General features: G+C 64.9%; 2 protein-coding genes across 3 annotated transcripts; both read left to right on the top strand.

Moving 5' to 3' along the window:
* Positions 1-24,884: 24,884 nt before the first annotated feature.
* On the top strand, positions 24,885-122,062 carry COL5A1 (collagen type V alpha 1 chain). 2 transcript variants are annotated; one of them, XM_036329171.1, is made up of 66 exons: positions 24,885-25,400; positions 45,185-45,352; positions 47,870-48,083; positions 48,927-49,089; positions 59,247-59,378; positions 60,560-60,697; positions 61,426-61,626; positions 62,381-62,554; positions 62,697-62,753; positions 63,433-63,474; positions 63,648-63,710; positions 66,272-66,346; positions 67,163-67,255; positions 68,942-68,998; positions 69,702-69,755; positions 70,070-70,123; positions 70,916-70,969; positions 71,409-71,462; positions 72,564-72,617; positions 72,881-72,925; positions 73,153-73,206; positions 73,844-73,888; positions 74,467-74,520; positions 74,788-74,832; positions 75,418-75,471; positions 79,159-79,203; positions 79,871-79,924; positions 80,585-80,629; positions 81,516-81,569; positions 82,091-82,198; positions 83,115-83,168; positions 85,077-85,130; positions 86,039-86,083; positions 86,185-86,238; positions 87,285-87,329; positions 87,742-87,795; positions 88,760-88,813; positions 92,114-92,167; positions 92,977-93,084; positions 94,333-94,422; positions 94,517-94,570; positions 95,228-95,335; positions 96,771-96,878; positions 97,820-97,873; positions 97,991-98,044; positions 98,139-98,246; positions 99,204-99,257; positions 99,342-99,449; positions 99,591-99,644; positions 100,401-100,508; positions 101,012-101,065; positions 101,323-101,376; positions 102,739-102,792; positions 104,246-104,299; positions 104,813-104,920; positions 105,098-105,151; positions 105,231-105,284; positions 108,143-108,250; positions 108,683-108,736; positions 109,884-109,919; positions 110,462-110,515; positions 111,545-111,800; positions 111,892-112,004; positions 115,109-115,177; positions 118,092-118,325; positions 119,988-122,062. In XM_036329171.1, exons 1-66 carry the CDS (start codon positions 25,277-25,279, stop codon positions 120,132-120,134), a joined length of 5,499 nt encoding a protein of 1,832 aa, XP_036185064.1. In that variant the 5' UTR covers positions 24,885-25,276; the 3' UTR covers positions 120,135-122,062. The 2 variants fall into 2 exon arrangements, with proteins under 2 accessions (XP_036185064.1, XP_036185062.1); XM_036329169.1 differs by lacking the exon at positions 115,109-115,177 and adding an exon at positions 114,986-115,054 and having other exon boundaries at positions 24,886-25,400.
* Positions 122,063-127,229: 5,167 nt separating this feature from the next.
* On the top strand, positions 127,230-134,554 carry LOC118666892 (ficolin-2-like). Its single transcript, XM_036329168.1, has 9 exons — positions 127,230-127,362; positions 128,414-128,524; positions 129,047-129,100; positions 130,901-130,936; positions 131,719-131,751; positions 132,376-132,503; positions 132,860-132,989; positions 133,559-133,693; positions 134,292-134,554. The coding sequence occupies exons 1-9, from the start codon at positions 127,269-127,271 to the stop codon at positions 134,537-134,539; spliced, it is 969 nt and encodes a 322-aa protein (XP_036185061.1). The 5' UTR covers positions 127,230-127,268; the 3' UTR covers positions 134,540-134,554.
* Positions 134,555-136,706: the final 2,152 nt, after the last annotated feature.

Below are 136,706 nucleotides of genomic sequence, written 5' to 3'. Positions count from 1 at the left end.
AAACACAATCTATTCTAAAATCTAAAGTGCATTTCACAGCCCCACTGGCTCCCTCAGTGGCTGAGCGTGGACCTAGGAACCAGGAGGTCCCAGTTCCATTCCCGGTCAGGGCACAGGCCTGGTTTTGGGCTCGATCCCCAGTGTGAGGTGTGCAGGAGGCAGCGATCGGCGATTCTCTCTCATCATTGATGTTTCTATCTCTCTCTTCTTCTCCCTCTCCCTCTCCCTTCCTCTCTGAAAACAATACAAATATATTTTAAAAAATAAAGTGCCTTTTGCAGAGCGGCTGGGAATATTCTGTTTGTGTGGCTCTGTTTCTGGGCTCCCCACCGCGTTCTGTTGTCACCGAGTTTGTCCTTCTGCGATCCCGTGGCCTGTAGCTGTGTCTCGCGTGTCCTGCAATTGGCAGCGTGGATCCAACAGGAGGGAGGGGGTGGGGTGGGGTCCGGGTCCCCTGAGCATGCGATATTTGGAGAACCACAGCCCAGAGCGTCTGCCTGGGTTGGGTCCCTGGTTCCTTCCCCTGGGCGCTGTGTGATCCTGGGTGACTTACTTAACCTCTCTGTGCCCTGGAGTGTCTGCCTGGCAAACGGGAGCCTTGCTGTGCCTCCCTCGAGGTGTCGCAGGCGGATTACCTGTGCGAGTGCGGTGATGCCGAGGACCTGCCCGGCACACGGTGGTGACGGCTCTGGCGGGCATCTCGCTTCTCTCCGCTGGCGCGCCATGGAGGTGCTGTGGGAGGAGGGGCGGGTGGCTGCGGTGTCTGACTCCTGCTTTGTCACACACACCGTTTATCAGAGGACCCTGCCTCAGGTGGTGAGCGAAGCGGGGCGTGCCAGTGGGTGCACCAGAACGGTGACCCTCATCCTGGCTCACGTCTGTTGTCGGTGTGGCCACACTCGCCGGGGTCAGCCCAAGGGCTGTGGAGGGCAGGGGCAGAGGTCAAAGGCTCAGGGGTTGTTGTTTGATGCGCCCAGGGGTAACTCAGAGCCTCCCGAGCTGGGCAGCCTTGTCCTAAAAGACAGACGTGCCTGGCAGCGTGGCTCCGTGGTTGAGCGACAACCTAGGAACCAGGAGGTCACGGTTGGATTCCTGGTCAGGGCACAGGCCCGGGTTGTGAGCTCGATCCCCAGTGTGGGGCCTGCAGGAGGCAGCTGACCAATGAGTGTCTTTCATCTGTGATGTCTCTATCTCTTCCCCTCTCCCTTCCTCTCTGAAATCAATAAAAATATTTTTTAAAGTAAATCTACACTAATAAAAGAGAAACATGCAAATTAACCACCACTCCATTACTCTGCCACACCCACAAGTCACGCCCACCAGCCAATCAGGAGCGAGTATGCAAATTAACCCAACTAAGATGGCATTTAATTTGCATATGTAGGCATCCAGCGGCCTGGGTCCCAGGAACATCATCGGGCACCCAGGTCACTCTGAGGTAGACCCCACATGGGCCCTGAGCAGCCTAGGAAGGGCCTGAGCCAGGGGGCTCCTGGGCAGGGCCGAGCCTGTGATCAGAGCTGAGGGGGCCTCTGCTCAGGCCTAAAGCTCGGCCAGAGGCTTTAGGCCTGGGCAAGGGTGGAGCTAGTAATTGGAGGGGGCAGGGGCGGAGCTGGTAATTGGAGGGGGCTGGGGTGGAGCCACTGATTGAAGGGGGCAGGGGCAGAGGCAGCTCCAAGGGGAGCAGGGAGTGGGCCTAAGCCATCAGTAGGACATCCCCTGAGGGCTCCCAGTATGTGAGAGTGGGCAGGCTGGGCTGAGGGATCCCCCCCCCCAGTGCACGAATTTTGTGCACTGGGCCCCTAGTAAATAAATAGAGTGAGGAGCATTCGTGTAGCGAGACCGCATCCAGCAATATGAGGCCGCCAAACCCACACGCACGCACACGGATGGATGGACTCCTCTGCGACACAACATGGATAAACCCCCAAAACATAACTTATTTGGGGGGCGGGGGCCTGGACATGAAAGAATACTGTGCTGTAGGACACACTTAGGTAACGTGGAAACACAGACTCCGCGATCCCTGCTGTGAGGGCTGCGTAACGAGGGCTCAGGAGGCCAGAGGGGGTCGTCACCGACGAGTCGTGGGGTGGTTATCCCGGGAGCCGCAGGGCCGCGGGGGTGCCGGCAGCGCCTGTCGCGTGTGGCCTGGGTGCTGGAAGCATGGTGTCTGCTTCATAATGATGTTTTTTGGTTAATCCTCACCCTAAGATATTTGTGCATTGATTGACTTTTTAGTGAGAGTGGAAGGGAGAGAGACGGGGAGAGAACGGCTTTTCCCCTTTTGCTCTCTCAACAGCAACGGAGCCTCGGGCTAAGCCTCGGGCCAGGGTCAGCAGCAGCAAAGGTCGGCAGTCCCTCGGCCGCCTTCTGAGTGTAGAAAGAATTTCCTGCGAAGCCTGGCAGCCCCTGAGCGAACCCACTCCCTGCCAGGCGCCGGTGTGCACCGGAGGCCGGGAGGAGGGGCGGGACCGGGCTGAGCACAGTGGGCCCTGAGGGCAGCAGGGGGGCTCCCAGAGCCGCCTTGGGGGTCTCCCTGACCCTCACTCTGGCCTGGGGGCGGGGCCGTGACTTCCAGGGAGGGGCAGGCCGGCTCTCAGGTGCGTGCACCTGTCCTCAGGAATCCGCCCTCAGCGGGTGTGGCTGCCCTGAGAGGAGCCTGGCCAGTGCCCAGCAGTGCCCGCCTCGGGGACCCGGCCTCCTGGCCGTTCTCACTGCTGTGGACGAGCCCCATGACCTCGGCCTCCACAGCCCCCAGGACGGTGGCCAGGCACAGCCGGTGGCCAGAGGAGGAGGAGGAGGAGGAGGAGGAGGAGGAGCATGTTTGGGCCCTCACTCGGATTCATCGGGAGGCTGGCCGGCTGGGGTCCCCAGAGGTCGGACCCTGTGACCGCAGCAGGTACAGTGTCAGGGCGTGGAGCATTTGCTGGAAGGGGGGGGGTGGGGGGGGAGAGGGGGGGTGGAGGCGCCAGGTGTGCAGACGCCCTCGGGCGCCCCTTTGAGGTCAGGCCGACTCCGCAGGTGGGAGGTGTGGGTGCCCGGCTTCCGCAGACGTCCGAGGCGGGCGCTGGTGCGGGCATGACTCGGGGAAGAGGGCGCCTGACGAACGGGCCAGGTCTTCAAGCAGGAGTCGCGTTGCCCACACGGGCGAGCGCGTGGGGTTGGTTTTGTGGCGGTGGAAGAGCAGAGTGCTCGCCCGTGGCTCCGGTGGTGGGAGCAGCGTCCTGCTCACCAGCAGGTGGTGGTGTGATCCCGGGTCGGGCACATACCCAGGTTTCGGGATCGATTCCTGTTCGGGGCGCATACAGGAGGCGACGGACGGATGTTTCTCTGGAGGGCGGGGTGGGGCCTGGGTAGGGGCTGGGCGGCTGCAGGCGTCACCATCCCTGGTCCCTGTTGGAAGGTCTGCCCCGCAGTCCCTCCCCGTTCAAGCCCTCGGCCACCCTGGGCCTCCCTCCTCCCAGTCCGGGCTGGGCGGCCTCTCGGGCTGGGTGGCCTCTCGGGCGGACGGCATCTGTGCCCGCTGGAGCTCTGCCTGTGTTGCCCGGGGACTCCACACAGCTCCTGGACGGTGGCCTCTCCTAGTCCGGGCACCTCTCTGACCTTTAGGAGGAAAGTAATGGCCAGGAGGCCGGGCGGTGGCCCTTCCAGCGCTCTGAGGGGCCCTGGCTAGGCACAGCGGGCACAGTCACTGGGCACCGGGGACTGTACCACCTGGTCACGCTGGGGAGAAGGGGCTCTGAGGGGCTGCGTGGAGATGCTGCCCTGGGCTCCAGCAAGACGGTGCTGGGTCCAGGCCGGAAGGGGCAAGCCTGGGCTGGGGGCAGGCGGGGCTGTGGACGGGTGGGGCGGTATGGACAGGGCACGGCAGAGATGAGGACAGCCTGGGTCTGGCTGGGCCGTGAGAGGACAGAGCGCCCGTCCACAGGGACAGAAGGCACGGGGAGTCGGCGCGGAGGGGCCTGGACGGGGCCGGGAGGGCGGGCAGGCGCTGTCCCGCGAGGAGCTCATAGGGCCCTGCAGCCTGTGTGGCCCAGGAGGCACCAGGCACAGCGTGGGAGCAGCGGCCAGGAGGCCCAGGAGAGGAAGGGCCCGGAGCCCGCCCTCAGGCGACTCCGAGGACGTGAGTGGCGGCCGTGCTGACCGCTCTGGGGGGGACGCAGCTCCAGGCCAGAGTCCTGTCCCCTCGGCCTGAGTCACGCTCTTTGTTTCCGTCTTGGGGACCTTGCTGGCCGGGAAGAGGCTGTCCCTCGCGCGACTGGAACCGATTCCTGGAGACGGACGGCAGGAGACGTACTTTCTTTTCTTAAATTGAATTTTATTTATTAAGTCGATGGGGGTGACAGTGGCCAACACGAACACACAGGTTTCAGGTGTGGGTTCTACGTTGCAAGATCTGTCTATGGCACCGGGTGCCCACCCCCCGAAGTCAGATCTCCTGTCCCCTCAGGTTAGGACCCTTCTCCCCCGACTCCCTCCCCGCTGGCAGCCACCGCCCTGGAGCCCCAGCCCGCCCTGCCTACCTCTCACACAGGCCAGTACTCGCCCCTCCCCCCACCCAACCACGGGCCGCAGCCCGACAACTGGAGTCAGAGCCCGATGTCACCAAGGCCAAGCTCACTGTGACCCCCGCCCCCGCCCCCCCGCCGCCTCGCCCCGTCCTCGGAAACCACAGTCAGGTGTCCGGGCCGTGCCCCCTCTCCTGCCTCCGCCCCCACCCCGTGCCCCCCATGTGGCCTGTGTGGTGTGGCCCCTGCCCTCGACAACTAAGTAGCAGATGGCGCTTCCACGTCACTGAGCTCCCCGTGTCGTCACCCGGGCACCCCTCTAAGCTAAATCCCGGACAGTCACGAACCACGGCCCCTCCTGGGCATCTGAGCGCCTGCCCCTCCCGGCTCGGCTCTCCCGGCTGCGCTGCCCGGGACTCCCAGCCCAGCCAGCGGCCACGCTCCCCCGCCCCCCTCCCCCCCGGCCCGGACAGATCCCGTCCATCCGGGAGAACACGCTGCCCCTCCAGCCCCTGCCGCCCGCGGGGGGCCTGCCGGGAGCCCAGACACTGACCTGCTCTTTCCTGGTTACGTTCCCTTAGTCTTTTGGCCAAAACCTGCCCAGGACCAGGCAGAGCTCTGGCCCAGGAGGATGTTCGGACGGTGCCTTCCAGAGCAATCCGCCACAGGAGGCCGCTGAGCGGGCCTTTCTGTTCCCGAAACAGGCAGCCGACGTGGGAACGAGCCGTCGGCAGGGCTGTCGGAGTGCCCGATGCTCTGGACCCACTAGTTTTTTTTCATTAAATATGTTTTATTGATATTTAGATAGAGAGGAGGGGAGAGAGAGAAACATCAATGAGACACACTAATCGGCCGCCTCCTGCACATTCCCTGCTGGGCATGGAGCCCGCAGCCCAGGCACGTGCCCTGACCAGGAGTCGAACCCCATGACCCCGCGAGGCAGGGTGGCGGCCGGCGGCGGCTGGTGGCCTGTAATCGTGGCCGTGCCCGCGGGACCGCCCCGCCCGGAGCGGTTATTTATATCCGCGGCTGGGCCTCCCCGTCTCAGTTGCTCCCGTCCACGCTGCCCTGGGCCATGGGCCCTCCCGTCTGCGGGGCCGCCCGCTCCCTCCGGGCCTCCTTGGGGTGGGGGTGGGGAGAGGCGTCCTGGGCTGTGAGGCCCGGTCTTGGCCGGGGCCGGGATGGAACGGGAACCCCACATGCGCTGTGACTCACTGTGCAAGCGTCCCCCCAGCCTGTCTGCCCCTCCAGGCCTGGCCCCGAGGCCCCTGGCTCCCAACCCCAGGCCAGGCCGTGCAACTCAGGACGGGGCCATGGACAGGGCGCCCCGCGGAGACAGTGCCGAGCGAGGCGGGGCCGGCTGGGGTGCGGCTCTGGGAGACCCCCCTGGTCGGTCTGACGTCCGTGTGGCCACCTCTGCCGGGCCCAGCTTCTCCCTCACATCTGCCCGGGGAAGGACAGGCTGGCTGTGGGCACATCCACATTCAAGCCACTGTCCCCTGCACTGTCCCCAGGCCCCTGCTCTGTCCCCACGCCCCCTGCACTGGAGGTGTACCCCTCCTTCGCTGGGCTGGCCCCTCTCACCGGCACCCCAGGGGCCCCAGCACTTCTCCCTGCGACCCTGGCACCCTCTGTGCTGACCTGCCCGTCCCTGTGGTCACCATTGCAGCTGCCCATCCGCTGGTGCGTGTAGGCCCCACCCGCCACCCACGTCCGGGAGCAGGGTTAAGGGGCGCCGTCCTGCGGGTCACTCGGCTGGACTCCACTGTGAGCACCTGCTCGTGCCGCTGGTCTCTGCGCACCCATTTCCTCCACCTGCCGCCGAGGGGACAGCCAGCGTCCTGAGCAGGGACTGTCCCTCCTCCTTCCCCCTCCCTGACCCCCCCCCCCCCACTGCCCTCTCTTCTGTTTCTGGTTGGGTTCCTGGCGCTTGGCATAAGGGGTGACATGTGAAATGCGCTCCGTGGTTTTGCTGGGAGACTGATCAGCGAAGGGGCCTTGCACAGCCCCGTGAGGACCTGGTCAGCAGCCGCTCAGGCCGCGTCTCCCAGTGCCGGGCGCACACGTGCTGTGCTCTGGGGGCCAGTGCTGCCCTCCAGTCCCTAGGGCTCCCCCATGTCCATCCCAGAGAGGCCGTGGGGGTCACACAGGGGCAGGTGGGGGGCTTGCTGGCGTCAGGAACCTCCTGATGTGTGAGGCTCTGACCAACCCCTGGTTCTAAAGGCCACGGGCAGCGGTGGACACTGCCTTGGCCGCTCTGCCCAGCGCCACATGGGACCCGTGCTTCCGCTGTCCTGTGCCGGCGCTGCCGTGGGCTGGTGGCCGTGGGCTGATGGCCGTGGACTGGTGGCTGTAGCCTGGTGGCCGTGGGCTGGTGGCCGTAGGATCCAGGGCCCAGTTGCTCCAAGTGACAGCGGGAGGGAGCGAGGCCCCACCACGTGCCTCCTGGGCGGACAGACAGGAGGGCAGCATAGCAAACATGCGGGCCTGGAAGGGAGGCTGTGGCCAGCGCCCAGGCTGGCGGCCCAGAGTGTCTGCGATGCTCATCAGGCCTGAAACCCGCGGCTCTGCCAGCTCGTTCGTTCCCGGGGCTGCGGCCGGGGAGACCAGCAGCCTTGGGGGCCCTTTTTCCACCAGCAGGGAGGTCCCGGCTCCCGGGGCGCCCAGCTGGGCATGTCAGGGGTCTGGGTGCTCCAGTCCAGGGACCCCCAGACGTGGCCGCTTCTCTCCTGTTCCCATGAGCAAGGGGGCAGTTCTTTCCTAAAACCCCTAAACCCCAGAACCCTTCTGGCTTACAAGCTGGCTCCGGGGCTGCCGGTTACATCATCCCTGGCCGGCTGAGGGAGGGAGGGGGAGGGGGGAGGAGAGGGAGACAGAGACAGAGAGAGACAGAGAGACAGAGAGACAGAGAGGGAGGGAGAGACAGAGAGGGAGAGAGGGAGGGAGGGACAGAGAGGGAGGGAGGGACGGAGAGGGAGGGAGGGAGGGAGAGACCACGCTGTTAGTCTCCAGCCGCCCTCCACGGCCTGGCTGAGACGCACCCCCATTCCCTGGGCTTCTCCAGCCTGAGCCCCATCACATTTGAGGGTCAAGTAAAAGCAAGTTGCTTTTTAAAGACCCAGAGGAGCAGGGGTGTAGAGACGGCATGAGCCCGTCTTGCCAGCTTGCGACCCCCTTCCTTTGTCAAGGGGCGTCTGTGGGGACCCCGAGCTGCCTGAGGTCCCGGGGTCCATGGAGCAAAGGGAGAGGGGGAGACAGATGCCCTCAGGCAGCTGGGGAGACCGCGGAAGGCCGGCTGCCCCACCAGCCACCTGCCCTCCCCCACGTCCCCTGTGGAAACAAGCCTGCCCCCAGACACCCCCAGCCCCCCCACCCCCGCCCGCTGTCTGGGGCTCCCACAGTGAGGAGACCCCCACCCTGCCTTCTGCTGCTCCAGCTCCCACCGGGTACGGGGGCAGATTCTGCCGGCACCGACCTGGCCGACCCGCTCCACCCCCCTCGTTGGGAGGCGTGCTCCCCGCACTCCCGGCAGCGGATGGCACTCCCTCCCCCTGAAGGGAGGTGGCCCTGTGACGGGAAACCCCGAAACCCCGAGTGGAAGAGCGTTTCTGAGCAGAGGCCGTGGGGGGAGGGCTCTGGCTCCGCTGCCTGGGGACAGGAGACGGTCAGCGTCCCGGACGCCCGTGCAGGTGTCAGGACACACTTCCTGTTCTAGGCCAGCCGTGGGGAACGTGCAGGCCGCGGGCCCTGCCAACACATCAGGGGTGAGTTAATTAAATGTCTGACCAGATAGAGCAGGCTCATTTTCTTTCTGTTTTTAAAAAAATACATTTTTATTGATTTCAGAAAGGAAGGGAGAGGGAGAGAGAGAGAGAAACATCGATGCACGCCTCCCACTGGGGATGGAGCCCGCACCCCGAGCATGTGCCCTGACCGGGAATGGAACCGTGCCCTCCTGGTTCCTGGGTCGACGCTCCACCACTGAGCCAGGCCGGCCGGGTGCAGGTTGATTTTCAAGTTGATAATGTTGTATGGCCCACGAATGATGTGATAAATATCCGAATGGCCCTGGGCAGAAGAAAGGTTCCCCACCCCGTTCTTGACCATGAAGAAGTGGGGATGTTTGTTTCTCAGCATAACTGAGCCCGTGCTGACAGATACAGGAAGGCAACCTTCCCTTCTTTCTCGGAAGGGGTGGCATGTGCCTTAGAAAGGTGTAGGGACACCTCCAGGTCACCAACCAGTTAGTGACAGCTGCGTGAGGTCGAGACGGCCTGACCATGCCTGACCCTTGGCCCAAGGCGGGACCCTGGCAGCCGAGGGCCGTCTGGGCTGATTTGCTCTTCGTTTCTTGTGGGAAAAGCAAGGCCCCTGCTCACGGCTGGCCCTCAGGGAGGGAGAGAACGCTTACCCGCAAAGGGGCAGACATCGAGTTGGCCCCACGATTTCTCTGCCACAGGAAGTGCCCGGGAGCCACATCCCAGTGACCTTGAAAGGTAAAGGTTGTGACCCCACATTCCACGCCCAGCCGGCCGTGTACCTCATGCGATGTGAACAGGAAGGCGCCCTCCTGCGGGCAGCTTGCTCTTCTAGAACATTCCTGAGGGGTGCATGCCAGCTGTGCGGGACAGCGAGGGGCGCCATGCAAGTCTGGTCCACGCGAATCTTCGCGTATTTGATTATAAAATTAAAAAGGGCAGCCCGGCCTGCGTGGCTCAGGGGTTGAGCATCGACCTAGGAACCAGGAGGTCACGGTTGGATTCCCGCTCAGGGCACATGTCCGGGGTGCGGGCTCGATCCCCAGTGTGGGGGGTGCAGGAGGCAGCCGGTCCATGACTCTCTCTCATCATTGATGTTTCTCTCTCTCCCTCTCCCTTCCTCTCTGAAAGCAATGAAAATATTTTTTTAAAAAAATAAATGAAATTGAAAAGGGCATACATGCCTTAGGAGGCCTGAGGAGTGAGCCTAATGAGGGAAGTTTCTAGAGGAGATGAGTGGCCGGGGCCTGTGCTGTGGGCCCCCCGGGACCCGCCGGGAGGGTGTCCTGTGCCCACTCGGCCTCATTTCTCTGTGGACAGAGGGGAGACTCAGCCTTCTATCCGGGGGGGGCTCCGCTGACCCCCCTGATCCCTGGGCCACCACTGACCATTGGGTGGCAAGACCCCCTGCCCCCTCCTGGTGTCCCCGCGTTCTGCAGCTCCAGGTGCTGTGGCCGCCGGGTTTCGGGCGCTGGCGCTGGGAGTTCCAGGACCCCCTAGCGGGCTCGGGAGGCGCAGGGCGGTGGGCGGCGGCTGTGCTGTGGTCGGAGACGGTGATGGTGACCCGGTGAGGCCAGGCTTCTGGGAAAGCCAGCCAGCCTGTGACTAAGTCCCGTCTGCAGCCTGACCACCCGCCCCCGCCCCCCGCTAGAGCAGATAGGGCCGCGCCTGGCCGCCACCACGTCCGGGGGCCCCGATGGTCCGCTTTGATTCTGCAACGTTTTCCAAACCCAGAGCATGATTCACATCCCAGACCCGCGTGTGGAATTTCTGCAAACAGCCGAGGAATCCGCCTGCTTCTGAGAGGTGCCCCGCCTGCTCCTTGGGGGGCGGCTGGGACAGGCAGCCGAGACGGGCACCGGGGTCTCCTGGCTGAGCCCGCCCACCCCCCCAGAGGAATGATGCCCGAGTGTGGGTGAGACGGCGCCACCCTCGTCCTGGCTGGGGACACACTGGGACCCCCGAGGACTCCCGAGGCCCCCTCCGCGCTCCGTGGAGCCGGGAGAGAGGAGGACCCGCCTGTCGATGGGGGTTTGATTGCTGATAAAAGCATCGTCTTTTCTTGTGCCTTTTATCCGAGTGGCATCGGCCCTGCCCGGGAGCGAGGCGATCAGAGATAAAGACACAGAGAAGCAGCGGCTCCCCGGGCCTCAGAGCCATGGGGGCGGGGGCGTGCGACAAGGCGGCCATTGTCCGGCCACGATGGGCCAGCTTCCGCTCTGGCCACAGGGGCCACGGGGGCCAGGGGGAGGGCCGGCCCCGTGGGAACCGAGTGTGGCTGGCCTTCCGCCGGCTGCCTGAGGGGCTGATACCGGCAAAGCCAACGGGCACCCCGGGATGAAGGCTGTCTCCCCAAGAAACCTCCCTTGAGCCTGGACTCTGAGCCACGCCCGTTTCGCGTGCCTAGTAGACACTGCGTAGGCGTTGGAGCGAGCGAACAAATGAGTGGGGGGGGGGGGGGGGGGAGGGCGGGGAGAGAGGATTTTCAATGCAAATGCAACTCTCCTCTCTCCCCCGTGACCTCTTGGCCTGGTGGCTTCCCCCTTGGCCCCCCGGGTCCCGCTCCGGGTCCTGGTGTTGGGAGGTTGGTGCGATGCTGATGTCTGGGGTGCTCGCTGCGCACGGGACTGTTTTGGAGTAAGAGAGACCTTCACTGGCATTTCCCAGGGGGAAGCAGTGATCCACCCGTCGGCCATTCGTTGGGAACCCTTCCGTCTCCGTGGCTGGGAAAAGCTGCGATTGCAGAGCCCAGACCTTCCACTCATCCCACGGCTCCGAGCTGTGGCAGGCGCTGGTGCCACGCGGAAACGTGTCGCGGCTTTGTACTGGGCTTAGATGTCAGGGCCCAACCCACAGGCGCGGCACTTCACCACCAGCCGTGTCAGTGGCAGAGCCGGGGTTCACCACGTCTCACGGGGCGCCCCCAGGCCCCGCCGCCTGCCTTCCCTACCGCGGAGGACTCTAGTGCCCACGCCCATGTCTGTCTCCTCGAGCAGGCGGGCTCCTCTCAGGGAGGGCGGCATCGTGCCCCCTGGGACCCCAGGTGGGTGACAGGCCTGTCCGCTCCAGGCGCCGGGCAGCCCCGTGGAGACCGCGCGGGTCGGGGTGGAGAAGAAGTGACCGCGTGTGTGGCGCCCTGTCTGTGTCTCCCCAGAGGAATCCGACGGGACAGACACGGAAACATGGGGCCCAGCCTGCGTGGGGCCTGAGGCGCCTCCCTCCGCCCACCCACCGAGCAGCCCCCGGCCCGCCCTCTGGTCACCATCTGGACAGATAACCTATCGGTGTGGGAGGGCGGCCAGACCCGGTCAGGATTAGGAGAAGCGCTGGTTCATGCAGGCCAGACGGTCGGCCTGTCCGTCCTGGGGGAGGGAGGGCGGAGGGGCCGGAGGGGGCGTGGCGGAGGGTCCTGCCGGCACTGGTCGCCTGGGCTCACAGGCTCACGGAGCAGCTGTGTCCTGCGGGGCACGTGGCACGGGGTGGGGTGCGTGCCGTCCGTCTCTGTGATGTGCCGGGTGGGGGGGACAGGCCCGCGCCCCCCAGTGCCCACACACCGGCTCCGCGGCACAGCCTGGTTCCCGGTGACTGACCTGGGTTCTGGCCGGAGGCGCTCACCGGGCTGCTCGGCGTCCTCCTGCGGCCGCCCACCCACAACCTCCTGGGCTCCACCCACAGCCGACGTGTCCGCCCGAGGATGAGGCCACTGCCGCCAGGACCCTGATTGCGTCCCGGCCTCCCAGCCCCCGGGGAGCCCAGCAGTTGTGGTTCTTGGCCCCGCTGCTGCCTCCCAGCGCCGGCTGGCAGCTCGGCGGACGGGCAGGAAATTGCCACCTTGAGCGGCGCCCGCTGAACTACGGCTGGGCAGCCCGTCCCTGGAGGCGAACCCCTGTGGCCGCGGGCCCCTCAGACCGGTCTGAGCTGCGGGGCAGCGAGCACAGCTCTGAGAGACCTGGTGACCCCCAGTGACCCCCGCGCTGCAGGGGATGGCCCTCCCTCCCCCGACACGTTGAGCGGCTGCGTTCTGATCGCCCAGCGCCCGCCGGCTTCCCCGACACCCCTGTCACTTTCCGGCGACTTCTCCCAGGAGTGGGGTTAAGCCGGGGCCTGGTTAACCCGGCCTTTCCCCGTTAACGCCCGGCCCTCCCACTCGCCTCAGACACCCTCCCTTCCCGGGGAGAATGGGGTCTCCCACATCGAGTGTGTCCAGCACAGAAGCCAATGGGGCCGGCCCCTCCCAGGAGCAGGGCTGCCGTCCGCGGGGTGGGGTGGGGGTGGGCAGCCGCCGGGAGGATGAAGGAGGCTGGGCATGTCCCAGATGGCTTCACGCTGGGCAGACCCACGGGCAAAGCTGCCAGGTCTGTGCCGGGCCTGGGCTGGGTCAGCGAAGCTGGACCACAGCACCGCCGCCTGAGTGAGCACAGCCCGCGGCTGGCGATGCTTTTCCGCTTTGAAAGGTTAGCCAGAAAGAAGACCGTTTTAGGACACACAGAGTGATGTGCAACTCAAAGGTCAAGTCCGTGAATCAAGCTCGGCTGGAGCACGGCCACGCCCACCACTCATTACCGTCCGGGCGGCTCGCCCGCGACCGGAGGGAGTGGAGGCAGCGGAGACGCGTGGCCTGCAGGGCCGAGAGCAGAGCCGTCCAGCCCTTTCCGGACAAGCTCCTGACGCGTCTGGGTCTCGGGCCTGAACCTCTAAGGGCTGCGGCCCTGGGAGCATCTGCTGAGTGTGACGGTCACTCTCCCTGGAGGAAGCCTGGCTGCACAGGCCTGTGCTCACACCTGTGCACACACCTGTGCTCTCACCTGTGCTCACACCTGTACTCACACCTGTGCATGTACCTGTGCTTGCACCTGTGCTCACACCCGTGCACACACCTGTGCTCTCACCTGTGCTCACACCTGTACTCACACCTGTGCATGTACCTGTGCTTGCACCTGTGCTCACACCCATTCTCGAAACACGGGCGCCCACACAAGTCCATGAAAGCTCTGGTCCTTTCATTCCCTAGGGCAGCGGTTCTCAGCCTGGGCTGCACATTAGAATCACCTGGGAGTCTTTTTAAAATCCTGATTCCTGGGCCTCATCCTCCGGAAATTCTGTGTCTTTGTTACTCATGTTGTGGCCCCGCCCCATCACAAGGACACAGAATTTCCGAGGACGGGGCCCAGGAATCAGGATTTTAGAAAGACGCCCAGGTGACTCTCATGTGCGGCCGAGGCTGAGAACCGCTGCCCTGGGCATTCATTCAGCTCAGGTGTTTCTTCTCCGAACTCCTCTGTCCCCTGCCACACTCTTACTCCGCTACCCTCCCTCCCCGTCCATCCCCTCCCTCCCTCTTCCTGCCCCCAATCTAGCCTCGGCCCCCTCTGGGCACCCCTCCTTGTACACAAGCATGTCAAACTCATGGCCAGCGCGAGTCTGACCTGCTTGTTGTACAGGCCCCTAAGACGGCCTTGCCGGGGTGCCTGGTGCGGAGCTGCGGAGGAGCCCTCAGCGGGGGGCCTGCGCTGTCCCGCGTGGCTGCCGCCAGCGCCAGGCCTGGCCGGGCTGACGGGGAGCTCTGGGATGACTAGGTGGGAACCGCAGCGCTCTGACATCACGTGGGGTGGGCAGATGGGCGGAGGAAAGAAGCTGGCTTTGGACGTGAGGCGGCAGCGGCTCCAGCGAACCGGGAAGGTTCCTTGGCGCTGGTCGGAGCCGTGGGAGGAAGGGCAGGGCTGCCCTGGGCCGCAGGGGCAGCCGCGGGTGTTCTGAGCCCTCCTGCGGGCCACGCTGATGAATTTTCCAGAACCGCCGAGGGCCCAGAGCCGGCTTTACAAGCCCTGAATGGACAGAGAGGAGGCCGAGCTCCGTGATTCATTTTCAAGAAGCTGTTCTTGGCCCGCCCGCCGCTGTCTGCGAAAGTCGTTCCATTAAGACATCCTGGAGGCGAGGATGTTCCCAGCCGCGGCTCATGCTGGGCTCGGACGCGGAGCGTGTGGCTGAGCCACCGGTTTGCAGCCACGTGACTGGTTCTTTCACGCCAGGGCGCCGAGTGGCGCAGGGGGCCGTGGGGGCGGCCGGGGACCCCGAGGCTGGGCACCTCTCACAGGCATGCAGGCCCCGCGAGGCAGGCGGGAACGCCTGGGGCCTGGGGCCAGCGCAGACCACGCCGTGACGCGAACACGAGGGGTTCCCGAGGCAGAAGCTGGGGGAACGGCCGGTTCCCTCACTTGCACGGGTGTGGCCTCCGTGGCCTCATCTGTGCGGAGTGTCTGTTAGTTCAGCGAGTTGCTCGTCAGAACCACCTGCAGCTCCTGACGTGCCGGCCATGGGCTCAGGGCCTGGGTTCCCCCAGCAGAACTCCCAGGGCGGGGCACAGGGGGCTGCGTTTTATTTTTATTTTAGTTTTTAAAATATATATTTATTTTTGTTGATTTCAGAGAGGAAGGGAGGGGGAGACAGAGAGATAGAAACATCAATGATGAGAGAATCATTGATAGGCTGCTTCCTTCACGCCCCTCACTGGGAGTCAAGCCCACAACCCGGGCATGTGCCCTGACAGGGAAATGAACTGTGACTTCCTGGTTCATAGGTTGATGCTCAACCACTGAGCCATGCCGGCCGGGCAGGGGTCTGCGTTTTAAACCTAAGTCCTGGCTGACGTGGCCTGGCTGACCGTGGCCTGGCTGACCGTGGCCTGGCTGATGTGGCCTGGCTGACCGTGGGCTATTGCAGATCTGGACCAGCGCTGTCCAAGTCGCTGGACCTCTGTGTGTGGATGGGATGGACCATGTCTGTGCTGTGCCCACAGTGGCCACTGGACATTTGAGATGTGGCTAGTGCAGCCAAGGAACTGAATTTTAAATTGTATTGAATTTAATGCACAGCTAGTGGCTGTGACACCGCACAGCAGGGTGGCTGTACCGCCAGCGGCGGGGCCACGGTCTCCCCACCCTGAACAAGGACCGGGCGTGACTGCCCAGCCAAGACTCGGGTCTGGGCTGGGCGCGGGACAAGCCCGCACTGCGAGTTACTCTGCCTCAGCCGCACCGGAACCCAGGAGGCAGGGGTCGAAGGTCAGAGGGGAGAAGTAAATCGCTCAAGGTCACAAGCCCGGTCAGGGCCTGCAGGTCGGAGTTTGTTCGAACGTCTCTAAAACCGTCCCCAATCCCCGTGGCAACGTGGGGAGAATAGAGTCAGTGGGTTTACATGTGGGCATCTGATGCTCTCAGAGTCTGGCTTCAGAACCGAGAAAGGAGAAAAAAGTTCCTGAAACCCCAGAAAAAAGCTCCTCAAACCCTATAAAAAAAAACGGGCCAAAAGATCATCTGGCCGTCTGGTCGCACTCTGATATCATCTACCCACCGGGGGGCTGCCAACCTTCCCGAAGCTTCCAGGATGTTCCAGAAGAAGGCCGGTACCATCCATGCTCACGCTCTGGCCTTCTGCTCAAACCCTGGTCAGCTTGACGGGGTTCCTGCTCTCCCTGACCTGGCCTGTCGGGGTGCAGGGTCCCCTCCCTCAGCCTCAGCATGACCGCGTGCCCCTTAGCTACCGGTGGGCCCTGTGGGAGGCGGGGGGTGGGGTGCGGGGCTGGCGTGTGAGAGGCGTCGGAGGAAGCCCCGCAGTCCAGCCTTCGAGAACAGTCTCTGCGGAGGACGGGGCTGTCCGGGCGCCCGCAGGCACCCCCAGCCCAGCAGCGTGGCTCGGCTGAGGTGACCCAGACTTTCCTGCGCTGACTCACAGCCTGGAGGGCACAGCAGACGGGCGCAGTCCTTCTGGAAGTCCCGTCCCAAAGAGAAAAGTAGGTCAGCCCTGGGCGTTAGGCAGCGCGGGACCCCACAGGCCCTCCTGCCTCGGGAGCTGACGTGTCTCACGGTCCCGGGGCCTCGAGTTCACGCCTGCGCGGACATCTGAGCGCCAGCCTCCGCCTCCCTTCTGAGCCAGGACCCCGGGTCCCCTGAGCCCAGCTCAAGCCGCGGGTGGTCCCGGCACAGGAGCTGGTCCGGGGGACCTACGCGATGAGGGGGTTGGGGGTAGAGGCTGAGCCGGGAAGACTGGCCGGGGTTCCAGCCGACGCTTCCCTCCGGATCAGCCTCAGGTCTCATCTGTGAGGCGGGGGGAGCACCTGGTCCCCGGGGGGCTGTGAGAGAGAGAGCCGGTTCCGTGTGTCAGCGCCCCACACGGTGCCTGGCCAGACACTCGATGCACGGGACCCGATGTGAGTGTCCCCATCATGCCTGCATCTTGGGCGGAGGTAGACCCCGTGTGGGGGGCTCTCGCGCGCTTTGCACACACGGCTCTGTGAGCTGGGGCGAGACGTGGCTTCCCAGCGGGTTTTTAAATCCTCACCCGAGGACATTGTATTGATCGTTACCAGAGAGAGAGGAAGAGAGAAGGAATCATCGAGGTGACAGAGCATCATCGATCAGCTGCCTCCCGCACACGCCCCGACCAGGGACTGAACTCAAAACGCAGCTCTGCGCCCGGATGGGAATCCAACCTGAACGCTGTCGGTGCACGGACGGCGCTTCCACCAGCGGAGCCGCCGGCCAGGGCGCCTCGTGTCTGTCTTCTTACCCGCTGAGCTGCTGGTGAGTCCAAAGGGAATGTGTCTGAGGCATCGTGTAGCCCATGGCAAGCAGACAGGCCTCCTCATTTCCCTGCGGAGCCGCCGTCAACTAAAGGCTGATCGTCAGGCAAATGCAACCAATGCACCCCCGCCCCCCAGAAAGGCCATTTGCCAACCCCAGTTTAAATCGACCGCTCACTGTTTTGTTTAAAAAGTACACAAAGCCCCAGCATGCTTTGCACCCAGGATGCCGGGTTGCTGGTCTGAGTAGAAGCCAATAAATAGTTTTCTCACAAACGCGGCCCAGATTTGGGGGGGGGGGGGGGTGGGGGGAAGACACAGCTCCCTGAGGGGTCCCAGGGTCTCAGTCGGGGGCTGTGACGAGGACACTGCCCCCCTGGGTGTCTGCTGGGAACTGAAGTGACCGAGTTCGTGCTTAGCCCACCGCCTGAGTCCACCCGCTTTCAGGTTCCAAGCGGAATGCAGACAAGGGAGCTGGTGACCCCCAGGCTCGAGTCATTGAAAAAGGCCGGGGCAGGGTCACACTTTCCCGGGGGACCCTCTGGGAGATGGAGGTGGGGACGTGGGCACGGGGGCGAGGGGCGGGGGGAGGGGGGGCGCATTCACAAGGAAACCATCCCCTGGCTCTGAAAATGGCTGAGGCCTGAGGGGCCCTCAGACTGAAGACCCCGGGAAAGGTCGGTGGCGCTGAGCCCGTGGGGGAGGGAGAGCCGTGTCCCGGGTCTGCCCTGATCTCTGCCCTCCTCCTGGCCCTGTGGGTCCCTCCTTTCCCGCCGACAGCTCTGCCAGTATCTGAGGACAGCTGTCTAGGAAAGACGGCTCCGGGAGAGCAGACGGCACCCGCAGGAAATCCCGGCTTTGACGTGGGTGAGGGGCAATCCTTCCTCCCACCCTCCCCTCAGGGTGACATGCCGTGAGGGCTCGGGGGGAAGCTGGCCACCCCGGCCTTGGGGAGTGGACCGGGGCTGGGCCCGCTCGGGGCAGGCCAGCGGGCGCTGGTAGATGCTCCGTGACCGGCCCAGAGCGAAGTGCCTGCCCATTTCTGTGGTGTAAACGCTCCACGCGGCTGGTCTTAGGCCAACAGCACGAGGCCCCCCGAGCAGAGCCCTCGGCCAGCTGCTGGGAGCCCGTCCCAGCCCCTCCGGCCTCCGCGGACTCTCCTGGCGCCTGGCGCGCGGACGCTCAGCCAGCAGCGGGTCAAGATTGGCTCCCGCGGAGTCTGCAGGGGTGAGGGAGGCCGTGGGCACAGCTGGTCCGGGCCCGTGGGGAAGGGGCTTGCACCAGCTCCGTGATTATTCCGTGTCCAGGCCTCTGAGTGGCTGTGTTTGCGTGACGGCCAGTTTAGGAACAAACACGCCGCCCAGGGCCCCCCATCCGGCCAGCGCGAGCCTGACACCAGCAGGCGTGGCCGTGCGCCTCTGCGGGCCCGGGCAGGTGTGAGCCATGTCGCCGAGTCCTCGAGGCTCTCTCCCAGGCTGCCCAGCCTGCAGACAAGGAAACTCCAGGGAGGCCACGCGTGCCCCAGAGCTCGGTGCCTCCTCTCACGTCGGGGAGGGGGTCTGCCTCTGCCCCGGGGTCACTGCAGCAGGAGCGGCATTGGAAGGGCTGGTGACATTGTGCCCGCAGCTGGGGCTGGTGGGTAGAGGGCGAGGTCAGGAGGGCCCGGTGGGGTGGCCGGGAGAGAGACAGAGTCAGCCGGGCGGCCGCCCCCTCCCTCCTGGTGCCCTCCCTCCCCACCCAGAGCCCGGGCGGCCGGGTGGGAGCGGCTGTGCTGGGACCTGCAGGCGTGGACACTGCAGGGGCGCTGCTGCTTCCCGTTAGGACAAGCCTCGCTGACAACATGGGGAGAACCCAGTCACCAGCGTTCGCCGCTGCTCCCCTGCGCCGCACTGGCACTGCCAGCAGCGGGCTTCACAGGGAGATCCCTGCCGGGCGAGGGGGGAGGGCCCTCGGGAGACACCCCCGCCCAGGGTCTCAGTAGCGTCCGCACGCTCTGTTTTGTGTTCCTTGGCACGGAGCCGGGGTTCTCCTGGACTGAGGGGTGGCACGTGAATGCCTAACCCGCGGTCACGCTGGCCGCTGCCACAGTTGGTTGAGCTCAGGCAGGTGGGTGAGCAGAGATGCCCCGATGGGAGGTGCCTCTGGCCCCAGACACCCGGCCTGCGTGGGGGTCCAGCTGGTCGCTCACACCTGTGAGTCCCGGGCTCCCCGGGGAGTGGGAGCCCACCTGGAGCAGGGCTGTCACCTGCAACAGCCCTAACGAAAGACCACAGACGGATGCACGGATGGACGGATGGACGGACGGACTGGGGGGCTTAAAGTGACTGGAGGGGAATCTCTCTCAGCTCTGGAGGCCAGAAGCCGCGCTCCCTCCGGAGGCCCTAGGGAAGGGGCCCCCTGCCTCTCCCAGCTCCTGGGGACCCCCAGAGATCTTGGCCATGTCACTCCAGTCTCCGCCTGCGTCCTCCTGTCGCCGTCTCTCCCGTGGGTCTGCCCTGTAATCTCCGCTGTCTTCCTTTTCTTGGGACGCCCAGGGTGGCGTCTGGGCCCGGGGCTAAGCCAGGATGAGCGCTTTATCTCCAGGCCCTAAACGGAGGCGCATCTGCAGGGATCCTGTTCCCTAATAAGGTCACGGTCCAGGTTCTGGGGGTAGGAGCCGCGGCCTGTTTTGAGCCATTGTCAGCCTCCGACAGCCAACCTGCCCGGAGTCCCCCACATTAGCTCGGCACCACTCCTCCCCGGCGCTCCTGGCCTGCCCAGCAGGCTCCGCGGGTCAGCGCGGGTCTGATCGGTCCTGCTGGGAGCCAGCACCCTGGGGAGTCGGGCTTGGAGTCCACCCCGCCCCTCCCTTGGGAACTCCACGCCTGGGCCCATTCTTAGATGCCCTGAGCCCGAGTCCTCACCTGCAAACTGGGGACGCCCTGCGAGTCGTGGCGAGAGGGTGTGGCGTGACGGGCGTGCGTGCTACGGCAGCTGCCTCCTCCCCATGCCCCGTGGCACCCCGAGTCCCGCGAAGCCTCAGCGGCTCAGCTCGGGGACTGTGCTCCGAGACTTTGAGGAACAAATGAATTCGATTTCTGGGTCGCACTCCAGGCCAGGAGACTCACGGTAAACGCGGCTTCCCCTGTGCTTCCGCTTGTGGAAGAAAATCCAATCTGGGACCTATTTCCATGAAAAACGTTGGTTTAATGCTAACAATGAAAACAAGTAAAACTGGGCCCCATGGAAAAAGCAACAGCCCAGGCAGCGCTGGCAGGCCGGCGGGTGCGGCGGGCTCGGGCTCCTCCCAGTCCCTGTCCTCCTGCCGCCTGGGCCTGCCTGGCACCCGCCCTCAGGACGCCGGCTGCTAGCGGGTACCACTGGCCCCTCGCTCCACACCCATAGCCAGCTCGGCCTCGGCGTGGGCAGTGCCAGGGAGCTCCAGGCTCAGAGGGCTGCGTATCTGTCTGGACGGTGGTTGGTTGAGTAGTGCCCCGCCCCTGTGAATGTGACCTCCTTTGGAAAAAGGGTCTTTGCAGACGTCATTAGGTTTAGGGTCTTGAGGTGAAGAGGCCATGTGGGGTGTCCATGTGGCCCCCCATACCATCGCGAGTATCCTTATACGAGGGAGGCAGGGGGGAGGGGATTAAGTTACAGATGCATGGAGGAGGGGCCGCGTGGAGGTGGAGGCAGAGATGGCGTGATGCGGCCACGAGCCAAGGCCACCTGGCGCCGCCAGGAGCTGGGAGCGGCAGGAAGGACCCTCCCCTGGGGCCTGTGGAGGGAGTGAGGCCGTAGGACACCTGGATCTCAGACTCCCGGCCTCCAGAACTCAGAGAACACATGTCTGTCATTTTCATCGCCCATTGTGGTCTGTGATGACAGCAGCCCCGGGCACTAGCGCACAGACCAGGGCGTTGTGATGGCCGCAGGACAGGAGCTTCCTAAACAGTAAGCGTGGGTGTTTCCACAGAGGGGCGGGGGTGGCCAGGCATCGGAGCGGCTTCCGCTGGACAGGGAGGGGCCGGGGACACAGCGGAGGCCTCAGCAGCCGCCATCCTGCAGGGACGCAGGGGAGTCCGGATCCCCAGCGCCTAGTGCCATGGGAGCAGGGACCTCTCACCTCTGCGAGACGTCCTACCGTTTTCACACGCGCCACCTTCCGCGGGGCACCCGTCTGCGCTCACAGGCCCGAGCGGGGCGCTCCCGGCCCCTTTTCCAGGCGACAAGCGGGTGTCAGAAGCCCTTTGCTCCAGCGCTGTGGACACTCGGTCTCCGAGGGGGAGCCCCGTGCCGCTCAGCGGGGAGGATCCCACGGCCGATGTGGGGGCCGTCGCAGGCCCCTGGAGTGCTGTTCGCGTCTGGGAGCAGCCGCTGACCGCCGGGCAGCTCTCGTATCCGGTGGTTCTTTCCAAGAGCTCACAGCGAGGAGTTTCCCAGCTGGCTTTTCCTGGGCTGCAAACCCAGCCTTTGTCTGTACAACATTCCCCGGGACCTGCCCAGCGTGGCCGGCAGGAGGGTGTGTCTGAGCGACATTGTCCGAATCGTCTCAGACTCGCTCTAAAGTCCAGCCTGACGGGTGTCCGTCTGGGGCCACTCTGCCTGGGGGTCCCCCTACTCCGCCAAGTTCACCCGGCCCGACAGGAACGCGGGGGTCCAGGAGGCAGCCTCGGGGCTGCCCGGGAGCAGAGCTGTGTGGCCGGGGGTGCAGTGCTGGGCTCAGTGAGGTCCGCCAGGGCCCTTTGCCTCTCCTCGGGTCCTGGGTGCCCGCTGCTGGCCTTTCCCCGCGGCCCCCGGGGCGACTCCTTGGCCTTTGGGGGGACTCTTGGCCTCGGGGAGCTGTGCCACGCGGGGAGAGCAGCCCCCGCAGCCATGTGTCTGGTCTGAAGGGTGCGTCTCCGGTTGCCGGGCCCTGCACAGGGCGGGGCTGCTGGTCCTGGTGGTATTCCTCCGGGCTGTGAGCTCTGGGAGGAAAACGGCTCCTTTGCTGGGTTCTGCGTTGGGGGGCTGGGGACCTGGGGGGCTGGAGGGTTGGGGTGGGCATGAGGAAGAGCCTTCCTTGCATGGGGTTGTGGAGGTTTCCACATGGCGGGGGGGCCCGCAGGCCCACCATCCGAGCAAACCCAGAGTTTCAGATGGACTCTCGGGCCCTGGGTTCAGCGTGACAGGCAGGTCAGGCACAGGCTCCTAACTCCGTGTCCTGCCAGCGACGCCCGGCCCGCCCTATGCGCTCTGGCTCACTCGCCAAGTCTTGTCCGGCACAGGCCCTGGAGGGTCGGGTGCCCAGTGGCCCCTGCGGGAGCTGGAGGCGGATGGGAACACCACGCACCCCACAGCTTTCAGGGTCGGGCTCCCAGGGCGTGGCATGTTCTGGGCTGTCACAGAGACGGCGACCATCCCCCTGCTCCCCTGGCGCACTCCTGACGCAGGCCCCTGCGCGGGCACTCCTTCCCCCAAAGGGCAGGCACGTCTCAGTGGGCAGGGAGGCCTGTGCGCGCCCTTTGCGCTGTGCCCACCCTCACACCCAGCGGACGGCGTCACGGGCCTGACGCTCAACGCCATGTGCCCAGGAGTGAGGTTATCGGGCTGGACAGGCAGCCGGGGTGTCCCTCCTGCTGGACACGGTCCCACCCGCACCCCCTCGCGGTCAGAATGCGCCCATTGTTCTGGAAAACGGGGTGCCCGAACCCTAGGATTTCTCCAAAAGGCCACAGGCCGGGCTGCGTGCACGGTGGGCCGAAGGGCCCCTCCAGATCCCCACGTGGGAGCCCTGGTGCCCAGGCTGGAGGCGGAGCCAGGGCCCTGGGAGCGGCGAGGAAGGTAAAATCAAGTCGTCTCCCTCTGAGGGTGGCCTCAGCCCGCGTCCGGGCTACTTCCAAGGAGAGAGGAGTGTAGGATAAAAGGCAGCCACGAGGACCACGTCCGCTTTTTAAAAAAAAATATATTTTTATTGATTTCAAGAGGAAGGAAGAGGGGGAGAGAGAGAGAGAGAGAGAGAGAGAGAGAGAGAAACATCCATGATGAGAGAGAAGGATTGGCCGCCTCCTGCATGCCCCCTATTGGGGTTGGAGCCCGCGACCGGGGCCTGTGCCCCGACCGGGAATCGAACCGTGACCTCCTGGTTCCTAGGTGGATGCTGAACCCCTGAGCCATGCCGGCCGGGCCCATGTCTTCTCATACCTGAGCGGCCACTCTCTGGGGCACCCGCTGGTCCTGATGCTCAGCTCCTGAGGGACCAGCGGTGCCCACACAGGCCCAGCTCAGGCGCCATCCTGAGCTCCAGGTGCTGGGAGGCTGGTGACCAGGACAAAGGCACAGGGGACTCAGACAGAGGCAACCCCGGTGCTTGGGAAGAGCTGAGCCTGAGAGTCTGTGCTCTCTTCTGATACCCAGGCTGTCAGAGGCTCCCAGTCTTCAGGGGAGACGCTGGCCTTCCTACCTGCGGGGGGCACCTGGGGGCGGGGCAGCGCTGGGGCTCAGGGAGCAACTGATGGGATGTCTCTCATTAAGCGCACAGAACAGTGAGGAACCAGTGGGTCTAGCCTATCCCCCCTCCCCTCCCCCCCCCAACACATACACCTACACACATGCATGCACTCAAACACACACATTCTCCCCATCACAGGAATGACGTGTACCGTGGCAAAAAAGTCAAATAACGCCCTAGCCAGCTTGGCTCAGTGGATAAAGCATTGGCCTGCGGACGGAAGGGTCCCAGGTTCGATTCCGGCCAAGGGCACATGCCTGGGTTGCAGGCTCCATCCGCAGTGTGGTGTGTGCAGGAGGCAGCCGATCAATGATTCTCTCTCATCATTGATGTTTCTATCTCTCTCCTTCTCCCTTCCTCCCTGAAATCAATAAAGAAATATATATTTTTTTAAAAAGTCAAATAACAAAGAAACAGAAAGAGCAAGTGTGCTTTCCTCAATGCATCTCACGCGCCGTCCCCTGGGTGTGTGCATGGGCAAACCTGACAGCTCAGAGCAGGGGAGCAGGGTGGGGGTGGGGGGCAGAGGGATGTGGCGCCTAACCTGCAGGTCCCACCAGCAGCCCTCCCCTCGGTGCCCCCTCCTGTCAGGTCCCGGGTGATGGGAATGGAAGGGGCTGGAGGACTCTCACGCTGAGGCTGCAGATGTGAGGGGAGACAGGGCTGGGGTCCCGCCCCCGCCAGCATCAAGGGCTGGGTTGTTTGTGCAAAGGGGACGGGGTGGTGTAGGTGGGGGAAGCCCCCTCACTTCACTCCTCATTTTGCTTTCGCAGTTGCAGCCGGGCCAGGAGGCTCCCCGGGCCTGATGGGAGGGTGATGGGAGGGCGATGGGAGGGTGCCCACCCCGGAGCCTGGCGGGCCTGCTGGAGGGAGACCTCACGGGGCTCAGAGACGGGAAGGCAGAGAGGCAGCGCCCGTAGCGCCCCAGGATCGTGGCCCCTCACTCCCTGGCTTGCTGGCAGCTCCAAGGGGGCGGCCGGCTGAGCGAGGAGGGGGGTGCAGGGTGCGGGCCCAGCTTCCTGGCTTCCTAGCCCAGAAGCGCAGCGTGGAGGCCTCCTGGGAGGTGAGACCCTCACGGGACTCCGGGTCCAAGCTGCCCTCGGGGGAGGCAGGGCGGTCCCGTCCCGCTGCAGGCTTGGGCGCCCCGTCTGGCTGGACTGGAAGTTGTCTCCACCCAGACGAGGAGCTCTGGGCTCCCCCGCGGACAAGAGCCGTCCGGCGGGGCGAGCCGCAACTTTCCTCCTTGTTCGATCAAACGCGGGCCCCTCCACGCGGATTCCTGGAAGTCGGCCAGAGGCGGGCACCCGGGGCAGGAAGCGTGGGAGCCGGTGGGCCTGGGGCTCCGAGGCCGGCCCGCGCCCCTCCGCGCGCCGAGGGATGGGGGCGCCGCGCCCGCCCCACGTCCGCTGCCGTCCCGGGCCAGCCCCTTCCTCGCCGGCCCGGCCGCTGTCCCCGCCCCCTGGCCCGCGGCGCCCAGTGGGAGGCGGGGGCCGGCCCGGCAGAGCCCAGCGCCGGGCTCTGATTGGCTGCGGGCGCCGAGGAGCGACAGCCTCCGCGGTCCGTCCCGGGCGAGGGCGGGCGGACCGGGGAAAAGTGCTGCGCGCCCCGGAGAGGTCCGCACTCCGGTCCCCGCGGCTGGCGCACGGCCTCCCTCGAGCGCAGCGCCCACGGAGAACGGGTCGCGGGGCGGCGGCGACCAGGGAGCCGAGCGGGAGTTGGAGGAGCTGGAGGAGGCGAGGGCGAGCGAACCGAGCGGGGTCCCGGCCGCCCCGCGGGCCAAGGTCGAGCCCTCCCGCCCGTGGGCGAGCGCGCCCGCCACCCGCGCCAGAGAGCCGCCGCCACAAAGACCGGGCCTGTGCCGCTCCCCATGACTTCCTGAGGCCGGACTGCCCCGCCGAGTCCGCTGCCCGGGCCGAGCCCGCGCCCCGAGTGTCCCCGCGCGCCCCGCCCGCGCCCCGCCGGCATGGACGTCCACACCCGCTGGAAAGCGCGCAGCCCGCTCCGTCCGGGCGCCCCGCTCCTGTTCCCGCCGCCGCTGCCGCTGCTGCTGCTGCTGCTGCTGTGGGCGCCGCCCCCGAGCCGCGCAGGTAAGGGCGACGGGGCGCGGGGGGCGCAGGGCCGCTGGCGGGGCTGCAGGATGCGCGCGGCGGGTGCGGCTGTCACCCCGGCGCCGGCCGGGGCCTCCCCCGCGCTTGCACGGGTCCCCCTCGGCTGTGGAATGCACGGCCGAGACTCCGAATGCCATTAGTTGGGGCCCCGGAGAGGGAGACGCGCCGCATTCCCCCCGCGCCGTGGCGCAGGCCGGGTGGGGCTGCCCCGCGCGCCGGGCGGCTGCACGTGGAATCCGCCAGGGGGTTGTCCCGGAGGCCGGCACACTTTTGTCCAGAAACTTTGCAGTCTCTGCCCCGCATCCCAGCCGTGGGGCCTGCAGAACTTCCTCTCCTGAAAACCGGGAAGGGTCGCCCCCTAGAGTCACAGTCTGTCCATTCTTGGGGTGGGGGCCTTGGTGGGGATCCCGGAAGCTTGAGCTCCAGCCCTGCGCTTGCCCCAGCCACTCTCCCGCCGCCTCAGACCCGGCTGGCTCTGCCTCCCCAGGGGCTGGGCTCTGGCCGTCCTGGCATTAAGGCCCCAGTGATCCTGGGAGCCCTGTGGGAGGGGAGGGGAGGGTTGCCATCCTTGCCCCTAATCCCAATCCCACCCTGAACCCCCTCCTCCCGGGAGGCAGTTTTTCCTGGGTTTGCCCCCAGGGACGGGGTCGTGGAGCAAGGCCAGGTGTGGTCTTGGCTGGATGCAGAGCGGTAGGTGGTGCTCTCAGGCTCCCCATGGGCGAGATCTGCCCTTAGAAGGCGCCTCTCCCGGGAGCTGCACTGAAGCTGGACTCCTGGCGGCTCTGGCCGGACTCCTGATTGGACAGTGACTTTCTGAGCATCACCTGTGGCGGATGCCTGTGACCTGGGTCTTCACACCCTCAAACGCTGATGCCCAAGACCCCAGGAAGTCCCCCAGGTCCCCACTGACATGGGGGAGAGCAGGCTCCCAGCTGCTGGGAAGGCTGACAGGCAGAGGGAAGGGGCCATGGGCTCAGGGGACAGCCCGCCCTCCCCTCTCCCCTGCTTCCTGGCCTGAAGATGTGTGGGAAGAGTCAGTTTCCATGTTTCACTTGCCAGTGAAGCGATTCTTCCCCTTTTCCTGGCACAGGGAGTGCCTGTGGGCCCAGGCGGGTGAGCAGGAGTCAGGGGCTGGGGGGAGGGGGGCCTGCCTAGTGCTGGGACCTGGGGTCCCACCCCTGGGCGGCTACCGTGGTGCCTGGATGTGGGGGGCAGTAGCGGCCGCCAGGAAAGGGGTGTTCAGTGGGTTGGGGATGTGCTCAGGGGACTTGGCCCTGTCCCAGCCCCTCTGATGTCCTTTCTCTCGGGAGCTCCGGGGAGTGGCCACCCCAAAAAGCTGGTGTGGGCGCTGGCTGGGCAGCGTGCAGAGCAGGCGTGTGCCCGGGCTCGGGACTGGCTCTTCGCTCCCATCCCTGCCCCCTGCCCGTCTCCCCTGCCTCCTCTCTGATTCCCCTTCCAAACTGAGGGGCGGCCCTGGAGGCCGGAGCCTGGAGCTGGGCCCTGGCCGTGGGGCCGGGCGTTTGCTTTTGTCCAAGAGATGTTCGAAGCGTGTGAAGAAGTCATTTCTCTGGCGGGTTTGCCGCGCCGCCCAGGGTGGGACCCTTTGGAGCCGTCCTCAGTGCGTGGCCGGAGGCGGGAGGGGTCACGGGCCAGCGCCTCGCCTTCGCCCGTGTTGGGGTGCGCCAGATGTTTTCTGCGTTGTCTCTGGACACGGTTCCCTTTCCTCCCTTCTCCTTGGCCGAGTGTGTGTAGAAATGAAAAGTTATTAAGATTGCATTTGGGGCCGTTTAACATTGTAACGGGCAAAGGAGAGTCTGTGAAATGAAACATGACCCCAATATTTGGAAATTGAGGTCATCTCCTCCGCACGGCATTCGCCGGCCCCGGTCACGTGATCGCTTCTTGCAATAATTTGTGGGAAGAATCGTCCAAGTTTGGTGGGACTTGACCGAGATCAAAGGGTTAAATTTCCTCTGACTCAATCAAGTTGGCTGGAGACACCCCCTTCTCCTCCCCATAAAGGAACAGTCGGTGGGCGGCGCCCGGAGCCAAGTCCTGCCCTCATCTGCTCCAGATTGCGGTTGGCGCTGTGGCCACCAGCAGTGGCCGGGCGGGCATCGCTCCCCCGGCCGAGGCGGTCCCTCCTCTGATGCTCTGTCCCAGGGCGGTCCCTGGGGTGCTGGCCGGAGCCCGCCCGTGACCCCACCCTTCAGATATTTCTGGATTCTCACCACGGCCACACCCGTAGCCCAGCACAGCTGATGCTGCCTGCCCCGCCTTTTCCATTGTCCCTGCCTCCTCCCTGGGTCCCTGGGGAACAGGCACCCACTGCTCTCAGCCCCCCTTCCTCACAGTGACCGGGCGCAGGCTGGCTCTGAGCCCGGGAGGGTCAGGGATCAGTCACCAGACCCCGGAGGCGCTGGGTTCTCCTGGAAGGAGCGGGCGGGGTTCCTGCCTCCGGGGAGACCATCACACATGGGAACGATTGTGAGGAGTTGGCTGAGCCCCTTGCCCACATCATCTCCTCAGACCCTCACCAGCCTTCGGTCAGGGAGGCGCTGACTGGGGCTCTAAGCGGCTGAGATTGGCTTGTTCCAGCTGCCTGCAGCCTCCAGCCTGCCTTTAACCAGGCCCTCCTCCCGCCTGCATGGCCTTCTGCCCCCGAAGGGTGTTGTCTTGCACCCCGGCCTGGCCTGGGGGTCACGGGGAGATAGAGGTGAGGGTGGCAGGGCCTCTCCAGGAGCTCACAGTCAGAGGGGAGGTGCACATGGACCCACTCACTTCACGTTCACTTCCATGCCCAGGGTCCCTTAAAGCAGCCGGGAGGGTCGGCTGCAGTGGGAGATCTGGGGAAGCTTCCTGGAGGAGGTGACGCTACACTGGGCCTTCCCCTCCTCACCTTCCCCTTCCTGTTCTCTCAGAAATGCACCGAAGCGCCGCCTAGCAGGTGCCCGGTCCCCCTCGGGTTTAGTCTGGCCCCTCCTTCCTGGCAGGACATGGGCCCTGCTGCAGGCTCTCCCGGGCCCTGCAGCTTCCCAGCCGGAAAGCCCCTCAGTAACTGGGCCAGCGGGGTGTCCCCAGCACCACGCTTGTCCCGGGAGTGCCGGGCCAGCAGAGGCGGCTGCTGGGAGGAAGAGGGAGCCTCCGAGGGGGACAGTGGGAGACCTGGGGTCCTTTCTCTGCCCGGCACGTGAGGCTGGGGGTTCTGCAGACAGACTGATGGGCGCTCACAGCCTTGCTGGGAGTGGGGGCCCCTGTGCTGGGCGACAGGCAGTGGGTGTGGGGGAGCATCCTTGGCAAACCCCAGGGCAGTGTGGGCCGCGTGGGCAGCTGAGAAAGTGCAAACTGAGTTTCTCTCTCTGAGAGCCCTGCGGGTTGGCGGGCGGGGCCGGCACTGGGCCTCCGCCTTCCCCCCAGAGAAGGGGAGATGGACGACTCCCTCCGCTCCCAGGGCTGGCTGTGAAGACGGATCGGGGCCACACCTGGAAGCGCCGTGCAGCCTGGCGGGCGGGCGGTGAGCACCTGGCCCTGGTTTTGGTGATGTTTTTGCCAAAGCAGAAGGCACAGTGCTGCCATGTCTTCTTTCCACCCGTGTAAGTGTCCTCAGGGACTCCGGTCGCCGGGGAGACCCCGAGGGCTCTGCCACCCGCACGCCGACCCGGTCCGCCTCTCCCTCCCAGACCTCGGCTCCGTCTGCGTGGCGGGTCTGCTTCCTCGGGTCCCATCCAGGCCACGCGAGGCAACACGGGCGGAAACGCTTTGCAAGCCTGTGTGAGGTTGTGTGTGTGAGCACGTGCATGTGTGGATATGCAGTTCGCGTGGACCCACATGTGTGTGTGTGCGTACACGTACACAAGCGTACACGTCCAGGCACGTGCACACGCGTGCACACTGTCTCGTGAGGGGCTCCTGCGGGCGGGGCCTGCTGTCTGGGGAGTTCACATCAAGACACCATTTCTGCTGTTACCACGCCCGCCCCGCCGTGTGGGTGACGCCGGATGAAACGTGGCTGCGGGGCCGCCGCAGGGCCCACTGGGCCAGCTGGATCCGATAATTTGTCGAGTCTTTTTTTACTCACAGGAGGCAATGCCCTATTATGGCTTCTGCCTCCCTCTATTTATATTCCCCATTTAACCCGCTTTGCTGGTGTCAGCACTTGGCCACATGCTAGTCTGAAGGGTTCTGGCCCAGCTGGGGACCCTGAAGTCCCCGGGGTGGGGCTGGCAGGGCCCTTCTCCTGGGCAGAGCCGCCACCGCCACGGGTGCGGCACAAGCCCAGGGCGTGGCCATGGTCAGGGGCAGGCGGCCAGGTTCAGGTCCTGGGGCCCTCCCACTGGCTGCACATGGAGCTGCCTGTGCCTCAGTTTCCCTCTCTGTAAGAAGGGGGTGATGATTGGACTTCCCGGAGGGTTTCGTGAGCGTTCAGCGCATTGCGTGTAGGAAGCACAGAGGAAACCCCGTGAGCACTGCCACGTCCTCCCTGGGCCCCCAGGCAGGGCAGGGCAGGGCCGGGGCCGGGCTGAGCGCCTGGCTCTGCTCGAGGACCGGCCGCGGGTCACTCCTGTCTGATGGGCAGCCACGCCGGTGCCTCCTGCATGGGGTGAGCACGAGAAGAGGCGACACAGATGGGGTCCCCGGGGGGTGAGTTTATCGCATCCCTCACTGTGGCTTCTAGGTTCTGAGCCCGGGCGGGGGGGCGCGTCCGTGGGCAGAGGTGGGCGCACCATGTTGTCCACACCCCTCCCTGTCCTCCTCGGGCCTCCTCTACTTGACAGGAGGAATTGGGGTCCAGACATGGGAATGGACCCGCCCACACCCGGCCTCCCAGACATGCCCAAGGTGATGACTGACACGCTGGAGGGCGCGTCCCGGGCGCTGGAGGGAAGTCTGTGGGGCGGATGGGTGGGTGGACGGGTGTGTGCGGATTCGTGGCCTGGGTGATGGGGGAACTTCGTTAGACACGGCACACAGCCTGAGCCGCCATCTCGTCAGCTTCGACCCCCCCCCCCCGGATTTTCTGGCAGGTTCCCCCCCTCAGTAATGACCCCACACGGGAGTCAGTGTTGCCACTCACGGTGACTCAGGCCTGAGACACGGAACCGCAGTCTGACCCACTTGTCTCCAGACTTCATTGCTCAGGACTCCACTGGCCAGAGCCCGCCGGTCCTGTCGTGTGTCTGTGCGGGAGGGGAGGGTCCCCCTCTTTTGTTTCCTGGGTCTGTGTAATTTGGGCATAATGCTCTTCTTTCCCGCCAGCACCTTGGCCATAGGGATTCTAATGACATCTCTATTTTTGAAAAAATAAATGCCACAAAATTACTTCGAAATGCGTGCGTGTGTAGCAGTGTGATCTGGCCTGGCTGGTGTGGCTCAGTGGTTGAGTGTTGACCATGAACCAGGAAGTCGTGGTTCAGTTCCCGGTCAGGACACATGCCTGGGTTGGGGGCTCGATCCTCAGTGTGGGGCGTGCAGGAGGCGGCCGATTGATGATTCTCTCTCATCGTTGATGTTTCTCTCTCTCTCTCCCTTTCTCTCGGAGATCAATAGACATAAATAAATGTGAAGACTCTGGCCCTTGCTTTGAAAACATGGTGCTCTCACAATGAAAGCGTTTCAGCCTCTGTGGAAGGTGGGCATGATTGCGCTCCCTCTGTGGCGGCGGCAGCGACGGGTAACCGAGGGGGCACGTCGCCCAGAGCGGTGATCTGAGCTCCTGGGAGTCTCTTTCCTGCAGAGGGTTCCGAGGGAACACAGGGGAGGCGGCCTTGGGAGGCCTGGAAGGGGCAGGAGCCATGTGTGAACCATTTGGGCACCTCTGCCTCATCAGGTCTGTGCTGGGCTCGGGCAGCAGGTGCCCAGGCGAGCAGTAGGGTGCCCTCCCGCCCTACAGGAGCTTCCGGGGCAGTGGGGGCGTCAGGTCCCTGAACAAGCAGTTGTGTCCAGTGAAGCAGAGTGGGAGGCAGGTAGGGAGGCAGGTAGGGCATGCCACTGGCCAATCTGAGGAAGCCCCACAGGGTGGCACCTGCCAGCTCCCAAAGGGGTTCTGGCCAATCAGAGGGAGGTAACTGACAGCACCAATGGGGGACATTGGCCAGAGGGAGGCAACTGTCAGCATCAATGGGGCACTGGCCAATCAGAGGGAGGCAACTGTCAGCATCAATGGGGGACGTTGGCCAATCAGAGGGAGGCAACTGCCAGCACCAATGGGGACATTGGCCAATCAGAGGGAGGCAACTGTCAGCATCAATGGGGGACGTTGGCCAATCAGAGGGAGGCAACTGTCAGCGTCAATGGGGCACTGGCCAATCAGAGGGAGGCAACTGCCAGCATCAGTGGGGCGCTGGCCAATCAAAAGCATCAGTGGGCACTGGCCAATCAGAGGGCGGTAACTGCCAACACATGGGCGCTGGCCAATTGAGATGAGCCTGCTTGGCCAGGGCCTGTGGCTTCCAGGTCCCTCGGGAGTTGGCACTCTCCCGTGTGCACGTCCTCTGGCTCCCGTGCGCGTTGCCTGGGCCGTGCTCATGGCCCTCACTCCAACCTGGGCAGGTGGGTGTTCATCCTGCAGACACGCGAGTGCAGGCTCTGCGGGCCCAGCTGGCGGGAGGAACGGCAGCCACCTCCGCCTCCGCCTCCGCTAGGTCATTACCATCAGGACACTGAGGCCAGCCTCCCGCAGAGCTGGGGAGGGGCTTCCGCAGCCTCAGCCTTTGCGGAGGGAGGTCCCCGGGGCAGCCAGGGGCCTGTGCTTCAGAAAGAGGTGCACCCCCCCGCCCCCACCCCCCCAGGGATGAGAGCAGCCTTTTCCGCTGTGGGTTCTTGGGTGGGGGTGGGCAGTGAGGCACTTGGGCCCTGATCCACATGGGTCAGTGGCGTGGGGAGAGCTGGCTGGCCCAGAGCCCTCAACAGGGGGCGCCGAGATGGACGGGCGCAGGAAAGAGCTGCCTCACAGCCCTGCGCCCCGAGTCCAGTCTGATTTGGGGGGCTGAGCACTGTTTGCAAGGACCCTTTAGGGCGACGCTCTCTCCCATCTGGATAGTCTTAGGGGGTGAAGTTGCTGGGGTCCGTGTTTACTGTTTTCTTCCTTTGCTTCCCCCCTTTCTGTTTTCTTTGGGGAGAGTCTGAGATGCGAGGGCCCCGGTTTCCTCGCCTGTGCCGTTCCTGGCCCGTCCTCCTGGGACGGGAGGCCGAGGCCACAGCCTCCGTGCCAGCCTGTCTCCGCTGCTCTTCTTTATTCTGACAGAGCGGCCGGGCCCGGCTGGTGTCGCGCAGAGAAGGACTGAGGGACACTGCGCCTTCTCCCACCTTGAGAAGGGGTCCCCTGGAGGAGGCGGGGCCAGGAGCCTCCTGGGGTGGAAGTGCAGAAACAGGATTCCTGCATGTGCGGCTTCCCAGAGAATTATTGTGATTCAGGTTCACAGTTTACAGAATGGCCCTTTAGCACAGAAAGCCGCTTGGTTAGTGGCTGGGCCTCACCTGCACTTTGGGAACCAAGGCGCATCCTGGGCACTCAGTGTGGTGGTGCCAGCGATGAGAAGAGGCGGGGCCGTGTGTGGGCGGGGCGAGGAGTATGGGCGGAGCGAGGCGTGTGGGCGGGGCGAGGCGTGTGGGCGGAGCCGTGGGTGGGCGGAGCGAGGCGTGTGGGCGGGGCGGAGTGTCAGCACTGTGAGTGTTGCCCCTGTGCTCAGGCAGGAGGCTCTTGGGACCAAAGAGAGCAGAGGTCCCTGCAGGATCCTCCTCCCTCCTCTGGAACAGCCTGCAGGTTTCAGCCTGGATGATGGGGGGAGGGCACCTACCAGGAAGGAGCCAGGAGGGCAGAGAGGGGGCCCCCCTTCAAGAAGCGGGGGTGCTGGGCTTTCCTCTCCTGCCTGTGGGTGAGGTCTCTGCCCCGGGCTGGGCGGTGGGGGAGCGAGCTTCAGGAGGAGGCCTCCCTCCACCCCCCAGTCGGCCTGTCCTCAAGCGCCCTGCAGCGCGGCCCTCCTGGGGACAGGCTCCCACCGCCCCTTCTGGGGCAGGGCTGGCCGATTGCAAACAGCTGCCTGGCCCGCGGCAGGGTTTACAAACACTGGGAAGGCTGTTTTGCAAGGGCTGCAGGCACATGGCGGGGGCTCCGCTGCAGCCTGGAGAGCTGGGAAGTGAGGGCAGGGGTCCCCTTGACTGTCCTGCAGGCTCCAGGCCCACCCACCACTGTGTGCTCAGGTGGGGGCCAGCTGAGGGGCGGTCAGGCCCCTGCCGGGGGCGAGGGGTGGTCAGGCCCCGGGTGGGCCCTGGGGTTCGGCACCCCCCCAGGCCTCTGCTGAGTCTAACGGCTGAAATGTGAAATAGAGTAGGAAGAGCATATGACACACGAGGGACAGTGGGGTTGAAGGAAAGAATAAGATTCTCTGGGCCCCTTCCCTCCCTCCCTCCCTCCTTCCCTCTTTCCTCCCCTCCTCCTCCCTCCCTTTTACTTATCCTTAGTGCTTTCATTTCACATATTGTTTTATCCTGATGACAGCCTTTTACAGGCAAGAAACCCAAGGCCCCCGTCAGGCCAGTGTGGCTCAGTGGGTGAGCGTCGGCTCACGCATCGAAGGGTCTCGGGTTCGATTCTCAGTCAAGGGCACGTACCTGGGTTGCATGTTGGATCCCTGGCCCCTGCTCAGGATGTGTGTGGGAGGCAACATCTCTCACATTGAATTTTCTCTCTCTGTCTTCCTCTCCCTTCCTTCCTCCCTCCCACTCTCTCTAAAAATCAGTGGGGAAAATGTCCTTGAGTGAGGATTAGCAAAATAAATAAATATGAGAAAACCCGGGCCCTCGGAGAACACAGCAGAGCCCTCGAGTCACGGACGTGTGGGCTCTACCCCCTCGGGAGCAGGCGCGATGCTTGGAGTCTGAGTGAGGGGGTCTCGGCCCATCGGAGGAGACACAGTCACTTTTGTTGTTATAGATTTCAGAGAGGAAGGGAGAGGGAGAGAGAGGAGAAACATCAATGATGAGCGAGAACCATCGACCGGCTGCCCCCTGCACGGGTGGCCCTCCTGCCCTGTGTGTATCCTCGGGCCCCGTCGGTGTGCGCGCTGGGCCTGGTCTCGTGAGAAAGCCGTCACTTGCTCCCTGTTCCTTGGTACCCACTTTCCAAGCCGCCTGAGTCCTGGGCCCCCCAGTGTCCCCCACACACGTCTGAGATGACATCTTCAAGGTCGGATCTGGAGCCTGCGTCCAGCTGCACGCAGCCTGTGTGCATGTGTGTGTATGTGTGTGTGAGTGTGCATGCGTGTGAGTGTGTGCACACGCGCGTGTGCGTGAGCGTGTGTGTGAGCGTGTGCGTGAGTGCGCGTGTGTGTGAGTGTGAGTGCGTGCGTGCGTGTGCATGTGCGTGTGTGTGTGTGTGTGTAGGGGTGAGCTGCCCTGGTCTGAGTCAGTTTTTCCATTTTAGGGGGAAGGAAAGAGTGATAGGCGAGGGACTCAAGCCAGGTGGGCCTGGCCTGTTGGCGATCAGCGGACACACGATGAGGGAGGCGTGTGCGATCGGTGCCAGCAGCCCCGTGTTCTGGCAGGTAGGGCGGGGACGTGTTGGGGAGCCCCCTCGGAGGGCAGGGGCCCAGCAGCCCACCAGGTGCTCCGAGCGTTAAGCTGGGTTAGCGGGAAGCTGGGCCGAGACCTGATCCACATCTTTAAACCATCAGCATCTCAGAAAAGAAAAAAACTAAAGAAATTCCGGGAGGAGCAGGGCTGAGGCCTGGGGTCGGAGCCTGCGCGTCCTCGCATCAGGCACGTGCCCGCGGCACGTCCGAAAGGCCGGGGAGAGCCCGCAGGCTCGCCTAGGACCAGGCGCCACGGATTCTGCTCTCGGTTTTCCCTTAAAAAGGGCCCCGAGTCCCGAGAACTGTCAAACCCTCCGAAATGTTGCTGCTTGGGCAGCGCCCGCCGCATGGCCCCGAGGGATTCGACAGGGGAGGCGTAGGGAATGCCCGCTAGTTCACACCAGGGATTAGGGCTTGGCCTGCCCAGCTGGTCCTCGGCCTTTCTAGCTGGCGGGCAGAGTTCACTGTAACGACATGGACCCCTCCGGGTTCAAGGCCAGGCGCGGGAGTGGCTCACCGAGAGGCCAGGAGCGGCACTGCACCCCAGCTCTACTGGGCATTGTGAAAACCGGGCGTGGCCTGGGTCCCTGGGGCTGCAGTGCTCTCAGGTGGGACCTCAAAAATGTCTTCCTCGGCGCCTTTCTGTGTCCAGTGGAGCGGCGAGGCCTGCCTCGTAGGCTTGTGGTGAGACCGCCACGATAATGGGGGCTCCGCGGTGCCGGCAGCCTAGGGGCCTCGGTAAACAGCCATGGGGTTGACCTGAGGTTTCTCTAGGCTCTGAGCGCGTCGGCTGACCCGGCCGGAGCTGGCTCTCCGGGGCGGGGTGGGCAGGCGTGCGGAGCCTGGGCTGTCCCGGGGGCGGCAGAGGTGGGGAGTCTGGGCTCCATGTCCCTGGAGAGGCTGGGGGAGGCCGGACGCTGAGGATTTGCCCGGGGCCGTCCATTCTGGCCTGTGGTCAGGGCGCTGGCTCCGCGAAGGTGGCCTGCAGTGCTTGCTGGACTGGTCTGTGGGCTCCGGGCTCCGCAGGTTGTCCCACATGACACCCACCTGGACTCGGCGACGGCCACTCGTCTCCATAGCAGTCGGAACCCCCCAGATCTCTCAAGGGACCCCAAGCTAATGACCAGCCTGTGGCAGGGTGTGAGTGTGAGACGTGTGTGCCTGAGCACCCGCCTGCCTTCCGGGGCCTCCAGTCCCAGGGGCACGTGGCCGGCTGGGGCACGAGGCCCCCTGGGTGCGGACTGCCTTAGACTCAGCCTCCCGGCTACATCTGCCTGCCACCCCCAGCCCCCTTCTTCTTCCAGACCATTTTCCCAGGCACCCCTGCGCCTTAGCTGTAATCTCCAGGCCCTTTCGCCTCGGGCTCCCTGAACTCGGGGATTAATGATCTTACCCTGTGGATAACTTCCAGAAACTCTCAGCCAGGCTGTGGAATTCCTCAAACACTGTCAGCCCCGCCCGCTCCTCCTCAGTCCCCGCCTCCACCCTCAGCCCTTCTCCTGAGCTACCTGCCCTGTTCTGGGGACTCCTGGGGGCCGATGGGTGGCTCCAGGCTGCTGCCTCCCACCCTCTCACCTGCATGGGCCACGGCCGCGGGCCACCGGTCAGCAGCCTTGTGGCCGGCAGCCCCTCCCCGCGCCTGCCTCCTGGTTCCCACGCTCTGGCCTCCCTGTGCCGAGTTTAAGCCCCCGCGGGAGCACTGGCTCCCGGCAGGCGCCTCTTCCCATAAACTCTGAGGCCTGGTCAGTATCTTGGCCCAAAACACACACACACACCCCACCTTCTGAAACGGGGTAGTCTGGTCTCTTTCCAGTCGCTTGTTAAAATATCGCTGCTCCGATTCCTCCGGTGGGAAAGCAGCCGGGATCACGGTGCCCCGACGGCCACCACCTGCTGTTCTCAGCGGCCACCCCTCTGGGGTGCGTCAGGCTGAAGCAGCACGTTGTTCTCTGACGACTCACTGCTCTCCGTCCGCTCGGCGGTCCAGACCTTTCCTCTCCACTTTGTCTTCCCCGCGCCCTGGAGGCTCGGGCTGGCGCTTCTCGGCCAGCCGGTGCCAGCTGGGCAGGCTCAGCTCCCAGAACCCTGCCTGACACTGGCCAGGTGCACCGTGCTTCCCGCCGGGGCCCGCCCCCGGGACAGCCTCACTCCTCGGGCGCCCGGGCAGGAGTCCGGCTGATGTGGGACGCGGCCCCACTGCGGGAGCCTCCTGGGATCCCCGCGTCATCAGGGCGGTGGGCCTCAGGGCTCCTGTCTGTCCCCGACCCCCGGCCTCTGCGGGGAAGGGAGGCGGAGCTGGGCTGCCGTTGGCCTGGGCAGGACATGGCCCCCGCGTGCTGACCGCTCTGGCTGGGAAGGGGCCTGGATCGTCGCTCACCGTGTTCTCGCTGGGCCACAGTTCAGCGCCCACGTCCGTAAGTGTGAACTTGGAGAGGCTGGCAACAAGGGAAGCTCCCGAACCGGACCTCGTCCCTGTGCACGCACCTGCACGGGCCGGCGCCCTGTGAGGCTCCTGTGGGGAAACGGACTGACAATACCGCTTCTGGTGAGCCCGGCAGACGCGCTGGTGGGCAGCCTCCACGGGGAAGGCGCCGGCCCGGCTGTGCCAGGGGCTGGGTGGAGAGACCGCCTTCCGGAAGCGCACGGACCGGCACCTACTGTCCGCAGTGCTGTGCCAGGTGGGCCAGACGCCGGCCACCTGTTGGGATGTCTTCTACGGACAGGCATGCGTGTGCAGACGCTGATGGGCCGGACAGTCACGTGGCAGTCTCGGGAGGAGCAACGATTCACACAGCCACGTGCCACCATGAGAGCCACGCAGACAAGTGCCGTGCGGCCAGGGGGGCCCGGGCTGCTGAGGGGAGGGGCCTGCGCGGCTGGGCTGGCCGGTCTCCATGGCGTGTGGGTACAGGACAGCAGGGCCAGGAGTGCCCTCAGAGCACGGTCCATCTCGATGAAGAGAAAAGGGACACAGACCCAGGCTGGTGAGTGCGTAGATGAGGAGGAGGGACCCTGTGTCCCTCCAGTGTGTCCCAGGTGCCCGGCGCCGCTGTCCCCAGCGTCTCTCGGATTGGGCGGTGGCTTGTTTCGAGCACCAGGGTTGGTTGGAAGGGGGGGGGGGGATGGGGGGCAGGCGTGTAGGTACCAGAGAGGCGACACCAGGATGTGTAGCGGCTTCTGGGGAGCCGCGTGCCCTCCTGCTGGCAGCAGCCGCTTTCGGCTGAGATGGCCTCGTCCGTTAAACACGTTGTGACCCCAGGAGAGAAGCCCAGCTCAGGCAGGGCCCAGCCACCCACTGTGCTCGGAGCACGCAGGGAGCCGTGGGCAATGGGCCCTGGCAGACTCAGAACTGGAATCGTCGCCACAACCCCCACCCCACTCGGTGGGCAGGTGGGGAGACTGAGGCTGGCTCACACCCCACCTCGAGTCACGGAGCAAGCTGGTGGCAGAGGCCGTGGAGGGGTCTGTGGTAATCCCGGAAGTAGGAGCCGGTAGTGAGTCCATCATATCGACCTGTGCAGTCGGGGTGGGGCTGGCGTCTGGGGTGCTACGGACACGGGGGAGGGAGAGGGCTCCGGGCGGGGGTGGGCCAAGGTGTGGAGGGTCGGGCCTGCTTTCTCTGGGGCCACAGCCTGCCCGCGAGTCTGGGGCGGCGCAGTGGGCTCTGGCCTGTGGATTCTGCCGCCGCGACGGGGCCGTGGAGCGCCACACCCTGTGCGGCAGCCTTCGGGGGCTGGCGGAGGGTCCGAGCCCGTGACTGGCAACCCGGGGAGCCCTTACCCCCGCCCCCGGGGACACCTTGGCACCGGACTTCATCACCCCACTGAGTGCGGGCCCAGGAATCCGGCTGGCGGGTGGGGTGGCTTGTGGCGGGCAGTGCTGGGTTCTGCCGCCGGTTTGTGGCGCCTCCTTAGGGGGTGACAGGTGCCCAGGAAGCTGGTGTGGGGTCGCAGCTGAGCGTCTGACGACTTCGGAGCGCGAGTCCCTGGAACGGCCTTGGTCCCTCCGGGGCAGCGGCCAGAGCCCTGGCCTCTGCTGGCACCCCGCGATGAGCGATGAGCAAAACAGCTTCAGGGCCGCATGCAGGGGGCCCGCAGGGCTCCCCCGGGCACCCCGAGGCCGGCTCGGACCTCAGAGCCTCGGTTGGGGCTGTCGGGGGAGCCACGCGCTTGGGCGGGTTCATAGGGACTTGAAAGTGTAACGGGAAGTCCTCCTGTAACTTCCCGGCCCTGTCACTGGCTTTGCGCGTTGATGAACCGCCAGCCCGGCCGGCCCGCTTCCCCCTGAGCCTGAGCCGCCTTTCCTAAGAGGACGCAGGCCAGCGCCCGGGCCGGCGGGCGGCACACACATCGGCCTGGTGCCCGCATTCCTGTCCAAAGGGCAAGGGTGGACTGGCCGCGGGCCTGGCCCCGGGGCCCTTCGAGGACTTGCGCGTGGGCGGCCCACGGCAAACATCGGACTCGGGGAACCGTGGGCGTTCCTGAGACGTGCAGGGGTCCGGTTGCATAAGGACCGTTAACAACCGTCCACTGTCCAGGCAAAGACCCGCGGGTCTGTGAGTGTCGGTACCCGGGAGCCAGCGGCGATTATATAATCCGGTGCCTGCCCGACTCAATGGCAGCTGTTTCCCCACTAATTTGTTACAAAAGCGTACACATCCGCCATCGAAGTGTCAGAAGCTACAGAAAAGTGTAAAGAAGGAAATGCAGAGCAGCCAGGAAGCCCTTTCTTGCTTAAACCGCGCCGCTGCCGGGCGGCTGCTCAGCGCCGAGGGCCCTGACGGTGCCATCAGGTGCAGCCAGAGGAACTCCTGCCCAACCTTTTCTTGGTCGGTTCTCCCCCAGGACCTTGCCCACTGATCCTTAGAGAGCGAGAGGGGCGGGAGCTGCGGGGATGAGCTGAAGGGATGAAGCCCCTGTGCGGGGCCCACCGGACGGACAGCTGCCCGTCCGCTGGGCCAGGCCCTCGGGAGTCTGACCTCAGCCGTCTCGTGCTGCCCTCGCCCAGCACGGCTCGGCGCCCCCCCTCTGCACCGGGCGCTCTGCCCTGGTGGCCCTGGCTGGCCCGGTGGCAGCCAGCCACCCTCAGGGCCTCCTGGGAGCAGACGGGCGGGCGGAGCCTGCCACACACACTGCCCACCCCATCGCGGGGCCTGGCACTGTGCCATCCCCTCCCCTCTCCCCGACAAGGAGGTAAATTACCCCGAGGAAGCCAGGATGAGCCACCTGGTCCCAGCACCGCGGGCTCTCCTGGACCGGCGCCCGCCGGCAGCACCTGTGCCCAGCCACCTGCCCAGCCGCCCAGCCGCCTCCGTGCCTGCAGGGTTCATGTTCGTCCGTGTTCTGTCGTGGTCATAGCCTGTGAGGAGTGACGGGGGAGAGACAGGCATGTCATTCGTTTCCGTAAGGACAGACGGACGGCACCCACGACCAACCAGGGGAAGACACAGCGAGAAGCTGGGCGCACCCAACGCTCGGAAGGTCCCCTTGGCCCTCGGGTGACATTTCCTCCCAGTCCTCAGCGGGGAGGCGGTCTGGTCTGCAGCACCCACCTCGCTGGGCTGCCCAGGGCTGTCCTGGGCGGGCGGTCACCTGAGCCTGGCCCCCGGGGGCTGGGCAGCTCCTAACTGTCTTCTCCCCCCTCCTGCAGGCGCTTCCCATGCCCTGCCCGTCACCCGCCTTCTGCGAGCCCTCGTGGGCGGCAGGGCTGACTTTGAAGTAACAGTGTGTGTGTGTGTGTGTTGTGTGTGTTGTGTGGTGTGTGTTGTGTATTGTGTGTGTTGTGTTGTGTGTCATGTGTGTTGTGTGTGTGTATGGTGTGTGTTGTGTGTGTGTTGTGTGTGTGTTGTGTGTGTGTGTTGTGTGTGTGTATGGTGTGTGTTTGGTGTGTGTTTGGTGTGTGTTGTGTGTGTGTTGTGTGTGTGTATGGTGTGTGTTTGGTGTGTGTGTGTTGTGTGTTGTGTGTGTGTTGTGTGTGTGTTGTGTGTGTGTTGTGTGTGTGTTGTGTGTGTTGTGTGTGTGTTGTGTGTGTGTTGTGTTGTGTGTGTTGTGTGTTGTGTGTGTTGGTTGTGTGTGTGTTGTGTGTGTTGTGTATATGGTGTGTGTTTGGTGTGTGTGTGTTGAGTGCTCTCTTCCCTCCTGGAGGGTCGCCAGGCCAGGTGCAGGTGGCCTCGGATAGGTGGTGTGCGCCCGCAGGTGGGGCCTCGTGTCAGCGGCGTCCTCACCAGCGGCAGGTGTGGGGAGAGTTGTCCTGTATGCAGGCGGCCGGAGCTTGACATCTCAGGCCTCTATCCCCTCCGCCCCCCCCCCCCCACACACACACACACACTCTCCAGGCGGGCGGAGCAGCCCTGTCTCCTGCCCAGCGCCAGGGGAGGAGGCTTATTTACAAGGTGAAGCACCACCCAAGTCGTCATTCCCTTGTCCCTGCCTGTCAGGACCCAGGGCCAGTGCCAGGGTCTGGGGCACCTGCCCAGGACTGAGCCCCGCCCACGAGGGAGGCCCCGCCCCTCCCTGGGGTGAATAATTAAACCCTGCAGAGCAGTCTGTGGGTCCTGGGCTGAGTCCCTTTGTTTGAAGCCCCCTCCCTGCGGCTGGCACCAGGCTCCAGGCTGGGGGTGGGGGGGGGAGGGCTGGGGCCTGGAGGTGATGATGTCAGCACTTGTCAGGGTTGCCCCTTCCTGGGTGTCCCTCGGGGTGGGGCTGGCAGGGTGCTGGTCGCATCGGCCACACTCGCAGCTCAAGGTGGGGACCCTCAGGCCCTCCCTCATCCTGCTTGTCCGGCTTCGCTCCTCCGTCCCCTCCTGAATGCAGGCTGCCCGCTGTGGGCGGAGGAGGGTGCTGCCCGGGGGGTGGGAGTCCCACTCGCAAAGGAAGGGGCTGCTGGGCCTGAGAGGGGCCTGGCCTCGGTCCTCATTCCTTCTGAGCACTGAGGAGGGGCACCCTGACGCTAGCTGACCCCCAGGAACCAGTGCACCTTCCTGCCGACAGCAGCTGCGCCTCCCCCCGCTGCCCTGGGTGCTGAGGCCCGAGCCAGCCCCCAGCAGCAAGCCCGCCTCCCGGGACAAAGCGAGAGACGCTGCCCCGCCCGGCCACGGGCCGGCCGCTGTGGAGGGCCATCCTCCTGGGCAGGGCTGGGTGCCGCGCCCCCGGGCACCAGCCTGGGCTTGGTCCTCCCCCTGGGGTTCCACACTCTGGGTCCCATCAGCCCACGGGCGGTCGTGCTGTGGGCCGGGTGGCTGGGTCAGTGTCATGTGTCCTGCAGCCGTGAGGTGAGGGGCGCAGGCCCGGGGGACATGGAGCCCCGCTGTCTCGGCTCCGAGGAGCGCAGGCCGCTGACTGCAGAGGGGGTCGTGGGAACGGGGGTCGTGAGGCGCCGATCGTTGTTGCGTGGTGAGTGATTGATCCGTCCGTCTCTCTGTCCGTCCTCCCGCCCCACGGTCTGCATCTGAGCTCCTGCTACCTTCCACTCCTCACCCGGCCTCCCCGCTGCCCGCGCCCCTCCTGTCCGGCGTCAGGGTCGCCGTGGTCGTGGCGTGAGGACAGAGTCCCGCTCGCCCTGCTCTGGGCCGGGGGCCTCCTCGCTGTCCCAAGGCCGCTGGTGTCTCCCGCGGGCTCCGTCCTGACAGAGGAGGAGGAGGAGCGGACAGACGGCCTTGACGGGAGGCTCCACGCCCGGGGCAGGACAGCCTGCTTCCTCGGCCGCCTGCCACGCCTTTTATAAAACATGCAAATACCCTTTTAGCTCTGGCCCGGGCGCTCTGGCCAGCAGGAGGTGGCACGGGGCCTGGAAAGGTCCGTGGCCTTTTCAACTCGCGGCGGCAGCGGCCTGTAAGCAGTCCCGGGGCCTGGGAAACCGCTCTGCGCCAGCGACAGGAACACGGGGCTGGCGTCTGGGAAGCGCATCAGGCCCGGATCTCCGATCCCCTGGCTGCCGCCGGCCCTGGAGCCGCGTCTCAGAGATGAGCCAGCGCTCGGCACGGTGTCACGGCGGCAGGTGAGCCAGGGCTGGCACGGCCATCTCTTCCCACGGGCCGGTCCAGGCTGGGGCTGTGCCGGGCACCCGCGCCAGCGCTGCCTCCGGTGTCAGGTGGGGGCCGGAGGGAGGAGTCCCTGGGGCTGAGTGCTGCGGCGGTGCCACCCGTGTGCGAGGGACTGAGCGCACCTCCGTGGGGGCTGGGCTCTGGGTCGGAGCTGGGCGCCACCCGGGAAGATCAGAGGGGCCGCCAGGCGGCGACCCCGTGCGCTGGCCCACGCTGCCCCTCCCTCCGTCCCACCTGGCATTTCCTTCCTGAGCTGGGAAATCCATGTCCAGTGTTTCTGGTCTCTCTTAATTTTTAGAAAATATATTTTATTGATTTCAGAGAGGAAGGGAGAGGGAGAGAGAGAAACATCACTGATGAGAGAGAACCACTGATCGGCTGCCTCCCGCATGCTCCACGCTGGGGATGGAGTCCACAACCCGGGCCTGTGCCCTGACCGGGAATCAAACTGTGACCTCCTGGTTCCTAGGTGGATGCTCAACCCCTGGCCCACGCCGGCCGGGCTCTGGCGTCTTGGTTAAAGTGACAGACGACTGCGCAGAGCTGAGCTGCAGCAACGATCCCGCTGGAGGCAGGGCCTCGGAGCTCCGGGGCCTGGGTGTGTGGTGCGAGCGGGCACTGCCCTGGGCCGTGCTCTGTGCCCGGAAGAGCAGCTTCACCTCCCTTCCGCCCGGTCACCGCGGACCCTGCCCAGCCTGCGTGCGCCCCTCCCTCGCAGCTTGTCATGGTTGGGGATGGCACCGTCCACAGTGCCGGCACTGACCCCCCGGCCAGGCACCCGCTCCCCTCCAGACCGCCCTCTCGGGCCCAGGGCTCTGTCTGTCTTGTCTGGACAACAGCGGGGCCACACGGCCACCCCTCCCCCCTCCCCCCATGGTTGTGCTGAGCTCCACGGGAGACCGACATGGGGGTCCTTTCTCACCTCCAGATCGTCCACCCTTGTTAAAAAGTGGACTTCTCTCTGAGGAGGCCCCAGGCATATAACCCTCCTGGGGAGGAAGGCGGTGAGCTGGCCGTTGGACAGTAAGGTGGCCAGGCCCCAAGGGGCACACTGGCTCAAGCAGTGGGCACACTTCAGTAGCAGGTGTCCGAATCAAATGCAAATTGGTGTAGGGGTGAGGACAACTCATTGGCTTAGGTAGCTGAGCCTTCGTCAGGAACAGCTGGATCCAGGCGCCCAAACAAGCGGGTGGGGTCATTCTCTGCATCTCAGACGGGCACTCCCTGCGCCCTGGAAGGCGGCCCCACAGCTGCACCCGAGCTCCGTCAGCCGGGGCTCCGAGGGGCCTGGTGTTGGTGGTAACAGGAGTTGAACTTTCCACGTGACACTGGCTTTGTTGAGGGCGGGCACAGGGAGGCTGTCTTTTGCATGAGGGCGTGGGGGAGTCGAGCTGCGCAGTCCGCGCGTGGCTTCCGTGGGACGCCAGCTTCCCCTGCCCTCTCCGCGAGCCGGGACCTCCAGGAGGGGCGCAGGGGCCCGCTCCCCCCTCGCCCGTGGTTCCGCACCGCCTTGCACGCAGGCCTGGGCCTCCCGGGGCCAATGGGAACCGGATCCGCTGTGAACTGTGGTGGGGAAATTGCCTCTTAATTGGGTGCCGATGGGAATAAAATGCGCCCGGCCTACCCTGCAGACACCCGAGGCACCCACACGCAGACGTTGCACGTGAGGCTCCGTGAGCTCTGGGTCATCCCGGGCCTGAGCCCCTGCTCAGCCGCCTCCCTCCCTCCACAGCGGGTCTGACCCGCCTCCCCGCTGAGCTTTGGGGCGGTTTCTCCGGCGCCGTGAGGAGCGGTGTCTGGGAACCAGGCTGGCGTGTCCAGCCCTTGCACCCCCCTGGCCCCCGACTGGGACTTGGGAGGGGACGCGGTTTCGATCGGTGTCGGTTCTGATTGGGACGGGGTGGCCATCAGGCAGAGCACATGGGGCTGCGGGGGTGTGGACCTGGGACGGGAACTGGCTGCTCACCTGGATGTGCGACTCTCCAAAGCGGGATCCCTGCCCCCCCCCGCCCCCCCCCCCCCGCACCCCCGCCCCGGCTTCAGGGCGGCTCTGACTGGGCTTCCGGTGCAGCCACCCCCCTCCCCCCTCCCCACCCTACCCAGGTGCTCTGCCTGCCTGTGGTTAACCCCCTGCCCCCCCTTTGTCCTTCCAGCTCAGCCAGCAGACCTCCTGAAGGTTCTAGATTTTCACACCTTGCCCGACGGCATAACCAAGACAACAGGGTTTTGCTCCACGCGGCGGTCCTCCAAGAGCCCGGATGTTGCGTACAGAGTCACGAAGGAGGCCCAGCTCAGCGCGCCCACCAAGCAGCTGTATCCTGGTGAGAGATGCATGGGGTGCGCGGGGTGTGTGGGGTCGAGGGGTGCGCAGGGTGGGCGGGGTGCACGGAGTGTGCGGGGTGTGCGGGGTGTGAGGGGTGCGAGGGGTGTGTGTGTGTGAGCGCGTCTCCCCTCCGCCTCTGTCCCGGAGCGGCGAGAACGCGCTGGGGTTCCTAGGAGGCCCCAGGAATGAGCCGGGTTTGATGCCAGCGAAGGGGGTGGGGGGCCTCGAGGACCCTGCCCTCCTCCAGCAGGTGCAGGTGTCTGTCTGTGCAGCCCGGCTGCCGTGCCCCGAGGGCATGGAGGGGAGGCTGCTCCTGGGCGGGGGTTAGCGGGGCGTGACGTGGAGGGACGCCTCGGGGCCGTGGGAAAGGCAGCACTTCCAGGCAGAAGCTTAATGGGGGGCAGGGACCCCGAGAGACGCATGAATCACACGTCACACCTCCCGGCGAGACAGCGGGCTCTAAATGCGGATCGATCACGGAGCGCGGAGCTGGACTGCTGATTACCTGCCCAGAGCGGGGTGGGGGGGGTGATGTTAGCGGCTGAGACCGCGCCCGAGTTGTCCTGTCATCGCCGTGGTGGTATACGCACCCCCTCCCCCCGCCCCAGAGCCAGTGGGCTGCTCGGGCTTGTCTGGAGGGGACGCGGGCCACAGACCGATAGCCTCTCCCGGCCTGGATGGGCTCGTCTCTGACTCAGGTGGGAAGGGCCCGGGGCCGTGGCAGGTGCCGCCGTGGAAGTGCCCGGTGAGCGTTAGCAGCTGGGCCATCATCTCGGGGCTTGAGCGTGGCCTTGACCCAGAGCCGGGCTCTCTCTTGACCAGCGGTGGTTCTCCGCTCCTCCCGCGTCCCCGCTGGGTCCCCGCGGGACACACTCTTTCAGGGGCCGCCTCTTCGCCTCCGGGGCCCCCCACCAGCTCTGTGCGGTGCCCCCGCTGTCCCTCCACCGTCCTCAGATCCGCCTGGTGGCTCAGCGCTCTGTAAGGACGTCGTTTCGGTTGATGAGATCCCTTCTGGAGCCCGCCTTGGGGCGCCCCGTCCCCCGGTCCAGGGGTCCGGCCTGGGGGCTGTCGGACCCTCGGCGCAGACGGAGGCCACTGTCAGGGCCGGGCTCGCCCTCACGGAGAACTCGGGTCTCGTTCTCATGCATCCAGAGGGGCCCGCCTCTGCCTCAGCCTCAAACCCCCACAATGCTTCAGGGGACACTTGATTTCAGTGTCTGAAACGGCGGTGCCCCCCATTCCCACCCTCCCCTCGCAAGATCTCGCCCCCCTGCTCCCAGGGGACGCGAGGCCACAGCCGGTGACGCTCAGGCCGCCCGGGATGTCCCCTCCCCCAGCCTGGCACCTGCAGACTCTGCTCCAGTGACCAGATGCGGAGGCCATGCGGCCGTTCCGCCAGCAGAGGGCGCCCCCAGACAGCTTCCTGCGGGGCTGGCCATCCAGCCCTAGGGTTGACCGTGTTCCTTTCCTAAAGGAGCAGCTGATCACGGGTCCTCTCCTCCTCCAGGCCCTAAGCCCGACCCACAGCCCTCGTAGCACAGAGCGTGTCCCCTCCCCACTCAGCGTGTTCGTCGGACCCCTGTGGGCGCCGCGCCTTCGGCCATGCTGAGAAGTGCGCTGACCGGACTGAGCCTTCTGGCCGCTGGACTGCACATCCGTTAGCCCACGCGCCCCAGGCTCCCCGCAGAGCTGCAAATCGCACAAGGCGGCAGGAGGGTCGATGGGGCACCTGGCCGAAGGGAAGGGGTGCATGTGTGTGTGTGTGCATGTGTGTGCATATGTGTGTGCATACGTGTTTGCATGTGTCTGCACACGTGTGTGTGCGTGTGCGTGCAGAGAGGTCTGGAGCGTGCGGGGCAGGGCCCGCAGGGGTCCGGCTGTGACGGCCCAGAGGGCTCTGGCCGTGCCGTAGGGAGCCCGCCCGCCCATCCACAGGGCAGGTTCTTGCTTTCTTTGTTTCTGTGTTTGTTTCTTTGCAATTCGGGTGGAAGTCTCTTGATTTCTTTCTACTTTTTCTCTGTTTTGCGTGTCAACCAGGAAATGGCAAGTGCGATTCTAGTCGACCCCCTGCCCACCCTCCCTCGCTCCCCCACAGGGCGCTGAACAAGACGCTCTCTGCTAGGCCCAGCTCTGGGCACTGCAGAGGGTTCGAGGTGCCTTGAGACAGCCCTGCCTGCGGGGCGCTCACATCCTGGGGGTCCTCGCTAGGACTTATGCGCAGATGCGTTACAGGGTGGGGATGGAGGGGGCCGCCGCATGGAGGCTCACAGCTGATAGGACCGATTAGCTTTGCATTTGAACTGAGCCTCGAAGGGGTCAGGCTTGGCCACGTGGGGACAGCGGGGCTGCAGGAACAGTTTGATCCAGGGGCGGGTCAGCAGCCGGTGGCTGGGCCCGTCCTCTGCAGCCGGGCTGCCAGGTCCCTGAGCTGGTTGGTGTGTGGTGGCTGGGCATGGTTGGCAGCTTCCTGACAGCCCTCTGACCTCTGCCCTCTGCCCTCTGTCCTCTGTCCCAGCGTCTGCATTTCCTGAGGACTTCTCCATCCTAGCCACTGTGAAAGCCAAGAAGGGCAGCCAGGCCTTCCTGGTCTCTGTCTACAACGAACAGGGCATCCAGCAGCTCGGCCTGGAGATGGGCCGCTCTCCCGTCTTCCTCTACGAGGACCACACAGGGAAGCCGGGGCCGGAAGACTACCCTCTCTTCCGGGGCATCAATCTGTCGGATGGCAAGTAAGTGGGCACCACTCGGCCACCTAGGCCCCCTGGAGCGTCTGGGCAGGCCCCCAGGGCCCGCGGGCAGACAGGGCGTCCTGCAGGCTGTGTGTTATAGCAGCAGGGGCCGAGGGCCCTCCGGTGAGCTCCCGGCGGGGAGCATGAGCGTGGAGCCCTGCAAGCTGGTCCCGGCCCTTCTCCCTGGGCCTCCATCTCCCCTGGGTGCCGGCAAACGCCAGCCCCTCCGTTCGGAAGGGACGCAAGGAGGTCGTGCGGCTGCACCCCGCTTGTCCCACAGGGGACTTAGGGGACCCTGGCGGGCGCAGACGCATCCGGTGTGGGACGGAATAGCAAAACCCAGGCAGACCTTCCGGGGCTCTGTGGGCGCACACCCAGGCCCGGCGGTCTGACCGTGGCCTCCTGGTGGCTGGCACGGAGGGCGCCACGTGCCAGGAAGACCTTCCGCATCCTGAGTTTCTCGCTGAGAGTGTGTGTGGGTCCCAGGTGCCATGGTTCCCCGACGGGCTCGCCTTCCCCGGCAGCCTGCCCTCTGCTGTGGGGTTCAGGCGGCCCACACAGGGCTGTCCCCTCCGGGGCCCACTGGCGAGCCCACTTGGGTGCCAGAGCCTGCGCTCGGGGCTTCCCCATGAACTTTGGGCTCAGACCGTGATCCCGCCTGAGAGACGAGAAATGGGAGGCGTCCAGGGCAGAGGGCGTGTCGCGGGGCGATGGTGTGGCTGGGGTCCGGTCGCAGGGAGAGGGGCTTCCTCCCCGTGTCCCCCGTGATCTGCCGCTGAGCCCCCTGCACTGGCCCCGGGGCCTGCGCCGCCTCCACCCGCCGGGCTGTCCGTGTCCCTGCAGGTGGCACAGAATCGCGCTCAGCGTCCACAGGAAGAACGTCACCCTGATCCTGGACTGTAAGAAGAAGGCCACCAAGTTCCTGGACCGCAGCGACCACCCCGTGATCGACACCAACGGCATTGTCGTGTTCGGCACCCGGATCCTGGACGAGGACGTGTTCGAGGTGAGGAGGGCGGCCGTCGCACGCGCCCCACGGACCCGCGTTGGCGAGCGGTCGCTGCTCGGGGGGCGCTGTTGGCGGGGACGGCTGGCGTCCGACGTGGCCGTGGTGTCTGCGGGTCCGAAGCCCCTGCCGCCGTCCGATGAGTGTGTGGCTCGTGGGGTGGAGAGACCCCGTGGGGAGCGTGGAGGCCGCCCTCGTCCAGGGGGTCCGGTCCCGGGTCTCCCAGGGACCAGCTTGGCTGGGAGACCTGCCCTCTGACATCGGAGGGCCTGGGAGGGGGCAGTGCCTGTGGGTGGATGTGGCGGGTAGAGCTCGGCCAGCGCGTGGGGCTGTGGGGAAACATGTGCGGCCACAGCTCAGAGGGCTCTGAGCCTGCGGGGTCCCTGGGCACCCGAGGGGGTGAGTGCAGCCCCCCAGCACCGCCTCTTGGGGCTACGTGCTGACAGGCGTTAGGGCTCACCAGCGTCGGGTGGGGGAGGCGTGGACACCCAGGAAGGTGTCTGAGCAGCCACCCCGGGGAGACGGGGCAGGCTGGGGGTCTGAAGCGGGTGACGGAGGGGTCTGTGGGTCCTGTCCGCCTGGCAGCCTTGGCAGAGCAGCTTCCAGGCCCCTGAGCCCAGGGGGAGGCAGGGGGTGGGCGCCTGGACCCCTGGCAGTGCCAGTGTTTGCAAGTTGCCGAGCCACACCCTCTGAGCACGCTGAGCAGAGACGCGGGCGCCCTCCGGCGGCCGGGCTGTCCCCGGGCTGTCCTGAGAGCTTGGGGGGTGCACGGACGGGACGGAGTTGTTGCTGGTGTAGACCTTGCTGGTGGGAGGGCCCAGGTAAAGCGGGTGACATTGCTGAGCTTAGGACTCTCATCTGTAAAACGTGGGGAGCAGTAATGACGCCCCAAGCGACGTCGGGGAGCCTACCTGGGCTCACCTGTGAAGCGCGTGGGCGCCCGCTCAGGGCCGGGAGCCGGGGTCGCTGCTGGCCCAGCCTGCTCGCCCGCCCGCGTGGAGTTCCGAGGCGGGAGCGGGAGGGTGTGGATTGGGCAGCGTGCGCGGCTGTGCTGTGCCGCCTGTGATTCCCAGGCCTGTGCCTTTTTTTGGAGAGTCAGGAAGAAGCGTTATCGAGCTTTTAAAAAACTAGGCCCTAAAACAAATCCCATTTCCTTGAGCCAGAAAAGCCATTTTCCCACGAGCACAGACAGGAAGAAGCCACCGCGATGGGCGGCCCCGCCGTGGTCGGGCGGGTGGGACCCGGCCTGGTCGTTCACCGGCCTGTCGGACTCAGTGTCCCCATCTGTGAAATGGGACAGTCACAGGCCTCCCCCGGGGTGTGTGTGGGGAGGCGTGTGTGTGTGGCCCACAGCCAGCGTCCGTCCCTGCTGTTGTTATTGCAGAAATCAAACTGTCGTCATTTTCTAAAGGCGGTGGATGCCGAGTCGCACAGCCGTCTCTCTCTGCTGCCTCTCCCTCTGCGGCTGGCGGCAGGCAGGCTGTGGGGAGACGCCGGGCGGGGATATGAGGCCGGTTATGGCCTGCAGTCTGAGCCTCACACGGGAAGGCAGGGCGGAGAGGGGTTGGTGCCCGAGGGTGGAGACTCTCGTCAGGGGACAGGCTGAGGCGGTAGCAGAGTGAGCACGTGGATGGACGTTCATGGGTGTGAGCCTGTAGCCCCGCCCCTCCACCAGGGCCCAGCGGAGGCCACGCCCTCTAGGATGCCTTCCGGGGCTCCCCAGGCAGCTAGTCGCCTGGTCGCTGGGGCTGCTTCCCAAGGAAGTGCCAGGAGGTTGAGACTTGAAGTTAGGAGCACGGACTTATTCACTTGTGTCCATAAGGCTCATCATAGACGTGCCACCCATGCTGGCAACCTCCGTGTGGGGGAGGCTGGTGAGTTTTTGTCAGGTGATGGTGGTGATGAGGATGGTGATGGTGATGATGGTGATGGTGATGGTGATGGTGATGGTGATGGTGGTGGCGGTGATGGTGATGGTTATGGTGATGATGGTGATGAAGATGATGGTGATGATGGTGATGATGGTGGTAGTGGTGATGGTGGTGGTGATGGTGATGATGGTGATGGTGATGGTGGTGGTGGTGGTGGTGATGGTGACGATGGTTATGGTGATGATGGTGATGGTGATGGTGGTGGTGGTGGTGGTGGTGATGGTGATGGTGGTGATGGTGATGGTGATGATGGTGATGATGGTGGTGGTGGTGGGGGTGGGGGTGATGGTGATGGTGGTCGTGGTGGTGGTGGTAGTGATGGTGATGGTGGTGGTGGTGATGGTGATGGTGGTGGTGGTGGTGGTGGTGGTAGTGATGGTGGTGGTGGTGGTGGTGATGGTGATGGTGGTGGTGGTGATGGTAGTGGTAGTGATGGTGATGGTGGTGGTGGTGATGGTGGTGGTGGTGGTGGTGATGGTGATGGTGGTGATGGTGGTGATGGTGGTGGTGGTGGTGGTGGTGACAGCTGTTTATCTTGGCCACTGAGCTTTCTGCAGGGACCCTCCACTCAGTCCTCAGGTAGTGTCTGGAGGGAGGTCACATTACCATCTCTTACAAATGAGCAAACTCAGGGCCGGGTAGATTAGGTGGTGGGTTTAGGCCAGTGGTCGGCAAACTCATTAGTCAACAGAGCCAAATATCAACAGTACAACGATTGAAATTTCTTTTGAGAGCGAAATTTTTTAAACTTAAACTATCTAGGTAGGGACATTGTTATTAACTTCATTAGGGTGCTCCTAAGCTGGCCTTTGCTAAAACGTCCTCAGTCTGATGGAGGTACGTTCGCTGAGGTCGACCCCTTCCACCTCTCCCATCCACACTCGTCTTGTATCCTTGTTTCGTCTCTCCTTTCGTTCATCCCTCTGTATGTCCAAACCATCTCAGCATACCTTTCTCCGTCCTCGACACTACATCTTCTTTCACTCCACAACGTTCCCTAAAATTAACTGAATAAACTTTACTTAAAGTTTTAAGTCAACTTCGCACTGTACACGTGCGCCCGCACGTGCTATTTTGTGGAAGAGCCACACTCAAGGGGCCAAAGAGCCGCATGTGGCTCGCGAGCCGCGGTTTGCCGACCACTGGTTTAGGCCCACAGCTGGCGAGGAGGCACCTACGCCCTGTCGCCTGTGGTCAGGGCCTGGGCTCTCTCCGCAGTTGTGCCAGGGTCTGTGGAGCTTGTCACAGAGTGTCCCGCGCCCCATGGTCACCCCGTCCCCACGGGCTGGTTCTCTGGGGGTCCGGAGGGTACAAGGGGGGCAGCTGCTCATGTGCTGCCAAGCGCGGGCCTCTGCGTGCCTGGCTGGGCTGGGCACACATCTGTCCAGGGCCGCGCAGTGGCAGGGACGGGGCTGAGACCCAAGTTCTTCATAAAGCCCGGTGGGCTTTGAGGAGGAGGCCCTGACGCTGGCCCTGCAGCCCGTCTCTGGGTCTGGGGACGCAGCCCCCCTCTCAGCTTACTAAGCTGACCCTTCAGTCCCTGCAGCCCCTTCAGGCTCCAGTGAGGCTGGGACGTGACCATCCCCCGCCCATCCCTGCACCCTCGCCCCCCCCCCCGCCCCCTGCCCCCCAGAGACTCTCGTGGGGCGTTTTGCAGCTGCACCAGCGCAGGTGTGAGTAGCCCGGACCCGACACGGGGCGGCAGCTGGAGGTGCAGGTGAGAATTGGATGGGGCCGGGCTGCCAGGTCTGGGGGCGCCGCAGGCCGGGACCCGGGCGGAGGGCCCGGGGCAGCAGGAAGAGCTCTCTTTAACGCGCACGTTAATAGTCAGACTCGCTCTCCGGTTCCACGCTTCTCCAAAGACATTGGAAAAAATGACCTCGCGCCTGGCGGAGCCCTCGCTGTTCCGTGGGGTGACTCACGATGAAAGCATCGCAGCCCGGCTGTCGGTGTGAGGAGCTCGGCCACACGAGTGGGAGCAGGACTCGGTGGCCAGTCATGTGTGAAGTCAGTGCGCCCGGCTCTCCCTCCCGCAGCGCCCCCCCCCCCGGCGTGCCCCTCCCCCGTACCCTGCCCCCCGGGCTCCGTGCTTTGGGGAGCACTCTGAAGATTCACTTGGGTGCGATGGAAGCCCAGGCGTGCTGGCCTCGAGCCCCTGGGCTGCGCTGTCCGCCCTCTGTCCCTGGTCCCTGCAGAGGGGCGGCCGTGTGCGCTGGCGGCTGGAGGCTGGGTTGCTCCGGGGGCCGCAGGCTTGCCGACCCCCCCCCCCTTCCAGCGGGAGCGAGTGTCTTCTCACATCGTCTGTGCCCCCCCCCCCCCCGAGTGTGAGCGCTCAGTTAACATCAGGCTATCCAATCGCAGAAGTGGCGCGAGGGACACTGGCCGGCTGGGCGGGGAAGGCCGGTGGGATGGGGGGGCGGGCGTCGCCGGGAGGGGATCACGGAATTAAGGGCACAGAAGAGGCACTGGGAGTGTGTGCCAGGCTGGGAGGCGCTGGGGGCAGCTGGTTTGGGCAAACGGAAGTCCATCCTCTGTGCCCACGGCCCTGAGGTGGCGAAGCTCCCAACGCGAGCTCCGTGACCCCCCGCCCCCCCTCCCCACAGCGGCCGCGGGCTGGATGCCATCTCATTATCGGAAAAGGCAGAAGCGGTTCCCTCAGCCACACGCTCCTGGCGCAGCGAGGCCGAGGATGTGTGCGTCCTGGGGTCTGGCAGCCGGTGCCCTCGGCTGCCCGGTGGCTGCGGCCGGAGACGGGCCGCTGGTGGCTGCCCGGGCATCGAGGCTGGCAGCAGAGCGGGGTGCCGTCACGAGCCGGGCGCGGTGGCAGAAGCTTCTAGGGCTCAGCCGAGCCTACCGACCTGGCCGGGAAACCAGTGGCGTCAAAGGAGAAACTGGCCGTTGTCAGAGCAAGGGGCTGGGCACGGCGGGCATCACGGGGTTGGCATCAGAGCTGAGCTGAGTGATTAGCGGGCCTGGCCTGGGGTCAGAGGTAGGATCAGGCGCAGCCTGCGTTCCGGAGGCTCGCGGCCTGGGGACACCGTGGTGTGCGGGACGCGTCCAGGCCCCTCGCCAGACAGCTGCTCCATCGAGGGCACACCAGTGCCGCCATCACGGCTGCCCCGACGCCCTGAGCCTCCTCCCCGTCCCGACTGCCTGTGAGAACGTGTGTGCAGATGCCAAGCTGCCGGGAGAGGGGAAATATTGTATTTGAGTTGGATGAAATGTGAACTAGAAGTCCTGTTGCTTAATAAAAACGTGTGGTTTTGATTCACTGTTCCTGTCGTAAGTTCTCTTCTGCTGAGAGTTGAAACTGCGAGCCAGGAGCCTGACATCTGGTGGGAGAAGAGGGGAGGGAGGGGAGGGAGGGGAGGGGGGAGGGGAGGAGAGAGGCAGCTCTGACAGTCACGGGAGGCGGAGAATGCCAGGACCTTGCTGAGTGGCGCCGCTGGGTTGGGCGCCAGGGGGGAGACAGGTGAGGTGCTGAGCTGCGATGCCCGTGTACCATGGTGGGGCCCCGGGCCGGGCAGCACAGGCAGCCCAGCCTGCACCCCCACCCCCCCGCCCCCCTGTCCCTGAGAGGGAGGAGCCCGCGCTGGGTGGCGGAGGGCTGTGGGGCTGTGTCAGCGTCCCTGGGGAAGGAGGGTCCCCAGGTGCGTGGCCAGAGGCAGGGCCGCGCGGCTGAGTGGGAGGGAGGCGTCGGGCCTGGAGAGCCAGCGCAGGAGCCGGTTCTGCCTGCGGAGTTCCTGCTCTGGCTCCTCACTGGGGGTTTGGACCCGCGCTGGGCCGCGTGCCTCCGGAATCAGGTGCTCATGGGCCTACTGGACTCCAGGACCGTCACCCCATTCTGCCATTGAGTCACCACTTCACCCGTCGCTGGGCCAGTGGGGCAGCCGGGGACGGTGCAGATTCCTCTGCAGAGCTGTGCACACCGGGCGCCCTGCCCCACACCCCGGGGGCCGTCCAGGGGCCACGCCTAGTCCTCCTGCGTCTCTCTCTGCCTTCCTGGCACAGAGGAGGGCTCACACACCTTCGCCACCTGAGAGGCGGGAGGGCCGGCGCCTGGCTGGGCCTGTGGTTCTGACGGGCAGGGTGGCATCACTCCTCGGGTCGAGCCTGTGGCACTGCCTTCCCAGCTCTGCCCTTCAGGGTGGAACGTGCCTGTGGCTGGACCCAGCGGAATGGGGGAGGGGGCACAGGCGCTGGAACCGCCCCAGCCTCCGGCCAGAGAGTGGCGGCCGGGCTTGAGGGGCCTAAGGAAAAGCCTGCTGGATGCATGGTCTGACCTCGTCCACGGGGCACGAGGAAAGGCCGAAGTGTTAGGGGGAATGGGCGCCGCCAGGCAGTGCGGCTCTGGGCATGGCTGTGCCCCTATGTGTGAAGCAGCGGCTAGCATTTGGGAGATGCTCAGGAATTGTTACTGGATGGATGGTGGATGGAAGGAGGGAGGGATATATGGATGGATGGTGGATGGTGGATGGATGGAGGGAGGGAGGGATATATGGATGGATGGTGGATGGTGGATGGATGGAGGGAGGGAGGGATATATGGATGGATGGTGGATGGTGGATGGATGGAGGGAGGGAGCGACATATGGATGGATGATGGATGGTGGATGGATGGAGGGAGGGAGGGATATATGGATGGATGGTGGATGGATGGTGGATGGTGGATGGATGATAGATGGTGAATGGATGATGGATGGTGGGTGGATGACAGATGGTGGGTGGTGGGTGGATGATGGATGGTGGGTGGATGGTGGATGATGGATGGTGGGTGGATGATGGATGATGGATGGTGGGTGGATGGTGGATGGTGGATGATGGATGGAGGGTGAATGACAGATGGTGGATGGATGATGGATGGATGGTGGATGGAGGGTGGAGGATAATGGATGATGGATGGGTAGATGGATGGTGGATGGATGATGGATGGTGGATGGTGGATGGATGATGGATGGTGGGTGGATGATGGATGGTTGATGGATGGTGGATGTATGGTGGATGGTGGATGGATGATGGATGGTTGATGGATGATGAATGGATGATGGATGGTGGATGGATGATGGATGGTTGATGGATGGTGGATGTATGGTGGATGGTGGATGGATGATGGATGATGGATGGTTGATGGATGATGAATGGATGATGGATGGTTGATGGATGATGAATGGATGATGGATGGTTGATGGATGGTGGATGTATGGTGGATGGTGGATGGATGATGGATGGTTGATGGATGATGAATGGATGATGGATGGTGGATGGATGATGGATGGTTGATGGATGGTGGATGTATGGTGGATGGTGGATGGATGATGGATGATGGATGGTTGATGGATGATGAATGGATGATGGATGGTTGATGGATGATGAATGGATGATGGATGGTTGATGGATGGTGGATGTATGGTGGATGGTGGATGGATGATGGATGGTTGATGGATGATGAATGGATGATGGATGGTGGATGGATGATGGATGGTTGATGGATGGTGGATGTATGGTGGATGGTGGATGGATGATGGATGATGGATGGTTGATGGATGATGAATGGATGATGGATGGTTGATGGATGATGAATGGATGATGGATGGTTGATGGATGGTGGATGTATGGTGGATGGTGGATGGATGATGGATGATGGATGGTTGATGGATGATGAATGGATGATGGATGGTGGATGGATGATGGATGGTTGATGGATGGTGGATGTATGGTGGATGGTGGATGGATGATGGATGATGGATGGTTGATGGATGATGAATGGATGATGGATGGTTGATGGATGATGAATGGATGATGGATGGTTGATGGATGGTGGATGTATGGTGGATGGTGGATGGATGATGGATGATGGATGGTTGATGGATGATGAATGGATGATGGATGGTTGATGGATGATGAATGGATGGTGGATGGTGGATGGATGATGGATGGTGGATGGTGGATGGATGATGGATGGTGGATGGATGGTGGATGTATGGTGGATGGTGGGTGGATGATGAATGGATGATGGATGGTTGATGGATGATGAATGGATGGTGGATGGTGGATGGATGATGGATGGTGGATGGTGGATGGATGGTGGATGGTGGATGGATGATGGATGGTTGATGGATGGTGGATGTATGGTGGATGGTGGGTGGATGATGAATGGATGATGGATGGTGGATGTATGGTGGATGGTGGATGGATGATGGATGGTTGATGGATGGTGGATGGTGGATGGTGGATGGTTGATGGATGATGGATGATGGATGGTTGATGGATGATGGATGGTTGATGGATGATGAATGGATGATGGATGGTGGATGGATGATGGATGGATGATGGATGATGGATGATGGATGGTTGATGGATGGTGGATGTATGGTGGATGGTGGATGGATGATGGATGATGGATGGTTGATGGATGATGAATGGATGATGGATGGTTGATGGATGATGAATGGATGATGGATGGTTGATGGATGGTGGATGTATGGTGGATGGTGGATGGATGATGGATGGTTGATGGATGATGAATGGATGATGGATGGTGGATGGATGATGGATGGTTGATGGATGGTGGATGTATGGTGGATGGTGGATGGATGATGGATGATGGATGGTTGATGGATGATGAATGGATGATGGATGGTTGATGGATGATGAATGGATGATGGATGGTTGATGGATGGTGGATGTATGGTGGATGGTGGATGGATGATGGATGGTTGATGGATGATGAATGGATGATGGATGGTGGATGGATGATGGATGGTTGATGGATGGTGGATGTATGGTGGATGGTGGATGGATGATGGATGATGGATGGTTGATGGATGATGAATGGATGATGGATGGTTGATGGATGATGAATGGATGATGGATGGTTGATGGATGGTGGATGTATGGTGGATGGTGGATGGATGATGGATGATGGATGGTTGATGGATGATGAATGGATGATGGATGGTGGATGGATGATGGATGGTTGATGGATGGTGGATGTATGGTGGATGGTGGATGGATGATGGATGATGGATGGTTGATGGATGATGAATGGATGATGGATGGTTGATGGATGATGAATGGATGATGGATGGTTGATGGATGGTGGATGTATGGTGGATGGTGGATGGATGATGGATGATGGATGGTTGATGGATGATGAATGGATGATGGATGGTTGATGGATGATGAATGGATGGTGGATGGTGGATGGATGATGGATGGTGGATGGTGGATGGATGATGGATGGTGGATGGATGGTGGATGTATGGTGGATGGTGGGTGGATGATGAATGGATGATGGATGGTTGATGGATGATGAATGGATGGTGGATGGTGGATGGATGATGGATGGTGGATGGTGGATGGATGGTGGATGGTGGATGGATGATGGATGGTTGATGGATGGTGGATGTATGGTGGATGGTGGGTGGATGATGAATGGATGATGGATGGTGGATGTATGGTGGATGGTGGATGGATGATGGATGGTTGATGGATGGTGGATGGTGGATGGTGGATGGTTGATGGATGATGGATGATGGATGGTGGATGGATGATGGATGGTTGATGGATGATGAATGGATGATGGATGGTGGATGGATGATGGATGGATGATGGATGATGGATGATGGATGGTTGATGGATGGTGGATGTATGGTGGATGGTGGGTGGATGATGGATGATGGATGGTGGGTGGATGATGAATGGATGATGGATGATGGATGGTGGATGGTGGATGGATGATGGATGGTGGATGTATGGTGGATGGTGGGTGGATGATGGATGATGGATGGTTGATGGATGATGAATGGATGATGGATGGTGGATGGATGATGGATGGTTGATGGATGGTGGATGTATGGTGGATGGTGGGTGGATGATGGATGATGGATGGTGGGTGGATGATGAATGGATGATGGATGATGGATGGTGGATGGTGGATGGATGATGGATGGTGGATGGAGGGTGGATGATGGATGATGGATGGGTAGATGGATGGTGGATGGTGGATGATGGATGGTGGGTGGTGGGTGGTGGATGGTGGGTGGTGGGTGGGTGGGCGGGTTGTTGGGCAGATGGGTGGATAACAGATAGATGGGTGGGCAGACAGCCTGGTTGGGTGGTTTGGAGGCAGCAGCTCCGAGAGGAAGGCTGGCTGAGGACGGGCTGGTCTCCTGGGTTCCCGCTGGGGCCCCTGAGCCGCTTGTTCAGGGCTCCTGTCCGTTTCCAGGGTGACATCCAGCAACTGCTCTTCGTCTCGGACCACCGGGCGGCGTACGATTACTGCGAGCACTACAGCCCCGACTGCGACACGGCCGTCCCCGACACCCCCCAGTCTCAGGACCCCAACCCAGACGAATACGTGAGTCGGCAGCTGGGCTGGTAGTGGTGGGGGGCAGTGGGCCAGGCAGGCGGGGGGTAGGGGGAGACTCGGGGGTGTGGCACCTCCATGGTCAATAACCCACCGGGCAGGACTATGACCGAGTCACCCCGGACGCGTGTCATGAACCCTCTCCCTAAGCTTCAAGCAAGATGGCGAGGTGTCTCTTGTTCCCTCAGCCCTGGCAGGGGTCTGTGTCCCGGGCAGGGGGCCTGTGGCCCGGGCAGGGCCTGTGGCCTGGGAAGGGGGCCTGTGGCTGGGCAGGGGGCCTGTGGCTGGGCAGGGGGTCTGTAGCCCGGGCAGGGGGTCTGTGTCCCGGGCAGGGGCCTGTGGCCCGGGCAGGGGGCGTGTGTCCGGGCAGGGGTCAGTGGCCGGGGCAGGGGCCTGTGACCCGGGCAGGGGTCTGTGGGCAGAGGCGCCGCAGGTGCCTGGGCTGAGTCCGCGGGCGCTGAGGGCTGCTCATTGCGAGCCACGGGCCCCGGACCCCGGCGTGGCCGCTCCGAGGAGCAGCGCGTCCCGAAGGTCTCAGGACTGTGTCCGGAGCTGCGTCCCCTCCCGTGACCTCTGCGGTCTGGGTCCGTCTTTGCCTCCTCCTGCCCTCACACCCCAGCGGCGCCTGGTTAACGTTTCTGGCAGTCCCTCCCCTGCTGCCAGCGCGAACCCTCCCGGCCCTGCTCAGCTCCCACGCCCAGTCCTGCTCTCCACCTCCCCCGCCTCCCTCCTTCCACCTCCTGCCAGACACGGCGAGGCCCCAGGAGGCTGCGGGGCCCAACCCCCACAGCTGGATGGTGCCCGCAGCGGAGTCCCAGTGGCCAGGCCTCCTGGTCCCTGCCGTGCAAATGTCCTGGGGCCGGGGCTTCCCCGCTGTGGTCGGGGAGGCCTCCCTCCTGGTGACAGAGCCCTAGATTGGCTGGTTGGCGGACCCTCGGGTTCTAAAGGGTCAGAGCGACTGGGCCTCTTGGGACTCAGTTTTCTCCGAAGGGGACCTGGGCCGTTTCCCCCCCGGGCCTCTCGGGGGCTGGCTCAGCTTCCCACGTCGCTGGGGGGTTCGTGCCCGGACGGGGGCGTGGCATATGGAGTCCACGCCTCCCGCCGAGCCCGGCGTGGAGAGAGCAGGGTCTCCTGACCGGCCCCTCCGTCCTCACGAGCCTGTCTCCTCCCAGTACCCGGAGGGCGACGGGGACAGTGAGCCCTACTACTACGAGTACCCCTACTATGAGGACACGGACGACCCCGGCAAGGAGCCCGCCGCCACCAAGGAGCCCGTGGAGGCCGCTAAGGAGACCACGGAGATTGCCGAGGTGAGGCCAGCGGGCAGCGGCCGGGGTGGGGGAGGGGGAGGCGGAGGGGGAAGGGGGAGGGGGAGGGGGAGAAGGAAGCTGTGAGAGGGAATGTGGGGCCGCCCAGTAGGCGTGGGTGGGGGCTCGGCCCCATGTGATGGCCGCACGCGATGCGTGTTGGAAGACGGTGTCCGCGGTGACGTGTGACCTCGGGCTGAGGGGTGAAGGGGCACCGTCCCCTCCCCAAGGTGCTGGGAGACTGGCTGATCCTGTTCTGTCTGGAACGTTCTCTCACTTTTTCTGGTTACTCTTCACCCAAGGATGTTTCCCGTTGATTTTTAGAGATAGTGTAAGAGAGAGGGAGAGACGGAGAGAACAATTGATGTGAGAGACACACATCGATTGGTTGCCTCCTGCACACCCCTGCCTGGGGCTGGGGATCGAGCCTGCAACCGAGGTACGTGCCCTTGATCGGGAATCGAACCCCAGACCCTTCAGTCCTCGGGCCGGCGCTCCATCCACTGAGCCACACCAGCCAGGGCACGTTCTCTTACTTCTAAGACAAGGGTCTGAGATACAATTCACCCTTTCCAAGTGTGCGGTCCGTCCCCAGCATCCTCCTGGCTGGGCTGCCTCCTCCTGGGCCCGGGGTGGCCCGGCACCCAGAGTCCACAGGGGTCTTGGCTGAATGGGCCAGGCTGTGGGGCAGAGGAACCCCAAGACCCAGCCCTGCCTCTCCCCGCCCTCAGGCGCTGACTCTGCCCCCCACGGGGGCCCCTCCCGTGCCCGACACCAGCGAGGGGGCCGGGAAGGAGGACCCGGACTCACTGGACTACGACTACGTGCCCAGCGAGGACTACTACACGCCGTCCCCGTACGAGGACAGCTACGGCGAGGGCCTCGGGGCCGAGGTGCCCACCAGCACGGCCGGCACCGCCAACGCCTCCAACGTAATTGCTTTTCTCCTGCGTGGGCTCGGCTGGGGCCGGGAGGTCAGGACCCTGGGTCCTTCTCTCGGCCCCTCCCCGGCGTCCGGTGCAGGCGGAGGTGGGCGAGGACAGGTGCTGGCGGACCGACCGTGTCCGGTCTGGGGCCGGGGCGGGTCAGGCGGGACAAGGGTTCGAGCCGGGGGTCTGAACGTGGCGTGAAGCGGGTGCTCTGGGCAGCGGCCTGGGGCAGTGATGGGTCTCGCTCTCAGTCACTGCATGGCCTGTGCGCCCGCCTCCTGGGGCCGTGGCCCAGCTTTCGGGTCAGGGAGGGACCCAGCACAGCGCCCGCCCGGCACACAGGAAAGCTAACGCTTTGTCTGCCATAAGCGTGTATAGACGCCAGGATGGCTTCCGGTTTGGACGCGTGGCAGGTAGCTGGCCACATTCTCGGCGGCCACGGAGCGGACACGCTGGTCCTCCTGGGTGCAGACCCCTGTGTCGCGGGCGTGGGATTAGGGTCATGTTATCCCGAGACCCTGAGACCCGTGGGGGCGCCCTGAGGGCACCGCCGAGGTGGCCCGGGGTCTCGGGGAGGCTGGGGCAGTGCCCGTGGTGAGTGAGGAGGCGCAGAGAGACCAGGGACCCCAGGAGCTGCCCTAGAAGTTAGGCGCCAGGCCTGGGAGGCCGCTGACCCCGAGCCCCAGGTCGCGGCCCCGGGCCCAGCAGGGAGGGGCCTCTCTCAGCGGCTCCCCTGCCCCTCCCGCTCCGTCCCCAGCCGGCCCCGCCCCCGGTGGAGGGGAAGGAGGACCTGGACGGCGAGTTCACGGAGGAAACCATCAAGAACCTGGACGAGAATGAGAGCTACTACGACCCCTACTACGACCCCACCGTGTCCCCGTCCGAGATCGGCCCGGGCATGCCCGCCAACCAGGACACCATCTTCGAGGGGGTGAGTGCGGCGCGGCCCTTCCTGGCGGCCTCCGGGGCGTGACAGCCCGGGTGGCCCTGCTGGGGGAGCGTGATCACGGCCTCACGGTCCCCTCCGCTGTCCCTGTCCTCTCATTCCCTCCGTCTGCGCTTCTCACCCCCAGATCGACGGACCGCGGGGCGAGAAAGGTCAAAAGGGAGAGCCCGCCATCATTGAGCCCGTAAGGACGTTTTCTTACCCTGGTCTCTCTGGTCCGCGGGGGGCCAGGGTCCGGGGGGGCCAGGGTCCGGGGGGGCCAGGGTCTGGGGGGGCCAGGGTCCGGGGGGACCAGGGTCTGGGGGGGGCCAGGGTCCGGGGGGACCAGGGTCCGGGGGGACCAGGGTCTGGGGGGGCCAGGGTCCGGGGGGGGCCAGGGTCAATGGGGGGCCAGGGTCTGCAGGGGCCCAGGGTCTGCGGGGGGCCAGGGTCCGTGGGGGGCCAGGGTCTGGGGGGGGCCAGAGTCTGGGGGGGCCAGGGTCAATGGGGGGCCAGGGTCCGGGGGGACCAGGGTCTGGGGGGGGCCAGGGTCCGGGGGGGCCAGGGTCCGGGGGGGCCAGGGTCAATGGGGGGCCAGGGTCTGCAGGGGGCCAGGGTCTGCGGGGGGCCAGGGTCTGCGGGGGGCCAGGGTCTGGGGGGGGCCAGAGTCTGGGGGAACCAGAGTCCGTGGGGGGCCAGGGTCCGGGTGGGGCCAGGGTCGGGGGGGGGCCAGGGTCGGGGGGGCCAGGGTCCACGGGGGGGCCAGGGTCCGCAGGGGGCCAGGGTCCGCAGGGGGCCAGGGTCTGGGGGAGGGGCTAGGGTCTGGGGGGCCTCGGAGAGCCGGGCTCCCGGGTCTCAGCGCGTCCCTGTCCTGTCTCTTCCAGGGCATGCTCTTGGAGGGGCCACCAGGCCCCGAAGGCCCCGCGGTGAGTGTCACCTTTTATTTCCATGACGTGTGGGAGGTGCTGGGTGGGCGATCAGGGTCACCCCTTAAACTCCTGACGGAAGAGACAGTTTGCTGCCTCGAGCCGACGCCGGGGCCAGCCCGTGGGAACGGGTGCTGCCTCTGAACTCTGCTCTGATTTTAATTTAATTCCAGGGCCTCCCGGGACCTCCAGGGACGATGGGTCCCACGGGCCAAGTGGGCGACCCTGGAGAAAGGGTAAGGGCCGCCTCGGCTCCCGGGGTCCCCTGCTCTGTGATGGACGTTGCCACGGCGACTTCCTTCTCCCAGTTGCCGTGGCCCCATAGCCTCTCACGCCACCCGCTTCCTGCGCCCAGTCTCCCAGGGGAGGGGCGGTCGGCTCTGGCCCGGGGCTCGTGTCCCACCCAGGCCGCCAGTCCGAGTGACAGCGACCCCGCAGCTGCTGGGCCAGAGCTCAGGGCTCCCGGATCTGCCAGGACCCTCCTCATCCGAGAGCCCCGGCCTCGATTCCTTCTGATCCCCTTCTGTCCTGGAAACCAGGGGGCTTCTCTGGAGCAGATGGGTGCGTTCCGGGGTCACCTGGGCCGAGGGCCGCACCTCCGGGTCCCTGCAGGGGAGATGAGGCCTGGGCCCAGGAGGTCGCGGCTCCATCCTGACACCTAGCGGGGCTTTGCGGGACTGCAGCGGTGGGCAGCTGCTCGGCTTGGCCTTCACAATCTTTTCCTTTCACGGTGGTTTCCGTGCTGGACATGAACCGCTGGGTGAGCCCGCGGCTGAGGAGCTGACAGCGGCTAAGCCGCGGGTGAGAGAAGCGTGTGTGCGCCCTAATGGGCGTTCGCCCCCAGGGGGCAGGTGCCGGAGGCCTGCCCCGAAGCTGCCCCGCAGGGAGGCCGGGGCTTTGCCTGTCAGGCCCTCGGGCTGCGGGCGGCGCCCGGGGCGATTGGCCGGATGCCCGCGGTGGAGCCGCTGAGCTCCGGGTCAGCAGCTGGGACAGGGAGGCTCCCCTCGCTCCCTGTGGCCGGGTGACCGCTGAGCGTCCTGCCTGGGTGGGGCCTCGAGCAGGACTCTGCCATTTGTGTGTGCATCTGTGTGTGGGTGCACGTGTGTACCTGTGTGTATAACTCTGTGTACGCGTGTGCGTGCATGTGTGTAAATCTGTGTGCATGCGTGTATATATGTGCATGCGTGTATATGTGTGCATGTGCGTAAATCTGTGTGTATATGTGTGCATGTGTGTGTATGTGTGCATGTGTGTGTATGTATTGGCCGGTGGCTCTGGGGGCCCAGAGTAGGCAGCTCGTTCTTCGTGGCCTCAGCTGACCTATAGGCTGCCTGGCTCCCATGGTCCCTGTCTTGCTGGCACCCTGCTCCCCCCCCAGCCCCACCCCCCCCCCCCCGCCATCATAGTTCCAGACAAGCAGGTGGGCCTGCTCTCCCGCCGCATGGCCTGAATGCTGCAGTGGGGCGGCATGTCTACCCACGCTCCAAAGGCCCACGGGAGACGGGTGGTGCTGGTCCTCCCACAGCTGTCAGCAGTTGGACCCATGAGTGTGGTGAAGTCCACACGACAAAGAGAGGGGCCACGTGGCATAGCAGACGCTGCTTTCTCTCTTAGATGTAGGATGGGGTGATGTGCTGTGCGTTGTGCCGGATATGACTGATCTCTCTCAACCTCAGTGTTGTGTCTGAGCAGGTGCTCCCTGTGTCTGAGCAGGTGCTCCCGTGTGTCTGAGCAGGTGCTCCCTGAGTCTGAGCAGGTGCTCCCTGTGTCTGAGCAGGTGCTCCCTGTGTCTGAGCAGGTGCTCCCCGTGTGTCCGAGCAGGTGCTCCCTGTGTCTGAGCAGGTGCTCCCGTGTGTCTGAGCAGGTGCTCCCTGAGTCTGAGCAGGTGCTCCCTGAGTCTGAGCAGGTGCTCCCGTGTGTCTGAGCAGGTGCTCCCCGTGTGTCTGAGCAGGTGCTCCCCGTGTGTCTGAGCAGGTGCTCCCTGTGTCTGAGCAGGTGCTCCCGTGTGTCTGAGCAGGTGCTCCGTGTGTGTCCGAGCAGGTGCTCCCTGAGTCTGAGCAGGTGCTCCCGTGTGTCTGAGCAGATGCTCCCCGTGTGTCTGAGCAGGTGCTCCCCGTGTGTCCAAGCAGATGCTCTCCGTGTCTGAGCAGGTGCTCCCTGTGTGTCTGAGCAGGTGCTCCCTGAGTCTGAACAGGTGCTCCCCGTGTGTCTGAGCAGGTGCTCCCCGTGTGTCTGAGCAGGTGCTCCCTGTGTCCGAGCAGGTGCTCTGTGTGTGTCTGAGCAGGTGCTCCCGTGTGTCCGAGCAGGTGCTCCCCGTGTGTCTGAGCAGGTGCTCCCCGGGTCCGAGCAGGTGGCCGCGTTGACCCTCTTCCTCTGAGCTACCCCAGGCAGAGTCAGCAGGCGGACGGGCCCTCACTGACAGCGCAGAGGAGGCCGCTCTGAGCAGCCGGCCGGCTCCCACGGGGCTGCTGCCGGTTTGGGCCCGAGACCTGGAAGGGTGGCTCGGGGGTGGACGCCCTGAAGCTCCACCCCTGACCCTCCTGGAGGGTCACCTCGCTGGACCCGCCCGGACCTCGTCCTTCCTCATCCCTCCCCCCGGGAGCATTTCCTCATCCCGACCCCACAGCAACGCCCCTTCTCTGGGCTGGGGTTCTGGAATATTCCGGCTCAGGGCCTTGCACTGCTCTGTGCTTGTCCAGCATGTTTCCGGCTGGGCCGTGGCTCCCACCCGCCTCCCGCCCAGCCCAGCTCGTCCCTCTGCACTCTGACCAGGCCCTCTTGGCCCCTCTGTCCACAGGGTCCCCCTGGGCGACCAGGTCTTCCGGGGGCCGACGGGCTGCCCGGCCCCCCTGGGACCATGCTCATGCTGCCCGTGAGTAGCCCGACTTGTGGGGGCGCGGCTGATGGGGGTGCGCGGTCGATGGGGAGGGGGCCCTGGGCTCTGTTTCTGAGGGGGACAATCTCCTGGCCACAGACTCGCCCCAGCCAGGGCGCACCGTGTCCTAGAGGCAGGCTCCTCTGGGGGGGGGGCGCCTTCACAGAGGAGTGGACCCCAGGGGCGCCCAGGGCTGCCCCCCCCCGAGGGGATGGAGTCAGGTCCCTGGAGGAAAGCTGTGCCATCTGCCTGGTGTCAGACATCCCGTCACCACTTGGGCCCCGAGTGGGCGTGTTTGCCAGCGGGTCCCTCTGGGAGCTTGCCCTGCCAGTGACCTTGTGGGTGAAGGTCATGGGGCATCTCCTTCATGGGGAGCCCAGGCCTCGGGGAGAGTATGTGGTTGGTCGGGACATTGGTCTTCTGAGTGTCTGTCTGTCTGACTGTCTGATACCGGGGCAGCTGGGCGCGGCTCAGGGCACCCGCTGGAACGAGGCGTCCTCGCGAGGCCTCCCCGGTGCAGGCGTCTGCCTGGGCCCTTGGCGTTTCCTCGTAGCACCTTGGGGCCGTGGGGTCTCAGGGTGGACGCCACCAGTGCCAGGAAGGGCTTCCCGGGCACGGGGAGGGTCTCCGCAGGCCCCGGGCTGAAGTTGGCACAGTAGGGCGGCGTGCACGGGGTGGGGGCGGGTAGAAGCTGCCCAACCAGACCTGTGAGGCTCGACTTCACCCCGGAGGCCGACGGGCACTGCCCAACCCTGGGGTCCAGTGTGGCACCCCCATCAGAGCACCCTTGGTGACCCCCGTCTTACCCCACAGTTCCGGTTTGGAGGGGGAGGCGATGCCGGCTCCAAAGGCCCCATGGTCTCAGCCCAGGAGTCCCAGGCTCAAGCCATCCTGCAGCAGGCGCGGGTGAGTGCGAGGGGCCTGGGGGGTGGGGCCTGGGTGAGTGGCGAGGGGTACCTGGCATGGGGCACTGGGGCACAGGGCCAGCCCTCTCAGCAGGCCCGGGTGAGTGGCCCTGCGATGGGCAGACACTTCCGAGAGCCCCTCGCTCGGCCTGGGGTCCCGCGGAGCCTGCGTCCTCACCGCTCCCCTCTGCACGTTAGCTGGTCAGTGGGCTGAGCCTGTGATATGAGGCCGGGAGTGAGAGAGACGCCCCCTGTGCGCTGGGCTGGGGGTGCCGCTCAGCAGCCTTGCCGGCCGCCTCCCAGGCCCCAGCCAGCGGGTGGCGCTGATGATCAGAACGGGGACCGGGGCAGTTGTGGGACAGCGGGAGCATCGCGTGGCCGCGGTGGATAAACTGCCCGCGGATGCCGGGCGGTGCGTGACCAAGCCGGCTGCAAGGCTCATCGCCCGCCTGCCTGCTGGCCGCGCCGCCTGGTGCCTGGCAATTGGAGCCGAGAGGGGGCGATGGGCTGGCAGGATTTTGAAACAAAACCTCCTCCCACAGGAAAGCTTCCGTGGGTGGGGTGGGCGCAGGCAGCACGGGGCGGGCAGGCTGACTGCGGGGCAGGTGTGCGCCCGTGGTGGGCGGGTGGGACGGGGTCTCGCGGGGGGTGGGCGGGAGGACACCCCCACAGGTGTCTGTTGGCTGCGGCTCCGGCTGCTGCCTCTGGAACTGAGTTCCCCTCAGAAGGGCTCCCCAACCACTGGAGGGCGCCAGACCGCCTCAGAATGAACCGCTGTCAGCCCGGGCACACGTGCAGCACACTCCCCCCCGCCCAGCCCGGGCACACGTGTAGCACACTCCCCAGCCGCCCAGGCCGGGCACACGTGTAGCACACTCCCCCCCGCCCAGGCCGGGCACACGTGTAGCACACTCCCCCCCCGCCCAGGCCGGGCACACGTGTAGCACACTCCCCCCCCGCCCAGGCCGGGCACACGTGTAGCACACTCCCCCCCGCCCAGCCCGGGCACACGTGTAGCACACTCCCCAGCCGCCCAGCCCGGGCACACGTGTAGCACACTCCCCCCCGCCCAGCCCGGGCACACGTGTAGCACACTCCCCAGCCGCCCAGCCCGGGCACACGTGTAGCACACTCCCCAGCCGCCCAGCCCGGGCACACGTGTAGCACACTCCCCCCGCCCAGCCCGGGCACACGTGTAGCACACTCCCCCCCGCCCAGGCCGGGCACACGTGTAGCACACTCCCCAGCCGCCCAGGCCGGGCACACGTGTAGCACACTCCCCAGCCGCCCAGGCTGGGCACACGTGTAGCACACTCCCCAGCCGCCCAGGCCGGGCACACGTGTAGCACACTCCCCAGCCGCCCAGGCCCAGCCAGGGCTGTGTTGCCAGCTCACTCCGAGGGCGGGGCTGGGGAGCCAGGAAGGAGGGCAGCACAGGCTCTGAGCACCCCAGGTGGAGGGAGCCCCTCCCCAAAGCGGGAAAGGCACCCACCTGGGTCCACCCTCCGGGCCACCCCCTTCTCTGTTTGTCGTGGCTGGTGCAGGAGCCCCAGAGGAGCCGAGGGGGGGTTTTGGGCTGCCTCCCACCGCCTCCCAGTGAGCAGCCCCTGCCCCGGCGGCTCCTGCCCCGGCGGCCCCCTTCCCGGCGGCCGCTCACCTCTCTCAGCCGGTCCTGTTTCTCTTGCAGTTGGCGCTGAGGGGCCCGGCCGGCCCCATGGGTCTGACTGGGAGGCCTGGCCCGGTGGTAAGTCACCAGCGGGGGAGCCGGGGGCACGCGGCGAGGGTGGGAGAGGATTGGGCGCCTTTAGCGTCACCGTCACCCACGCCGACTCAGGGGCGCTGGTGGGGGGCGGCCTGGGCGGGCGGGGCGGGCGTGGGTCCGGGGCCGGGAAGCCTCGGTGCTGGCACTGGCACTGGCTGCGGCTTTGCCCCGCGCTCTGGGCCTCTTCCTTTCGGGGTTCAGCTGAGGGCAGTGTGTGGGGCACGGGGCCTGCAGAGGGGACCCCGGGCACTGCCCGGAGGTTTAAACGCTCCGTGTCCCACCGCCATTCCCCGGGGGAGGGACCGGCCGCTGCCCGCCCCCCCCTTGCACTCAGCGCCCTCCCATGCGCGTGGCTTGGGCGCCCCCTCGGGCATCCTGGCTGCGGGCCCTGGGATGTCCGCACACTGCCCGACCCGCAGGCTGCGCCCTGTGGTCAGGTTCACCCCGAAGGTCACCGTGGCTCTGGTCCCCCCACCGTCCACAGTTTCCCTCGAAACTAGGAGGAGACCCCAGCAATGAGCCCTCACCCCCGCCCGCGGGGTCGGGTTCTGTCCCAGGCGGGCAGGGCTGGGTCGCCGCCCTCACGGGGGAGCCCTGCCCACGGGGGACCCCAGTCGTTTCTGCGCCCCAGCCCCGGCCACGCAGCCTTCACCTGCCGCGTTCCTAACCAGCCGTGTCTCCACAGGGCCCTCCCGGGAGCGGAGGCTTGAAGGGCGAGCCGGGCGACATGGGTCCGCAGGTGCGTGGCCCCCGGCCTGGCTCTTTGCAGGGGCATCTCGGGGTGGGGGAGGCTGTGACTCAGGGGGGGGGTGCCCCAAGGCGGCATGTCTTCAAGGAGGTCCGTGGGGATTGTCGCGTGCTGGGATGCGGGAGGGGAACGGAAGTCAGGTGACCGTGCGGGAGGCGCTGGCGCTCTGTGCCTGGCCCTCGCCCTGTCCCGGGGTGGGTGCCCTCGAGCGAGCCGCGAGGAGGTCGAGCCACAGGGACAGGAGTTTGCTTTTATCTCTGAGACGCCTGGACAGGAACTGACCTTTGCCCTTTGACCTCGGACAGGGCCCCCGAGGGGTGCAGGGCCCGCCCGGCCCAACGGGAAAGCCTGGAAGAAGGGTGAGTGTTTCTGGCCCCGGACCGGCTGGGCACCGACGGGGCGGGGGTCCGAGCCATGTGCCCTCCACTCCCACCGAGAAGGCCGGGCCGGAAGCCGGCTGCTGCCTCCTGTCCCGGGCGGGGCTATCTCCCTGCCGGTCCCCCTCCCGGGCGAGCCGGGCCCATGAGCTTCTCCCGGGACTCGCCGGCCTCTGCCTCCCCGGCCTCTGGCCTCCGTCCTGAGCGTGTGCATTTAGTTTAACAAACATTTTAAAAAATATACCTTGACTGACTTCAGAGAGGAAGGGAGAGGGAGAGAGAGAGAAACATCAATGATGAGAGGGAATCATTGATCGCTGCCTCCTGCACACCCCACACTGGGAGTGGCCTGTGCCCTGACCGGGAATGGCTCCGGGACCTCCTGGTTCGCAGGTCGGTGCTCAGCCCCTGAGCCGCACGGCCGGGCCCGATCATCCGACTTTAGCTTGAATTCCAAGCAGCTGGAAGGAACTGCGCTGGCTGGACGGCGGGGCCCCGTTCCCCTGAGTCTCGGCCGGCAGCCCCGCAGGCTGACCTGGCCCCTTAGTCCCTCTCCCCCGAGAGGTCTCGCCTGCGCCTCATGCCATCACCTCCAGGCACAGAGGGGCACGTGGCGTTGCCCCTGCGGGTCGTCCCCGACGGCGAGGCCCGGGAGCAGAGCCCCCTGGAGGCGTCCAGCAGCCGGACTCCGGTTCTGGCCGCCTGGGCTGGGCACTGCCCTCGGCTTCACGGGAGCCACCGCTCGGTGCCGACCCTTTGCCTCCTGTGTCCCAGGGCCGGGCTGGCAGCGACGGCGCGAGAGGGATGCCTGGCCAGACTGGCCCCAAGGTAGGCGCCACGCATGGCCCCGCGTGTCCTGGCCACGGCTTCGCTGTCCTCGTGCTGATGATGTGGCTGACACGCCGGTTATACTGATGGACAGGATTATGGGGACAAGTAGTGATGCTCACACCCATATGGGTAGGGTCTGGGGGAGGGAGGACCTGTTTGGGCCCCTCTGGGCCCAGGCACGTGCCCTGACCGGGAGTCGATTGAACTGTGACCCCCGGGGTGGCGGGTGGATTTCACGAGCACGTGTGACAGTTAGTTTGGGCGCACATCTGCTGCTTTTGTGTGGGAGGTGAGCCGGCGGGTGGCCCTGGGACAAGAGGGGAGAGGAGGTGGGGATACGGACCCAGGGCAAGAATATGCGGGGCCCCGGGCGCAGGACGCTGCCCGACGGCGTCCCTGTGCGGCGTGGCCCTGAGCAGCCTCTGTCCTCCCACAGGGCGACCGCGGCTTCGACGGGCTGGCAGGGCTGCCCGGAGAGAAGGGCCACCGGGTGAGTGCCCAGGGTGGGGAGGGCCGTGCCCAGCCCGAGGTCCCGGTGGCCTGCGTGCGGCAGGCGGTGTCTCCGGAGGCCCTTCCCCCGGCCTCAGGTTGCTGGGGTGCGGCTGGGTCCCCTCGATTCCAACGTGGCCGCTGCAGGCGCCTCCCGGGGGCGATGAACGTGGCGTGAAGCTTTGCGGGTGGAGGCGCCAGGAGCGGATCTTCTCCGGCGTGTGATGGGGACGCGGCGGCCCAGTCCCGGGGGGCGGTGGGGGGCGGGGCAGCTCCTCCCGAAAATCACCTTCTGGTGGACAGGCCTCGGCGCGGGAGGCGTGGCTGCTCCCCTCCGCGTGGGCTCCGCACGCCGCCCCGAGCGGCTCCCTGGGGGCTTCTCCCCTTTCTCACTCATGGCGCCGCTTGCATTCATTCATTTATTTAAATATGTCTTTATTGATTTCAGAGAGGGAGAGAGAGAGAGAGAGACATCGATGAGGAGGGAGAATCTTTGATCGGCTGCCTCCTGCACTGCCCCCTAGTGGGGATTGAGCCGTATGTAACCCGGGCGTGTGAACTTGACCAGAATCCAACCTGGGACCTTTCAGTCCACAGGCTGGCGCTCTATCCACTGAGCCACCCCGGCTAGGGCATGACGCCTCTTTTATATTGAAGCACATTCTGGATATGCAGGCACGTGTGCGCACACGCACACACATAGACACATGCACATACATGTATGTATGCGCACGCACACATGTGAACACAGCCACAGGCACACATGTACATGCGCACACGCACACACATGAACACAGACACACACACATGCGCACACACTGTCAGTGGGGTCCGTCCGTCACACTCGGTGACACTGAGAGATGGCTGCTGTGGCTCAGCCAGTGCTGCTCGGCCTGCTGCCCCCAAGACGCCGGTTCCCGGTGTCAGCCTTTGCGGGGGAGCCGGCCAGGCCTCACCACGTCTCCCGCAGGGCCCCCCGACTCCACGAGGGGCTGCGTGGGGGATGGGGGTTTCCGTCTCAGAACTAGAGAAAGCCCACGGGGACGTGGGACAGGCGTGCGCGACCCCCTCAGTGGCTAACCTGGCTCTGCTTGGCTTCCAGGGTGACCCTGGCCCCTCGGGCCCGCCGGGACCGCCGGGAGAAGACGGAGACAGGGTACGTACCCGTGGGCCTCGCCGCCCCTGCCGTCCCCTCTCGGAGCCTGGCAGGAGGAGTGCGTGTGGCACACTGGTCGGTGGCAGGGACACTGCATGGGCGAGGCAGACGGGACCGTGGGGGGAAGCTGGGGAGGGGGGGCCGCGTGAGGCAGGCGCTGCGTCCTATTCTGGCTGGACGCGCTGAAGCGTCCCCAGGCGAGGCCTTAGCGTCCAGGCCTTAGCGTCCAGGCCTCCCTAATCTCTGGCCCCTGCTCCCCACAGGGTGATGACGGAGAAGTCGGGCCCCGAGGGCTGCCCGGGGAACCGGTAAGTGGCTGACCGGGCGGGATTCTGTGTCCTCACGGGGGGCTGGGGGGGGGGCACAGCTGCAGGAGGGACTCCCTCGGGGCTGAATCGGGGACCGTCTTCGAGCAGCGACAGCGAGGGGCTCAGCAGGGACCCAGAAACAGATATGGGGCTGGAGGATCGGTGGGGGGCGGGCAGAGGCGGAGCCCTGGCCGAGTCCGAATCACCTTCTCTCTCTCCTCTTGCAGGGGCCGCGCGGTCTGCTGGGGCCGAAGGGTCCTCCGGGCCCCCCGGGACCTCCTGTAAGTCCTGTCACCTGCTGTGTCTGTGCCCACCCCGTCCTCCCTGCGGCCCACTCGGGCATTCAGGCAGCCGGCTCACCGCACTGACCGCGGGCATGCTTGCCCAGGGCCAGTGCGCGGGCGGCCAGTGTGCGGGCAGCCGGTGTCGGGTGCCTGTGGCCAAAGGACCCCGGCGGCAGGTGTGGGTGGCGGGTGGCGGCCCGGAGCCAGCCGGCGTGACAGCCCTGTCCTCACGCGCACACACGTGCGCTGGTATGAACACCAACCTGGACGCCACGTGCTCCCTGCTGGACAGCACTTCCAGCAGCTTCTGGAAGTTCTAGAAGGAGGGAGAAGCCCATGGTTCCAGGGCGGCTTCCCCAGGGCGGCCCGGCCCGTCCTGTCCACCCTCCTCGGCCCCTCTGCCCTGGGCTCACCTGCTTCCCGCGAACGCTGGACCTGCCCCCCTCCCCGCGGGGCCTGGAGCTCCGCACCCCGCGCCCATCAAGACCTTAGGGTCTCTTTGGGGCCAGGGCTGCCCCTGCCCCAGGGCCGTGCGTCCTGTGACATGCGGGCCGGGCCGGGCCGAGCGTGGGGAGCGGGCTTTCCCGCGGAGGCGCCTTCGCCCACATTCAGTCTCCGCTTCCATCCCCTCTAGGGCGTGACGGGGATGGACGGCCAGCCGGGCCCCAAGGGAAGCGTGGTAAGTGTCCGGGGCCCCGCCACCCGGCCTCGCGGGGTCCCCAGGCGGCGCGCACAGCCGGGCCAGGGCGATGTCACCCCGAGACCAGACGGGCTGTGTGGAGGAGACCTGCCCGAGCCCGGGCGCAGGTGGGCAGCCCCGCGGGAGAGCTCACGCCAGCCGGGGCCGGTCAGCCGGCGTGGGGGGTCCCTCCTCACTGTGGGGGCGTGAGGGGCACCCCTGGGCCCCGCCGCCACGTGTGGTCTCTGGGCGCTGGCTGGGGGCGCTCTTCATGCCCCCCGTGTGGCGGGAGGGTGGGAATTTTCTGGTCAGTTGCTCTCACCTGCCCCCTGCCGGCTGTCTGGCCTGCGTTTCAGAGCAAATGGGTGCTCGGGCCCCAGGTCGCGAGCCTTGCAGGTGCTCGTCTGGGCCGCCGGCCTCTCCCGTGGGCAGCCTCCTGGGTGCTCGCGTCGGGGATGAGACAGACTGGAAGGCCGGGAGGCCGGGAGTGGGAGGCCCAGACCCCCCAAAGAAGGGATGCAGTCCCCCTGCCCACCCTTCAGAGCCCCCTTCAGTGCCTTTGCTTTCATTTCCTGCAGGGTCCCCAGGGCGAGCCCGGCCCCCCCGGACAGCAGGGCAACCCAGGCGCCCAGGTAAGCGAGTCGGGTGGGTTTCGGGGCGGCAGGAGGCACAGGGTTCAATGTGGTGCCTGGGCCCGAGCCCCACTGAGCTGCCCGTGCTGCTGGCCGCCTGAAGGGGCTGCAGCTTGGAGGTGGCCTGGAACCCGGGCGGGTGCCGGAGGAGAGACGAGGGGAGGGGGGAAGAGGGGAGGGGGGAGGGGGGCGAGGGGAGGCGTGGGGAGGAGGGGAGGTTCCCAGCCACCAGTTCCTGACCTTTCCACCTGCTCTTCCCCTTCCCAGGGTCTGCCAGGCCCCCAGGGCGCCATCGGGCCCCCAGGAGAGAAGGTAGGTGGGCTGGGCTGGGCATAGGGCACCCTCGCCTGCCTGTGGGGTGCGGTCCAGGCCGGGGAGGCGTGCGGGGCATTGCCAGCTCGGGATGCGAGCCTTTGTCCTCCCCAGGGTGGGGGAAGCTCAGAGCAACAGGCCCAGAGGTGTGGGTCCTTCTTATTCACTGATTTATAAATTCACTCACTCACTCTCTCACTCTCTCATTTATTCATTCATTCATTCACTCTCTAGCCCTGTATAGGGGGACCAGATTTAGGAACAAGAGTAATATGGGGGCTCCGTTTAATTTGAACCTGGCCGGGCCTGCCTCCACCTGGGGCCCTGCCTCCACCTGGGGTCCCTCCCCCACCTGGCTGGGCATTTGTTCCCATTGCAACACCGAAGGCCCTGGGGCAGCGAAGGCTGACCCGGCCTCGCCGGTGCTCCATGTGCTGGAGGCTTCCAAGCCGACGGGCTGGGGATTGCCTCTGTGCATCCTTCAGCAAATGGCCTTTGACAGAAATGGCGAAAGTCCCCGTGGGGCGTGCAGGGCAGGTGGCAGCTGGGAGCCGGCGCCAGCTCACGGGGTCTGCTTTGTTCCAGGGCCCCCTGGGTAAGCCCGGCCTCCCAGGAATGCCCGGCGCCGACGGACCCCCGGTGAGTACCCTGCTCGCCGCGCCCCTCACGGCCCCGTCCCTGCCCAGGGTTGGCTGGGACCCAGGCTCCGGGCCGGCCACGTGCGTGGCTGTCACTCACGGTCCCACCTGCTTTGGCGAAGACCCACAGGAGACCTTGAGCCGGATGGCTGCAGAGGACTGGGCTTGGGACACGCTTTCCGGAACGTGTCTCCATGAGGGGTGGTGACTGCAGGAGTGGGAACGTGGTTACTGTTGGAGGCGCGCGGGCTGTCGGGACCCAGCCTCGCCGCCTTCCCTCCGGAGGCTGGGCTGGCGCAGGCGGGGCCTGTCCCCGGAGTTGGAAAGGAGGGAGGCGTGCGCGAGTGTATTTTTAGGGCTCACGCACCCAGCAGGGGTGGTGGGCGGGAGCAGGCAACGTGCAAGCACGCAGCTGTGGAGCCAGACCGGTGCTGCCTAGAAATAGCGTCGGTGACAGATCAGGCTGTGGGGGCGGGGGGGGGGGGGGGTGACGCATGAGGCCCGGCGTGGGGGTAGCCGTGTCCCTGCGCCCGCCACCCTCTCTGTAAGTCGCTGGTGGGTTTTTTGGGTCTTTTTGGAATATTCAGTTGGGGGTGCGTAGAGCCCATTTCAGAAAACAAGATGAGCCGTGTAATTATTCCGGACACGGAGCCTTCGGTGCTTTAGTGACGCCGTGAAAAACCGAGCGAGGGCGTTTGCGTCCATGATTAGCGGGCGAGCTGAGCAGCGCCCGGCGGAGGTCGCTGGGCCGGCCGGTCGCCGGTCGCCGGTTGTCCCATCGGGACCGGGGCCCGCAGGTGCCAGGCTCGCCGTCCTCACGAGACCCGAGGGCCGCCTCCTGGGCGTTCAGGTGGAAAGTGACGACGGCTTTGCAACGTGCCATTTACGTCCTTAACTTACACCCGCGCCCAGCTGCGTCCTCTGGTGACAAAGTAGCACGTTGTGTCGTGGGAATTAGGGAACTAAATGAAATGACAACAAAGCGAAGCCACCCCACCCCGTGGCCGAGCGTCAAACGCTGAGGCCCGGGAGGCATCGCCGCCAGCTGTAGGTTCTGTCTGTTTCCTGCCGTGGTTCGCGTCCGTGGGGCGTGTCCTTCCACGTGTCAGGGAAACTGCCAGGCGCGTGGCCCTGCAGGAAGGAGAGGTGCCTGGGAGGGGACTGGGCCCAAACCCCACTTCCCTCACTTCCTGCCATGGAACCCCCTCCTTGCAATGCACTGGGGTCCCCAGGAGTCACCAGCCCTTGGGAGTCTGGGGGGAGACAGGGCCTTTAAAGGAGCCCTTGCCCAGAGCCAGGCGGCGGCCTCTCGTGGACTCCACGCCTCTCTTTCTTCTTTTAAATGTTTATTGATTTCAGAGAGGAAGGGAGAGGGAGGGAGAGAGAGAGACATCCATGAGGAGAGAGAATCGTGGATCAGCGCCTCCCGCACGCCCCCTACTGGAGATCCAGCCCGCAACCTGGGCATGTGCCGTGACCGGGAATCGAACCCAGGACCCTGCAGTCCACAGGCCTACGCTCTATCCACTGAGCCAGACCAGCCAGGACATCAGTTACAGCTGACGTCCAGGATTGTTCTGTGCTGGTTTCAGTGTAGCACAGTGGTTAGCCCATCGTACGCTTCACGGACCCTTCCAGCCCCACCCGCCACCGTGCAGTTAGGACGATATTGCCGACTGCCTTCCCTGTGCTGTGCTTGGCACCGGCCTGTCCTGTAACTGCCCATCTTTACTGCCAATCCCTGTACCCCCCCCCGGCCCCCCGGCTTCCCAGCCCCCCAGCCACCTGCCCCCCGGCCCCCGGGCCCCCAACCACCTGGCCCCTGGCCCCTGACCCTCAAACCCCTCCCCTCTGGCAGCCACCAGGCTGTGCTCTGTGTCTGTCTGTGTTTTGTGTGTGGGTTTCCTCTGTCCTTCAGGTGGCACTTGCCCTTCCCTGTCTGACTTACTCACTGAGCACGATGCCCTCCAGGCCGCCCACCGAGGGTCCACCGAGCACTGAGGGTGGGCGCTGGCCCGCATGGCGCTGTGCTGGCTCAGCCCCGAGGGTGCCGGGGCCGAAGACACAGGGGAGCTCCGCCGGCCGCACAGCGTGCTCACGCGGGCTCGGCGGGAAGGAGGATGGAAACAGGCCCTTCAGAGCGGCCGGTGTGCGGCCTCGGGCGAGGCTCCTGCTGCTCTGCCCCGAGTTGTTTGGCTTTGGCTTTGGCTTTGGCTTTGGCTTGGGGGGGGCGGGGAGCCGGACGAAGAAGCCTTCCTTCCAGGAGTTGGAGGCGTGTCAGCAGCTCGCGGGGGACACGTGTGGCCGAGCCGCCCCTCGGGGACGTCACGGGGCCGGTGACCACGGGTCCCCGACTCGGGACCGGAGGACAGCCGCGTGCGATGCTAAATGAGTGCGTGTCACGCCCGAGATGCCCACCTCGCAGGCGGCTGCGGAGCGAGGTGGCTGGAGGGCGTGTCCCGCGGCGAGCCCCGGTGCTGGGAGGGGCGCGCAGAGGATTTTAATTTGCTTTTGCGTTTGCCTAATTGTGTACGATGAGCATATGTCGCTTTTTTAATCAGAAAAACATCTAGTGCAAGTAATTTCAGCTTCATTAGTTCCCGTTATAGAAGTGGGGTTCGTTCGAGAACCCGGGGGGCAGGCAGACAGCAGGGAGGGGCCGCGGCCTGGGCTTCCCTCTCGGAAACAGCCCCTCGCCTGTGTTCCTCCCGACCCTCTTCTGTCCGAACATGTTTCATAGTCCTTCCGCCAAGAGTCACTCTCATTCTGCAAACACAGCTTCAAATGTCTGCAAAGAAGCCGGGCCCTCGCCGGTGCGGCTCAGTGGGTAGAGCGTCGGCCAGTGGACTGAAGGGTCCCGGGTTCGACTCTGGTCAGGGGCACAGGCCTCCGTTGTAGGCTCGATCCCCGGCCCTGGTCGGGCTCCTGTGGGAGGCGACCAATCGATGTGTCTCTCACATCGAAGTTCCTCTCTCTGTCTTTCTCTCTCCCTCCCACTCTCTCTAAAAATCAGTGGGAAATACCCTCGGGTGAGGATTAACCAAAAACAGAAAGGGGTGGGCTCCATTCCAGCCATGGCGGGAACTTGCTCAGGGCGGACATTCGCTGTCAGGCGCCGTCCCGAGGGCGAATCCACGCTCGGTCTCCCGGCGGGTAGTGATTGTCTCCCTGGAGCGGAGGGCTGCCCAGGCGGAGGGCTCGCTTGCTCCCCGAGGGCCTGGGAGGTGGGTGACCTGGAGCAAATGCCCTGGTGGCCGCTGTCCCCACCCACCTGCCTTAGATGGCAGCTGGATGCCGGCCGTCGGGGCCTCTGTGGGCCTGGAGCCCAGCTGCGGGTTAGGGGGTGGGGTCCCCTCCACGGTGGACTCCGGCCATCGCTGGGGCCTGGCCGTGTTCCCGTTTCGCAGAAGCAGCAGCCGAGGTCAGCGGCTGAGGGACTGGCCTGGGCCACGCCGCTGGGAGTGACCACGCGTGCTCGGGGCTGTGGTCCTGACCTCAGCTCCGTGTGTGTGTGTGTGTGTGTGTGTGTGTGTACGCATGTGTGCGTGTGTGTGTGTGGGGGGGAAGGGAGTGGGCGGCACTGGCAGGACCAGCTCTGACTCTCACACGGCAGGACCGCCCGCCGCAGGGGAGGGGAGGGGAGGAGCATCCCGTGGGCACCGACTCATGCGGCTTCTCTTTCCCACAGGGGCACCCTGGCAAAGAGGGCCCCCCCGGAGAGAAAGGAACTCAGGTGGGTGCAGCCGCACCCCGGCCTCAGCGCCCCCTGCCGACCAGCCCTGCCCTGCCCCGGGCCAGCCCACCCGCTCAGAAGGGAGGCGGGGCAGCTGTGCCCTCTCCTGTCCTGGGGACACTCCCCTGGGAGCTGGGTCCCCCGTCCCACCCCCTCGGTTTCTACACGTGGGGGTGCGGGTGCAGCCGACCTCGACAGGCAGAGACTGGGGACGTGCAGGCTCTGGGCCGAGGCTCCTCCTGCCCATCGACTGTGTTCAGGGCCCAAGTCGGGGGGTTAAAGCCGTTGGCGTTTCGGGGTGTCCTGAGTACCCGGGACTCCCGCTACTATTTGTGGCGGGTGCGCATTTCTGTAATGACAGCTCGGCCCTTCCGATTCCCACCACTTCCCCGGCCCAGCCCGAGTCCCGGGGGCGTGACCCGCAGGGCGCCAGGCCGTGGCGTTCTCAGTCACGAAGGGCACTACCTGTGTCCTGCCTCTGCCGTGGGCTGGGCGCGAGGCCGTGGGCACTGGCTGTGTCTTCTTGTGGCCCCTCCCGGGGTCTGACCTGGATGACAGCTCAGCTCATAGTGAGCTGGGATTTGCTGGTGGGAGGACCCCCGAGTGGGCGGGACATCACCAGGCCCCGCCCCCGAGGTGGAGCTAATGGTCTCTCCCTTGGTTACAGGGTCCCCCTGGCCCCCAGGGCCCCATCGGCTACCCTGGCCCCCGAGGAGTCAAGGTGAGGCTCTCGCACTGCGGGTCGTCCGGGGTCGGGGCTGGGACTGCGGGCACCCGTGTCGGTTTTCGGGAATTCCTCCAGCGTTTCCCTCCCTGCTGCCCACACTGGAGCAGCCCGGTCCCCCCGTCTGCGTGGGGGCCTGGGGCCCGTCCTGGGCCTGAGCGGGGCAGGGAGTGAGCCGCGGAGCTGGGAAGGGCAGCTCTGGAGCCGGGACAGTCCCGGTGCGTTTGTGACGATACGGATGGCGGGATGGAGTCTCCTCTGCCCCGGGCTCCTCATCGCAGGGCTGACGGGCTCAGGGCGCCGTGGGGTGATGGGGCTCCAGGCGGAGGCCGGGCCAGCTCCCGTCTGTCTGTCTGAGCCCATCCCTCAGTCTCTCCATCTGGTCTCAGCCCCTGCCTCGGGGAAAAGCCCAGAACCGCTCAGTCGGCTGGGAGTTCTTGCCGCACGAGGGCCGCTGGCAGCCGAGGGCCCCGGGAGGTGCCGGCCTCCTGGCCTGCTCTTCCTGCTCCGACGGCGACGCAGGACAGACTGTCTGAGGGGAGGCGGCTGGGCTCACGCATCCACGCTGAGCGCTCAGCTGGCCGTGGTGTGGGGCTCGGACCCAGGACCGGCGAGGGCTCCGAGGTGTGAGCGCTCACTCTCCCTGTGTCTGTGCAGGGGGCGGACGGCATCCGTGGTCTGAAGGGCACAAAGGGCGAGAAGGTGAGTGTCCCTCCTCCCCGGGCGGCCCTGTCCGGTCCACAGCCCGGCCCCCTCGTGTCAGGTCGCCAGCACCCGCTGGTGTTCGCGAATCCGCAAAGCGGGCCGCTCCCCGTGCAGGGCGGCCTGCGTCCTGGGACCTCAGCCCCTGCTGGTCCTCGGCCAGCCCCGCGGGCAGGACCCGCCTCCCCGGGCCCTTGGCTGATGCCCATCCTTTCAGAGAGGAGGCGCCGGCAGAGCCACCCTTCCTCTCGGGAGCACTTCCCTCCTGCTCCCGCCTCAGATGTTTACCACTGTTGTCACCGGGCACCTGCAGTGGGCATGCGCTCACCTGAGAGACGGGCACACAGGCCGGGCAGGGGCCGCTCCCGCCAGCGGGCCAGCTTGCAGATTACAGCCTGGCCCTCGAGCTCCGTGCCTGTGAATGCAAAGCATGGACACACGTCACAGGGGACGGACACACACATGTCACAGGGGACGGACACATGTCACAGGGGATGCACACGTCACGGGACGGACACACATGTCACGGGACGGACACACATCACGGGACGGACACACGTCACAGGGGACGCACACACGTCACAGGGGACGGACACATGTCACAGGGGACATACACATGTCACAGGGGATGCACACACGTCACAGGGGACGGACACACACGTCACGGGACGCACACACGTCACAGGACGGACACATGTCACGGGGCAGACACACGTCACAGGGGACAGGACGAACCTCGAACCCTCCCTCCAGCGTGCCCAGCGCGGTGCCAGGGCCCAGAGGCTCGGGCGGGGGTTGTGGGCGGGGGACGTGGCGGGTGTGGCGTGGGGCAGCCCTCGGGGAGTGGGTTCCTGTGGGAGACCCAGTCCCCTCTCTCGTCGTCCAGGGAGAAGATGGCTTCCCGGGGTTCAAAGGAGACATGGGCATTAAGGGGGACCGGGTGAGTACCGGCGGGAGGGGCGGCGCCGGCCTGTGGGGAGTCTGGGGGGGCGGGGTGTGGGGCGCACAGGGCAGCGTCTCAGAGCAGAGGGGACGGGGGACGCCTCTGATGATCTCTGGTCACAGGCAGGGCACCCCCCCCCCCCCCCCCCCCGCCGAGCCCGAGGCCTGGTGCTCCGCCTCCCTGCAGCTCTCCACTGTCCCCGTGTGGCCGCCTGGTGACTGGGGTCACCGTGTGCTCACCGGCCCTCGGCCCTGCCCCTGCCCCTGCCCGGTGCTCAGTGGGGACCAGTCCGCCGGGCTGTAGAGCAGTTCACTTGGCTCCACGGGTTTTGCTGCTGGAAGTGGGGGTGCAGCCAAAGCAGCAGCCTCCAGCTCCGTGCGGAGGGAGCGGAGCCCCGGCCTCGTCGGCCACACGAGGCGGCTTTGTCGGCTTCAGGAGCCCGTGGGCCGAGCCTGGTGGGCGTCCTGTGTGGGGGGTGCACACGGCGGAGCCCCTCACCTTCTCTTTCTGACCTGCAGGGGGAGATCGGCCCCCCCGGCCCTCGAGGGGAGGACGGCCCCGAAGGCCCCAAGGGGCGCGGCGGTCCGAACGGAGACCCCGGTCCCCTGGGACCCTCCGGGGAGAAGGTACGTGGCACAGGGCGCGCGGCACTTCCTGCGGACGGACGGCCGTTCCGATGGCTGCGGGCGTGGGCTGGGTCGGGGTCAGGCTGAGCCCCCCGCACGTGGGCACTGTGGTTCCTGACACGGGCTCCGTCCATTGGCTTCACCTGACGCTCTTGCCGCCTCCCACCCTCACATTTATGGACGGAACCGCCCCTTTCACCTGAGTGTGTCCTCGGAGCACCTTCCAGTCCCGGGGGGCCCCCCCACCCCCCAGGGCCTCCGGGCTCCCGTCTCAGCTACAGCCCCGCTGGTCTCTCCATGTGCAGAGCCCTACACCTGCCCTTGGCTCCCATCTCCCCACTCAGCCCCCCCAAAATGTCCCCCCAGGAATGCCCCCCATAAGTGCCCCCACGGGAATGGCCCCACGGGAATGGCCCCACGGGAATGGCCCGTGCGCAGCCCACACTCCCTCCGTCTGCCCAAGGCTGGAACTGGTCACGTGGATGAAGGTTCTTTGATTCCGGCCTCTTCTGCTTCATGAGGGCTCGGTCCCCTCTCCCAGGGCCTTCGCTTTTATTTTTTATTATATTTTATGTTTAAATATATTTTATTGATTTTAGAGAGGAAGGGAGAGGGAGAGAGAGAAACATCCATGATGAGGGAGAATCATGGGTCGGCTGCCTCCTGCACGCCCCCCACTAGGGATGGAGCCTGCAACCCGGCCTGTGCCCTGACCGGGAATCAAACCGTGACCTCCTGGTTCAGAGGTCGATGCTCAACCCCTGAGCCACGCGGCCGGGCCGGGGCCTCTGCTTTCAAATCAGGGCGGGAGGGGGTGTGGTCGATCCCAGGCCGGTCAGGGGCCCCCTTGAAACCGTGTCCTTCAGATGGAGACACGCCATGCGGCCCCGTAACACAGCGCCTCTTGTCTCTGCAGGGAAAGCTTGGAGTCCCGGGGCTGCCTGGCTACCCAGGAAGACAAGGGCCAAAGGTAACATACGACCGGGCCTCCCCCGGCCCTCCCGCCCTCGGCATGGTCACCTTTGCCTGCGTGACAATGCAGAGGGCCCGTGTCGCTGTGTCAGCTGCGCTCAGGCCCGTGGGAAGTACCAGGTCTGGCAATGGGCACAGGGTCAGCTCAGGGCTCTAAGCCACTCCGAGAGCAGAGACCCCTGAAGACAGGAGGCGCCCCGTGGGCGGGCGACGTGCCATAGACAGTGCCCAGGGCAGGGGTTCAGGTGCCTGCTGAGTCAGGTTCTTAGGCTCATCTCTGTCCCCGCGCACCCGTGGGGCTCTCCCCTCTGTCCCCGCGCACCCGTGGGGCTCTCCCCTCCGTCCCCGCGCACAGTGTGGGCCTCTCCCCTCTGTCCCCGCGCACAGTGTGGGCCTGAGCTGTCCCCGTGCACCGTGTGGGCCTGAGCTGTCCCCGTGCACCGTGTGAGCTCTGAGCTGTCCCCGTGCACCGTGTGAGCCTGAGCTGTCCCCGTGCACCGTGTGAGCTCTGAGCTGTCCCCCTGCACCGTGTGAGCTCTGAGCTGTCCCCCTGCACCGTGTGGGCTCTGAGCTGTCCCCGTGCACCGTGTGAGCCTGAGCTGTCCCCGTGCACCGTGTGGGCTCTGAGCTGTCCCCGCGCACAGTGTGGCTCTCCCCTCCGTCCCCGCGCACAGTGTGGCTCTCCCCTCTGTCCCCCTGCACCGTGTGAGCCTGAGCTGTCCCCGTGCACCGTGTGGGCTCTCCCCGCTGTCCCCGTGCACCGTGTGAGCTCTGAGCTGTCCCCGTGCACCGTGTGAGCCTGAGCTGTCCCCTGCACCGTGTGAGCCTGAGCTGTCCCCTGCACCCTGTGGAGTGCTGCGGTGACAGATCTATATCTAGGGCTCCCGGTGGTGCCGATTTGCGCTCATTTCTGACTCGCAGCCGCGCTGTATTTAGCGGCATTCCGGAAGACAGCAGAGCGTGACAACAGGTGCAGTGAGCGGTGTCCCAAGTGTGAGATTCACACGCTGTCGCCGGTTAATCTTAGTTGTAGGTGTTCCCTTTTCTCCCAAAACACCAGCTCTTTGAAGACATGGCCACGAGAGAGGAGGGTGTGGAGGGAGGGAGGAAGGGGAAACACAGGACTCAGTTGTGGTTTTTAGATTTGGAGTTTGAGATGCTTAGGAAATGCTCATGAAGTGGATGGCGGGCGGCTGGATGGATGGTGGGTAGATGGTGGGTGGGTGGGTGGGTGATGGATGGTTGGATGGATGGATTAATGCATGATGGATGGCGGGTGGATGGATGGATGGTGGGTAGATGGTGGGTGCGTGGGTGGGTGGATGGATGGATGGTGGATTGATGGATGGGTAGATGAGTGAATGGATGATGGATGGATGGATGGATGGATTAATGGATGATGGATGGATGGATGGATTAATGGATGATGGATGGTGGGTGGATGGTAGATGGTGGGTGGGTGAGTGGATGATGGATGGATGGATGATGGATTGATGGATGGATGATGGATGGATGGGTAGATGGGTGGATGGATGATGGATGGATGGATGGATGGATGATGGATGGATGGGTAGATGGCGGGTGGGTGGGTGGGTGATGGATGGATGGATGATGGATTGATGGATGGATGATGGATGGATGGGTAGATGGGTGGATGGGTAGATGGGTGGATGGATGATGGATGGATGAATGAATGGATGGATGGTGGATGAATGAATGGATGGATGGATGGTGGATGAATGAATGGATGATGGATGGTGGGTGAATGGTGGGTGGGTGGGTGAGTGGATGGGCGGTGGGTGGAGGAGTGTGTGTCGGAGGCTGGGGACCGGGACAGCGTCCCTCGCTGGCTTGCACACAGAGTTTGTGTTTGGCCCGGCCTCATGCTCCACCCCCTCTCTTTCAGGGCTCTATCGGATTTCCTGGCTTTCCGGGCGCCAACGGAGAGAAGGGCGGCCGGGTAAGGACCGCATGGCCCCAGGCGGCTGCCTCTGCTGCGCAGAGACCTAGTGGGTTTACTGTCCGGGACGACTGAGCACACGGCTCCTTCCCGGACAGGTGGCCAGAAACCGGAACCCGATTCCGGAGTTTGCCTCGGAAGTGGTGGAGGGACGGGGGCCTGTCCGTCCGTGGCTCCACGTGCCTCGGGGAAGCTGCCTTTACCAGAGTTTACCTCGTTGCTTCTGGAAAGAAAAGAAATAAACACCCAGCGCCTCTGTCTCCTGAGGTTTAGAAAATGCAAATTAGCCCCGGGAGCCCAGTTCCGCGAGGGAGACGCAGGGCTTATGTGTGAAACGCGTGGGGCTGGTCGGAGCCTGTAGAGAATGTAATGGCTCGTACCCTCCCCGTGGCAGACACATGGTGTGAGGGGCTGGCTGTCTCCTGTGCGGTGATGAGGGCCCGCCCTGGTGAGAGGGAGACGAGGGGAGGGGGCGGGGGAGGCGGAGGGGCAGATGCCTGGAGGAGAGAAACCAGGTAACGGGTGAGCATCCCTCCGACCTCAGCAGCCTCATGCGGGGGGAGCGCAGCTCCGGGCTCAACTCCCTGCGAGTCTCTAATTAAAACACAGACAAGGGGCCCGGCTGGTGGGGCTCAATGGTTGGGCCTCGACCTGTGAACCAGGAGCTCAGAGTTTGATTCCCAGTCAGGGCACAGGCCCGGGTGGCGGGCTCCATCCCCAGTGGGGGGCGTGCAGGAGGCAGCCGGTCCATGATGCTCTCTCATCACTGATGTTTCTCTCTCTCCCTCTCCCTTCCTCTCTGACATCAATAAAAATCTATTTAAGAAACAAAGACGAGGCTCCTGATAGGAGAGGCCGCTGCCCAGGCGGTGATGGCCACGACTGAGCCGCCCCCCCTTCTCTTGCAGGGCACCCCAGGGAAGCCGGGACCACGGGGGCAGCGAGGCCCGACGGTAACCACCCCCCTTTGGGCTGAGGGTGCATGTGGGGGGCGGGGGGGAGGCGGGCTTGGAGCCAGGGGTTGAGCTGACTCTCTCCTCTCCCTTCTGTGCAGGGTCCACGGGGTGAGAGGGGCCCGCGGGGCATCACGGGGAAGCCGGGCCCCAAGGTACGTTCCGGCTCCCGTGGCGGCCGCCCTGCCACAGGGAGTGCCTGGGGGTCCTCGGGGCCCTTTTCCTGCAAAACAAGACAAAGAAGGACGTTTTGGGGGCATTTAAGAAGGAGCTGGTCCCCCCACAGCCTTTAGACAAGTTGGGTCAGATTGTATCGCAGGCTGTGGCCGGGCCAGGCGGGCGAGTGGCCAGTGCTGGAGGCCACGACCCACTCAGCTTGGGACCGGACGGTGCTGCGCCCCCTTCTGCTGGGGGGGCCTGTTTTCTTGGGTGGGGGGGTGGAAGCCGCAGAGAGGCCTTCGCTGGAAATCTAAAGTACTCGCTGGCGCCGGGCGAGAGCCTGAGCCGCGCCCACCCTCCAGAGAGGAGCCAGGGGCGGGGACAGCGCCAAGGGTGGGTGTGGAGTGACCTCGCCGCACGGCCCCTGGGTCCGGTCCTGGATGTGGCCCCAAAGAGCATTCCCGCCAAGGCACTGGCCCCGCTCGGCCGTGGTCCAGCCCTGGCCCACCCTGCGCTGACCCACTGCCCTCAGAGGCTGCGGTGCCACCGTCTGGGATGAGCTCTGGGTGCCTTGCTGGTCCCCGTGCCCACCTGGGAGCTCTGCTGCCGTCACAGAGCAGCTGTCGCCATGGCCCTGCACGTGGGTGAGGGAGGGGGTGGGGTGGGGATGGGGGTGGGGGTGGGGTGGTCCTGCAATAGACCCAGGTCCTGTCTTCTTGGTTGGGCTCAGCCTCTGTCCCACAGCAGGAGGCTGTCCCCTGGGAGTGTCATAGCCGTGACAGCAGCTCATTGTCAGCTGAGTGTAGAGGACAGGTGGCCTTTGGGGGCGTGGGCCAGAGCCCCACGCTCTGCTCTGTACTGAGAGTGGGGGGCTGACAGCAGGCATGGGGCCAGGTGACAGGACACGGGGGCAGGTGACAGGGCACGGGGGCAGGTGACAGGGCATGGGAGCAGGTGACGGGGCAGGGCTGTGACCCTGGCCGTGGCAGAGGCTCCCATCAGACAGTTATAAACACCCATGCGCTGTCCTTGCTCCCTTTAGGGCAATTCTGGAGGCGATGGCCCGGCCGGCCCCCCGGGTGAACGGGTGAGCACCCACCCTTTCCTATAGACCTCGGGTGGGCCGGGGAGAGGGACTGCTGACGTCCAGGCGGGGAGAGGGGCAGCCGGGCCGGGAGAAAGAGCAGCAGGGCCCGGAGCCGGGTCCTCTCTGAGGACGGCCACCGTCCGCTTGGCCTGGTCTGGGGGGTGGGGTGGCTGGGCCACTGGGAACCTGGTCCTCAGCCCCGTGCTGCCCGAGGGGTCTTGCCCTGCGACCGGCCCCCTGGGCCCCCGACAGACCTCCATGTCGGCCCTGGTGAGGGGGCCTAGAGCTGACGGGGCCGTGGGGGGGTTGCAGGATGGGGCCTGTGTGCGGAGTGGAACCCCGAGGCCTCGGGAACCCCCCGCCTGCTTGTGAGAGGCCGCCTGACCTCACACTGGCCCTTCTCTGTCCCCAGGGACCAAACGGGCCCCAAGGACCCACGGGGTTTCCTGGACCCAAGGGCCCCCCGGTAAGTAACACGGGGTTTTCTGGGGCCCAACATGGCCTCCACATGGCGGTGGGTCAGCGGGCGAGGAGCCCCTGGGGCGGGCTGCAGGTGGAGCGTCTGTGGCTGCGTCCACCTGACCCTCCTGCGCTGGGGGAACCGCGTGGGGGCCGTGGACTCTCCCAGCCGGGTTCTGTCAGGGTCCTGGGGCCACGTCACAAAGTAGCACAGCCCCGGTCGCTTACACACAGCCAGGAGCTCCCCACCCTCCGGCGCCCCAAGTGCCATCTGGGGGCGCACAGGCTCGCTCCTGGGAGGCTCCGGGGGCCCCACCCCTCACCCTGCCCCGGGCCCTGGTGCTGCTGGCAGCTGGGCTTACAGGCTGCCCTCCATCTCGCCCTCACCCCCACGGGCTTCTCCTGTCGCCGTGTCGTCAGATCTGTTTCTGCCGGGACACCAGCCATCGGCCAGGCCCGCCCCCGCCCCCGCCCCGGCTGCCCTCGTCCTGACTCGAGGACAGAGCAAAGCCCCTCCTATCTCCAGCCGAGGCCCCCTTCCCAGGCCCGTGGCTGGGACTGTGGGACACTGTGGGCGGCGGGGGGGCAGTTCCACGCAGGAAGGAAGACCCATCTAGTGGGAGGGGGACGGGGGGTTGCCTGACGGGCGCCCTGTGGGGCTGTGGTTAGGAAGGAGCTGACCTCTGACCCTGATGGGCCTGTGGCCTCGTGCACCCGCACCTTCCACGGGCTGGACCTCAGGGAGCTGCTGACCGCTCCCTGCCTCAGTTTCCCCCGCTGGGAGGTGAGGGTGGCAGCACTGTGACCTCAGGCGGCTGCACGGGTTCGAGGAGACGAGGCCGGTGCCAGGCTCCTGCGCGGCACCCGGTCACGCACCCGGTCACCCTGCCCGGCGGGGCCACCTCGGGAAGGAAGCGGCCGTTTGCTGCGGCTCCTCCGAGCTGAGCGCCGTCCCCTCTGCTTCTCCCCAGGGCCCTCCCGGCAAGGACGGGCTCCCAGGACACCCTGGCCAGAGAGGCGAGACCGTGAGTATCGCCACGGGGGCACGGGCAGGCCGGCCTCTCCCCCCGCCTGCCCGCTTGGGGGAGGGTGTCAGCCTGGGGGTGGCCCCCGAGGTCCGTCCTCTGACCTGGGGTGAGGCCTGTCTGGGGAGAGCCCGCGCAGGCCAGCCACACGTGATGTCTCTGTGCAGAAGGCAGGCGACCGTGCCGGGTCAAAGGTCACATGTAAAACCATCAGGATCTAAACAAAATGCCACGGGCACGCTGAGCCTGTGCGGCCACCCCTCTTCCCCCACAAAGAACTGTGGGTGCAGCGCCTCGAACTGCCTCTCTCGCTGGACGCAGGGGGGCTCCCCATGGCCGGCTGCTGCTCGGTTATTTCCCGCTCTAAAACCCAAAGAGAAGGTCCTGGTAGGTGGTTCAGTGGTTAGAGCGTCGGCCCATGCACCGAAGGGTTGAGGGTTCGATTCCCAGTCAAGGGCACGTACCTGGATTGCAGGTTCCATCCACCTGCGGGAGGCAACTCATCCATGTGTCTCTCACCTCGATGTTTCTCTCTCTCCCCCTCCCTCCCTCCCTTCCACTCGCTCTAAAAATCAATGGGGAAAATACCCTCAGGTGCGGATTACCAAAACAAACAAACCAGCAAGAATCCAGGAGAAGGGCCGTGGGCCTGGCACCAACGCTGGCTGTCCAGCCAGGTCCTCCGGCCGCGGGGCTGGCCACAGGGGGGCCTGGAGGGCCCTTCACCTGCATGGTGCTGACCAGCGGCTTGGCCATCAGGGCAGCCCTCCGACCTGGCCCTGCCTTTCGCGATGCCCATTGCGGGCTTGGCCATCAGGGCAGCCCTCCGACCTGGCCCTGTCTTTCGCGATGCCCGTTGCAGGCTTGGCCATCAGGGCAGCCCTCCGACCTGGCCCTGCCTTTCGCGATGCCCATTGCGGGCTTGGCCATCAGGGCAGCCCTCCGACCTGGCCCTGCCTTTCGCGATGCCCGTTGCGGGCTTGGCCATCTGGAGGGCGAAGGACCTGACATTTCCAGTTGTAAGAAAAGTGGGGAATGTCCTGCCTCTGAGCCACTTGGGATTCAGTCCAGCTTCACGCTGTGTCCACGTTAGACGTGTCCCTGCAGTGAGTGGGAACACCGTGACCTTGAGCACACCAGTGCCCTTGAGGCTCCGGGCTCAGCCAGTTCAGGACTCACAGGGCCGGTGGGCTCCGTGTGGCCGCACTGGGAGCGGGGGGCAGTCAGTGGGGGGGCTGGGGGGGCAGCGCTCATCTCTCTCCGCAGCCCCTCCCGCGGGTCAGGCCTCTGCAGGGCCCAGCACGCGGGCGGCCTCCTCCGCGGAGGGCGGCTTTGATGCCGTGTTTAATCCGTTCCTCGGTGCCGGCTTTAAAGAAATCCCTCTGCCTCTGTGCGTGTGATGGAGCCTTACTTAATCGCACCTTCCCTGCTCGGCGCGGCGAGGCGGCTGATGAATGGAGATTGCTTTGCTCTGTGGTTTATGGGAAAATGAAAACGTTGCGTCTGAGCTGTGCGTTTTTTCTGCGGCCGCTCCGCGGAGCCAGACGGGGCTCGCGAGGCGGGAGCGTCTCCCCCTGGGCTGCTCTGGAGAGAGGCTGGCAGGGGGGCCGCTGCCTCTGTGCGGGGCGAGTTCCCAGGCGCTTCCTGCTGCTGCTGCCTCTGCCGCGCGGCCGCCCGTAGGCGCAGGGCACTCGCTCAGACCCACCCGGACGGGCCGCCTCCGCGGGGAGCCCGAGGCCTCCTGGGCGCGGCTTTGTTCTTCCCCTAAAAACGGAAGCAGCCCTGGCCAGTGTGGCTCAGTGACTAGAGCGTCGGCCTGCAGACCAAAGGGTCCCGGGTTCGATTCTGGTCAAGGGCATGCACCTCGGTCGCAGGCTCCTCCCCGGCCCGGGCCCTGGTCAGGGCGCCTGCAGGAGGCCACCCATCAATGTGTCTCTTGCATCGATGTTTCTCTCTGTCTTTCCTCTCCCTTCCACTCCCTAAAAATCAATGGAAAAATATCCTCGGGTGACGATTAAAAAAATAAAAATAAACCAGAAGCAGCCACGGTCACTTCTCCTCCCAGAGTGTGAGCCCTGACCCTTTCTCGGTGAGGGACAAATTCCATCCTCCGCAGCCACGGGTGGTCCCGACCTAGGACCAAGCCGGGGCCTTTCTTGCCTACCCCCCCGCAAGGCCCCTGCCCTCCTGGCCCCTGAGCAGGGAGCCCCAGAATTGTCAGCTCCCCTGGTTCGGACCCTGTAAGCGCCGCCTGCAGAGGAAACGACTTTAAAATGGCCATTGCCGCCCTTGCCTGCAGCCCGGCTGGGCCTAAGCGGAGCCCCTCAGAAATGCGGGGGCGCTGGGACGGCCATGGCTGAGTGTGGCTGAGCGTGGCTGGGCCGGCCGTGCTGAGCGTGGCTGAGCGTGGCTGGGCCGGGCGTGGCTGAGCGTGGCTGGGCGTGGCATCGCCAGTGCCTGTCCACAGGCCCTCCTCGCAGGGAGCCCCGAGGCGTTAATGCGGGTCGTTGCGTAAGTGCCAGTGTACAGAGCAGACACGGGGTTCCTGGGGACTCGAGCTGCTGACACACAAACACTGCGTTAGGAAAGCAGCTGTGAGCGCTCCTGGGTTAAGGACGTGCGGGAGGCGGCTGTAACCCCCGTCCCCGTCCCCGTCCCGCACCAGAGGCGCTCGCGACAGGAGCAGGACGGTCTCCGCGGAGTCGGTAACGAGGCGCAGCCCAGCGGTGCGCCCAGTCCAGCTCCGGACGCTGGAAACGGCATCAGACCTGCTCAGCAAATGACACACCTAGTGACGTTATAAAGATGAACAGTTTTTTAAAAATATATTTTTATGGATCTCAGAGGAAGGGAGAGAGAGAGAGAAATAGAAACATAAATGATGAGGGAGAATCATGGATCGGCTGCCTCCTGCACTCCCTGCCCTGGGGATAGAGCCTGCAATCCAGGCCTGTGCCCTGACGGGGAATCGAACCACAGCCTCCTGGTGCATGGTCCACGCTCACCCACGGGGCCTCGCTGGCCAGAGAAGATGAATGGTTTTAAAATCCATTTCTCGCCACAAAAGCGTGGCGATGGGAGCAGCCAGTGGAACTGCTGGGTCTGGCTCCATTGCCTTCGTGAACCCATGCAAAGGCGGAACAAGAGAAACAGGTCCCCTCGAATGAAGTGGGGACACGTGGGGATAGGACCGGGTGGGGGACAAGCCCCCGTGGGAACGCGCAGGCGGCCGGGGCGGGGGGGGGGGGGGCAGGGTATGGGCCGCTGCGGCCGTCTCAGCGTGCAACTCTCTCTTCACAGGGTTTCCAAGGCAAGACCGGCCCCCCAGGACCCCCAGGCGTGGTCGGCCCTCAGGTGAGATGCAGCGTCGTTCCCGTGTCACCTGCACGCACGCAAATAGACAGACAGACAGACACGCACACACACACACGCATCTGAGAGGGCGACCCACGGCTTAGGTGCCAGCTCCCCAGGAAGCTGAAGGGGTAGGTCCTGCTAGTTGACACGCTGACGTCCGGCGAAGCTGGTGAGCATCAGACACATGCTTCGTGCAGGCAGCCAGATGGCGGACAGAGGGGCGGGTCTGGGGACGGTCACCGTGAGCCAGGCGAGCAGCACGAAGGCCCTGTCCGAGGCCCATGGGCAACTGGGGCCAGACCGGGCGGGACCAGCTGTGCCCGCGGCTTCGCTGTGGCGTCTACGGCCGCCTGCTCCCGGCCCCGGTCCCGCGTTCTGATGCTTTCCGTCCTGAGAGGAGGGGCCCGGCAGGACCGGTGGCTCAGAGCACGGGGCAGGGCTGTCACCCTCGTCACCCTGTGTCCTGGGACGTTCACACCTAATGGACAGGAAGTGAGACACTGACCCGCCACAGCCACGGGCTGCAGGAGCGTGGGCCTGAGCCGCTCCCGTGGCAGATGTGGCCGCCCTCGCTGCCCTGTCTCCCTGCGACACCCGGGAAACAGGACCAGGGCGTGGCGCCTCTGGGCTTCTCCTCCCTGGGTTCTGACCAGAAGGGGAGACTTGCAAAGCCACATGAGGGCGAGGGTGTGGGCGTGCCGTGGGCCCTCGGCCTCCGCAGCCAGGCCTGTCCTTAGATTGAGGAACAGAAGGTGGCTCCCTTGGGCGTCCCTTGAAAGCTGTGGCTGATGCTGATCTTCCCACAGGGTCCCACCGGAGAGACTGGCCCGATGGGCGAGCGTGGCCACCCGGGGCCCCCGGGCCCCCCAGGTGAGCAGGGCCTCCCGGGCCTTGCTGGGAAAGAAGGGACGAAGGTGAGTCGCTCAGACCTCCTCGCCAGCCCGGACTTTCCCCCGGGATCATTGCTGTATGTGGTCTGTTTGCTGCTGCTCTTCGCTGATGGACGCGTCATTTCTCGGACAGGCGCTCCCCATGCCAGCCCCCGCCCTGACCATGAGCGTAGCCCCTGCTGCTCGATTAGAAAGGGGATGGGCTGACCCACCGCAGCGCTGGACCTAAAGGGTCTGGGGATCAAACCGTCCTTGCCCTTCTGCCTGGGCAGTGTTCTATGTTTTCTGGAAAGCGACCCTTTAAACAATCCCCCACCGTTAGGGACAAAAGAATAGACAATGACAACAAAGAAGGGTGCCTCTTTGTCTTCCCTCCCAGCCGCCCTGGCTCTGCGTCCCTCTGTCCCCGGGAGGCCCCTGCCCTGCCCCAGCCTGGGGTGGGCGGGTGGGCGGAATTCCTGTGGATTAGCATAAAAATGAGCCGGCCTTCCCTTCTCAGTTTTCCTGTGAGTGACACAGGAAATGTGAGCTCTCCAACCTTTTATATGGCCACGTGCAAGGGAACAGACTTAATAATAAAGTACAGCCAGTGAAGAAATACTGAAAAATTACACACCCGTATGTGTATGTATGTGTGTGTGTATGTACGTATGTGTGTGTGTGTGCGTATGTACACCTGAATACACACATACTTGAAGAGCAGATGTGCGTGTGCATGGCCTCTAAGTAGATGTGTCTGCACATGGAACAGGCAGGTGCAGGTGTCGGTCCCCATCCGCGGAGGCCGCCCCGAGTTTGGAAAGGAGGTTAAGGGCAAGCCGGTTCGGAGGCCCCAGCGCTCCCATGTTGGGCCCCAGAGAAAGTTCTGGAAGAGATCGCAACTTTAATGCACCCGCACGAAGGCTCAGGCTCAGGGGCCTCTTGGCAGAATGTGGTTTGGGGCTTGAAGCAAGAGCCTTCGGCGCCGCCTGCCTTTGGGGCGATGCCCCAGCCCTTGGCTGTGGCTGCCTCTTCTGAGGACCCCAAATCCACAGGAAGGCGGACACGGGCGGAACCGCTCTGCCCAGCCCCCGTCCCCGGAACCACACACGGCGGCCTGACCGTGGGCCCCCAGGTGCCAGCTTGGGCCACGCTCCAGGGCGCGGAGCTGCCAACCAGCGAGTCCAGTCAGGACTCCGGTTCCTTTAAAGCCCAGCGCCCGGAAGTGCCCCCTCCCGCAGCTCCCATGGCCCCGGCCCCGGCTCTGCTCACCACCTGTGGCTCTCATTTCAGGGGGACCCAGGCCCCGCCGGCCTCCCCGGGAAGGACGGCCCCCCCGGATTGCGCGGCTTCCCCGGGGACCGAGGGCTCCCCGGTCCAGTGGTGAGTAAGGGGCCGGCGGGGGCTGGAGTGGACACTGCCCAGCCCGGGCGCCTCTCCCCGCCGCGCCCTTGACCCCGACCTCGTTGCTTGGCAGGGAGCACTTGGACTGAAAGGCAGCGAGGGCCCCCCAGGCCCGCCAGGCCCCGCGGTGAGTGTTGGCCCCACAGCCTTTCCCGTCCTCTGGCTCAGAAAGAGCCCACCCAGCAGGGAAGACGGGGCCCGCCGTGGGTCCTCGAAGGCCGTGGCGGAGGGAGGCCTGGGGGGAGGTGGACGGGAGCTTGTCCTGAGTGGCAGCGGCTGGCGAAGGCCCAGTGGGGACCGGCAGTTGAGAGGGAGGCCGAGTGGCTGCGTGGCTGCGTGGCAGCTGGGAGGGGCCGGGAGCCGCGGGAGGGAGGGGACGGAGCCCGCGGCCTCTAAGCTGGGCTCAGGGGTGGGCTGTCCGCACGCCCGGGGCCGCCGAGGCAGGGCTGAGCCCGCACAGGTGGGAGGCTGACCCCAGAGCCGGGGGTCAAGGTACGTTCACCTGCTGCCTGTTCAACGGATGGTCATTCCAGGAGGCTCTTAAAGGGGACGTTCTCAGTCACTGGGGTGCGGGGGGCAGGCATGTGCTTGGAATTGTGGGAGAGAGGCCGTTACCGGGTGGGGGGGCAGAAAGCAGAGCCGCAAACGCAGGACCAAAGAGTCTGCGAAGGCACTAGGGAGCCACTGAGGGCTCTGGAGCGAGGGCGGGGGGTGGATCTCAGTGCTGGAGGGAGTCGGTGCATTTGGGGAGCCTGGAAACGAACCTCTTTCTTGCCCGCCCCAGGGATCTCCAGGGGAGAGAGGTCCAGCTGGAGCCGCCGGGCCCATCGGAATTCCAGGGAGACCTGGGCCCCAGGGACCCCCAGGGCCAGCCGGGGAGAAAGGAGCGCCTGTAAGTACCACTCGGAGGCGCCAGGGACCCCCCTCCCCCTCACCTGGGGGTTCCCACTCACCTGGGGTTTCCCACTCACCTGGGGGTTCCCACTCACCTGGGGGTTTCCCACTCACCTGGGGGCTCCCCACTCACCTGGGGGTTTCCCCCTCACCTGGGGGTTCCCCCCTCACCTGGGGGCTCCCCACTCGCCTGGGGGCTGCCGGATGGGGGAGGAGGTGGTTTGAGGTCCTCCGGGTGGGTGAGTGTGTGCCAGGTGGGTGTATGGGCCAGGTGTGTCCTGACTGAGGTCCGGGGGGCGGGTCCCTAAGCTGGCCAGGTTCTTTCATGGGTCTCCTGGGCGGTAGGGTGCTGGGCAGCTCCCGGCAAGATCAGCCAGTCACACCTGCGCATCTGTGCCTGACACGTGCTGGCACGGGGGCTGGGACAGTGTCCAAAGTGGGGCCGCCTTCGTCTGGGCCCAGGCTCTGGGCAGGCGCCTCCTTGAGTGATCGGGGGCAGGTGTGGAGGACAGAAGGGGGGAGACGTGTGATGGGAAGATGAGAAGCCTCTTCTGGGCCTGGATCGCACCGTCCCAGTGAACCCCACGGAGACCCCCGGCAGGGCCTGGCGTGGGGCTCAGTGAAGGGGAGATGCTCAGTGGGAGCTGAGGGGGAGGCGCAGGCAGGAAAGGTGCACGCGGGGAGCGCCCTGTCGCAGGGCTGGTGGCATTTAGACCCGACACTGTGTAATGTGTGTGTGCATGTGTGTGCCGTGTGAGTGTGAGTGTGGGTGGGTGTGCACATGTGTGTAATGTGTGTGAGTGTGTGCCGTGTGAGTGTGAGTGTGAGTGTGGGTGGGTGTGCACATGTGTGTAATGTGTGTGTGCATGTGTGTGCCGTGTGAGTGTGGGTGGGTGTGCACATGTGTGTAATGTGTGTGAGTGTGTGCCGTGTGAGTGTGAGTGTGAGTGTGTGGGTGGGTGTGCACATGTGTGTAATGTGTGCGCGCACACGTGTGTAATGTGTGTGTGCATGTGTGTGCCGTGTGGGTGGGTGTGCACATGTGTGTAATGTGTGTGAGTGTGTGCACATGTGTGTAATGTGCGTGAGTGTGTGCATGCGTGATTGGCGGGGAGGGTGTTGGCAGAGAACCGAGGCTAGTGAAGTTGGCGAGGCTGGGACTCAGCTGTCCCGGTCCCAGGCTTAGGGGCTCCCGCACGGGGACTGCTGGGCCGGCTTTGGATCCAGGCTCTGCTGCTCACCATGGGTGCCTCAGTTTCCCCGCTGTGGAAGCAGACCCCCCAAGGATGGGGCAGTGCTGCTTGGGAGCGGTGGTGAGGGTGGGCCTCAGCGGTCTGGCTGAAGTCCATTGGGACGGGGCACCGCCCTGCCCGGGGCCTCCCGGGGCGGAGCTGACGAGCTGCGTGTGACGGTGGGTCTTCTCTCCTCTTCAGGGCGAGAAAGGCCCACAAGGCCCCGCTGGTCGCGATGGCCTCCAGGGTCCGGTGGGGCTCCCCGGCCCGGCCGGCCCTGTGGGCCCCCCCGGAGAAGATGGCGATAAGGTAAGGAGAGCCGAGGCCCCTCCTGCCCCGAGTGGTGCTGGCCGCTGGCCAGTGCCCGGAGGCCGGAGCAGGCGGCCACTTTAGACACAGGCTCCAGGGCAGGGCGACCGCGCCCTCCCTCCGAGCCCATGGGTGGTTTCGGAATAGCTCACGCGCGGGTGGTGATAAGCGAGATCAAAGCGCCCTTTCATGTATGAGACGGCCTCATCGATATTATAATTTATTAACGAGCTCGCGGGAGCTTGGGGCCAGCTTCCCTCTCGCGTCGGGTCCAGGCCGCGGGGGGCAGCGAGCGGGAAGTTCATGCCCCGAACCGAGTCCCGATTCCACCCGTTCACTGAGCTTCACTCGGCGGCTGGGTCACGACCGCCCTGGAAGGATTAGCCGCCCACTCGCTAGGGCCACGGCTTCTGATCGGTGCTGTGACCATGGCCAGCGCTGGCAGCTGATACATTGATCCCACGCTGTGCTGTGGCGCTGGCAGCTGATACACTGTTTAATGAAGACGCCGGGTTCAGCTCTTCCGCTTAACATTCCACGTGCCACACCCCCGGTGACATTGCCGAGGGGTCAGCTCGCTGCAGACGGTGCCGCGTGTCCGTGGTGGAGCCAGCCGCCCACGGGGGACCTGGGGGACGGGGTGGCTCTCTGCAAGCGTAGAATCGAGGTGTCGCTGCTGTCAGACACCCTGACAAGCGGAGTAAATGTTTTCGTTGGGATTTCACCGCCTTTTCCAATCGGCTCAGGTTCTGTGTAGCGTCAGATGGGGCCTCGTCGCTTTCAACTCTCATATTAAACAGGAAATAAAAACACAGGGAAGCGGTTCCCCTGGGAACCCTGTGGAGAGGCGGTTACTCGTAGTCGCCAAGATAAATGAATCTCGGGGAGCAGATCAGACCCGAATGGTTTGGGGCTGACGGATCTCCCACCCCTTCCCACAGGGAGAGATCGGGGAGCCGGGGCAGAAGGGGAGCAAGGGGGACAAAGGAGAGCAGGTAAGGCCCACGCGGCGGGGACGGAGCTGATGACCCGGACGCCCCGCCTGCTCTGCCGGCCTCTCCCGGGGCCGCAGCTGTGGCTCCGGAAGCAACTGTGTCTGTCTGTTCCCACAGGGTCCGCCGGGGCCCACGGGTCCTCAAGGCCCCATCGGGCAGCCGGGCCCCTCGGTGAGTATCTGCATCCCCGGCTGCTCAGACCCCACAACCCCTCCGCTGTGGGCAGCAGGAGGCAGTCCTCACCCCGCCCTTCGTGTCCCCACAGGGAGCGGATGGAGAGCCGGGGCCCCGGGGCCAGCAGGGCCTTTTCGGGCAGAAGGGTGACGAAGGCCCCAGAGGTTTCCCCGGGCCCCCTGGACCCGTGGGGCTGCAGGTAACTGGGGAGTGTGGATGGTGGGGTCCACTTCCGTGCCTGCGCTCTGCTGTCTCCCTGCCCTGCCCCGCCCTGCCTCCCTCCCCATCCCCGCCTCCCCTCCCCTCCCCTCTGTCATTGTGAGAATGGGGGAACCAAGGCTGGCTGCAGGGGCCGCCGGGGCTCCCATGCACTGGAATGGCTGCAAGGTCCCACACTCCCAGAGGTGCCCGCACCGACATTAAGCCGTGACACTGACTTCCGTGGCCGTAGTAGGAACATTGGAAAGTGCTGGCAATTGTACGGAAACAGCAGTGACCTCTCAGCACACACTGGGAGCGCCAGCTGTACACACGGGGCACATGTCACAGCCACGCCTTCCGCGTGTGCGTGTCACACACAGATGCACACGGTGACTTTATTTGGTTTCTGCAAAGCAGAATCCCGTCGTGCGTGGGGGGAGTCTGGACCCAGCTGCCCCCTTCCTTGCACGTCCGTGTCGTGTTGCTGCCACGGAATATTCTCTGAAGGCGTAGTGGTGCCTTTGTCCCTGAGGCCGTGGGGTGTGGTCGCTGTGTCCCTGAGGCCGTGGGGTGTGGTCGCTGTGTCCCTGAGGCCGTGGGGTGTGGTCGCTGCGTCCCTGAGGCCGTGGGGTGTGGTCGCTGTGTCCCTGAGGCCGGGGGGTGTGGTCACTGCGTCGTGTCCGGCGTGGCAGTGCCTGATGAACCCGCACCCTCCGCCGCCGTCGGCTGGCAGGTCTCCTGTTTGGGGGGTCGCAGTGAGCCTGTGTCCATCCTTCGCCCGTTCCTCTCATTCTTTCCTGGGCCGACTCGGGCCCAGAGCGCAGGGTGTCCCCGTGTTTAGCGCTGCGCTTAGACGCACATCCCGAGGCCCCTGCCCGGTCGGGCGGTGCTGGGAGCCGGTCGCCGGGGGTGCGGGCCGGGCGTGCTGCCCTGCTCAGCCCCCTCCTGTTCGCAGGGTCTGCCGGGGCCTCCGGGCGAGAAGGGCGAGACGGGCGACGTGGGCCAGATGGTAAGTGTGCGGGACCGGGCGGCGGCCGGCTTCGATTGCGGCCAAGTCGGCATTTGTCCGTGTCCGATGCCCTCCTTCTCCTAGGGCCCCCCCGGCCCCCCCGGCCCCCGAGGACCGTCTGGAGCGCCAGGTGCTGACGGGCCACAAGGCCCCCCCGGAGGAATAGGCAACCCTGGAGCCGTGGGAGAGAAGGTGACTCTGCCCCCGCGTCACTGTGTCCCCTGAGGGCGTGCGCGCGTGTGCACGTGTGTGCGCGTGTGTGCGCGTGTGTGTGAAGAACACGGGTGTTGGGGCCATTGCTCTCGGCCCCACGTGACCGCGTTTCCTCCTCAGGGCGAGCCTGGCGAAGCTGGAGAGCCTGGCCTTCCCGGAGAAGGGGGCCCCCCGGTGAGTGAGTGGCTGGGGGGCACCGTGCACGGGGGGGGGGGGGCGTGGGGGGGGGGAGCTCCCGCTCTGCCTCGGTTTCCAATCCAGGAATCGGAGCCATGGGTCCTCTTGTGCCTCCCTCACGGGCGCTGCAAAAAAGAGTGCGCACGTGTGTGCGTGTGTAGATGTTCGTGTGCATGTGTGCACCCATGTGCATGTATGTGCATGTGTGTGGGTGTGCAGACAGATGTTAGCACATGTGACTGGCGGCTGCCGGTGGCTGGGTGGCCGTGGTGTTCCGGGCCCTTCCACGGGCTGCGGTAACTGTGGGCAGTGTCCCCTCCGCAGCCCCGAGAGGGACTGCTCAGACCCCTGCGGTCAGACGTGAACTCCCTTGGGCTGCGGGGGTTCCTTGGGGCCCAGGAGGCGGCTGGTGGGCAGAGGTCTCCTTGGCATCCAGCTGCTCCCCCCCCGCCCCATGAACCCCAGAGAAGGGGCCCCCAGCGGCTCCCCCCCGCCCCATGAACCCCAGAGAAGGGGCCCCTCAGGGTCCATGCTGCCCACCGTCTGGTCCAGGCCGGTCCCTCCCCCAGAGGCAGTTGCAGCCTCCGAGGCCCCAGAAAGCCAGTGGCTCCTTGGGGAGCTGCCCAGCCCCTGAGGCCCAGCCCCCACCCCCCATCAGGCCCACTGAGCCGGGGAGTGGCGGGGACTGTGTGCCACCCAGGGCCCCGCGGGCCAGCGCCTCACCCTGGGCTCATGGCGCGGCCTTCCCTGCAGGGACCCAAAGGCGAGAGGGGGGAGAAGGGCGAGGCGGGCCCTTCTGGTGCTGCTGGACCCCCTGGACCCAAAGGCCCGCCCGGCGACGATGGCCCCAAAGGCAGCCCCGTGAGTAGCTGAGCCGCAGCGGCGCCCGCGCCCGAGGCTGGGCAGGGGCTCTGGTCCGAAGCCCCTCCATCATCCTGCGGCGGGTCCCGGGAAGCGCCTGGAGGTTCTCACCCCGACCCCGAGTCCAGGCAGCGGAGCTGAGCGGGCAGAGGGCGGGCTGGGAGGGCGCCGTGCCCACGTGCCCACGCCCCCTCCTGCTGCCGCCTGGCTCAGCGTCAGGGCGGCTCCTGAGCTGCATGTGCGAGAAGCCAGGTTCCAGCCAGGAGCTCAGAGGGAGGGACGGCCTCCGGGGAGCGAGGGGGCAGGCTCTGGCCGCCCGCCCCAGGCTCGTGTGGGACTCGGACGATGCCCAGGAAGGGCTCCCGGGGCGAAGGGCACGGCGGCCTCAGAGGCGCAGGCTGTTCCAGGGGCGGGGCGGGGGCGGGGCGGCCTTCACGCGGCGCTGGCGGGCCGGGTGCCCTCGGCCAGGGCTGAGGGCCTGCACGCGGCTTTCTCCGTTTCAGGGCCCCGTCGGCTTCCCCGGAGATCCCGGTCCCCCCGGAGAGCCCGGCCCCGCGGTAGGTGTTTGAGGCCCTGAGCCGTCCGTCCCCCCGATGCTGACCGGCCTCTGCAGCCCGTGCTTTCTTTCCGGGGGGTTATTCGTGAGCTCCCCGTGGGGCACGGTGCCCTCCCAAGGGGCCTGCATCTGGGTCAGATGCAGACGCGGTCCCCAGCTTTGAGCGCGCTGTGTCCCCCCGACCCGATGGGCTTGGATTTGGGGGACGTGACTTGGGTGCCGTCCGGAGGCTGAAGGAATTTGCTTTCGTCCCCACAGGGTCAGGATGGTCCCCCTGGTGACAAAGGGGACGACGGCGAGGCCGGGCAGACGGTGAGTGCGCCGTGACTTTTGGGGTCACGGTGACGGGCGTCTGGGTTCTTGGGATTTGCAACTTGCTTTGTTCATTTCTTTCTTTCTTTCTTTATTTTTTTAAATATATTTTATTGATTTTCTACAGAGAGGAAGGGAGAGAGATAGAGAGTTAGAAACATCGATGAGAGAGAAACATCAATCAGCCGCCTCCTGCACGCCCCCCCAGTGGGGATGTGCCCGCAACCCAGGTACATGCCCTTGACCGGAATCGAACCTGGGACCCTTCAGTCCGCAGGCCGACGCTCTATCCACTGAGCAAAACCAGTTTCGGCTTCATTTCTTTCTTTTTTAAAAAAATAAGTTTTTATTGATTTTAGAAAGACAGGAAGGGAGAGAGAGAGAAACATTGATGTGAAGGAGAAACATCCATCAGCTGCCTCCCGCACGCCCCCCACTGGGGATCGAGCCTGCAGCCCGGGCCTGTGCCCTGGCCGGGAATCGAACCGTGACCTCCTGGTCCACAGGTCGATGCTCAACCACTGAGCCCCGCCGGCCGGACGCTTTGTCCATTTCTGACCAAAACCCAAACCCAGTCGGCTGGTGCCGTTGGTTCCTGACGGTGCAGGGGCCGTGGCCCCCCCCCCCCGTCGGGGCTGGAGAGCATGGCCCTTCCCAGGAGGGAGCCCGTCACCTGCCCAGAGCCGCCCACGCTCAGGGGTCGCCTGCTCTATTTTTTAATTTATTGATGTCAGAGAGGGAGGGAGCGGGGAGACAGAAACATCAGTGATGAGAGAATCACAGATCGGCTGCCTCCTGCACATCCCCCCGGGGATCGAGCCCACAACCTGGGCCTGTGCCCCGACCGGGAATCGAACCCGGGACCCTTCAGTCCGCTGGCCGATGTGCTACCCACTGAGCAACCGGCCAGGGCAGGGCGGCTGTTCCTGCTGGGCTGGGTCCTGTCCCTCCTGGGAGGGGCTCTCCAGTCCGCCCCTGGCTGAGCTCGCACGGAGGCTGCCTCCTGCCCTGCGCGGAGGGTTTGAGACGCTGTTTCCCGCTGAGTCCCTGCGATGGCGCCGTCAGTGCCTGGGTCCCCGCAGCTCCCCCTCCCGCCCGGCGCCCTCACGGAGACACTGTCCTCCCTGTGCGTCCGCGTCCAGCAGGCCACGCTCACAGGCGGCGAGCCCGTCACTAGGGTCCGGGGAGCGGGATGGGGGGTGAGGGGAGTGAGGTAAGGGGGCCGGGTCCATCAGCCCCCGAGATGGGGGTCAGGGTTGGGCTGCCCAGGACACGGGCTCAGCGTGTTCTTCCGGCCCGAGCCCAGCCCGGCCCTGCCGCGCCTCCGCACCCGACTCAGCCCTGTTCTCTCTCTGACTCCAGGGATCCCCGGGCCCCACTGGTGAACCGGGTCCGTCCGGGCCTCCAGGAAAACGGGTAAAGGACTCTGCGCGGCCTCTCCGGCCACGTCCGCATGCAGCTCCCCTCCCCCTCCCCCTCCCCCTCCGGGCGGGCCGGGCGCTGAGCGAGCGCTGGCCGGAAAGTGCTTCTGCGAAGCATGTCCTCCCCTCGGCTTCCCGCGCGTCATGGAGCCTCAGACCTGCCTCTGAGGAGGGCCCAGTGCTGACGCCAGCGTGATGGCTGACGGGGAGATAATCACCCCAAGGCTGGGCTCCCCCTCCCCGGGCCAGGCCTCTGAGAGGCAGCACAGGCCCCAGGCGGTTCGTGCACATTCAGTGATCGGCCTTTTGCTGCTGCAGCTGCAGAAACTGAGCTGCGGGGTGTGGAACCCAGAGAGGGTGCCCCCCTCACAGCACCCAGAGCCCCCCTTACTGCAGCCAGGCCCCCCTCACTCACAGCACCCAGGCCCCCCTCACTGCAGCCAGGCCCCCCTCACAGCACCCAGGCCCCCCTCACAGCACCCAGAGCCCCCTCACTCACAGCACCCAGGCCCCCCTCACAGCACCCAGAGCCCCCTCACTCACAGCACCCAGGCCCCCCTCACAGCACCCAGGCCCCCCTCACTCACAGCACCCAGGCCCCCCTCACTCACAGCACCCAGAGCCCCCGCACTCACAGCACCCAGGCCCCCCTCACAGCACCCAGGCCCCCCTCACTCACAGCACCCAGAGCCCCCCTCACAGCAGCCAGGCCCCCCTCACTCACAGCACCCAGGCCCCCCTCACAGCACCCAGGCCCCCCTCACAGCAGCCAGGCCCCCCTCACTCACAGCACCCAGAGCCCCCCTCACAGCAGCCAGGCCCCCCTCACTCACAGCACCCAGAGCCCCCCTCACTCACAGCACCCAGAGCCCCCCTCACAGCACCCAGAGCCCCCCTCACAGCAGCCAGGCCCCCCTCACTCACAGCACCCAGGCCCCCCTCACAGCACCCAGAGCCCCCCTCACTCACAGCACCCAGAGCCCCCCTCACTCACAGCACCCAGAGCCCCCCTCACAGCAGCCAGGCCCCCCGCACTCACAGCAGCCAGAGCCCCCACACTCACAGCACCCAGAGCCCCCCTCACAGCAGCCAGGCCCCCCTCACTCACAGCACCCAGAGCCCCCACACTCACAGCACCCAGAGCCCCCCTCACAGCAGCCAGGCCCCCCGCACTCACAGCAGCCAGGCCCCCCGCACTCACAGCACCCAGAGCCCCCCTCACAGCAGCCAGGCCCCCCGCACTCACAGCAGCCAGGGCGCCTCACGCTGACCTGGGACCTGCTCCAGGCCGGAGTCACTCTGGCTGCATCTGGGTCCTGCATCCCGCTGGCCAGGGGCCCAGGGACGACCCCCATGCCCCTCCCCGCCCAGGCCTGTCCCCCTGCAGACCCTGCTCCCTGGGACCCGCAGCCAACTCCTCCCTCATCGTGTTTCTCTTGCTGCTCTAGGGTCCCCCGGGGCCCACAGGCCCTGAAGGCCGACAGGGCGAGAAAGGAGCCAAGGTCAGGAGCCCTCGCCTGCCGGGGGTCGGGGAGGAGGCGGCCTGGGTGGTGTGGGAAAGCCCGGGGGCGGGCCCTCACTGTGCCTGGGCTGGGCCATCAGCCTCCCCAGTAGGGCGGCTCGGTGGTGGTTGGGGTGCTGGGTGCAGGGTCCTGGCACCAGAGTCTGTCCCGCCAGGCCCAGCGCTGTGCGGCCTCGGCCTCGGGCCTGGGTCCGGCCGGGGCCACCTCAGCCATGACGCTGCCCCCGAGGGCGGAGAGGGCGGGATGTGGGCCCTACTGCAGCCAGCACACGCGTGGGGCCGCCGTAGCTGCCGGAATCGCAGTAGCTGGCGTGACCCCTGGGGCTGGGAGCCCAGCTGGCTGTGAGATGGAGGAAGGCCAGGCGGCTTCCATAGGAACATGGAAAATAGCCCCCCCCCACGGGCTATCTGGAGGTGTTCAGGTCTGAGCAGTGCTCCGGGCCGGGTGACCAGCACCCTGCATGGGCCCATGTGTTCTTCTTGCCGCCTGCAGGGCGAAGCCGGCTTGGAGGGTCCTCCTGGGAAGACTGGCCCCATCGGCCCCCAGGGGGCCCCTGGGAAGCCCGGGCCCGATGGCCTGCGGGGGATCCCCGGCCCTGTGGTGAGTGACAGGAGGCCTGGCAGGGGGTGGCGTGGGCACGGGGGCAGGCAGGGGGGAGGAGAGCTGGCACGGGGGTGGGCAAGGGGGAGGGGAGCTGGCACGGGTGCGGGCATGGGGGAGGGGAGCTGGCACGGGGGCGGGCACAGGGGTGCTCACACGGAGCTGGCTGTGTTTCAGGGTGAACAAGGTCTCCCGGGATCCCCAGGCCCCGATGGCCCGCCCGGGCCCATGGTGAGTAACGCCCCGGGGAGCCCCCGGCAGTGGTGGAGGCGGGATTGGGAGAGAACCTGACCCTCCCCTCCTCCCGCAGGGCCCCCCAGGACTCCCCGGCCTCAAAGGAGACTCTGGCCCCAAAGGGGAAAAGGTAAGGGGGCCACAGGGTCGTGACCCGGGGCCCCTCACACTCCGTGGCTGCAAAGGCAACAAGCCTGCACCCTCGCCCGCCAGAGCCTGGGGTGGGCAGCTGGGAGGTGGCGACTTGGAAAGCAAAGCTGTGCTGGTGGGAGACACGGCCCCCAGGGCACAGAGGGCTCAGTGAAGGGCATCGGGGTACGAGGAGCAGACGCTCGCGGGGACGCCGTCTCCGGCTCCCTCACAGGACGTGGGGGGGGGGGGCAGCGCCTCATGCCCTCCCATCAGGAGTGGTTTTCTGGGCGAACATTCTTTTATTTGTAAACTAGAGGCCCGGTGCACAAAAATTTGTGCACTTGTGGGGGAGGGGGATCCCTCAGCCCGGCCTGTGCCCTCTCGCAGTCTGGGACCCCTCGGGAGATAACGACCTGCTGGCTTAGGCCTGCTCCCGGGTGGCAGAGGGCAGGCCCAATCCCTAGGTGCAGCCCCTGGTTGGGCTCAGAGCAGGGCCGATTGGGGAGTTGGGGCGCTGCCCCCTGTCATGCACAGAGCAGGGCGATCGGGAGGTTGTAATGCCACCCTCAGTCACGCCAGGGTAGGGCCGATTGGGGGGTTGGGGCACTGTCCCCTGTCACACTCAAGGCAGGGTCGATGGGGAGGTTGCGGCGCCACCCCCTGTCATGCACAGAGCAGGGCCAATCAGGGGGTTGGGGCACTGCCCCCTGTCACTCACAGAGCAGGGCCCATCAGGAGGGTTGGGGCACTGCCCCCTGTCACTCACAGAGCAGGGCCCATCAGGAGGGTTGGGGCTCTGTACCCTGTCACACTCAAGGCAGGGTCGATGGGGAGGTTGCGGCGCCACCCCCTGTCACGCACAGAGCAGGGCCAATCAGGGGGTTGGGGCACTGCCCTCTGTCATGCACAGAGCAGGGCCAATCAGGAGGGTTGGGGCTCTGTACCCTGTCACGCACAGAGCAGGGCCAATCAGGGGGTTGGGGCACTGCCCCCTGTCACTCACAGAGCAGGGCCCATCAGGAGGGTTGGGGCTCTGTACCCTGTCACGCACAGAGCAGGACCAATCAGGGGTTTGGGGCACTGCCCCCTGTCACTCACAGAGCAGGGCCCATCAGGAGGGTTGGGGCTCTGTACCCTGTCACACACAGAGCAGGGCCCATCAGAGGGTTGGGGCGCCGCCCTCTATCACCCACAGAGCAGGGCCGATCAGAGGGTTGGGGCGCCGCCCTCTATCACCCACAGAGCAGGGCCGATCAGAGGGTTGGGGCGCCGCCACTCTCACACTCAGGGCAGGGCCAATGGGGAGGTTATGGCTCTACCCCGTCACACACAGAGCAGGGCCCGTGGGGGGGGGGGGGCTGTTGGGGCGCCGCACCCTGTCACACACAGAGCAGGGCCGATCAGGGGGTTGGGGAGCTCCCCCCTATCAGGCACAGAGCAGGGCTGATCAGGGGGTTGGGGCGCCATCCCCCGTCATGCACAGAGCAGGGTGGATAGGGAGGTTGTGGCCCTACCCCCTGTCACACACAGAGCTGCAGGGCAATCAGGGGGTTTGGGCGCTGCCCCCTGTCACGCTGATCTCGGTGCCGGGAGGCCTCGCGGCTCCGCTGATCCCGGTGCTGGGAGGCATATTACCCTTTCACTATATAGGGTAGAGGCCTGGTGCACGAGTGGGGGCCGGCTGGTTTGCCCTTAAGGGTGTCCTGGATCAGGGCGGGGGTCCCCACTGGGGTGCCTGGCCAGCCTGGGTGAGGGGATGATGGCTGTTTGCAGCTGGTCACACACCCTTTAGGGTGGGGTCCCCACTGGGGTGCCTGGCCAGCCTGGGTGAGGGGCTGAGGGCTGTTTTCAGGCTGGGGGTGACTGAAGCTCCCAACCGCTCCTTTTTTTCTTTTTTTATTCTGAGCCAGCTTTAGCTCTGAGGCTTGGCTCCAGCTCTTAGGCCTCCGCTGCTGAAAGTAGGTTTCTGGCCTTTGCTTACAATGTTGTGATCCTGCTGGCTGAAGCCGGCGGACTAAAGCAGGTTTCTGGGGTTTTGTTTAGCTTCTATATTTGCTACATAGTTGCTTAGAGTGCAGGTCAGAGGCCTGCAGCCGCAGGCGGGGAACGTTGGAGTCCTCCGTCACTGAAGCAAGCAAGCCTCATATTAGTTTCAAGCTGCCTGGCTGCTGGCCGCCATCTTGGCTGGCAGTTAATTTGCATATCTCGCTGATTAGCCAATGGGAAGGGTAGCGGTCGTACGCCAATTACCATGTTTCTCTTTTATTAGATAGGATGTCAAGCTCACTCATGAGCCCAGTGACTGTGTAGAGGGAGGGGCGTGGGGGTCTTCCTCTTTCACCCTCATACCCACCCCGCCCCCTAACACTGCGAAAGCTGGAGGAGCCCTTCCAGAACCATCTGCGGCTCATAGAAAGCAAGCAGTCTCACCGAACCTATGCAGAGGATTGATCCTTTAGAAACAAAACCGTGACTGTAGCGACTGTGTCCGCGAGAGCCTGTCACGCCGCCCGCCCGGTGCTGTCCCACGTGTGTTCACCATGGAAACGGGCAGGAGGCGCCTGGACAGGATCCCTCAGGAGCCCCGACCCCTGGCCTGGGTCTGGGACATTCTCTTAGGGTTTTTCCACGTCAGACCTGCGGCCGTGCCCCTCAACTGCACTCGGGGTTTCTTTCCATTCAGGAGACGTCAGCTGGTGGTGCCTGTGGTATGGCGTGGCGTGATGTGGTGTGGTGTGGACACCCGTGCCGTGGTGTGGCGTGGCGTGGCACCTGTGGCGTGCTGCCCGTCTCACTGCCCCCCGTGGGACCCGAGGCTCTGCCACGGCCGCTGCCCTCACGCCTTCGTTCCCACAGGGTCACCCAGGCCTGATCGGACTCATCGGGCCTCCGGGCGAGCAGGGCGAGAAGGGCGACCGCGGCCTCCCCGGCCCGCAGGGCTCCTCCGGCCCCAAGGGAGAGCAGGTGGGTGATGCGGCCCCAGCCAGCGCCTGGGGGCAAGGGCATCAGGACCCGTGGGCTCTCTGTGCCCCGGGCAGGCGCTAAGGCCAGGACGGAGGCAGCCGCTGGCCCTCCAGTGCAGACGGGAGCGGCCGGAACCCAGCGGCGGCCCTGACTGCGGCCCGCGCCCTGCCCACAGCGCGGTGGCCGCACGGGCAGACATTCCCGCCACCTCTCTGCAGGAGGTGGTGGGCGATTCTCAGCCTGGGGACCTGGGGACCTGGGGACGGCCGGCCGGCCTCCTGGCTGGAGTCAGGCCCCAGGCTCCACATGGAGGGGCTCAGGGTCAGAGGGCAGCGGGAGGGGAGATGTGGGCGTGGCCTGGACATGCTGTGTGGGCGGGAACGGGGCTCTGTACCCCCTCGTCCTGATAACTGCATTTTCTGCTCCTCACAGGGGATCACTGGTCCTTCCGGCCCCCTCGGCCCCCCGGGCCCCCCAGGCCTGCCGGTGCGTATCTGGGAGGGTGTGGTCCCGGTTGTTGCTGGGAGAGCAGGGAGGGGAGTCTGATCGTGGGCCCTGTGCAGCTCGGGAGTCAGGACAGTGAGAACCCAGGATGGGGTCCCGAGGGTCCTCACTCCCACGGGGTTCCCAGCGACAGAGCATGGCTGCTGCTCAGCCAGGATTGATTGATTGATTGATTTTTTATTTATTTATTTTTTTAAATATATTTTATTGATTTTTTACAGAGAGGAAGGGAGAGAGATAGAGAGTTAGAAACATCGATGAGAGAGAAACATCGATCAGCTGCCTCCTGCACACCTCCCACTGGGGATGTGCCCGCAACCCAGGTACATGCCCTTGACCGGAATCAAACCTGGGACCTTTCAGTCTGCAGGCCGACGCTCTATCCACTGAGCCAAACCGGTTTTGGCCAGGATTTATTTTTTTAATGATTGTTTCAACTTTTTTTTAAATTTTAAATATATTTTTTATTGATTTCAGAGAGAGGAAGGGAGAGGGAGAGAGATAGAATCATCAATGATGAGAGAGAATCATGGATCGGCTGCCTCCTGCACACCCCACACTGGGGATGGAGCCCGCAACCCGGGCCTGTGCTCTGACCGGGAATCGAACCGTGACCTCCTGGTTCATAGGTCAGTGCTCAACCACTGATCCACCCAGTCGGGCAATACCCAGTCCTTTAAAGTCATTCCCCTTGGCCTGGAGCCTGTGTCTGCCCATCCCCATCAGCCTCCGCACCACCTGGGCCAGGGCCTGGGTCCCCATGGCCCAGGGGCCCCCGGCTGATGCGGGACTGGCGGGCTGCGGCTGCCTGCGGGCCGGAGGGCACTGCGCCAGGGTCTGGGCCAGCTCGCCCTCTTCCTCTCCCTCCACTGTCTGCATGTGATTCCGGCTGAGGGGGGTTGGGAGGCCGACCCTGGTGGACAGGACATTCCCCACCGCTGTGGTGAGCACCAGCCACCCCCACCCTCCTCACCTCCCAGTCCATGAGTCCAGTGTAGGCTCCTGGAAGGGGGACACGGATGCAAGAAGGGGTGAAGACCAGCCCCGGCCCAAAGGGACTGGTGTCAAAGGTGGGTGCCCAGGGGTGAAGGGGCCTCCTGCTCGCTAATGCTCCGCCCCCTCTCCACAGGGTCCTCCCGGTCCCAAAGGTGCTAAGGGCTCCTCGGTAAGTGGTGTGCACCCTGCAGGGGCCCCGTCACCCGGGGGTGGTGGTGTGTGTGCACCCTGCAGGGGCCCCGTCACCCGGGGGTGGTGGTGTGTGTGCACCCTGCAGGGGCCCCATCACCGGGGGGGGGGGGGTGCACCCTGCAGGGGCCCCGTCACCCGGGGCGGGTGTGCACCCTGCAGGGACCCCGTCACCCAGGGGGGGTGTGCACCCTGCAGGGTCCCTGTCACCCGGGGGGGGGGGTGTGCACTCTGCATGCGTCCCACCCTGGGCCCCGCGCTCCCCTGGCTCACATGGGTCGCGCTGCTCCCCTACTGTCCTGTCCTGAGCTCACTCCAGCCTGAGGGGTGGCTGTGTCTCTGCCCAGCAGGAAGGACCTGGTCCCCCTAGCTCCCATCTCGGGGGTGGTGGAGGGCGAGGGGAGCTGTCACCTCCCTGCATGTTAGACCTGCCCCGTCCTCCACACGGTCTGTCAGGGACCCCAGGGAGTCCGGGTCCCCGCAGGCCCCCGTGGTCAGAGTTGGTTCTTCTCCCCCCACCAGGGTCCCACTGGCCCGAAGGGTGAGGCAGGTCACCCAGGACCCCCCGGCCCACCGGTGAGCAGCCTGAGGACGTGCACGTGGGGGTGGGGGTTCCCCTAGCGCCGAGGGCGCCGTGGGAAGATATGTCTGTGCCGCTCAATTTCCAAACCAACCTTATGGAGCGTGACAGTGGCAGGGTGGGCCTGTCCCTGGGAGAAGCCAAGGGAATGTAACCCAGGTGGGCTCCCTGGGGGAGGCAGAGAGGGAGAGACAGGGAGAGGAGATGAGAGAGAGGGAGAGAGGAGAAAGTGTGCGTGTGTGCATATGTGTGCGCATGTGTGCATATGTGCGCACATGCGTGCATGCCTGTGTGTGCATATGTGCGCACGTGTGTGCATGCCTGTGTGCATATGTGTGCGCATGTGTGCATGCCTGTGCGTGTGCATATGTGTGCATCCCTGTGTGTGCATATGTGTGCGCATGTGTGCAACCCTGTGTGTGCATATGTGTGCGTATGTGTGCATGCCCGTGTGCGCGTATGTGTGCACATGTGTGCATGCCTGTGTGCGCATATGTGTGCACATGTGTGCATGCCTGTGTGTGTGCATGCCTGTGTGTGCATATGTGTGCGCATGTGTGCATGCCTGTGCGTGTGTGTGCGTGTGGGGTGGGCGCAGTAGACAAGGCCTTAAGGTGCAGGCAGCGTCCCCTTTGGCAGCGCAGCCTCTGGATGCCTGATGCAGCCCCAGGAACACAAGGCTCGGGCCTTGCCAGCCTCCTGCAGCCCCACTGTGTGCAGCCGCGTCGGGTGCTTTGAGCCTTGCTGAGGACAGATGGGAACACCAGCCTGGGGCGCGCTGCTGAGGGCTGGCTGCAGAGTGGACAGCGGGCGGGGTGGGTGGGGCAGGAGCCGGGCCTGCAGGGCACCCGGATGCGGTCCGAGGAGGGAGGTGCTCGGTGCCGACAAGGCCCAGCGGCGGAGACGGGTGGAATGTTCCAGAGGCAGGGGAGAGGGCAGGATGTGTACTGAGATGGAGGTATGTGCTGCCCTGGGCCCACCCGCCCCGTCCTGTCCCACCCACGGCCGCCCCTCTCCCACCCCAGGGCCCCCCGGGCGAGGTCATCCAGCCGCTGCCGATCCAGGCGTCCAGGGCGCGGCGGAACATCGACGCCAGCCAGATGCTGGACGACGGGGAGGGCGAGAGCTACGTGGACTACGCGGACGGCATGGAGGAGATCTTCGGCTCGCTCAACTCGCTCAAGCTGGAGATCGAGCAGATGAAGCGGCCGCTGGGCACCCAGGAGAACCCCGCCCGCACCTGCAAGGACCTGCAGCTCTGCCACCCGGACTTCCCCGACGGTGGGGCGCGCGGGCCCGGGCTCACGGGGCTGGGAGGGCGCAGCGGCAGGGCCCCCGGGCGCAGTCCTCACACTCCCCCTCCCCCCCGCAGGCGAATACTGGGTCGACCCGAACCAAGGCTGCTCCCGGGACTCCTTCAAAGTTTACTGCAACTTCACGGCCGGGGGGGCCACGTGCGTCTTCCCCGACAAGAAGTCCGAGGGGGTGAGTGCCCGCCCGCCCGCCCGCCGCCCGCCTCGGGCTCACGGGGGCAGCTTTAGGAATGGAAACTGGCCGGTTTCTCGTCGAGGTTTGCTCCCGAGGTGGCGTAAGGGGCAGTGGGGGTTATTAGTGATGAGATAGGGCTGCAGCCCCGGGTTTCGGAAGTGGATGGACGCCGGCTCCGGTCTCCCCACCACCCCTGGTGCCGGGGTTCCAGCCACAGCTGGTCCCCTCCCTCCCTAAGTGACTCCCCAGTTCTGACCTCAGACCAACCCTTAGCCCGTGGAGGACCTGGGGCACAGGGACCCCTGTGCATCTTGGAGAAGCCGGCGGCCCCTGATTCTGGGCGCCGTCGCTTTGGCTGCTGTCCCCGAGCGCAGTCCGCCCTGTGGTTGGTGAACTTCCCTCGGGGCTCACCCGCTGCGATCTGTGGGCGTCGACTTCACAGTCACCTCTGGCCTCAAAGCCTGTCCTCCAGGCGGGGACGCTGATGTGTGTGTGAACGGGTGTGTGTGTGTGTGTGTGTGTGTGTGTGTACGGGTATGTTGCTTTCTGTCATGTGTGAGTCGGAGGCTGGGCCCGGGACTGGTGAGGAGGACAAGGCCTCTAGTGGGGAAGGTCACGGAGACGCCGGCCACAGTGCCCTGGGCGTGGGCCTGGCAGCCCCTCCCGATGTCCCCCTGGGACGGCTGGCTGTCCTGGGACAAGGGTGGCCGGTCCTTGAAGCTGGGTTTGTCATGAGGTTCAGACTCGGCCGGCGGTCAGCAGCTGCAGCCTCAGCTCCCTGGTGGCCGCAGGGCCCAGAAGCACTGTCTACAGAGAGCAGCCCGGTCCCTGGGCACCACCCCCCATTCCGGCCCCCCCAGACCCCACTGCAGCCAGGGAGTCAGCCCTGGGCCGGAAGCCCATGCAGGACCTGGGCTCCACACTGACTGACAGGCAATTTGAGGACCTCTCCTTGTTCTTTAATCCTCGCCCGAGGGGATTTTCAGAGGGGGGGGAGAGGGAGGGAGGAGGGAGGAGGGAGAGAAGGAGCGAGGGAGAGGGAGAGAGAACATCGAACGGCTGCCTCCTGCATGCACCCCAACCGGGGGCGGGAGTGGACCTGCAACCCGTGCCCTTGACCAGGAATCCAATCCGAGACCCTTTGGTGTGAGGGCCGCGCTCTAACCACTGAGCACACCAGTGAGGGCGAGGACCTCAATTTTATTTTATTTTATTTTTCAATACTTTTATTGATTTTAGAGAGGAGGGGAGAGGAAGAGAGAGAGAGAGAGAGAAACATCAATGATGAGAGAATCATTGATCGACTGCCTCCTGCTCGTCCCACACCCGGGATCAAGCCCACAACCTGGGCACGTGCCCTGACGGGGAATCAAACTGTGACCTCCTGGTTCACAGGTCGACGCTCAACCCCTGAGCCCCGTCGGCTGGGCGAGGACCCCGTTTTTATGTGCCCTCACACCCAGAACCTGAACCCCTGGGGGGCCTGCGCTCCCAGCAGCGGCCCCTGAGGGTTGAGAGGAGATGCCCACCCGGGGCCCCCATGGGCAGAGGCCAGGAGGAGCGTCTGGGGAGGGCACAGCTTCTCACGCTTCCTGTCACTGCCCGTCCTCTGCCAGTGGCCTCGCTGCCGGTCAGCTGGCAGGACGTGCTCCCGGGGGCCCCGGCTGGTGGGGCATCCGGGCAGCCGGCGGTGGAGTGCTGAGCGACCCGCCGCCCGCCCTCCTCCTCGGCGCGTGTGCTGCCAGCCAGGCGTCCCCGGGCGGGAGCCTCGGGCACGGGCCCGGCCACAGCCCCGGCAGGTGGAGACCCTCGCCTGGTCCCCTGGGCCGCAGGAGGGTGGGGGTGTCGGGCAGAAGCTGGGGTGAGGCGAGCGCCTGCCCGAGGTCCTGGTCCTGTCCCCGAGGAGGCCGCCCTCTGAGCAGGTCCCCACAGCCACGGGTGTGGGCCCCAAAGCAGGAGGGCGGGGCGTCCCGAGGGGCCGGGGCGGCTGGACACCCTCGTCCTCCAGGGGGTCCCGGTCCCGCTCCTGCCCGAGGCCAGCTCAGAGGAGAGCAGGGCACGGGGCAGGGACACTGACCCGCAGGCAGCGCCCCGTGGACTGGGACAGGCCGGCAGTCTCTGTCCTGCAGCACGTGGACGCGCCGGCAGCCGTGGCTCTGCCCCTCGGCCGCCCGCTGGCCGCACGGCTCCCCTGGCGGGGCCCTCACTCACTCGTTCCCCAGGCCCAGTCCTGCCTCCACAGCATCCCTGCGGCCTCGGCCCCTGCGAACTCCACAGGGAGGCCCCTCCCTCCCACAGGGGGACAGGCGCTGTGCTGCAGGGGGTTCCCCAGGTCACTCCTCCGAGGGCGTGCACCCCACCACACGCACCACACGGAGCCCACGCGTGCACACACACAGCACACGCACCCACTGCTCACACCGAGCTGGTCCAGCTGTGTCACCGTGAGCCCTGCCCACCTGTCCCAGGTAGTGGCCATACAGACAGAGCCACACCCCGCCACCAGGTCCTTCCCTGAGCCCATCAGTCAATGTTGCTCCTGCTGTCTCACTGGAATTGATTCATTTACTCACTCATTCACTCACTCATTCACTCACTCACTCATTCATTCATTCATTCATTCACTCACTCATTCATTCGTTCACTCACTCATTCACTCATTCATTCGTTCACTCACTCATTCACTCGTTCATTCACTCACTCATTCACTCATTCATTCACTGACTCATTCGTTCACTCATTCGTTCACTCATTCGTTCAGGCCGCAGGCACTGAGTAGGACCAGGGGCCCCGATGCTGGATAAACTGAGCACATGATGCAGGTGCCTCAGCTCTGGGGCAGTCAGAGGCGCCCCCAGAGTCCTTCCCGGCCGGACACTGCGACCCCCGTGGGGGAGGGCGGGACGGGTCGCCCGCGGCAGGCAAGAGAGTAACCTGTCCTTCTTTCTCTCCCTTGGCACCCCCTGCTCCGCCTTCAGGCCAGAATCACCTCTTGGCCCAAAGAGAACCCGGGCTCCTGGTTCAGTGAATTCAAGCGCGGGAAACTGGTAAGGCAGCCCTGCCCCGCGGTGCCCTCAACGCGCCCGTGTCCTATCTTCCAGAGTAAGATGGCCCGCTGGCCCAAAGAGCAGCCCGCCACCTGGTATAGCCAGTTCAAGCGCGGGTCGCTGGTAAGTGCCTCGGCGCCGCCCGCTTGCCGCACGGCCTGGCTCGCGGCTCTGCATGGGACCCGCGGCTGCCGGGGCCGCACCTGCTCCCGCCCCTCTGGCCGAAGCTCCACGGCACGCGACAGCTGGACACCCCGCCACTCCACGGCCGCTCCCGTCAGCCTGGGGGCACACGCGGCTCCGGTCCTGCAGGGCGTTCAGGGCGCCGGAGCCACCGCTGCCGGGATGCAGACTCTGGCTCGGTCTTTGTGTTTTTTTTTTAAATTCTTTATGGTTGGTCTCCTGCTCAGTCTTGGGGGCAGGTCCCAGGTCACTGGACCACTGGGGTCTCCCCAGGGCCCGTCCGCTGGGCCCTGCCCAGCCCGAAGGCCGTTCTGATGGCCGAGCTGGCCTGGGGCGTCTCAGATGCGCCCCAAATGGCTACGTCAGTGTCTGTTCCGACTCTTGGGTAGCGGCCTTCAATGACCACCTCCCCCCCAAATGAAAACACGTGGTGTCCCTTGAAAGAACAGAGTGAGGCGCCTTCTAGTCCCTGGGAGACAGACGATGGGTCTGTGCCCGCGAGACCAGTGGCCGTGGTGCCCAGAGGACACCCCACCCGGGACGCCTCAGCGGCGTTGGCCTGAGTCTGCGCCGTCTCCCGAGTTCACGGCCGGGCTCCCAGCTGTGGCCTGTGCCGCCCTGAGGACCCTCTGCTTCCCGTGGTCCCGCCTCCGTCTAGTCGTCCCCACAGACGGCCCCTGAGGGAGGAGCTTCCTCCCTGGAAGCGAGCTCTTGGGCTGGAGGCTTCCCACCTGACCTGCACCCTCGGTCCCACCCCCAGCCTCTCCCGTGGGCATGGGCCACGCCCCCACGGGCACGCGGAGCAGGGCCTTCCAGGTCGCTATGCCCGGTCACGCTCTGAACACCCTTCCTTCCTCCACCCCAAGGCGCCTGTGGCTGATGGATGCTGCACGCCCGCACGGCCCCTTTCCAATCGCCCAGGTCTTGCCAACACCGCAGGCCCATGCTCAGCTGGCCATGCCCGTGGTCACTGCCTCTCTGGCCTCCCATCTGCTCTGCCCTCCTCCCCCTCTCCTACCCCCTCTCCACTGGCACACGGAGGACCTGGAGCCCAGGGGCTGGACCCAGTGCCCAGGGGCTCAGCCGGGTGGGTGCAGGAGTCGGGGGGCCGCCCAGAGCCAGGGAGGCAGTGGGGTCCTCCAGACATTACGGGACCTTCGTTCAGCCACAGCCCCAGGCCCCCACCTCGGCCAGTGTCCTGTGTCACAGACAGAAGGCGAGGCTGGCGGGGCTGAGGCTGGCGGGTGGAGGCTGGCGGGACAGGGCGAAGCTCCTGTTGTGCCCACTCGTCTTGTCCGGCTCTGGCCCTGCGAGTGGACAGGACAGAGAGGTGCCCCTCCTCGAGGGAACAGGGGCCTCTGGGGCCCGCAGACCCGGCCGTGCCCTGTGAAGACGGTAGTGCAGGGCCCTTGTCCACGAGGGCAGGGGTCACAGTGGATCTGGGTTCCGCCCCGGCCCTGGGCAGCTGCAGGTCCTCCGTGTCCGGCCCCCGCTGCCTCCCTGCGACCCCCTCCTTCCCCCCTCCCCCTCCCCCGCCTGCGTCCTCTCCCGAGTCAGTCACCTTTCCCCGAGGAGCACCTGATGGCCGGCCACGGTGGGTATTCAGTCCTCCCCACAAGTCCTCCGGGGACGTCTGGGGGCGCCGGCCGGTGGCTCTGTGCCCCCGCCCTGCGGGAAGGAGCCCACCAGGCCGGCCCCACCATCCGTGGCGGGGACAGAGTCCAGTGGATTCTCTGTGTTCCACGCACCTCTCTGGGGAGGGCTGGCGGCTCAGAGCCTGGCCTTTTCCGCCCGCACGATGCCACCCTCGCTCGGCGGGCGTGGGAGCGAGGAGAGCCTGGCTCCCCAAGGGAGGGCAGGAGAGACGCGCTGTCTCAGGGCCAGGAGGCAGCTGCGGCCCCAGGCGGAGTCCCAGACTCAGAGACCCGTGCTCCCGCGGGGGTGGAGAGACAGGGACTGCTCCCTCCGGACGCCCGTCGCCAGCCCCACGCCCTGCGCCGGCCCGCACCCCACTGGCTGGGGAGCCCCGGGGGGATGTCTGTTGGTGACACTGGGGAGGGCCCTAGAGAGCAGCACACCCTCTGGCCCTGGCCCTGTGTTGGCTGACGGAGAGGGGTGCCCGAGCACCCGGTTCAGCCTGGCAAGTGACCACCCGCGGCTGAAGGGCCCCTCTGTCTGCCCTGGATTCCGTGCCCGGCGGGGGCGGGGACATCCCAGGGCACCCCTGCGGCTCCAAGAGGGCGCCCGGTCACCCCACCTCCCAGCTCTTGGCCGTACGGCCGTGACCCTCCCGGGGCCGGGCTTCCTGCTGGCCCGGGCGGTCCCGGGGCCAGGCCCTCTGGCTGCATTCTCAGGCCCCCTGGGCAGGCCTCGCCCATCACTGGCCCTCAGCACAGGGTGTTCCCCATGAACGGAACCTAATGAGCCTTTGGCTGCCTCGGGGCACAGACAGAGAGGTCCAGAAAGGGCTGCCTGCCCAGCCCCGGGCGCCTACGCCCCACACCCCTGCGGGGGAGGTGGACGCTGAGACAGGCCAAGGTGAGGGTGAGGCACCTAACCCAGAGGGGCTTCCTGGAGGAGGAGGCACGTGCATGGAGCCCTGCAGGATGGGGCCGGGCACAGAAGTGGGGGGTTACTTAGGTTCCTGAAAAAGTGAGGTGTGGCTCATGGACCCCACAGAGCCCGTGTGCCGGCCTCGACGGGGCAAGTGGCGGTCGTCAGGCGGCGCCCTGGTGTGCCTCACGCTGCGGAGGAGAGGGCCCGCGGGTGAAGGCGCCTCCGTGAGCGTTGTCCCAGGGGCTGCGTCAGCACCTGTGCCCCCTCAGCTGAGCGCCCTCCTCCTGTCCCCCCACAGCTGTCCTACGTGGACGCCGAGGGCAGCCCCGTGGGTGTGGTCCAGATGACGTTCCTGCGCCTGCTCAGCGCCTCCGCCAACCAGAACGTCACCTACAACTGCTACCAGTCGGTGGCCTGGCAGGACGCGGCCACGGGCAGCTACGACAAGGCCATGCGCTTCCTGGGCTCCAACGACGAGGAGATGTCCTACGACAACAGCCCGTACATCCACGCCCTGGTGGACGGCTGCGCGGTGAGCATTGCGTGGGCGCCGCCTCGGGGTGGGACTAGGTGCCTGGAGCAGTTCCTTCAGTCCACACCCATTTCCTGGGCACGGACCCTGGGCCAGGCCCTGAGCTGGGTGCCGGGGCCCTGGGAGCCCAAATGAGGAGTGCCCCCTGGCTGCTGCTCTGAGCACGTGGCTGACCCTGGCCGCCCCACAGAGGGCCAGGAAGGAGGGCCGGTGGGGGGGAGGGGGAGAGGGCAGGGAGGGAGGGCGGGTGGGGAGGGTGGCGAGGCTGGGAAGGGCCGGGAGCCCAGGGCACAAGCCCCTCCCATGTGACGTCCACTCGGAGGCCGGGCCCTCTGCTTAGGCAGGTCCGTTCGGAATGGGCCGAGCGGAGACTGGGTTTGCTTCCGAGGCCGTGGCTGTGCTGGGACGGCCTACAGACGCGGGGCGATGACAGCAACCACTGGCTGTGGATCCCCGGCAGCCCCGCCCGCGTTAGGGCAGCTCCCCGGACCCCGTGCCTCCGCGGGGGAGGGGTGACAGGCCCAGGAGGCGACAGGCTAGCGCAGGCCGCACGGCCGGTCAGGGCTGGGTTCTCATTTTCTTCTTGGCCTCTGGGCCGGGATGCTGGCCCTGCTCCACACCCACGTGTGGCCCCCAAGAGCCAGGCGGGGTTCCTCGCGGAGGGTCAGCCCCTCGGGTCTGCACGTAGGCTCTGAGCTGTGTCCTCGGATCCCTGCCCTCCACACTGCCTGTTCCGAGGCCCTGCCCGCTGCCCCCCAGGCCAGATCCCACGGGCACAGGCCAGGGCGGCTCCACCCCTGGCAGGGCCAGAGCCCGCCCTGCGCCCAGGAGGCCCTTCCTGCTCCTGACATGCACCCCCAGCTGCTCCTGGGAGGCCGGGAGGGGGGACGGGGCAGAAGGAAAATGTCCCACTTCTCTGCCTCCCGCCGGGAAGCTAACCGTGGCACCTGCTCCCAGGGCGCCCCAGGCACCCCACTCGCCTAGAAGGAGCTGGGAACCGCATTGGGCTGGAGCTGAGCCCGGTGGACCCGCTCCTGGGACTGTTTCTGACAGACAGCCGCTGGCAGGGGCCGCGCTGTGACGGGAGATGAAGAGGCAGAACGGAGAGGCAGGGCCGGCCCGAGCCGGGACTCTGGCTTTGAGCTTCCCGGCTCCCACGGCCTAAAGGGACCCCGTGTGTGGCCCCGCCCATGCCACCATGGTGCCAGGGCAGAGTCAGCCCATGAAATGGCGGGGACCTGGTGACGCCAAACAGAACTTGCCGATGGGGAGGTGCAGATCACTCTCCTGAGCTGCCCGCGCCCCCGTGCCTGTTTACCCAGGCCCCTCCTCTTCTTGCTCTTGTGGGTGCAGCCAGCCTGCTGGTGCCACCATGGGTGCTGAGTTTTTAACAAGGGCCCCTGGTGTGGGTGGAGCCCACAGTCCCGGTGAGACCTCCTTGGGGGGAACCTATGGGGTGAGGGGGTGCCTGCCTGGCAGGGACGAGGTGGGTCCGAATGGCTGCGGGCCCCGTCCCAGCCCCATTCCCGGCTCCCAGCTCCCGGCTCCCGGCTCCCGGCTATGGAGGGGGCTGGATGGGACATGGGGGGACCGGGCGGGTGTGGTGGGTCAGGGGCCACCCCTAGAGGCTGCGCGGCCTGACGCCCCTGCTCCCCCCGCCAGACCCGGAAAGGCTACCAGAAGACGGTGCTGGAGATCGACACGCCCAAGGTCGAGCAGCTGCCCGTCGTAGACATCATGTTCAATGACTTCGGGGAGGCGGCCCAGAAGTTCGGATTTGAGGTGGGGCCGGCTTGCTTCCTGGGCTAGAGCCGCGCCGACCCTGCGACCAACCTCGTGACCTCAGCGCGCCGCCTGGGGGTGTCCTGGACAGCGAAGGCCCCTCGTCCCATCCCCGACCTCATCCGCGCCCGGCACCCCGCCAGGCCGCACCCCAAACCAGAGAGAGCGAAGGGAAGAGCCGTGCCCCCACCTCAGAGCCGAATCACATGACCCCGATGCCCCCCAGGCGCCGGGCCGCCCCGCCGCCGTCTCCAGCGGTTCCGTCTACACGCGACCGCGCCGACCTCGCCGTGGAGCCTTCGTGGGGCTGGGGCGGGCGGGGGGCCTGCGGGGTTTGGAGAGGACATTTTTAAATTCCACTTGAAGATGTGCGTTCCCCTGCCCTGCCACAACGTTCCCAGGCGCGCCCCGCGGGAGTCGGAGCCGCGGAGCCCGGGCCGCTCGCTCAGGGCCCGCTGCCAGCCGTTCCCGTGCCGCCCACGGTCCCAGGTGCTGTGTGTGATGGCGTCCATGTGTGTACTGTGTTGTCATAACCGTTCAGTGTCCCCGACTTTCAGCCACGTAGGCAAGCCCAGCTCAGTCCCACGGGAGACGGGGACGGGGCGGGCGGGGCGGGGCGGGGGGGGGTGTGTGCCCGGGCTGGATGCAATCCCTCTGGCCAGACCCGGGAGCCCCCCCCGCCCCGCCCTGCAGGAGCAGGTGCAGCGATTGGAAATCTGCCCAGAACAGCGAGGGTTCCCGCCGCCACATGTGGGCCCTACTCAGACCGGCCCTTGGTGTCTCATCAGCTCTGGGCTTTCCCATGGGGAGGGAGCAGGCATTTACCCGCTGCCTTCCTGGCAGGCTCTTTGGGTGAAAGGCGGGCTCGGCAACCCCCTATGCCCCCCACCCACCCCGAGTGGGCGCGTCCGGGGCAGGAGGCCGCGTGTTCTGTGGACGGTCGCTAAGTGAAACTCGGTGCTTATCTCTCTCTCTGTGGTGCTAACTGTCTGGAGATCCTGAAGGCGACGCTGGCCTGGCCGGGCCTCCCTCCCCCCGTCCTCCACAGTCCGGGTTTCTACCAAGGATGCTGCGATAAATGCCGTCCCTCCCTTCCCGCGGGGCCCCGAGGCACACCCCCCAAGACCTGTGACCCCGTCCGGTTGTGTCCTGTGATTTGAAAACACACGCAGAGCGAGAGGCTCCCGCCTTGTCTGCAGGGTCCCCGTAGCAGGTGGTCCTCGGTCCCGAATGTCTGGTGCTAATTTCTGTGGTCGCTAATTCCCGGGAGCCACTCGGTGGCCTTGGTGCTGCCCGCGGGCTCCGCACACGGGGACACACGGGCGATGAACTTTGTGAGGCCCCGCAGGGCGGCCAGCGGCCCGTCCCAGGTACAAAACTTGGGTTTCCATCGGCGACACCTGCACAGCTCGGGGGCGCCTGCCCTCTGTGGGCGAGGACCGCGGCGGCGGGCAGGCCCCCTGTACTGTGAAAGCGGCCCTCCCGGGGCTCCCCGCCTCCCACACACGGGGCCCCGTGGGAGGACCTCGGTGCGTCCTCGACCCGCCCCGCCCGTCCACGTGTGGTTCCGGCTCAGGAAGCCACGGCACGGCCGCCAGAAACTGACCACCACCCTCGAGGATTCCCCGATCGCCCGTGGAAATCCATCCTGCTCCTGCCAGAGAGAAGCCGCTTCCAGAGACTGTGGGACCCGGCACGCGGCCATGACTGTCCCGTCCGTCCGTCCGTTCGTCCCTCAGCGGAAAAGCTGTGCCCCAGGCCCCGTGCGCACCCCGGGGGCTCTCCAGGTTATGTGATTCCGGTTTGATTTCTCGTCCACCCTCCTTCCCTCCTGTCATTTCCTCCCTCCATTGGCCAACCTTCCAAGCTGTAATTTGTGCGAAGTCAAACGTGCCCGTCCCCCCAGACCACGTAGCCACGGTCTATGCAATAAAAGTACTTCTATATTTGCAGAAGGTCTGTCGGCCTCACTTCATTCTCTTCCCTCCTGATCTGTATAACTGGACATACACAGAGGGAGAGAACTATCGGAAAACAAAACCTGTGGTAGCGATTCGAGACATCAGGCCTTGACAATATGTCACATGACGTGGTGCACGGCCGACAGGGCCAGTGTTTCAGCTGTGATGCCCAGGAAAGGGCATTTCAAAATCCTCTGCCTCTCTCTCTCTCTCTCTCTCTCTCTCTCTCTCTCTCTCTCTGAGAGATCCTGAAGGTGACACTGGCCTGGCCGGGCTTCCCCCCCCCACTTCCACTTTCTCTAAAAATCAATGAGAAAATGTCCTCCAGGAAGGATTAACAAAAGAGAGAGAAATAAATGCAGACTCCTGGCCCCGCCCTGCAGGCTGCTGAAATGGACACGGGGAAGCCGTCAGCTGTGCTCTGACGCCTCCAGGTGGCTCAGGCACGCTCGGGGCCTGGGGTCACAGGTCTGGGGCTCCTGAAGGCGGGGAGACAGGGACCCCGAGTGCTGGGGTCCAACCCCAGCAGGTCCAGGGGTCCACAAAGGTGTGGACGGAGTCTGCGAAGAAGGAATGACACGGAGACAGCGTTCAGTTGGTCAGCAGCCTAGCCAGGATCTCTAGCCAAGTTCTGGTCAGGATCTCCAGCGAAGTTCTGGTTAGGATCTCCAGCCAGGTTCTGTGTCCATGTTCTCTTGCTAGGTTCTCCAGCCAGGTTCTCCAGGTTCTCCAGCCAGGTTCAGTCACCAGGTTCTAGTCAGATTCTCTTGCCATGTTCTATCCAGGTTCTGTAGCCAGGTTCTGTCTCTAGGTTCTTCAGCCAGGTTCTGTCTATATTCTCCAGCCAAGTTCTGTAGCCAGGTTCTGTCCAGGATCTTTTGCCATGTTCTCTCCAGCGAAGTTCTTCTGTCTCTAGGTTCTGTGTCTAGGTTCTGTCCAGGATCTTTTGCCATGTTCTCTCCAGCGAAGTTCTTCTGTCTCTAGGTTCTGTGTCTAGGTTCTGTCCAGGATCTTTTGCCATGTTCTCTCCAGTGAAATTCTTCTGTCTGTAGGTTCTGTGTCCTGTTGTCTTGTTACATCTGTATTTATACCAGTTGATTCCAGTCCTATCAATCTCTATTCCAAAGGTGAGGGCGTTTCTTATCTCCATTCCAGGGAGTAAAGATTATGTAGCTTAAGCATGATTGTTCGTAGTTAAAGTGATTAATTACCCGCCTGGCACTTAGTTGAGGGGTTTTATTCCCTCCCTAACTTCAGGGGAAAATCCCTACCTGGGGAAACAACCTTTCTCAGAGAGGTGACCTTGGTTAAAACACATAGTGCCAAGGTGAGCAAACATTAAAGAACAGTATGCCATATATGCCAGGTCCCTTGAAACAGCAAGGATGGACCGGCTCCCGGCAGCCCAGTGGGAAGCGGCTTTTAGAACAGCATGGGGGGGGGGGGGCGCACAGCTGAAGGCAGCCGGACGCTGGACGTCAGAAAGAGGAGGGTGGCTCTCGTCTCCGGCACAACCTGTGGTCAGATGGTCGTTTGCTGCCTGTGCCAGCTGGTGAGCGAGGATTCTTGGGACAGGTGGGCACCTGGGCTGCAGCTGGCCGCTCGGCCACCTGGGCGGGTGACACAAGAGAGAAGCTCCCGGGAGAACTGGCCGGATGAAAGGCAACAGCGCCCAGAGGCTGCGGACGTCAGGCCTGGGAGGCGCCGTCCCAGCACCGTCCGATAGAGAGAGAACTGAGAAGGGCCCGGCCGGCGGGACTCAGCGGTTGAGCATCGACCTAGGAACCAGGAGTCACGGTTTGATTCCCATTCAGGGCACAGGCCCGGGTTGTGGGCTCGGTCCCAGGGTGGGGCCTGCAGGAGGCAGCTGATCAATGGTTCTCTCATCAGTGATGTTTCTCTCTCTCCCACTCCCTTCCTCTCTGAAATCAATTAAAAAAAAATATATATATATATATATAAAGTGAGCAACACTTAGAGGGGCGAACGCCCGGGCAGGCTCGGAGGTGGCTGCATCCCTCTGCGGAAAGGTGGCGGGCGGCTGGCCGTGCGGGGAGCCCCCGCCTTTCAGAGAGAGTCCCTGCCTCCTGCAGGAGTCGGTGGCCCCTGGTGGGCTCATTAAAGGAGCACCCACACCTATGGGCGTGGGGCCGGTGGGGAGGAGCGGCCCTCATTGGAAGTAGGTGCTGCAGCTTCCACCTCGAAGGTGAGTGATCCTGGGAGAGGGAGGAGGGGGGAGGGGCTGCAGAGAAGCCTGCGGGCAAGGCCCTGCAGAGCCCCCCACTTCTCGCATCTCCCTCAACCTTGAGGCCTGGCTGCACCTGCCCCCTGGGCTGCAGGACAGGACCTTCAGTGCAGGTGTGGGTGTGGCCGGGAGTCTGGGGCTGGTGTGTGCTCCCACAGGCGTGTCCCGGGACTCAGGCAGAGGCGCTGGACTCGGGGCTGCTCTCAGGCCCAGGGCCTCCGCTCCCCACAGTCACGTCCCCAACAATTGTCAGCTAGAGCTCACCTGCACCTGCAGCTGCCCACGCCGGGCGGGCCTTCCGGACACGCGAGCTGAGACGGGGCCCGGCCTTGCTTCGCTCCCACCCTGGGAGACAGGAGACAGTGCTCCTCCCGGTTCCGGCCGTAAGGGCTGTGTCCCGGCAGCCACAGACTGAGCCCGGGACCTGCGGATGGGGTGAGCGTGGTCCCCTCCGCAGGGCCGGGCCTTGGCTGCCATTTGATTCCGCCTCCCGGAGGCCCAGCGTCCCAGCTGCGAGACGCAACACTCACTCCTCTCCGTCCTGGTCCGGCTTCCCTGCGGGAACAGATGGGCCATTGGGCAGGTTGGGAGGGTCTCCCTCTCGGGCGTGTGTGGCCGTGCGAGGACCTCGCTGCCCTTGGGGACTTTCTCAGACTCGTTATCAAACGAGGAACCACTGGCCTGAGAGGCCCCGGCGGCTGGGACAAGGTGGAGACTCCGCGAGGGAGACACACAGAGGAAGAAGCCCTTTAGCGTCTGTACTACTTGTTGCTGCGGAACAAGTTACCCTGTAGGTGTGCGTGGCCCCGAAGCTTGTCATTCTAGAAAGTTCCTGGGTGTCCCGCTCGGCTGGGAACAGGCAGGCCGGTGGCCGGGCCAGCGCTGGGGCTGCCTCCTGCCTCCTGGCTGCCACGCGGCTCCAGACAGGCCCCCCTCCCTGGCCTCCCAGGGCCGATCCCACCGTAAACACGCTCCCTCCCGAGACCCGGGAGCCCTTCACAGGGCAGAGCTTCAGCTGTGAGAGGCGCGGGTGGTGTTTCCCTTTTCCCAGCGACGCGCTGGTGGAAGCCAACTCGACCCCTCGCTTTCCAGTGGGATTGGGCGCAGACAGAGGAGCGTGAGGGGAGGAGGGCGCGAAGGCCCGATGGGGGGGGCTGTGTGTGGGGCAGACTCCCCTCTTCCCTCACCGCCCCAGGAGGAGAAAAGCCGGAGTCGGGGACACGGGAGCTGACAGGAGAGCATGTCCCATCCAGGGACTCGAAGGAGGGCATCGGGCACGGAAAGTACCCAGGATGCATGGAGCGACCCTGGGAGGCGCCCTCGCCGGGTCTCAGCTGATGTCCGGATGCTCAGCAACACGCTTTCCGTCCCGGGCCCTGGCGTCACGGGGCTGAGGGTCGGGGCCGCCCCAGGGAAGCGGGAGGAAAGGCGGAGGCTCCTGACCACAGGCCCCAGGGCGCCGGCGCTGTGCGGGGCTCCAACCCCCATGACCTGTGAGCGGCCATTTGGCTACTTCCCCCTCTTATCTCTGTCCTTCCACCCAAGGAAAAGGGTTTATTCAGGAGCCAGAGCCAATGTCAGCAGCCGGCTTACGGGGGGCACAGCACAGGTCTGTGGGTGACGGCTGCTCTCCACGCTGCTGGCAGGGCCGGGGTAAACACTCATCCATGATCCCACCCAGTTTCTGCTGAATTGGCTCAAGGAGTGACCGGCCGCCCCCGCCCCGTGATTGTCCGTTACATGAACACCTTGCTGGCTAATATGTAACCTGTAAGTGAACATCTTTGTGTACCATTCCGAGGAACTGGCTTCACAGGAAGCCCCTCCCGCTCCCAGGGGACCCGGCCCAGCAGGTGCCTGGCCCTCAGCCACCCAAACCAGACGCAGAGAGCACGCTGGACGCCACTGACCGGCAAGATGACCGGGACATTCTGGGAGCTCAGCTCCCTCCCCTGATCTCTGTTCTCTGCCCCCCTCCCTCCTGTAGAGACCCCCCCGGGTCCAGAACCAACTCTCAGGCCCCTGGTGCCAGGGACACGGAAATGGGCCCGATGGGACCTCCATCCTGGGTCACGTCGGCCTGAGGGTCACACCTGGACAGGGACGGGGGCCCCGACCTGCCACCTCCGTCTCCATCCAGGTGGGGCTTCGAGATTCAGCGACCCGCTCCCAGGACGGGAGAGGCGTGGACAGGTCCCGTGCCTCCCGTCCCTGCTGGGGCTGCGCCGCTCTCACAAGGTCCCAGGGAGAATTCAGTGCCACCTCCTCACTCCCCAGTCAGGCTGCTGCTGCCCCAGTCCAGCTCCCAGTCCTGCCTCTGTAGGGCAGTCAACTCCTCCCCTGCCCTCCCCTTCCCTCTGCCCACCCTGGACCCCAGGGAGTCCCTAACCCTCTGGAACCCCCAGCCCATTGCATGCAAGTGAGTTCCTGCCCGGCCACCCCTGCCATCCTGGGGGTCACTCAGGGGGTCCCCCTGGGGAGAGCTAGGGGACGAGAGGGGGCTCCTGGGCTCTCTCTAAGGACACACGCAGGCAGCCCTGGCCGGTGTGGCTCAGTGGACAGAGTGCCAGCCTGCGGACAGAAGGGTCCCAGGTTCAATCCCGGTCAAGGGCACATGGGCGGGTTGACGGCTGGATCCCAGGGCGGGTGTGATTCTCTCTCATTGCGGTGTTTCTAGCTCTCTCTCCTTCCTTTCGTCTCCAAAGTCAATAAAAACATATCCTTAATTAAATATAATAAAGACACACACAGGCCCTCCCGACACAGCCCTCCCCACCCGGGGCATCTGGTCCCACTGAGGGGAAGGGGGGCCACTGCAGAGGGGGGGCTGAGGGCGTGGTGGGGGGACCGTCCCCTGGGGCTGGGGAGGGAGTGGCCCACATGGGAGGGAACTAGAGCAGAGGCGGGGCTCAGGCAGCAATAAAAGGTGGGAGCGCCTTGGCAGCGGGACCCGGGATGCCGCCACCCAGAGCAGCCGCTGCCATGGGGCCCGTGGTCCTGGCCCTCGTCCTCCTGGGCACTGCAGCCGCCACGGCCGACAACTGTCCAGGTGAGCCAGGCGCCCGGCAGGCCGGCCTGACCAAGGTCCCAGAGCCGAGAGCCTCAGCACAGACCACTGCCAGCCCCCTGCCGGGTCCTTCCAGAACATTCTTCTTCACACTGAGGCTGAACCACCCTCTGCAGGGGACCGGCCTCGGGGTCCTCCCAGGAGGGGCACAGGTGGTATGAGGGGGGAGGCTGGAGAGCGCCCCCTCCCCCAGCCGGGGTCAGTGCAAGGTCGCACCCAGTGCTGGGGGCCTCGAGCCTCATGGGACAGGCTGCCCCAACTGCTCTGCGAGGTGGCACAGCAAGAGGGCAAGGGTCCAAGGGTCCCCACGGGCCCCGACCTCCTTCCCTGGCCCAGGAGCTCTCCATGGGGTGCCACCCCTCCCTCCGGAGTCTCTGGCTGTGGGAGGGGCTGGGACCAGGGAGGGTTTCCGGTCACCACACCTTCCCTAGAGGCCATGTATTTGTGACGGACGCACTTAAACTCTGAGAGGCAGGTGCCTCTGTGGCTCCACGTCTGCGGGGGCTGCTGTGTGTCCTGGGATCACAGGGACCCCCACCCTCCGCACCCTCCAGCCCGGGATTCCCAGGCCACATGCCCGGTGAATGGGGGTGACATGCGGCACTGCCCCAACCCCCTCTGTCACAGATGCGGGGGCTGCACTCACTGGACGGGCAGCAGTGGGGGAGCTCTTCCTAAGGTCTCACACATTTGCATCGGCCACTCTGACCCCCAAAGCCTCCCTCTGCTCTCACTGTGCAGCCGGGCACAGAGCCCAGAGGGGCTGAGTGACTCCCCGAGGACACACAGCCTGAGGAGTGGGGTTCCCCGGGGGCAGGTGGATCCCGAGGCCGGCCCATCACCTGGGGAGGACCAACCACAGGCTAAGCCAAGGCGCAACCGCCTCCCCTCCAGGCTGGCCCTCTGGCTGAGGCAGGCGGCCCGGGCACTGCCATCTGCCAGGCCGGGTCCCCACGGTGGCAGGTCCTTCGGGAGGGGGTGGGGGGCATCGGCCCAGGTCCTAGCCCTGACGGGCGCCCATGCTTCTCTGCAGAAGTGAAGGTGCTGGGGCTGGAGACCGACAAGCTCACCATCCTCCGGGGCTGCCCGGGGCTGCCAGGGGCCCAGGGGCCCAAGGGAGAGGCAGGCACCGAAGGCAGGAAAGGTGAGTGTCCGGGGGAGGGGGGCTGGGCCTCATTCCTGCCCAGGGAGACCCAGCAGGGCAGGGCCCCCAGCAGGTCTCAGGAGGGGCCTGGGGCTTGGTCCACTGGGGTGTGGGTCCCCGTGGGAGGGAGCTGGTCTCGGGTCACCCACGGAGCCGCCGGGCCTGTGTGGGCGGCCAGCACGGCTCCTGGTGATGACACACCTGCTGCGGGGGACCCGGCTGGACTGTCCTCCGTGCCCTCCCTGGTCCCACCTGAGCCCGGGGGGCCTGTCTCCAGGGGTGACCACAGCGGGCCCGGCAGTCACAGCCAATGGAAATGCCCAGGTTCCCTGGACGAGGGCAGAGCTGGGCGGCCTGGTCCCCTGGGAAGGCCCCTGGTCGCAGGTCCTGGCCTCTGACTGCACAGCGGGGACTAGGAGGGCTGGGGTCCAGGTCCCTTCCCTCTGGTTCCTGAGGGTCTAACCTGGAGATGCTAGGAGTCTGGGTCCCCAGAGTTTCTCACTGACATGTTTGAATTTGCAGGAGACCCAGGCCCATCTGGAGTCCGTGGGAAGGTGGGACCCCCCGGGCCCAAAGGTAACTCAGCAAGGAGCATGGAGAGCCCGGGCAGGACCCCCCACCCCCGGGGGCAGGGAGAGAGGAGGGGCACGTCCCAGGTGTCACATGGGAAAATTCCTAACCATAACCTAATGGCAACCATAATCCTATCCTTATCCCAAACACTAACCTTAGTCTATCCTTCTCCCAAACCATAACACTAACCCTAACCCTTTCCTCATGCCTAATTCTATCCTTATCCCTAACCTTAACCTTATCCATAAACCATTCCTTATCCCAAAAGCTAACCCTAACACTCACCCTAATCCTAACCCTAACCCTAACCCTAACCCTAACCCTAACCCTAATATAACCCTATCCTTTTCCCAAACACTAACCTTAACCCTATCGTTAACCCTATAATTACCCCTAACCCTAACCATAACCTAATGGTAACCATAATCCTATCCTTATTCCAAACACTAACACCAACCCTAACTCTAACCGTATTATTACCCCTAACTCTAACCCTAACTTTATCCCTAACCCTAAAATTATCCATATATTTATCCTTATCCGGAACCATAACACGAATCCTATCTTTATCCCTAATCCTAACCCTAATACTAACTTAGGCCTACCCCTAAAACTAACCTTATCCTTATGCCTAACCCTATCCTTATCACTAACCTTAACCCTAAACCTATCCTTATGCCTAATCCTATCCTGATCCCTAACCCTAACCCTAACCATCCTTATCCCTAATCCTAACCCTAACACTAAATCTAAACTTAACCCTATCCTTATCCCTAACTCTAACCCTGTCCTTATGCCTAACCCTATCCTTAACCCTAACCATCACCCTGTCCCTAACCCTGAGCCTAACCATAACTCGATCCTTATCCCTAAGCTAATCCTCTCCTAATTCCTAACCCTAACCCTAACTCTATCCTTATCCTTAACACTAACCCTATCTTACTCCTAAACCTAACCCTAACCCTATTCTTATCAGTAACCATAACCCTAACCCTATCCTTATCCCAAACCCTAACACTAAACTTATCCCTAACTCAACGTCTATCCATATCACTAACCCTAATCCTATTCTAATCCCTAATCTTAACCCAAACTCTATCCTTATCTCATTCCCTAACCCTAACCCTAACCCTAACCCTAACCCTACCACTAACTCCAACACTATCCTTATCCCTAACACTAAGCCTAACCCTAATCCTATTCTTATCCCTAATCCTAACCCTATCCTTATATCTAACCCTTACCCTAACAATATCTTTATCCCTATCCCTAACCTTATCCGTATTCCCTAACGCCTGTGGTCGGCAAACTGGGGCTCGTGAGCCACATGCGGCTCTTTGGCCCTTGAGTGTGGCTCTTCCTAAGCCTTGGGAGTACCCTAATTAAGTATATAACCTACCTATATAGTTTAAGTTTAAAAAATTTGGCTCTCAAAGGAAATTTCAATCGCTGTACTGTTGCTATTTGGCTCTGTTGCCTAATGAGTGTGCCGACCACGCTAACCCCCACTCTCACCTTGTCCCTAACGGTACCCCTGATCCTAACCCTGCCCCCAACAGGGTGCACCCTCACCCAGGGCCTGGGTCTGGGTCTGTGTCCAGAGCACCCGGGGCCCAGGGCGGATCCCGACCCCAGCCCAGCACTGACCGGCACAGAAACGAGACCCGGCTCCCTTGTCCCTGACCTGTCCCCGCCCGGGGCTCTCTCGGCCCCAGGAGGGGGGACAGCGAGTCCTCTGGCTGACGGGGTCTGGCAGGAGCCTGTCCTGTCCTCGAGCCTGTGCTGACCCTCCTCTCTCCGCAGGAGACCGAGGGGAGAAGGGCGCGCGGGGAGAGAAAGGTGAGGCCCTCCCGCCCTCCCAGGGGTGGCTTCCGGACCCTGAGCACAAGGGGGTTCCCAGGGCGTGGGGCAGGGGCTGGGTGGAGAGCAGGCCTTCCCTCTACGGGGGGGTGTGGAGGGCGGGGTGGGACCACACTCCTCCCGGAGCCCGTGCAGCCCATCCCTCCCGTCCGGCCTCGGACCCCTGAGCAGGGCCGGCCTGTCCTCCCGGGGCTCCGCCTGGGGCTCCAGGAAGTTGGGCAGCGATTCAAACACAACGTGGTCCAGAGGCTGTGAGCCACGCTGCGGGCACAGGCGATGAGCAGATGGGGAACATGTGCCCTGAACGGCCCATGACACGCGTGTGGCCCTCACACATGCACGCGCTCCGCGGGCTGGTGCAGAGTCGGTGACACAGACACCTTCTCCACGGCCCCGCACAAAGTCCAGGAAGTCAGAGAAGGCCCGGACGTGCACACCCTGGAGACCCCTCTCTGGACCCGAGACAGTCACCGCCCCCAGGGTCACCCCCTGTGGTCCGAGGTGCAGACGCCCCTTCGCTGCCCTCCCCACCGAGCGGCCCGCTCTCCCCGTGTCCCCGAGGCTGCCCTGGGCCCAGGAGGCAGCTGAGGCTCCGACTCCGCCTCCGGGAGCACAGCCAGGGCCTCCCCAGGGGGCAGGCTGGGGCCTCCTGGGGGACCAGCCTCCTATGGAAGCATCTAGAAAGGGCCTCCATCTCCTCCTGGGGCGGAGGGGCCAGGGCTTGGCCGTCCCGCCTCTCACGGGTGTTTCCTCTCCCCCAGGAGCCTCGTGGGAAGCTGACCGATGTGACACAGGTGGGCGACCCGCCCGGTCCGGCGCCCAGTTTGGCCCGAGGTCCTGGGTGTGCGGGGCCCTCCCTGCAGGGAGCATTGGCCTGGGGTCCCCCATGCAGCCCATCAGCCTGCAGGCCCAGAGGCCCCGCCCCCTGCCTCACCGCTGGCCAATCACATGGGACAGTACTCTGCCACGCCCCCTGCCTCACTCCTGGCCAATCACATGGGACAGCACTCAGCCCCGCCCCCTCCCTCACCGCTGGCCAATCACATGGGACAGCACTCAGCCCCGCCCCCTGCCTCACCGCTGGCCAATCACACGGGACAGCACTCAGCCCCGCCCCCTGCCTCACCACTGGCCAATCACAGGGGACAGCACTCAGCCCCGCCCTCCTCTCCTGCCTTAGGGACCCCAATGACAGTCCTAGTCTCTTGCCCCCAAAATATTAGACCCCCAATGGCCGGTGCCCGGGGACCGAAAGGTGGGGGCGCCCTGGGGGGAGGGCCCGGCACACGGGGCCTGTCCGTCACAGCTGGTGGCCCTGGTGGGGTCTCTGTCCAGCCCTGGAGCTTCCTGCCCACGCAGACCCCACTGACCCGCCCTCCCTCCGTCCTGGGGCCTCCACGTGCCGCTTCCCTTCCCAGGACCTCGGAGCTGCAGGGAGCTGCTCACCAGGGGCCACACCCTGAGCGGCTGGCACACCATCTACCTGCCCGACTGCCGGCCGCTGACCGTGCTGTGCGACATGGACACGGACGGCGGGGGCTGGACCGTGAGTGCCCGCGGCGGGAGGGCGGTGCGGTGCTGGGGGGGCGGCTGCCGGGCCCGGGCCTCGCAGACCAGGCTCCACCCCGAGGACCCGCGCTCCGGGGCCCTTGTCACTGTCCAGGCCCCTGTGTCCGGGGCTGCCCCTTCCCAGGGGACGGAGAGAACCCGACGGGGTGGGAGAACCCCACCGTGGGCCCGGCCCCAGGGAGCCCCGTGCCTCCGGGTTTGGGCTCCGGGCCTGGCCTCCCCGCTCCCAGCTGCCACGTCCTCCTCGGTCCCACGTGGGCGCCGTCCGTCCGCCCGGGGTCTGGGCTGTGGGCGGGGCCGTGCTGGGCGGCAGCGCCGTCTCCCCTCCCCCAGGTGATCCAGCGCAGGGTGGACGGCTCCGTGGACTTCTACCGGGACTGGGCCGCCTACAAGCGGGGCTTCGGCAGCCAGCTGGGCGAGTTCTGGCTGGGCAACGACCACATCCACGCCCTGACCGCCCAGGGTAGGGCCCGGGCCGCGGCCTGGGGTGGGGGTGGGGGTAACCCTCCTGCCCCGACCTCCGACCTGGGCCACCTGGACGGAACCCGCTCCTCCGCCCCCACACGTGCCGCCTCTGAGGACAGGAAGGTCCCAGCGGGAGAGGGGGCGTCAGGGCCAGAGGAAGTGGGTTTTGGGGGGCAGACCTCCTCCGGTCACGGCCGCTGGCATCTCAGAGGCCAAACCGGGGGGACACGGAGGCCCTCGTCGGGGTCATGCCCAGCCTCCAGTCCTGCCCTCGCCGCCATCTGAGCCCCGTCCCTGGACACACAGGGGAGACGGCCGCTTCCCACCAGGCTGAAGCAACCCCACTTCCCCCTCCCGAATGCTGAGGGCCCCTTCTGTCTGGGCCTGAAGGTGGGCTGGGGGTTTGGCTCACACCCTGGGAGCACGTGCCCCTACCCCTCAGTGACTGGGACTTTCTGGGGGACCTCGAGGGACGTCCTGGGTGCCCAGTGCAGGCCCCCTGAGTGTCACCCACGTCCTGGCAGCTCAGGGTCCCTGCTCCCAGGACTGAGGCCCTGCCCCCCGCAGGCACCTACGAGCTCCGTGTGGACCTGGTGGACTTCCAGGGCACCCGCCACTTTGCCAAGTACCAGTTGTTCAGGCTGGGGAGCGAGGCCGAGAAGTACCAGCTGATCCTGGGAGCTTTTGCCGGGGGCAATGCCGGTGAGTGTCAGCCATACCGTGGGGGGGTGGAGTCTAGGGTGGCTAGTGGGGAGTGGGCTGTGTGGGGAAGGCAGTGGGAATGGGTAGTGGGGGTGGGCAGTGGGTGGGCAGTGGGTGGGCAGTGGATTGCGTCTGGGCGGGTCCTGGCTCTGTGACCCTGGGTCTGGGCAGGGCCTGGCCTCACCACGGTCCTCCATCCACACGTTGGGATAACCCGCCTCCACCTGGATGCGCCCATGACGAGGGCGGGACACACGGGCTACAAAGAGCAGGCCCTGAGCGTCTCCCTCCTGACTGCCCGCGTTGGAGCAGGTGGACAGGACGCCCGGGTAGCACCGCTCATGTCCCTCCCGTGTGGCCCGATGGACCTGGACGTCTTGGGCAGTGGCCTCCCCTCTACGGGGCACAGTGCCATTCGCTGGCGGGCACTGAGCAGAGGGGGGGATACCGAGGCCGGGGATCCACCGACCGAGCGTTTGCTGGCATTCGCGGCACCGTCAGACTTCCCAGCGGACGTCGCGCAGCTGGACAGCTCCGGCCGGACCTGGAGCCGGCACCTTCTGGCGCTGAGTGTAAGCGGCCCCCCTTCTCCTGGCAGGTGACTCCCTGACCCAACACAACAGCACCCAGTTCTCCACAAAAGACCAGGACAACGACAAGTCACCCGCCAACTGTGCCGAGACTTACCAGGGCGCCTGGTGGTACATCAACAGCCAGCTGTCCAACCTGAACGGGCGCTACCTTGGGGGCTCCCACAGTAGCTACGCAAACGGCATCAACTGGAATTCAGGGAAGGGGAACTACTACAGCTACAAGGTGGCCGAGATGAAGGTGCGGCCCGTGTAGGGCGGCCAGCGGCCTGGAGTGTCTCAGAGCAGGTCTCCCGCCCCCAGCACCGGCACACGCGTTCCTCATGCAAAGTCGGTGTTCACCCCAACCCCACCCCCGGCCCGTCAGGGACCCTCAGCTTCGAGAACCCGCCCGACTCCCGCCTTCCTATCCCGCCTGCCAGGGTGAGGGCGACCCAGACCTTGCGCACTGCATGCATCCTCAATAAAGCTTCGCCTCGCTCCACAGGCACACGATGCCAGTCTATAAATATTTCTCTTTTCTGGGACCAGCACAGCTAGAGAGTGGACAGGAGTCCTGAGTAGGGGCGATGGGGAATTGAGAAAATGAAAGAGACAGACACAGAGACAGTAGGGAAAGCTGGGACAGGGTGGGTCAGCTGTCCTCTGATGGAGAGACAGGGACCCAGAGCAGATACAGCGGGTTTATTTTATACAGTAAAGTTACCAGGAAGTTTTACTAAAGTTTAAGATAAAGAAAATATGTGCATTCTTGCTGCTTCTTTGTAATCATCAGTTCTGGATGGGTCTGGATAATCGTGTTTGTTCCTGGTGCCTGGCTGGAACTCACCTGCCTGGCGCCTGAGCTAAAGGTCAGACTCACAACACACCTGCCTCTGGCAAGGTATGTTTCCAGGGCATGGCTCTGCCAGGAGCCACTGGATTCAGATGACAATTAGTCAGGGACCTTTCTCAGGTGCTCTCTGCATCTCCCCCTATTTTATATTTTAAATGTAGATTGGACATCTAATTGGAGCCTTTGGACTTGAGATCTCAGGAGCTTGCTGCTGACTAAAAGAAAGGGAGATAAAATTAGTGGTACATAAATAATTCTATTAGGTACTGGGTGGTGTGTTTTAACATTTTCCATGGATTAAATCCTTTTAAATCATCAGCAATTCTTTTGCCAGTTGCAATGGAGATATAATTTCATCATGACTATTCAGAATGGCTTGCACATGTTTGTGTAGCCGTACGAGGTCTATACTGATATTATTATGATGCCATATTCCCTGTAGGTGCATCTTGATTTTACTCCAGTCCCATAGAGAACTGTCATAGTGGGGCTGAAGTCGCACAAATATATGTGAAAGCAGCATGGCATTGCAGCTGCTGTCTCATCTTGACACTTTCTAATTGATGACCTAGTCCTATCACTGCAGCTTCCAGAGCATTTGGCTTTGTTTCTAGCCTTTTGTCTATATCTTCTTGATCGTGAAGTGTAGCTGAGTTGTTTTGAGCCAATTCATGGACAAACCTTGCATTCTGGAGGCTCTGGGTCAATGGAAGAGAAGCAGTGACAGCAGTAACGAGGGTAACCAGACCAGAACTAATAAGCCCACAGCACGCTGTTCCTGGGAGAGCTGATTGTGCAGTTCCTGCAGTGCCTGGAGGCGTGCACCTGAAACCATTTCCCTGTTATGTTGGTAGGAGGCATAATAAAGGAAGGCTGCTTTGAAATTAATATATCTTCATTCAGGTGATGCCTGGAAACACAGCTGGTAAGGTTACAGTGATGGCACTGGACAGCATAATGGGCGTCCAATCTGGTGATGTTCACCTTTCCAGTCACCAGTACACATGGAGGCTGGACACAGGCTGGTAAGCCATGGCAAGGCCTCGATGAACACACTCCTTTAATATCAGCTAAGAAAGAGCCAGTAAAAGTAAGAAAGTCAAGGGCAGCGGCTAAACGCCACAGACCTTTCTGTAAACCTCCTGTTTCCGTGGTCAGGGTGTTACCCACAAACCCTCCTGGTGACATAGGCTCGTGATGGGACGTTTAGCATCAAGCCTGTGAGACCAATCCAATCCATACACGTCAGAGCCAGAAATGCTATGTCTCACTGGTACAGGGTTGGCGCAATCTTGCCTTAGAGGAAATGCTCCCTGCTCAGTAGTGGTGCTATTAGGGCAGGAGGGGAGCAGGGGATGCCGATCAGACAGCCATCGGGTGGCCTTAGGGAACCCCAGGTTAGTAACTATCTGAATATATTTTCCCATATCCCAGGGGCCTGCAATGTTAGCAACATCTGCGCCTCCAAAGGACGTCTTATTTTCTTGGCTAAACTGCAAACATCCTGAAGTCCCTCTTTTATTTTATTTTATTTTATTTTATTTTAAATTTTGGAAGAACTAAAACCTATCCTCCTCAGACTACTACA

Source organism: Myotis myotis, unplaced genomic scaffold (genome assembly GCF_014108235.1).
Source record: "Myotis myotis isolate mMyoMyo1 unplaced genomic scaffold, mMyoMyo1.p scaffold_m19_p_12, whole genome shotgun sequence".
Lineage (NCBI taxonomy): Eukaryota > Metazoa > Chordata > Mammalia > Chiroptera > Vespertilionidae > Myotis > Myotis myotis.
Note: the sequence above shows the minus strand (reverse complement) of the source record. Positions and strands in the feature narration are given on the sequence as shown.

Bases quoted from the DNA above. Each gene is read 5' to 3' on its own strand.
- LOC118666892 (XM_036329168.1), top strand. From the start codon at position 127,269: ATGCCGCCACCCAGAGCAGCCGCTGCCATGGGGCCCGTGGTCCTGGCC. The intron at 129,101-130,900 runs GTAACTCAGCAA...CTCTCTCCGCAG, and splicing joins GGGACCCCCCGGGCCCAAAG to GAGACCGAGGGGAGAAGGGC. The intron at 132,504-132,859 runs GTGAGTGCCCGC...CCCCTCCCCCAG, and splicing joins CGGACGGCGGGGGCTGGACC to GTGATCCAGCGCAGGGTGGA.
- COL5A1 (XM_036329171.1), top strand. From the start codon at position 25,277: ATGGACGTCCACACCCGCTGGAAAGCGCGCAGCCCGCTCCGTCCGGGC. The intron at 99,645-100,400 runs GTGAGTGAGTGG...CCTTCCCTGCAG, and splicing joins CCGGAGAAGGGGGCCCCCCG to GGACCCAAAGGCGAGAGGGG. The intron at 115,178-118,091 runs GTAAGTGCCTCG...GTCCCCCCACAG, and splicing joins AGTTCAAGCGCGGGTCGCTG to CTGTCCTACGTGGACGCCGA.